The 137444-nt window shown below is 49.8% G+C and overlaps 1 protein-coding gene across 4 annotated transcripts; it reads left to right on the forward strand.

The window, feature by feature from the left end:
• The first annotated feature begins 2999 nt into the window (after positions 1-2999).
• On the forward strand, positions 3000-106957 carry CAMTA2 (calmodulin binding transcription activator 2). 4 transcript variants are annotated; one of them, XM_077261560.1, is made up of 24 exons: positions 3000-3121; positions 15643-15744; positions 16994-17097; positions 21161-21228; positions 21759-21894; positions 21973-22044; positions 22562-22715; positions 30896-31036; positions 31140-32377; positions 36358-36484; positions 36557-36691; positions 53906-54033; positions 71312-71487; positions 71567-71645; positions 77638-77914; positions 77989-78269; positions 78430-78614; positions 83903-84058; positions 84147-84366; positions 84596-84667; positions 92188-92208; positions 97656-97831; positions 104869-104943; positions 105021-106280. In XM_077261560.1, the coding sequence occupies exons 2-24, from the start codon at positions 15708-15710 to the stop codon at positions 105082-105084; spliced, it is 4122 nt and encodes a 1373-aa protein (XP_077117675.1). In that variant the 5' UTR covers positions 3000-3121; positions 15643-15707; the 3' UTR covers positions 105085-106280. The 4 variants fall into 4 exon arrangements, with proteins under 4 accessions (XP_077117675.1, XP_077117672.1, XP_077117673.1 ...); XM_077261557.1 differs by lacking the exon at positions 92188-92208 and having other exon boundaries at positions 84596-84675; positions 97640-97831; positions 105021-106957; XM_077261558.1 differs by lacking the exon at positions 92188-92208 and having other exon boundaries at positions 105021-106957.
• The last annotated feature ends 30487 nt before the right edge of the window (positions 106958-137444 follow it).

Genomic DNA, 137444 nt, shown 5'->3' on the forward strand with positions numbered 1-137444 from the left:
TATACCCCATGATGAGAAGATTAGACTCGTTATACCCCATGATGAGATTAGACTCGTTACACCCCATGATGAGGAGATTAGACTCGTTACACCCCATGATGAGGAGATTAGACTCGTTACACCCCATGATGAGGAGATTAGACTCGTTATACCCCATGATGAGGAGATTAGACTCGTTATACCCCATGATGAGGAGATTAGACTCGTTACACCCCATGATGAGGAGATTAGACTCGTTACACCCTATGATGAGAAGATTAGACTCGTTATACCCCATGATGAGGAGATTAGACTCGTTATACCCCATGATGAGGAGATTAGACTCGTTATACCCCATGATGAGATTAGACTCGTTATACCCCATGATGAGGAGATTAGACTCGTTATACCCCATGATGAGGAGATTAGACTCGTTATACCCCATGATGAGGAGATTAGACTCGTTATACCCCATGATGAGGAGATTAGACTCGTTATACCCCATGATGAGGAGATTAGACTCGTTATACCCCATGATGAGGAGATTAGACTCGTTATACCCCATGATGAGATTAGACTCGTTATACCCCATGATGAGAAGATTAGACTCGTTATACCCCATGATGAGGAGATTAGACTCGTTATACTCCATGATGAGGAGATTAGACTCGTTATACCCCATGATGAGAAGATTAGACTCGTTATACCCCATGATGAGGAGATTAGACTCGTTATACCCCATGATGAGAAGATTAGACTCGTTATACCCCATGATGAGAAGATTAGACTCGTTATACCCCATGATGAGGGAGATTAGACTTGTTATACCCCATGATGAGGAGATTAGACTCGTTATACCCCATGATGAGGAGATTAGACTCGTTATACCCCATGATGAGGAGATTAGACTCGTTATACCCCATGATGAGGGAGATTAGACTTGTTACACCCCATGATGAGGAGATTAGACTCGTTACACCCCATGATGAGGGAGATTAGACTTGTTACACCCCATGATGAGATTAGACTCGTTACACCCCATGATGAGATTAGACTCGTTATACCCCATGATGAGGAGATTAGACTCGTTATACCCCATGATGAGGAGATTAGACTCGTTATACCCCTTGATGAGATTAGACTCGTTACACCCCATGATGAGGAGATTAGACTCGTTATACCCCATGATGAGAAGATTAGACTCGTTATACCCCATGATGAGGAGATTAGACTCGTTACACCCCATGATGAGGAGATTAGACTCGTTACACCCCATGATGAGGAGATTAGACTCGTTATACCCCATGATGAGGAGATTAGACTCGTTATACCCCATGATGAGATTAGACTCGTTACACCCCATGATGAGGAGATTAGACTCGTTACACCCCATGATGAGAAGATTAGACTCGTTATACCCCATGATGAGGAGATTAGACTCGTTATACCCCATGATGAGGAGATTAGACTCGTTATACCCCATGATGAGATTAGACTCGTTATACCCCATGATGAGGAGATTAGACTCGTTATACCCCATGATGAGGAGATTAGACTCGTTATACGCCATGATGAGGAGATTAGACTCGTTATACCCCATGATGAGGAGATTAGACTCGTTATACCCCATGATGAGGAGATTAGACTCGTTATACCCCATGATGAGGAGATTAGACTCGTTATACCCCATGATGAGAAGATTAGACTCGTTATACCCCATGATGAGGAGATTAGACTCGTTATACCCCATGATGAGGAGATTAGACTCGTTATACTCCATGATGAGGAGATTAGACTCGTTATACCCCATGATGAGGAGATTAGACTCGTTATACCCCATGATGAGAAGATTAGACTCGTTATACCCCATGATGAGGAGATTAGACTCGTTATACCCCATGATGAGGAGATTAGACTCGTTATACCCCATGATGAGGAGATTAGACTCGTTATACTCCATGATGAGGAGATTAGACTCGTTATACCCCATGATGAGAAGATTAGACTCGTTATACCCCATGATGAGGAGATTAGACTCGTTATACCCCATGATGAGGAGATTAGACTCGTTATACCCCATGATGAGGAGATTAGACTCGTTATACCCCATGATGAGGAGATTAGACTCGTTATACCCCATGATGAGGAGATTAGACTCGTTATACCCCATGATGAGAAGATTAGACTCGTTATACCCCATGATGAGGAGATTAGACTCGTTATACCCCATGATGAGGAGATTAGACTCGTTATACGCCATGATGAGGAGATTAGACTCGTTATACCCCATGATGAGGAGATTAGACTCGTTATACCCCATGATGAGGAGATTACACTCGTTATACCCCATGATGAGGAGATTAGACTCGTTATACCCCATGATGAGGAGATTAGACTCGTTATACCCCATGATGAGGGAGATTAAACTCGTTATACCCCATGATGAGGAGATTAGACTCGTTATACCCCATGATGAGGAGATTAGACTCGTTATACCCCATGATGAGGAGATTAGACTCGTTATACCCCATGATGAGAAGATTAGACTCGTTATACCCCATGATGAGGAGATTAGACTCGTTATACCCCATGATGAGGGAGATTAGACTCGTTATACCCCATGATGAGGAGATTAGACTCGTTATACCCCATGATGAGGAGATTAGACTCGTTATACCCCATGACGAGGAGATTAGACTTGTTATACCTCATGATGAGGAGATTAGACTCGTTATACCCCATGATGAGGAGATTACACTCGTTATACCCCATGATGAGGCACATTACAAGTCTCACAACCTTCCATAGCTCCCAGTAATTCAGTGACGTCACTACACTGGACACATGTGCGGGACATAACCCGGGATGAACGGTCACACACGCTATGCATTGCTCCCGCTTACTAGCGCCACCAAGCGGCTGATCCTGGCAAGCACATGGCTGACACGAAGACTTCCGCCAGCTGAGCGCTGGAGCAGCAGCTGGTGACGTCACTGGGTGTACTGCACGCCGCATTCGGCCTCATCCAGGAGCGTTCAACGTCATGACATCGGGCCCCGCCCTCCCGGCGTGTGACGTAAGACGTTGTGATGAGAGAGGGGGGGGCTCGATGATAAGATGGCGACTGGAGGGTCCCGGGGAGGTGAGTGAGGGTCCGAGGGTGGAGACCGAGCACCGGGGAGGGGTGTGCTGTGCGGCGTGTACATATGTATACCGTCACCACTGTGCCACGTGCGAGCGTACAGCCCTGTCACCGTGTATCCCCCCCTGTCACCATATATCCCACCCTGTCACCATATATCCCCCCCTGTCACCATATATCCCACCCTGTCACCATATATCCCACCCTGTCACCATATATCCCCCCCTGTCACCATATATCCCACCCTGTCACCGTATATCCCACCCTGTCACCATATATCCCACCCTGTCACCGTATATCCCCCCTGTCACCATATATCCCACCCTGTCACCATATATCCCACCCTGTCACCATATATCCCCCCCTGTCACCATATATCCCACCCTGTCACCATATATCCCACCCTGTCACCATATATCCCACCCTGTCACCATATATCCCCCCCTGTCACCATATATCCCCCCCTGTCACCGTATATCCCACCCTGTCACCGTGTATCCCCCCCTGTCACCATATATCCCACCCTGTCACCATATATCCCACCCTGTCACCATATATCCCACCCTGTCACCATATATCCCACCCTGTCACCATATATCCCCCCCTGTCACCATATATCCCCCCCTGTCACCGTATATCCCACCCTGTCACCGTGTATCCCCCCCTGTCACCATATATCCCCCCCTGTCACCATATATCCCCCCCTGTCACCATATATCCCACCCTGTCACCATATATCCCACCCTGTCACCATATATCCCCCCCTGTCACCATATATCCCCCCCTGTCACCGTATATCCCACCCTGTCACCGTATATCCCACCCTGTCACCATATATCCCACCCTGTCACCGTATATCCCCCCTGTCACCATATATCCCACCCTGTCACCGTGTATCCCACCCTGTCACCGTGTATCCCACCCTGTCACCATATATCCCCCCCTGTCACCATATATCCCCCCCTGTCACCATATATCCCCCCCTGTCACCATATATCCCACCCTGTCACCATATATCCCCCCCTGTCACCGTATATCCCACCCTGTCACCATATATCCCACCCTGTCACCGTGTATCCCACCCTGTCACCGTGTATCCCACCCTGTCACCATATATCCCCCCCTGTCACCATATATCCCACCCTGTCACCATATATCCCCCCCTGTCACCATATATCCCCCCCTGTCACCATATATCCCACCCTGTCACCATATATCCCACCCTGTCACCGTGTATCCCACCCTGTCACCGTGTATCCCACCCTGTCACCGTGTATCCCACCCTGTCACCATATATCCCCCCCTGTCACCATATATCCCCCCCTGTCACCATATATCCCCCCCTGTCACCATATATCCCACCCTGTCACCATATATCCCCCCCTGTCACCGTATATCCCACCCTGTCACCATATATCCCACCCTGTCACCGTGTATCCCACCCTGTCACCGTGTATCCCACCCTGTCACCATATATCCCCCCCTGTCACCATATATCCCACCCTGTCACCATATATCCCCCCCTGTCACCATATATCCCCCCCTGTCACCATATATCCCCCCCTGTCACCATATATCCCACCCTGTCACCATATATCCCACCCTGTCACCGTATATCCCACCCTGTCACCATATATCCCACCCTGTCACCGTGTATCCCACCCTGTCACCATATATCCCACCCTGTCGCCGTGTGTGTGGCCCACCCTGTCGCCGTGTGTGTGGCCCACCCTGTCGCCGTGTGTGTGGCCCACCCTGTCGCCGTCTGTCTTTTCGCACGCAACCCCAACCACAACCTACACTTTTTTTTTTTTTTTAAATGTTATTACTTTACCTAATTAAGAGGGCGATAAAGGGGTGGGGGGGGGGGTGTTGATTTACTATTTTTTTTAAACTTGATCACTGTTACTTCCAAGAAGAAGACTCCGGGGGACAGACCTGGAGGGTTCGGGGACACCGGAGGGACCTGGAGGGTTCGGGGACACCGGAGGGACCAGGAGGGCTTGGGGACCCCATTTCTCTCTCCTCTGGTATGCTAGATCAGTGTTCCCCAACTCCAGTCCTCAAGGCCCACCAACAGGTCATGTTTTCAGGATTTACTTAGTATTACCCATGTGATAAATCCTGAAAACATGACCTGTTGGGGGTCCTTGAGGACTGGAGTTGGGGAACACTGTGCTACATCATATCAGAGGGGAGAAAAATAAATTTAAAATCAGACTTTTTTTTTTTTTTGCGGTCGTCTTTATTCGGTGAATAACGGCAATCGCAAACACTGGGGACGGTAAAAAGCTGCCTCATTGGGGGTGAGAAGGAAGTCTTTATATATTTATAGTATGTATGTGTAAGGAAAACCACACGAGAGGAGCCGGGGAAAACGGATATCCCCCCCCCCCCCCCCCGCCGTAACCAATCTGTGACGGAGCTTACACAGTCGCAGCTCTCTAGCGCCCCACTTACCCTCAGGTCAGTCAGGGAACTGCACCTAGGATAAGTAGGCGCCTGAGAGGCTGCCCTGTCACATACTGGTTATCGGGGCACCCTGCAATGAGGGCGGTATATATACAGTGTGTCAGTAAAGTCATGGTGCACTTTTGACCAGTCGCTGGAAAGCAACAAAAAACGACAGAAATGTGAAATCTGCTCCAAATAAAAGACAAACTCTCCCAGTTTCATACCTATTGAGTGCAGTTCGATGTGGGCTCCATTTGTTGCCCTACACACATCCAAACGATAGTGAAGTTCTTGCCACACACGGCTAAGGACGTCTGGTGTAACAGAGTGAATAACGTCTGTAATTCTCTGTTTTAAGTGATTAATGTCGTTGATACGTTAAATGTACACATGTTGCTTCACATAGCCCCAAAAGTAAAAGCCTAAGGGCGTCAGATCCGGGGATCGTGGTGGCCATGGCTTCACAGAACCCCTGCCTATCCACCGCCGGGGAAATGTTCTATCCAGAAACTCACAAACAATGGTGGCATAGTGTGGAGGAGCGCCGTCCTGTTGAAAGTTGACACCTTCTGGAAATTGTGGCACTGCGTACAATTCCAACATGTCAAGATATGTGTTTGCCGTCACAGACCGAAAAAAATGGGCCTATCACAGGGTTTCTCCACCAAACTGCCGGTTTCCTTCAACTGCTTAACCCACTGAGTAATGTTATTCCTATGTGTTGGCGCTTCGTTATAAACGTGCCGATATTCACATAGTACTTTGGTCACGGATTCGAATTTAGTGAGCCACAGAACACACTGAACTTTCCACTGTACCGTCCACATCTCAACTGGCATGGAAAACCACACAGCTGGCATAAGCTTGTGGGTGCATGATGTCACAGACCTGGCAGTGTATTAATCAGTTCAGTTCATCAGGGGTTAATCTGACTGGGGGCTCAGCAACAGCTTAAATTAGTTTGTATTGTTTGATTGGTTCTTGTTATCTCTCCTCTGATATGATTTGGCCTGAGATAGGGCGCCAAAATGTCAACTAATAAATCCTGTGACTGGTCAAAAGTGCACTATGACTTTACGGACACACTGTTTATCTCCAGTCCCAGGCTGGGAATATAGATATCAACCTCTGATCCTTCACTGCCAGGATCCCCCAATAACCCCAGAATGGTATGCTCCCACCAGTTCATTGTTAGGTATAAGCCCGGTCCGTTATCAAGCTTATATCGGGTCAGAAACCAACCCCATGTAGCGTATAAGTACTAGCCGGACTCACAGATGTGGGAAACAGGGTTTCGAGATAAAAGAGCAGCCCAAAATTACCAAAAGGCGCACTAGTTAATACAGATATATACAGATATTGTAGCCAGAAGTACAGATAAAGGTAGGGTACAGGTTGGGATTGCAGTTAGCTGTATGTGTCACGTTACTGTTTCTTATCGCTTGTGGATGAAGGGAAGCTCTCGTATCCACAGGCACCTTCTTAGTTTCTGGTCCGTCTCCACACGTGATGTGACGTGGCTTCCGTGGTAGAAAAAAGATAAAGGCTAAAGGTGTGTAGCTAGCTTTTAACCCCTAGCTCGCCCCCTCCCATATTTGCCACCGCCCCTCTGGGTTGGACTGAATTCTCCGTTAACCTCCTAGCTGAAATAATTCCCAATATCTAGGATGGGTCATAACTTCCTAGTGGGAGGTCCGAACGGGACGACTGACATCTCAACGGGTTCTTTGGGGCTGGACCGATAGAGTCCAAACTTGGGTCGGCTAAGAGGTTCTGGAGGGGCAGTCTCAATAACTCGCAATCCAGGACCGCTAGAGAAATATGAGACGCAGAAGTGCGTGCGGAGGTCTCCCAGGGTTCTGGTGGTATGTCAGATATAACCCTGAGATGCACGGTACTATCATAGTTCAACTCTAGGTGTCGGAGTCTAGAGTTTTCCCTTGACGTAGGCAGACTTGCACAAAAGACAGCAGGGGGTCCTAGCTCTGCCTTCATTAACACATGGCCTCTAATTCTCTGGCCGTTTGGACAAAGTTCTGCTCTGAGTACTTTTCCCAAGAGTAGGGCCACTTCAACACTTCAAGAGTGGAGGAAGATCTCTGGATAATCTATGGGGCCTAAATTCAAAAATCCAAAATGAAGTCTTCCTCATCCTTCACAGTATATATGTGTATGTATGTGTGTGTATGTATATATATATATATATATATATATATATATATATATATATATATATATATATATATATATATATATATATATATATATATATACTAGCTGTACTACCCGGCTTCGCCCGGGTTAATGACTGCTGTTAGCAAAATAGAATGTGTTAACAAAAATTTATTCTGCACACAAAAACCACAAAACAAATAGATAGAAATGTAATTATTAAAAGGCAAAAACTAAGCAAATAGAAGCATTTCACAACATATATTAGCTTTGTTATACTGAGAATGTCTTTGTTGCCTATATTAACCAATCAGAGCTCAGGTTAATTAACTGTAGCAAAATAGAAGCTGAGCTGTGATTGGTTGCTATTGGCAGCCTGATAAATCCCCAGCCAACAGGAAGCCCTCCCGCCTGGCAGTATATATTAGCTCACACATACACATAATAGACAGGTCATGTGACTGACAGCTGCCGTATTTCCTATATGGTACATTTGTTGCTCTTGTAGTTTGCTTATTAATCAGATTTTTATTTTTGAAGGACAATACCAGACTTGTGTGTGTTTTAGGGCGAGTTTTATGTGTCAAGTTGTGTGTGTTGAGTTGCGTGTGGCGACATGCATGTAGCGACTTTTGTGAGATGAGTTTTGTGTGGCGACATGCGTGTAGCAACATTTTGTGTGTTGAGTTGCATGTGACAGGTTAGTGTAGCAAGTTGTGTGCAGCAAGATTTGTGCATGGCGAGTTTTGCGCGTGGCGAGTTTTATGTGTGGTGCATTTTGAGTATGTGCAAGTTTTGTGTGAGGCAACTTTTGCATGTGGTGCAACTTTTGTACATGTGGCAATTTTTCTGTGTGTGCAAGTTTTGCATGAGGTGAGTTTTCCATGAGGTGAGTTTTGCACGTGTGGCGAGTTTTGCGTGAGCCTAGTTTTGCATATGGCGAGTTTTGCATGTAGCGAGTTTTGAGTGGTGACTTTTGTGTTTCGACTTTTATGTGGCGAGGTTGGTGTGTGTGTGTGGTGAAATGTGTGCTGAGGGTGGTATATGTGTTCAAGCACATGGTAGTGTGTGGCGCATTTTGTGTTTGTGTTCATATCCCCGTGTGTGGTGAGTATCCCATGTCGGGGCCCCACCTTAGCAACTGTACGGTATATACTCTTTGTCGCCATCGCTCTCATTCTTTAAGTCCTCATTGTTCACATCTGGCAGCTGTCAATTTTCCTCCAACACTTTTCCCTTCACTTTTTCCCCATTATGTAGATAGGAGCAAAATTGTTTGGTGAATTGGAACGCGCGGGGTTAAAATTTCACCTCACAACATAGCCTATGACGCTCTCGGGGTCCAGACGTGTGACTGTGCAAAATTTTGTGGCTGTAGCTGCGACGGTACAGATGCCAATCCCGGACATACACACATACATACATACACACATTCAGCTTTATATATTAGATATACCTGTATGTAATCTCCTGTATATAGTATATACCTGTGTGTCATCTCACCTATATATAGTATATATCTGTGTGTCATCTCCTGTATATAGTATATACCTGTATGTCATCTCCTCCTATACATAGCATATACCTGTGTCATCTCCTCCTGTATATACTATATACCTGTAGGTAATCTGCTCCTGTATATAGTATATACCTGTGTGTCATCTCCTCCTGTATATAGTATATACCTGTATGTCATCTCCTCCTGTATGTAGTATATACCTGTATGTCATCTCCTCCTCTATATAGTATATACCTGTGTCATCTCTCCTGTATATAGTATATATCTGTGTGTCATCTCCTCCTGTATATAGTATATACCTGTGTGTCATCTCCCCTGTAAATAGTATATACCTGTGTGTCATCTCCTGTATATAGTATATAGCTGTATGCCATCTCCTCCTGTATTAGCCCTCGTTCACACGTTATTTGGTCAGTATTTTTACCTCAGTATTTGTAAGCTAAAATGGCAGCCTGATAAATCCCCAGCCAACAGTAAGGCCACCCCCTGGCAGTATATATTAGCTCACACATACACATAATAGACTGGTCATGTGACTGACAGCTGCCGGATTCCTATATGGTACATTTGTTGCTCTTGTAGTTTGTCTGCTTATTAATCAGATTTTTATTTTTGAAGGATACCAGACTTGTGTGTGTTTTAGGGCGAGTTTCGTGTGTCAAGTTGTGTGTGTTGAGTTGCGTGTGGCGACATGCATGTAGGGACTTTTGTGAGATGAGTTTTGTGTGGCGACATGCGTGTAGCAACTTTTTGTGTGTCGAGTTGCATGTGACAGGTTAGTGTAGCAAGTTGTGTGCAGCAAGTTTTGCGCATGGCGAGTTTTGCGCGTGGCGAGTTTTATGTGTGGTGCCTTTTGAGTATGTGCAAGTTTTGTGTGAGGCAACTTTTGCATGTGTTGCAACTTTTGTGCATGTGGCAATTTTTCTGCGTGTGGCAATTTTTCTGCGTGTGCAAGTTTTGCGTGTGGCGAGTTTTGCACGTGTGGCGAGTTTTGCATGTGGAGAGTTTTGCGCGTGGCGAGTTTTGAGCGGCGACTTTTGTGTTTCTACTTTTATGTGGCGAGGTTGGTGTATGTGTGGTGAAATGTGCACTGAGGGTGGTATATGTGTTCGAGCACGTGGTAGTGTGTGGCGCATTTTGTGTGTGTGTTCATATCCCCGTGGTGGTGTGATTATCCCATGTTGGGGCCCCACCTTAGCAACTGTACAGTATATACTCTTTGGTGCCATCGCTGTCATTCTTTAAGTCCCCCTTGTTCACATCTAGCAGCTGTTAATTTGCCTCCAACACTTTTCCTTTCATTTTTTCCCCATTATGTAGATAGGGGCAAAATTGTTTGGTGACTTGGAAAGCGCGGGGTTAAAATTTCACCTCACAATATAGCTTTGACGCTCTCAGGGTCCAGACGTGTGACTGTGCAAAATTTTGTGCCTGTAGCTGCGACGCCTCCAACACTTTTCCTTTCACTTTTTCCCCATTATGTAGATAGGGGCAAAATTGTTTGGTGAATTGGAAAGCGCGGGGTTAAAATTTCACCTCACAACATAGCCTATGACGCTCTCGGGGTCCAGACGTGTGACTGTGCAAAATTTTGTGGCTGTAGCTGCTACGGTTCAGATGCCAATCCCGGACATACATACATACATACATACATACATACACACACACACACATTCAGCTTTATATATTAGATATATATATATATATATATATATACACACACACACACAATACAAAGCAGAGGTTTGGACACACCTTCTCATTTAAAGATTTTTCTGTATTTTCATGACTATGAAAATTGTACATTCACACTGAAGGCATCAAAACTATGAATTATCACATGTGGAATTATATACTTAACAAAAAAGTGTGAAACAACTGAAATTATGTCTTATATTCTAGGTTCTTCAAAGTAGCCACCTTTTACTTTGATGACTGCTTTGCGCACTCTTGGCATTCTCTTGATGATCTTCAAGAGGTAGTCACCGGGAATGGTTTTCACTTCACAGGTGTGCCCTGTCAGGTTTAATAAGTGGGACTTCTTGCCTTATAAATGGGGTTGGGACCGTCAGTTGTGTTGAGCAGAAGTCTGGTGGATACACAGCTGATAGTCCTACTGAATAGACTGTAAGAATTTGTATTATGGCAAGTAAAAAGCAGCAAAGTAAAGAAAAACGAGTGGACATCATTACTTTAAGAAATGAAGGTCAGTCAGTCCGAAAAATTGGGAAAACTTTGAAAGTGTCCCCAAGTGCAGTGGCAAAAACCATCAAGCACTACAAAGAAACTGGCTCACATGAGGACCGCCCCAGGAAAGGAAGACCAAGAGTCACCTCTGCTTCTGAGGATAAGTTTATCCGAGTCACCAGCCTCAGAAATCGCAGGTTATCAGCAGCTCAGATTAGAGACCAGGTCAATGCCACACAGAGTTCTAGCAGCAGACACATCTCTACAACAACTGGTAAGAGGAGACTTTGTGCAGCAGGTCTTCATGGTAAAATAGCTGCTAGGAAACCACTGCTAAGGACAGGCAACAAGCAGAAGAGACTTGTTTGGGCTAAAGAACACAAGGAATGGACATTAGACCAGTGGAAATCTGTGCTTTGGTCTGATGAGTCCAAATTTGAGATCTTTGGTTCCAACCACCGTGTCTTTGTGTGATGCAGAAAAGGTGAACATATGGGCTCTACATGCCTGGTTCCCACCGTGAAGCATGGTGGAGGAGGTGTGATGGTGTGGGGGGGCTTTGCTGGTGACACTGTTGGGGATTTATTCAAAATTGAAGGCATACTGAACCAGCATGGCTCCCACAGCATCTTGCAGCAGCATGCTATTCCATCCGGTTTGCATTTAGTTGGACCATCATTTATTTTTCAACAGGACAATGACCCCAAACACACCTCCAGGCTGTGTAAGGGCTATTTGACCACGAAGGAGAGTGATGGGTGCTACACCAGATGACCTGGCCTCCACAGTCACCAGACCTGAACCCAATCGAGATGGTTTGGGGTGAGCAGGACCGCAGAGTGAAGGCAAAAGGGCCAACAAGTGCTAAGCATCTCTGGGAACTCCTTCAAGATTGTTGGAAGACCATTCCCAGTGACTACCTCGTGAAGCTCATCAAGAGAATATCAAGAGTGCAAAGCAGTCATCAAAGCAAAAGGTGGCTACTTTGAAGAACCTAGAACATAAGACATAATTTCAGTTGTTTCACACTTTTTTGTTAAGTATATAATTCCACATGTGTTAATTCATAGTTTTGATGCCTTCACTGTGAATGTACAATTTTCATAGTCATGAAAATACAGAAACACCTGTAAATGAGAAGGTGTGTCCAAACTTTTGCTCTGTACTGTGTGTGTGTGTGTGTATATATAGTACACCTGTCCAACTTCTTGTTAACACTTAATTTCTAATCAGCCAATCACATGGCGGCAACTCAGTGCATTTAGGCATGTAGACATGGTCAAGACAATCTCCTGCAGTTCAAACCGAGCATCAGTATGGGGAAGAAAGGTGATTTGAGTGCCTTTGAACGTGGCATGGTTGTTGGTGCCAGAAGGGCTGGTCTGAGTATTTCAGAAACTGCTGATCTACTGGGATTTTCACGCACAACCATCTCTAGGGTTTACAGAGAATGGTCCGAAAAAGAAAAAAAATCCAGTGAGCGGCAGTTCTGTGGGCGGAAATGCCTTGTTGATGCCAGAGGTCAGAGGAGAATGGGCAGACTGGTTCGAGCTGATAGAAAGGCAACAGTGACTCAAATCGCCACCCGTTACAACCAAGGTAGGCCTAAGAGCATCTGTGAACGCACAGTGCGTCGAACTTTGAGGCAGATGGGCTACAGCAGCAGAAGACCACACCGGGTACCACTCCTTTCAGCTAAGAACAGGAAACTGAGGCTACAATTTGTACAAGCTCATCGAAATTGGACAGTAGAAGATTGGAAAAACGTTGCTTGGTCTGATGAGTCTCGATTTCTGCTGCGACATTCGGATGGTAGGGTCAGAATTTGGCGTAAACAACATGAAAGCATGGATCCATCCTGCCTTGTATGGAGCATCTTTGGGATGTGCAGCCGACAAATCTGCGGCAACTGTGTGATGCCATCATGTCAATATGGACCAAAATCTCTGAGGAATGCTTCCAGCACCTTGTTGAATCTATGCCACGAAGAATTGAGGCAGTTCTGAAGGCAAAAGGGGGTCCAACCCGTTACTAGCATGGTGTACCTAATAAAGTGGCCGGTGAGTGTATATATACAGATATATATATATATATATATATATATATATATATATATATATATAGATATATATATATATATATAGATATATCTATAGATATATAGATATATATCTATATATAGATATATATCTATATATAGATATATAGAGCTATATATATATACATATATATAATATATATATATATATTCTACTATATAATTGTCTAAGGGTCACTTTACGTCTGTCTTTCTGTCTGTCACGGATATTCATTGGTCGCGGCCTGTCTGTCTGTCATTGAAATCCAAGTAGCTGAGTGGTCGTGGCCGTTTTGCCGCGACCAATCCGTGACGGGCACAGTGCGGCGGCAAAATGGCCGCTCCTTCCTCCCCGCAGTCAGTACCCGCTCCACACTCCCCCTCCAGTCAGCGCTCACACAGGTTTAATGACAGCGGTAACAGACCGCGTTATGCCGCGGTGTAACGCACTCCGTTACCGCTGCTATTAACCCTGTGTGACCAACTTTTTACTATTGATGCTGCCTATGCGGCATCAATAGTTAAAAGATCTAATGTTAAAAATAATTAAAAAAATAAAAAATCATTATATACTCACCGTCCGTCGGCCCCTCGGATCCAGAACCGGCCTTTCCCGCTCATCGCGACGCTCCGGTGACTGCTCCATGCATTGCGGTCTCGCGAGACCGCTACGTCTTCATCTCGCGAGACTGCTACATCTTCATCTCTCGAGACCACAATGCACTCTTGGGACCGGAGCATGCGAGGAGCGTCGGTAACCGCTTCGCCTGGATCCGGGGCCAACGGAAGGTGAGTATATAACTATTTTTTATTTTAATTCTTTTTTTTTACCAAGGATATGATGCCCACATTGCTATATACTGCGTGGGCTGTGTTATACACTGCGTGGGCTGTGGTATAAACTACGTGGGCTGTGTTATATGCTACGTGGGCTGTTATACACTCTGTGGTCTGTGCTATATACTACGTGGCTGTGCTATATACTCCGTGGCCTGTGTTATGTACTCCGTGGCCTGTGTTATGTACTCCGTGGGCTGGGCTATGTACTCCGTGGGCTGGGCTATGTACTCCGTGGGCTGTTATATACTACGTGGCTGTGCTATATGCTACATAGCCAGCCAGCCGCGAACAATCAGCTACAGGCGCAGTCCGGCCGCAAATTGGCGCGGGATTTGAACCACGCTTCGCTAATTGGTCGCGGCCGGCCGAATCCTGTGTATTCAATGTATTATTCTAAAATCTTCATAAATAAACTACATACACATTCTAGAATACCCGATGCGTTAGAATCGGGCTACCATCTAGTATGACTAATCCTTGTCCTGTGCACAGATTCTCCCCCTCAGCTGTGGATCTCTGCGGCTCCTCCAGTGACCATAGGCCGAGCAGCTGTTTCTCTCATTAGTGCTCTCCATACTTTAATGTCAGGTTAGTTGGATGGCCATGTCTTCGTAGGTTTGCAGTTGTGCCGTACTCCTTCCATTTTTTGATGCTAGATTATACAGTGCTCCATGAGATGTTCAGAGCTTGGGCTATTGTTTATAACCTAACCCTACTTTACTCTTCATAACTTTATACCTTTATCCCTGACCTGTCTGGTGGGCTCCTTGGCTTTCATCATGCTGTTTGGTCCCTAATGTTCGCACATAAACCTCTGAGGCCTTCACAGAAAAGCTGCAGTTATACTGAGAAGGAATCACACCCAGGTGGACGCAATGTATTAATGATGTGACTTCTGGGGGCTATTTTTCACGCAGGATTTTATTTAGGGTGATTAGACTACAGGGGGCTGAATACTAATGCACCTCACCTCAGTCATTGCTGACATTGCCTCTTATCTCCTGGCTGTGGATGAGGGTGAAGGTTGCTGCATTTATTACCTGGATTATCAGCGCCGCGTCCTTTACCCCGTGTGACACTCCATGTTGTGCACAGGTGCATGCTGGGTATTTCGCGGAGGGTGCGGGCCTGGACGTCCGCTCTTACCTGTAGTCTCCATCTCGCATGTCCGTGTCCAATCATTCCTGGACCACAGATGTCCACACGACGGACACCAGGAGATAACCGGTGTTTCCTCACTCTCCTAATCCCTCCTGTTCTCTTGTGTTCCAGAGAACAGTAAATCCAGACGCCCCCGAGCCTAACGCGTGTTCTCCTCCCCCCGAGATGTCCCACTAATGGCCATGAATAGCAAGGAGGGCGCTGAGGTCTCAGGTAAGATTATATGTGAGATTATAACCTGTACTGGGGTCTCAGGTGAGATTATATGTGAGGTTATATCCTGTACTGGGGTCTCAGGTGAGATTATACCCTGTATCAGGCTCTCAGATGAGATTATACCCTGTACTGAGGTCTCAGGTGAGATTATATGTGACATTATAACCTGTACTGGGGTCTCAGGTGAGATTATATGTGAGGTTATATCCTGTACTGGGGTCTCGGGTGAGATTATACCCTGTATCAGGCTCTCAGATGAGATTATACCCTGTACTGAGGTCTAAAGTGAGATTATATGTGAATTTATACCCTGTACTGAGGTCTAAAGTGAGATTATATGTGAGATTATAACCTGTACTGGGGTCTCGGGTGAGATTATATGTGAGGTTATATCCTGTACTGGGGTCTCAGGTGAGATTATACCCTGTATCAGGCTCTCAGATGAGATTATACCCTGTACTGAGGTCTCAGGTGAGATTATATGTGAGATTATAACCTGTACTGGGGTCTCAGGTGAGATTATATGTGAGGTTATATCCTGTACTGGGGTCTCGGGTGAGATTATACCCTGTATCAGGCTCTCAGATGAGATTATACCCTGTACTGAGGTCTAAAGTGAGATTATATGTGAATTTATACCCTGTACTGAGGTCTAAAGTGAGATTATATGTGAGATTATAACCTGTACTGGGGTCTCGGGTGAGATTATATGTGAGGTTATATCCTGTACTGGGGTCTCAGGTGAGATTATACCCTGTATCAGGCTCTCAGATGAGATTATACCCTGTACTGAGGTCTCAGGTGAGATTATATGTGAGATTATAACCTGTACTGGGGTCTCAGGTGAGATTATATGTGAGGTTATATCCTGTACTGAGGTCTCAGGTGAGATTATATGTGAATTTATACCCTGTACTGAGGTCTAAAGTGAGATTATATGTGAGATTATACCCTGTACTGAGGTTTTAAGTAATATTATATATGATATTATGCCTTGTTCTGAGGGCTAAAATGAGATTATATGTGAGATTATACTGAGGTCTGAAGTAAGATTATATGTGAGATTATACCATGTGCTGGGGTATCAGGTGAGATTATACCCTGTGTTGGGTTCTTGGATTAGATTATACCTTGTATCGGGAACTCGGGTGAGATTATACCCTGTACTGAGGTCTAAAGTGAGATTATATGTGATATTATACCCTGTATCGGGGTCTCTTATAATCCCACATTTTTTGTTCTTTAGAGAACAGTCACCACATTAAGATTTTTCTACCCAAGAAGCTGCTGGAGTGTTTACCGAGGTGCGCAGCCCTGCCGAAAGAGAGGCTGCGCTGGAACACCAATGAGGTACGGCGCCTCCTGAGATACTCTGTGCTGCTCAATACGTACCGCTATGTAACCTGTGATCGCTGAGATCGGTCTTCTCTCCTGAGATACTCTGTGCTGCTGTATGCCTGCTGCTGTGTGACCGCTGAGATTATCCTTCTCTCCTGAGATACTCTGTGCTGCTGTATGCCTACTGCTGTGTGATCTGTGATAACTGAAATCAGCCTCCTCTCCTGAGATACTCTGTGCTGCTGTATGCCTGCTGCTGTGTGATCTATGATCTCTGAGATCAGCCTTCTCTCCTTAGATACTCTGTGCTGCTGTATGCCTGCTGCTGTTTGACCGCTGAGATCAGCCTTCTCTCCTGAGATACTCTGTGCTGCTGTATGCCTGCTGCTGTTTGACCGCTGAGATCAGCCTTCTCTCCTGAGATACTCTGTGCTGCTGTATGCCTGCTGCTGTTTGACCGCTAAGATCAGCCTTCTCCTGAGATACTCTGTGCTGCTGTATGCCTGCTGCTGTGTGATCTGCGATCGCTGAGATCAGCCTCCTCTCCTGAGATACTCTGTGCTGCTGTATGCCTGCTGCTGTGTGATCTGTGAAATCTGAGATCAACCTTCTCTCCTGAGATACTCTGTGCTGCTGTATGCCTGCTGCTGTGTGACCGCTGAGATCAGCCTTCTCCTGAGATACTCTGTGCTGCTGTATGCCTGCTGCTGTGTGATCTGCGATCGCTGAGATCAGCCTCCTCTCCTGAGATACTCTGTGCTGCTGTATGCCTGCTGCTGTGTGATCTGTGAAATCTGAGATCAACCTTCTCTCCTGAGATACTCTGTGCTGCTGTATGCCTGCTGCTGTGTGACCGCTGAGATTAGCCTTCTCTCCTGAGATACTCTGTGCTGCTGTATGCCTTCTGCTGTGTGATCTGTGATCTCTGAGATCAGCCTTCTCTCCTGAGATACTCTGTGCTGCTGTATGCCTTCTGCTGTGTGATCTGTGATCTCTGAGATCAGCCTTCTCTCCTGAGATACTCTGTGCTGCTGTATGCCTGCTGATGTGTGACCGCTGAGATCAGCCTTCTCTCCTGAGATACTCTGTGCTGCTGTATGCCTTCTGCTGTGTGATCTGTGATCTGAGATCAGCCTTCTCTCCTGAGATACTCTGTGCTGCTGTATGCCTAGTGCTGTGACCTGTGATCGCTGAGATCAGCCTTCTCTCCTGAGATTCTCTGTGCTGCTGTATGCCTGCTGCTATGTGATCTGTGATCGCTGAGATCAGCCTTCTCTCCTGAGATACTCTGTGCTGCTGTATGCCTGCTGCTGTGTGACCTGTGATCCCTGAGATCAGCCTTCTCTCCTGAGATACTCTGTGCTGCAGTATGCCTGCTGCTGTGTGACCGCTGAGATCAGCCTTCTCTCCTGAGATACTTTGTGCTGCTGTATGCCTTCTGCTGTGTGATCTGTGATCTCTGAGATCAGCCTTCTCTCCTGAGATACTCTGTGCTGCTGTATGCCTGCTGCTATGTGATCTGGGATCGCTGAGATCAGCCTTCTCTCCTGAGATACTCTGTGCTGCTGTATGCCTTCTGCTGTGTGATCTGTGATCTGAGATCAGCCTCCTCTCCTGAGATACTCTGTGCTGCTGTATGCCTGCTGCTGTGTGATCTGTGATCTCTGAGATCAGCCTTCTCTCCTGAGATACTGTGCTGCTGTATGCCTACTGCTGTGTGACCTGTGATCCCTGAGATCAGCCTTGTCTCCTGAGATACTCTGTGCTGCTGTATGCCTACCGCTGTGTGACCTGTGACCGCTGAGATCAGCCTCCTCTCCTGAGATACTCTGGGCTGCTGTATGCCTGCTGCTGTGTGATCTGTGATCTCTGAGATCAGCCTTCTCCTGAGATACTCTGTGCTGCTGTATGCCTCCTGCTGTGTGACCTGTGATCCCTGAGATCAGCCTTCTCTCCTGAGATACTCTGTGCTGCTGTATGCCTGCTGCTGTGTGATCTATGATCTCTGAGATCAGCCTTCTCTCTTGAGATACTCTGTGCTGCTGTATGCCTGCTGTGTGATCTGTGATCTCTGAGATCAGCCTTCTCTCCTGAGATACTCTGTGCTGCTGTATGCCTACCACTGTGTGATCTATGATTTCTGAGATCAGCCTCTTCTCCTGAGATACTCTGTGCTGCTGTATGCCTGCTGCTGTGTGACCGCTGAGATCAGCCTTCTCTCCTGAGATACTCTGTGCTGCTGTATGCATGCTTCTGTGTGATCTGTGATCGCTGAGATCAGCCTTCTCTCCTGAGATACTCTGTGCTGCTGTATGCCTGCTGCTGTGTGACCGCTGAGATCAGCCTTCTCTCCTGAGATACAGATACTCTGTGCTGCTGTATGCCTGCTGCTGTGTGATCTGTGTTCGCTGAGATCAGCCTTCTCTCCTGAGATACTCTGTGCTGCTGTATGCCTCCTGCTGTGTGACCTGTGATCGCTGAGATCAGCCTTCTCTCCTGAGATACTCTGTGCTGCTGTATGCCTACTGCTGTGTGACCTGTGATCGCTGAGATCAGCCTTCTCTCCTGAGATACTCTGTGCTGCTGTATGCCTCCTGCTGTGTGACCTGTGATCGCTGAGATCAGCCTTCTCTCCTGAGATACTCTGTGCTGCTGTATGCCTGCTGCTGTGTGATCTGTGATCTCTGAGATCAGCCTTCTCTCCTGAGATACTCTGTGCTGCTGTATGCCTCCTGCTGTGTGACCTGTGATCGCTGAGATCAGCCTTCTCTCCTGAGATACTCTGTGCTGCTGTATGCCTGCTGCTATGTGATCTGTGATCGCTGAGATCAGCCTTCTCTCCTGAGATACTCTGTGCTGCTTTATGCCTGCTGCTGTGTGACCGCTGAGATCAGCCTTCTCTCCTGAGATACAGATACTCTTTGCTGCTGTATGCCTGCTGCTGTGTGATCTGTGTTCGCTGAGATCAGCCTTCTCTCCTGAGATACTCTGTGCTGCTGTTTGCCTCCTGCTGTGTGACCTGTGATCGCTGAGATCAGCCTTCTCTCCTGAGATACTCTGTGCTGCTGTATGCCTGCTGCTGTGTGATCTGTGTTCGCTGAGATCAGCCTTCTCTCCTGAGATACTCTGTGCTGCTGTATGCCTACTGCTGTGTGACCTGTGATCGCTGAGATCAGCCTTCTCTCCTGAGATACTCTGTGCTGCTGTATGCCTCCTGCTGTGTGACCTGTGATCGCTGAGATCAGCCTTCTCTCCTGAGATACTCTGTGCTGCTGTATGCCTGCTGCTGTGTGATCTGTGATCTCTGAGATCAGCCTTCTCTCCTGAGATACTCTGTGCTGCTGTATGCCTCCTGCTGTGTGACCTGTGATCGCTGAGATCAGCCTTCTCTCCTGAGATACTCTGTGCTGCTGTATGCCTCCTGCTGTGTGACCTGTGATCGCTGAGATCAGCCTTCTCTCCTGAGATACTCTGTGCTTCTGTATGCCTACCGCTGTGTGATCTATGATAGCTGAGATCAGCCTTTTCTCCTTAAATACTCTGTGCTGCTGTATGCCTGCTGCTGTGTGATCTGTGATCTCTGAGATCAGCCTTCTCTCCTGAGATACTCTGTGCTGCTGTATGCCTCCTGCTGTGTGACCTGTGATCGCTGAGATCAGCCTTCTCTCCTGAGATACTCTGTGCTGCTGTATGCCTACTGCTGTGTGATCTGTGTTCGCTGAGATCAGCCTTCTCTCCTGAGATACTCTGTGCTGCTGTATGCCTCCTGCTGTGTGACCTGTGATCTGTGAGATCAGCCTTCTCTCCTGATATACTCTGTGCTGCTGTATGCCTCCTGCTGTGTGACCTGTGATCGCTGAGATCAGCCTTCTCTCCTGAGATACTCTGTGCTTCTGTATGCCTACCGCTGTGTGATCTATGATAGCTGAGATCAGCCTTTTCTCCTTAAATACTCTGTGCTGCTCTCTTGTATGTTCCTCGTTCTGTCCGCTTCGCCCCGGTCGCCATCTCGGCTCGCTTTGCTTCGGCCATGCTCTGTGTGACTTTTACCTGGATTCTTCTGCTCTGTCTGCAGGAGATCGCCTCGTACCTGATCACCTTCGAGAAGCACGAGGAGTGGCTGTCCTGTGCACCCAAGACCAGGTGACCGCCTGCTGCTCAGTGCTGCCGCCTCCTAGTGTGCTGGAATGGTGCCGGGGCCACTACAAGGAGTTGTACCTCTGTATCTCTGTGCCACGCGGCTGCGTGAGGTCACTTTGGGGGGCTCGGAGATGTAGATAGGGACTGTTCTCCTGCCTTCACCCCCCAAGCACGGTGCACACACCCACTGTGTCCGGGGACAGTCTGTGAAACTTCCCCTCCGCTACCTTTTCAATAGACAGTTCCAGCATTCTGCCAGCACTATAGGATCTGGAATACGAGCCCATAATCTGTCCCCACTTGCTGCCGTGAGACACCGGCCGTCCCCCCACTATATGTAAATCCAGGGATTCAGACCGCCTGTCCCTCGCTTTATCTGTCAGTCTGACCCTCCAGGGAACGGTTTTTATTTCTCTCAGGTTTGTAATAAATTGAGGGACCCTTTAATTCTGGCTAGCGTTAATGATTGCCCCCATGATATATGATGTCCTCCCCTGTGTCAGGGGTTTCATCCTGTGTTTCTGTATGTGCAGACCCCAGAACGGCTCCATTATCCTGTACAACCGCAAGAAGGTGAAATATCGGAAAGATGGCTACTGCTGGAAGAAGCGCAAGGACGGCAAGACCACCCGAGAGGATCACATGAAGCTGAAGGTGCAGGGCATGGAGGTGCGTCCCGAGGGGGAGCCAGCCCGGGGGGCCGTCCTCTCTCCTCCCGTCCTCTAACCTCCCCCTCTGTCTCCGCAGTGCCTGTATGGCTGCTACGTGCACTCCTCCATCGTCCCGACATTTCACCGCCGCTGCTACTGGCTCCTGCAGGTGAGGAATGGTGCCGCCTGCAATGTAAAGGACGGGGGTGGCACTCTGATGCCATGTCTGCTGACCCTACAGTCGATGAGATTACAGGACTGCCCGAGGTGCAGATCCGTGCCGGCGGCGGGACGAGCGTGACCTCCGAGACTACGGTGTGCGGTCTTACCCGAGGCTGGAGGAGCCGCGCCGGACATGAGGTCGGGGACAGCAGACTATAAGACGTCTCTGGCACCGCCTGCTTGCTGTCCAGCCCGCGTCCAGGTTGCAGCTATTAGTCACTTGGCCGTAGGGGGACCTCAGTGAGCCACGGCTCCGCTCTGTATAGGGCCTGAGCTTAGCGGTGCCTCGTCCCCGTTAGTCCCTGCTGGTCGCTGTCCTCCATACTGGTGGTGCCGCTATCCACTGTGACATACACTGACGTCCATCAGGGTGTGGGAGCGACACTGGCGCTACAGTCGAGCGCACGGCCAGGCGCTGATTATCGGGGAGGAGTCTTCTGTGACTCGTCTGCCATCTCTTCCAGAACCCGGACATCGTCCTCGTTCACTACCTGAATGTCCCAGCCATCGAGGACTGCGGGAAGATCTGCGGCCCCATCCTCTGTTCCACCAGCAGTGACCGCAAGGAGTGGATGAAGTGGAGCAAGGAGGAGCTGATCAGCCAGCTGAAGCCCATGTGTAAGGACCAGGGGGGTGTATGGGGGGTGTCATATATACAGAGGGGATCGGTCTATAGGGGATGTGTGTGATATACAGAGGGAAGGGTCTATAGGGGATGTGTGTGATATACAGAGGGAAGGGTCTATAGGGGATGTGTATCGTATACAGAGGGACTAGACTATAGGGGACGTGTATCGTATACAGAGGGGACCGGTCTATAGGGGATGTGTGCGATATACAGAGGGAAGGGTCTATAGGGGATGTGTGTGATATACAGAGGGAAGGGTCTATAGGGGATGTGTATCGTATACAGAGGGACTAGACTATAGGGGACGTGTATCGTATACAGAGGGGACCGGTCTATAGGGGGTGTCATATACAGAGGGGACCGGTCTATAGGGGATGTGTGTGATATACAGGGGATGGGTCTATAGGGGATGTGTATCGTATACAGAGGGACCGGTCTATAGGGGATGTGTATCGTATACAGAGGGACCGGTTTATAAGGGATGTGAATCATATACAGAGGGATGGGTCTATTGGGAATGTGTATCGTATACAGAGGGACGGATCTATAGCGGATGTGTATCGTATGCAGAGGGACGGGTCTATTGGGAATGTATCGTATACAGAGGGACGGGTCTATAGGGAATGTGTATCATATACAGAGGGACGGGTCTAAAGGGAATGTGTATCGTATACAGAGGGACGGGTCTATAGGGGATTTGTATCGTATACAGAGGGACTGGTCTATAGGGGATGTGTATCATATACAGAGGGACGGCTCTGTAGAGGATGTGTATCATATACAGAGGGAGGGGTCTATAGGGGTTGTGTATTGTATACAGAGGGACGGGTCTATTGGGAATGTGTATCGTATACAGAGGGACGGGTCTATAGGGGATGTGTATCGTATACAGAGGGACGGGTCTATAGGGGATGTGTATCGTAAACAGAGGGATGGGTCTATAGGGGATGTGTATTGCATACAGAGGGACGGGTCTATAGGGGACGTGTATTGTATACAGAGGGACGGGTCTATAGGGGATGTGTATTGTATACAGAGGGACGGGTCTATAGGGGATGTGTATCGTATACAGAGGGACGGGTCTATAGGGGATGTGTATCGTATACAGAGGGACGGGTCTATAGGGGATGTGTATCGTATACAGAGGGATGGGTCTATAGGGGACGTGTATAGTATACAGAGTGACGGGTCTATAGGGGATGTGTATCGTAAACAGGGACAGGTCTGTAGGGGATGTGTATCATATACAGAGGGATGGGTCTCTGGGATTTGTATCGTATACAGAGGGACGGGTCTATAGGGGATGTGTGTCATAAATAGGTGACATGAGCCATATACAGGGGGACTGCTCTATAGGAGATGCTTGGATGAAAGCCTCCGCTCGGATCCGCCCTGGTCTGGACAATTCAAGAGTAATATGAAAAAGAAGATTTTGGGTTCTAACCATAGAATCCATTTCTCTGAGTCTGTATTGGGGGGCACAGGAAAAAAATGGGTGTACGCTGCTAGGAGGCTGACACTATGTAATAAAAAAAAATAGCTCCTCAGTGTCCACCCACCGACCGGAGCAAAGCAACCTGGAAAAAAAACACAGACCGGTCCAAGAGAATCAATAGAAAAAAAGCGCGGGTGCTGTATCCCCCAATGAAGGCTCCGAGATAGAGATACCGAAAGAACCCCAAATCTTTTTCACTGTCGCTTCATTGGGGGACACAGGAAACCGTGGGACGTACCAAAGCACAGTATAGAAAATGTTTCAGCACAGCCTGCTAGGGAGGTGCACAAATATAGGTTCCCAAACCTTAATACGTGAAATAATTTATAATTGGCACACTCCAGAAATGTGATGCAAAGGTGAATATTTAATGTACATACAGTAGTCACAAACCAGCGGTCCACTAACCGGCTCTTGGATGCTGCGGTCCACTAACCGGCTCTTGGATGCTGCGTTCCACTAACCGGCTCTTGGATGCTGCGGTCCACAAACCGGCTCTTGGATGCTGCGGTCCACTAACCGGCTCTTGGATGCTGCGGTCCACTAACCGGCTCTTGGATGCTGCGGTCCACTAACCGGCTCTTGGATGCTGCGGTCCACTAACCGGCTCTTGGATGCTGCGGTCCACTAACCGGCTCTTGGATGCTGCGGTCCACTAAGCGGCTCTTGGATGCTGCGGTCCACTAAGCGGCTCTTGGATGCTGCGGTCCACTAAGCGGCTCTTGGATGCTGCGGTCCACTAAGCGGCTCTTGGATGCTGCGGTCCACTAAGCGGCTCTTGGATGCTGCGGTCCACTAAGCGGCTCTTGGATGCTGCGGTCCACTAAGCGGCTCTTGGATGCTGCGGTCCACTAAGCGGCTCTTGGATGCTGCGGTCCACTAAGCGGCTCTTGGATGCTGCGGTCCACTAAGCGGCTCTTGGATGCTGCGGTCCACTAAGCGGCTCTTGGATGCTGCGGTCCACTAAGCGGCTCTTGGATGCTGCGGTCCACTAACCGGCTCTTGGTTGCTGCGGTCCACTAACCGGCTCTTGGTTGCTGCGGTCCACTAACCGACTCTTGGATGCTGTTGTCCACTAACCGGCTCTTGGATGCTGCGGTTCACTAACCGACTCTTGCGATTCCGCGGTCCACTAACCGGCTCTTTGATGCCGTGGTCCACTAACCGGCTCTTGGATGCCGCGGTCCACTAACCGGCTCTTGGATGCTGCGGTACACTAACCGGCTCTTGGTTGCTGCGGTCCACTAACCGGCTCTTGGTTGCTGCGGTCCACTAACCGGCTCTTGGATGCTGCGGTCCACTAACCGACTCTTGGATGCTGCGGTCCACTAACCAGCTCTTGGATGCTGTTGTCCACTAACCGGCTCTTGGATGCTGCGGTTCACTAACCGACTCTTGCGATTCCGCGGTCCACTAACCGGCTCTTTGATGCCGTGGTCCACTAACCGGCTCTTGGATGCTGCGGTCCACTAACCGGCTCTTGGATGCTGCGGTACACTAACCGGCTCTTGGTTGCTGCGGTCCACTAACCGGCTCTTGGTTGCTGCGGTCCACTAACCGGCTCTTGGATGCTGCGGTCCACTAACCGACTCTTGGATGCTGCGGTCCACTAACCAGCTCTTGGATGCTGTTGTCCACTAACCGGCTCTTGGATGCTGCGGTTCACTAACCGACTCTTGCGATTCCACGGTCCACTAACCGGCTCTTTGATGCCGTGGTCCACTAACCGGCTCTTGGTTGCTGCGGTTCACTAACCGGCTCTTGGATGCTGTGGTTCACTAACCTGCCCTGAAAAAAAACTGGAACAGTAAAATTGAAATAGCAAGGTGATGGATCCGAAAAACTGACACAGAAGTTTCCAAGAGGAAACTGTAAGGAAGTAGAGTACCACCTTGATAGTGGAATGGAAGGACTAAAGAGAAGGCTACTGCCAACATGCTGGAGAGCAACCGCTGAGTCGGGGGCTGGAAGTGAACTGATGGGAAACTCTGGGACTATGTAGTGTATGCTCCGTCACAATGACTATGAAAAGGAACCATCTGATGTTACCGACCTCTTTTCCTATTGAAGGCCCTTTGCAGATTAAGAAGTAGGTAGAACGCAGCAGACACTGAATCATTCATGACCACATGTCTCTGCCGAGGTTGACCCGGATAGCGGAACGGCTGGGAAGCTGAGACAGAACTAGGTTCCGTCGTGAAGTAAAAAAAAGGGTGAATACCTCCCACACCGGGCTCAGATGAAAAACAAGGGAAGAAATAATTAGCCTGAGGGCAATCCTGAGCTATGCAACCCTGAACCCTTCAGGAATGAGTACTGCGTATGTGGCTTAAGACAGCATATTCCAAAAAAAAAACCAGAAATTGGGCTGAACAATGTGCAAACTTGACCTAATGACAGCCGAGGCCGAACAGCAGAATGCTCTGAGCAAAGGGCAAGGCATGTCCCAGCATGTAGAGAAAGAGGAGCCAGGCCTAAAGTCAGTGAGATCCCTGTAGGGATGCTGAGAAAATGATGGCTAGGCCGATGGCCACCCCTGGAGGTGGCAGAGAATCAATGAGTCTCTGCAATCTGGGAGAAAAGCACTGTGGCAATCTCGGGCATACTGGGATGAGGATGGTCATAGGGACTATGGAAATGATCGTCTTGACAGGCATTGTAAGGCATCTTAGTATATGAACCGTTGAACTTAAACAGAGAGATGGATATCGTCCTACTCCGAACAGGGAGAAATTAGATGAAAAGTCCCTGAATAGTTGGAGTAAGCCATGCAACACGTGGGAGGAGACCAGTCATCTCCCTGGAAAGTTGGCCATGGGAAGGAGCACCTAGAATCCGGAAAGGAAAAAGAAACCACTTTCCATATGACGTCTTGGGTGATCTTAATCCGGCCTGGACCATTTGTGAAGGGAAGGAGGTGAGAAACCTCGTGCGTGGGACCGTTCACCTTGGTATGAGTCACAATACAACCGATGATAACGGTGAAAATAGAGAAAAGTGGAACGCTGAAAACACAACACCAACCAAGAGTTTTATGTATGGTGAGATCCCACCATTCGAGATAGGGGAAGGGAACGGACCCCAGGGAAGATGCCTAGTGCCAGAATAACTGGTGTAGGCTCCAGAAAAAAGGCGGAGGTCGGCTTACCGCCACAACTGGTTGGCCACAAAACCTGACCCTGGGGTCAGATAGCCAGAGATATCGTAGGTTGGATTGGGTTTTCCGGGTGAGAAAGAGGAGTACCTGGGAAAAAAGGATATGAATCTTGCTGAAGGAAGAAACCTGTTTCTCCTACATAGGATCTAGGCCTGGATCAGCTCTCGTACAGTGATCGATGCTTGCGATGAGTATCATGTTATCCGATCTGGTTCTTGATGGAGGGGCAAACCTGCTCCTGTGATGTTCGGCCATTTGAATCCCGGAGCTGATAGGCTCTTGCGCTCATGGCCTTATCCGGTGTCTGTAAGAGAAAAAGGAGCTAAGTATTGACAAACAGGCAGGAAGCTCAGGTGTTGAGGTAGCTCAAGGCCTATTCGGATCGCACTGCAATCAGTCAAGAGAATCATGGCAACTATGGGATCTGACTCGCTAAGAAATAGACAGAACGCCTAAAATGCAATTGCTGAATCATATATGGCAGGTGAAACACACTGGATAGTCCTGCCATCTCTCCTACGGACAGAACAGCCTGAAGAATGTCCTGTCCTGCCATCTCTCCTACGGACAGAACAGCCTGAAGAATGTCATGTCCTGCCATCTCTCCTGAGGACAGAACATCCTGAAGAATGTCTTGTCCTGCCATCTCTCCTGAGGTCAGAACATCCTGAAGAATGTCCTGTCCTGCCATCTCTCCTGAGGACAGAACATCCTGAAGAATATCCTGTCCTGCCATCTCTCCTGAGGACAGAACAGCCTGAAGAATATCCTGTCTTGCCATCGCTCCTGAGGACAGAACAGCCTGAAGAATATCCTGTCCTGCCATCTCTCCTGAGGACAGAACAGCCTGAAGAATGTCTTGTCCTGCCATCTCTCCTGAGGACAGAACAGCCTGAAGAATATCCTGTCCTGCCATCTCTCCTGAGGACAGAACAGCCTGAAGAATGTCTTGTCCTGCCATCTCTCCTGAGGACAGAACAGCCTGAAAAATGTCCTGTCCTGCCATCTCTCCTGAGGACAGAACATCCTGAAGAATGTCTTGTCCTGCCATCTCTCCTGAGGTCAGAACATCCTGAAGAATGTCCTGTCCTGCCATCTCTCCTGAGGACAGAACATCCTGAAGAATGTCATGTCCTGCCATCTCTCCTGAGGACAGAACAGCCTGAAAAATGTCCTGTCCTGCCATCTCTCCTGAGGACAGAACATCCTGAAGAATGTCTTGTCCTGCCATCTCTCCTGAGGTCAGAACATCCTGAAGAATGTCCTGTCCTGCCATCTCTCCTGAGGACAGAACATCCTGAAGAATATCCTGTCCTGCCATCTCTCCTGAGGACAGAACAGCCTGAAGAATATCCTGTCTTGCCATCGCTCCTGAGGACAGAACAGCCTGAAGAATATCCTGTCCTGCCATCTCTCCTGAGGACAGAACAGCCTGAAGAATGTCTTGTCCTGCCATCTCTCCTGAGGACAGAACAGCCTGAAGAATATCCTGTCCTGCCATCTCTCCTGAGGACAGAACAGCCTGAAGAATGTCTTGTCCTGCCATCTCTCCTGAGGACAGAACAGCCTGAAGAATGTCCTGTCCTGCCATCTCTCCTGAGGACAGAACAGCCGGGGCTTTGAAGATGAGAGGGAAACCGCTTGAGGATATGGAGTCTTTTGCTCCGCTGGGAGTCTGTTCCAAACACTGTCATAGTGAAGGACCACGTGCAATTCACCTCTCCTCCTAAAGTGGTGTAATGCCGGAGGGGCTGCCGAGGGATTGCAGTGCCTGTGTTACCTGGAGAGAAAACGCCACCTTCCGGGACCAGGTGCCGTAGGATGGCAAACGCAGAGAGGAAGAGGAGGGCTTTCTATGAAAATCGCAGAGTTGCAGCTTCTGCCCGTTAAAGGAGGAAGACGGGGCGTGTCTGTGATGGGCGGGAGAAAAACCCGCTAGAAAAAAGCTGGGAAGGAGGAGGCGGAGCTAACCGCCGCGACTAGGCTGTACTGTAGACGGCGCCTAAATTAAAAGATGAGGCCAGCGAAACGGGGGGGTGGCACGGTGGCTTAAAAAAAATTATGGGGAAATAGACCCTGTGCCCACCGATCCTGAGTCATGTAAACCCCACACAGGGGCATATAGACCAGAAGGAGTATTCTAAAACCAGAGAGGTAAAATAAAAGAAGGACCCTGTGCCCATACTTCCTGTAAAAAGCCCACCCAGAGGCATATAAACAACAACAACAAAAAGTTTAATCCTTAGAGAACTTTGGTGAAATCAGAGAGAAGGGGGAGATGTTCAAAAACCTCTTCTTGAATTCCATCTTCATTCATCAATGTCCATCCACTTCATCTCTCTTTATCGTCATCTTTTTCTTCATCTTGATCATCTTCTCCTCAGCACCTCTGGAAAGGAACCTGATGGAGAAAGAAAAAGGATGTACCTCTCCATCCCTGGTGATGTCTGGATCATCCGTAGATGTCCGAGGTTCTTGGGGTTGTGGGACGTCCATGCCTCCTAAAACCGACAGGCTCTGGTGGGAGCCGGGGGCCAGGAACGATGTTTGGATCACCTAAACACTCATGTGTTTGGGGTCCTGTCGGCTAGACACATGAGGATACAGGGTGGCAGTACACGCCGTACTCATAGTCTATATGTCAGAGTAATGTGACTGCTCACACTGTATCCCTCCAGAGGTAAGGAGAAGATTCATCTGAAAAGGAAATAGGGAGACGTTACTGGAAAACTATGAAAACCGAGGAGACTATGGGCCTAGAAGAAGACACTTGTCCACCTCCTACTGACACTAAGCTAAACTGACCATCTTATCAACGGTTGGTGAGGTGGACACTGCTGAGGAGGAGCCACTTTTTTTATTGCACAGTGTCCATCTTCTAGTGGCAGCATATACAGTATATGGGCATATATAGACTTCAAAACGCATTGAATAAAGCCATCATTCCTTTTCTTCAATACGTCCGGACTTTTATTTGTTCAGCAGCGTGGATGATATCCATAAAATTTCTTTGTATAGTTGACATGTATCATATACAGGGGGACTGGTCTATAGGGGGCATGTGGCATATACAGGAGGGACCAGTCTATTGGGGACATATGCCATACATAAGAGGGACCATCTGTAGGGGTTGTGTGTCACATACAGGTGTGTCTTGTCTATAGGGGACATGTATCATATACAGGGGGACCGGTCTATAGGGGGCATGTGGCATATACAGGAGGGACCAGTCTATTGGGGACATATGCCATACATAAGAGGGACCGTCTGTAGGGGTTGTGTGTCACATACAGGTGTGTCTTGTCTATAGGGGACATGTGTCATATACAGGGGGACCGGTCTTTAGGGGATGTGTGTCATATACAGGAGGGACTGTCTATAGGGGATATGTAATGTAAAGAATGGTGGAGTTCTCTTGAGTATTGGGACACCCCGTCCACCTGCAGGTTTTCTCTCTGGGTCGGGGTCCCATATCAGAGGCTAAGGTGAGGGTCTCATCTCGCTCTCTTTCTCCTCAGTCCATGGCATTAAGTGGTCGTGCAGTAACGGGAATGGCACCAGTGAGTTCTCCATTGAGCAGCTGGTGCAGCAGACGCTGGAGACGCACCAGGCCAAACCCCCGCCCCGTACCCACACCTGTCTGTGCTCCACCACCCTGGGTGAGTGTCTCCGTGGTGCAGCCCTCACTGGCGGCTCCTCTGGCCTGGCGTTATTTCGGGTCGCACATGCCCCACCTCTTCACTGTCTTTTCTTTGCCCCCAGGATCCGCCGGCAGTGTTCCTCATAAGTGCACCAGCACCAAGCACCGCATCATCTCTCCTAAAGTTGAGCCCCGGCTGTGCCCATTCCCTGCCCTCACCGAGGTGCAGAACATTTCCTCCTCCTCTGCTGAGCCTGACCAGGGGAAGGAGCGGAGGCCAGGCCAGAAGGGAAACAAGACGCCTTCCGGGAGTGACCCCAGCTCCTCACATTCCTTCTCAGACCTTCCAGACACCACACAGACGTCTCCACCACTGGCGCTCACCAATGGTTTCTATGGCGATCGCGAGCTAACCGGAGTCACCATAACGACCACCCCGGGGGTACCGGGCATTAGTGCCGTACTTGTGATGACTGGCATTGCGGAGAAACCCTTAGCCTTGATGCCCAGCCAACACCTAATGCCCGGGGACACCGGCAGCAAACCTGCCACCGTTCCGGTTGGCATCTCCTTGTTGCCTTCTCCGATGGAGGGGCTCTTGCTATCTTCTTCCCATAGTCTGGAGGTGGCGATGGAATCCGCCCCAGGGGGCAGCAGTGGAGCATTTGACCCTGACTCCTTCCTCAATAGCCCTAGAGAAGGGCAGACTTACGGGGGAGCAGCGAAGTCGGACGAGTTCAAGACAGAAACATCCGATGGAGCGATAGTGGACCTGTGCACTGAAGGGGGCGATTACGTGGAAGAAGACGAGCTGACGCCAAGTGACATGGTATCAAGTGTGAAGGAGGAGACCACCAATGTGAAGACGAGAATGGAGGAGGACGGTCGCAGCTCAGAGATTAAGATGGAGGAAACCCGGGAAGGGCAGGTCAGCTCCAGCGACGAGGTCAGCGCCGACATAATCCCCTCAGAAGTCAAAGATGACGCTCCCAGCACCCACATGAGCGACTTGTACTCCATCATCCAAAACGATCTGAGCTCCTCATCTGGAGCCTCCAGCGTCCACATGGAGCTCTCCGGCGAGAACTTCAATATCTCCTTCGACAGTCAGTTTCCAGACCTCATCTCCGACTTGATGACGGATGAAGCCACGCCTGGGGGATACCAACAGTTCGGAGAACACCAGACCACGTCTTCTCCAGTCCAGGCCATGTTCGGACCACCGGGGCAAGAACCACCGACACAGGAGCCCATGGGTGGAGACACCTCCATCATTGCAGACTCCTTCCCGACCCCGGAGGCCGGGGCTACTGGGCTTGTTGGAATTACAGACTTCTCTCCAGACTGGTCGTACCCGGAGGTATGTGGTCCAGCCACGGCCATCACTGGCCAGTAATAAATCCTTGCTGTGCCGCTTATCTCAGTCCATGTGCTGGGGCTTTCACAGGAATGGTCCCGCAGCCTCTGCATCCAGGGTCCAGGGAGCCCCTGTGATGTCATAATTTCATCACTGTGAAGTGGGCGCATGGACATAGGTCTGTGCTGATGGCGGTCACTGTCTGCGGAGACACGGATGTAGGCCTGCTGATGGTACTCATGTTCTGTGCAGCAGGGGTAGGGACATAGGTCTGTGCTGATGGCGGTCAGTGTCTGTGCAGTAGGGCTAGGGACGTAGGTCTGTGCTGATGGCGGTCACGGTGCAGCAGTGGTAGGGACGTAGGTCTGTGCTGATGGCGGTCAGTGTCTGTGCAGCAGGGGTAGGGACGTAGGTCTGTGCTGATGGCGGTCAGTGTCTGTGCAGTAGGGCTAGGGACGTAGGCCTGTGCTGATGACGGTCAGTGTCTGTGCAGCAGGGGTAGGGACGTAGGCCTGTGCTGATGACGGTCAGTGTCTGTGCAGCAGGGCTAGGGACGTAGGTCTGTGCTGATGGCGGTCAGTGTCTGTGCAGCAGGGCTAGGGACGTAGGTCTGTGCTGATGGCGGTCAGTGTCTGTGCAGTAGGGCTAGGGACGTAGGCCTGTGCTGATGACGGTCAGTGTCTGTGCAGCAGGGGTAGGGACGTAGGTCTGTGCTGATGGCGGTCACTGTCTGTGCAGCAGGGGTAGGGACGTAGGTCTGTGCTGATGGCAGTCAATGTCTGTGCAGCAGGGCTAGGGACGTAGGTCTGTGCTGATGGTGGTCCGTGTCTGTGCAGCAGGGCTAGGGACGTAGGTCTGTGTTGATGGCGGTCAATGTCTGTGCAGCAGGGCTAGGGACGTAGGTCTGTGCTGATGGCGGTCACTGTCTGTGCAGCAGTGGTAGGGACGTAGGTCTGTGCTGATGGCGGTCAGTGTCTGTGCAGCAGGGCTAGGGACGTAGGTCTGTGCTGATGGCGGTCACTGTCTGTGCAGCAGGGCTAGGGACGTAGGTCTGTGCTGATGGCGGTCAATGTCTGTGCAGCAGGGCTAGGGACGTAGGTCTGTGCTGATGGCGGTCAATGTCTGTGCAGCAGGGGTAGGGACGTAGGTCTGTGCTGATGGCGGTCAATGTCTGTGCAGCAGGGCTAGGGACGTAGGTCTGTGCTGATGGCGGTCAATGTCTGCAGCAGGGGTAGGGACGTAGGTCTGTTTTGATGGCGGTCAATGTCTGCAGCAGGGGTAGGGACGTAGGTCTGTGCTGATGGCGGTCAGTGTCTGTGCAGCAGGGCTAGGGACGTAGGTCTGTGCTGATGGCGGTCACTGTCTGTGCAGCAGGGGTAGGGACGTAGGTCTGTGCTGATGGCGGTCAGTGTCTTTGCAGCAGGGCTAGGGACGTAGGTCTGTGCTGATGGCGGTCACTGTCTGTGCAGCAGGGGTAGGGACGTAGGTCTGTGCTGATGGCGGTCAGTGTCTGTGCAGCAGGGGTAGGGACGTAGGTCTGTGCTGATGGCGGTCAGTGTCTGTGCAGCAGGGGTAGGGACGTAGGTCTGTGCTGATGGCGGTCACTGTCTGTGCAGCAGGGCTAGGGACGTAGGTCTGTGCTGATGGCGGTCAGTGTCTGTAGCAGGGGTAGGGACGTAGGTCTGTGCTGATGGCGGTCAGTGTCTGTGCAGCAGGGGTAGGGAAGTAGGTCTGTGCTGATGGCGGTCAGTGTCTGTGCAGCAGGGGTAGGGACGTAGGTCTGTGCTGATGGCGGTCAGTGTCTGTGCAGCAGGGCTAGGGACGTAGGTCTGTTTTGATGGCGGTCAGTGTCTGCAGCAGGGGTAGGGACGTAGGTCAGTGCTGATGGCGGTCAGTGTCTGCAGCAGGGGTAGGGACGTAGGTCAGTGCTGATGGCGGTCACTGTCTGTGCAGCAGGGGTAGGGACGTAGGTCAGTGCTGATGGCGGTCACTGTCTGTGCAGCAGGGCTAGGGACGTAGGTCTGTGCTGATGGCGGTCAGTGTCTGCAGCAGGGGTAGGGACGTAGGTCTGTTTTGATGGCGGTCAGTGTCTGTGCAGCAGGGGTAGGGACGTAGGTCTGTGCTGATGGCGGTCAGTGTCTGTGCAGCAGGGCTAGGGACGTAGGTCTGTGCTGATGGCGGTCCGTGTCTGTAGCAGTGATGGGGTCATAGATCTGTCCTGCTGGGGGGTCCCTGTGCAGCAGTGATGGGGCCTTAGATCTGTCCTTATGGGGGTCCCTGTGCAGCAGTGATGGGGCCTTAGATCTGTCCTTATGGGGGTCCCTGTGCAGCAGTGATGGGGCCTTAGATCTGTCCTTATGGGGGTCCTTGTGCAGCAGTGATGGGGCCTTAGTTCTGTCCTGCTGGGGGTCCCTGTGCAGCAGTGATGGGGTCATAGAGCTGTCCTGCTGGGGGTCCCTGTGCAGCAGTGATGGGGCCTTAGATCTGTCCTGCTGGGGGTCCCTGTGCAGCAGTGATGGGGCCTTAGATCTGTCCTGCTGGGGGTCCCTGTGCAGCAGTGATGGGGCCTTAGATCTGTCCTGCTGGGGGTCCCTGTGCAGCAGTGATGGGGCCTTAGATCTGTCCTGCTGGGGGTCCCTGTGCAGCAGTGATGGGGTCATAGATCTGTCCTTATGGGGTCCCTGTGCAGCTGTGATGGGGTCATAGATCTGTCCTTATGGGGGTCCCTGTGCAGCAGTGATGGGGCCTTAGTTCTGTCCTGCTGGGGGTCCCTGTGCAGCAGTGATGGGGCCATAGATCTGTCCTTATGGGGGTCCCTGTGCAGCAGTGATGGGGCCATAGATCTGTCCTTATGGGGGTCCCTGTGCAGCAGTGATGGGGCCATAGATCTGTCCTTATGGGGGTCCCTGTGCAGCAATGATGGGGCCTTAGTTCTGTCCTGCTGGGGGTCCCTGTGCAGCAGTGATGGGGCCATAGATCTGTCCTTATGGGGGTCCCTGTGCAGCAGTGATGGGGCCTTAGTTCTGTCCTGCTGGGGGTCCCTGTGCAGCAGTGATGGGGCCATAGATCTGTCCTTATGGGGGTCCCTGTGCAGCAGTGATGGGGCCTTAGATCTGTCCTGCTGGGGGTCCCTGTGCAGCAGTGATGGGGTCATAGATCTGTCCTTATGGGGGTCCCTGTGCAGCAGTGATGGGGCCATAGATCTGTCCTGCTGGGGGTCCCTGTGCAGCTGTGATGGGGTCATAGATCTGTCCTTATGGGGGTCCCTGTGCAGCAGTGATGGGGCCATAGATCTGTCCTTATGGGGGTCCCTGTGCAGCAGTGATGGGGCTATAGGTCTGTCCTTATGGGGGTCCCTGTGCAGCAGTGATGGGGCCATAGATCTGTCCTGCTGGGGGTCCCTGTGCAGCAGTGATGGGGCTATAGATCTGTCCTTATGGGGGTCCCTGTGCAGTAGGGGCACAGACATAGGTGCTGGCTCCGTTCTGGTGAGCCACAGACGCCTGTCTGACTGCTGGGCTGGCTCACTTGGTACATTTTCGAGGATGCCGGGTCCTCTGCACTTCCGTTGGGCGCAGTACTCCTATCTCACCTGCAGAGGGGGCCGTGCACCTTGTGTTGTAGGACATGGCAGGTGGCGGTCTCTTCACCCGGGCACCAGGCGGACGATCGGCCGCAGTGTTATTTACATGGCACGTCTGATATAAAGCAGGGATCTGATGATGGACAGGAGGAGGCTGCCCGCCGGATGCCCCTGGGGTGGCGCCATCTTCTTGGAGGGACATCAAGCAGAAAGCTGGCACCGCGGACATTCCTGCCTCCACAAGCGGCTCTTATTGTCCTCACATGTGACATGTGGCGACACGTGTGTGCGGACGTGCCCGGGAGCCGCGCCATGTGCTGCTGGTGACGGGCGGTGGCTGCTCGGCCCGGGCACTGGCCCCTCGTCTTCCAGTAAATTGTCTCTTTCTCTCTGGTGTCAGGGTGGAGTTAAGATCCTCATCACCGGCCCGTGGTTGGAGGACACGGATTCCTACTCCTGCCTGTTCGATCATGTGACTGTGCCAGCCTCCCTCATCCAATCAGGAGTCTTACGCTGCTACTGCCCAGGTGAGTAGACGGCCCACCCTCAGCGAGCTGTGCTGCGGGGTCTCTTACCGTCTGCCCTCCGTGTGATTGCAGCTCACGAGGCCGGCCTGGTCACCCTGCAGGTCATCCAGCACCAGAACATCATCTCACACTCCGTCATCTTCGAGTATCGAGCAAGGAACTTCTTGTCGCTGCCCAGCACCCAACTCGACTGGCTGTCGCTGGATGGTAAGTGTCTCCGGGGGGCTTATATTCTGTATTCTCTGTGTCCTGGGGGATATGAGCGGCCAGGACCACACAGGACAGCGACTCTGGGCTAAGCGGTGGTCAGATCTTTCACCATTGCGCTGACTTCTATATTGATGCCCACTAAGGACGAGAACATGGGAGACGACTTGGGTAGGGGGTCCTGAGACTGAGGGTGTATCCCGCACCTCAGAGGATGAGGGGGTCCTGAGACTGAGGGTGTATCCCGCACCTCAGAGGATGAGGGGGTCCTGAGACTGAGGGTATATCCCGCACCTCAGAGGATGAGGGGGTCCTGAGACACCAGGTATATCCCGCACCTCAGAGGATGAGGGGGTCCTGAGACACCAGGTATATCCCGCACCTCAGGATGAGGGGTCCTGAGACACCAGGTATATCCCACACCTCAGAGGATGAGGGGGTCCTGAGACACCAGGTATATCCCGCACCTCAGGATGAGGGGTCCTGAGACACCAGGTATATCCCACACCTCAGAGGATGAGGGGGTCCTGAGACACCAGGTGTATCCCACACCTCAGAGGATGAGGGGGTCCTGAGACACCAGGTGTATCCCGCACCTCAGAGGATGAGGGGGTCCTGAGACTGAGGGTATATCCCTCACCTCAGAGGATGAGGGGGTCCTGAGACACCAGGTATATCCCGCACCTCAGAGGATGAGGGGGTCCTGAGACTGAGGGTATATCCCGCACCTCAGAGGATGAGGGGTCCTGAGACACCAGGTGTATCCCGCACCTCAGAGGATGAGGGGGTCCTGAGACTCAGGGTATATCCCTCACCTCGGAGGATGAGGGGGTCCTGAGACTCGGGGTGTATCCCGCACCACAGAGGATGAGGGGGTCTTGAGACTCAGGGTGTATCCTGCACCTCAGAGGATGAGGGGTCCTGAGACACCAGGTATATCCCACACCTCAGAGGATGAGGGGGTCCTGAGACTCAGGGTGTATCCCGCACCTCAGAGGATGAGGGGTCCTGAGACACCGGGTATATCCCGCACCCCAGAGGGTGAAGGGGTCCTGAGACACCAGGTATATCCCACACCTCAGAGGGTGAAGGGGTCCTGAGACACCAGGTATATCCCACACCTCAGAGGATGAGGGAGTCCTGAGACACCAGGTATATCCCGCACCTCAGAGGATGAGGGGGTCCTGAGACACCAGGTATATCCTGCACCCCAGAGGGTGAGGGGGTCCTGCGACACCAGGTATATCCCTCACCTCAGAGGATGAGGGGGTCCTGAGACACCAGGTATATCCCGCACTTCGGAGGATGAGGGGGTCCTGAGACACCAGGTATATCCCGCACTTCGGAGGATGAGGGGGTCCTGAGACTGAGGGTGTATCCCGCACCTCAGAGGATGAGGGGGTCCTGAGACTGAGGGTGTATCCCGCACCTCAGAGGATGAGGGGTCCTGAGACACCAGGTATATCCCTCACCTCAGAGGATGAGGGGGTCCTGAGACACCAGGTGTATCCCGCACCTCAGAGGATGAGGGGGTCCTGAGACATCGGGTATATCCCGCACCTCAGAGGATGAGGGGTCCTGAGACACCAGGTATATCCCGCACCCCAGAGGATGAGGGGGTCCTGAGACATCGGGTATATCCCGCACCTCAGAGGATGAGGGGTCCTGAGACACCAGGTGTATCCCGCACCTCAGAGGATGAGGGGTCCTGAGACACCAGGTATATCCCACACCTCAGAGGATGAGGGGTCCTGAGACACCAGGTATATCGCTCACCTCAGAGGATGAGGGGGTCCTGAGACACCAGGTATATCCCGCACCTCAGAGGATGAGGGGGTCCTGAGACACCAGGTATATCGCTCACCTCAGAGGATGAGGGGGTCCTGAGACACCAGGTATATCCCACACCTCAGAGGATGAGGGGGTCCTGAGACACCAGGTATATCCCGCACCTCAGAGGATGAGGGGGTCCTGAGACACCAGGTATATCCCGCACCTCAGAGGATGAGGGGGTCCTGAGACACCGGGTGTATCCCGCACCTCAGAGGATGAGGGGTCCTGAGACACCAGGTATATCCCACACCTCAGAGGGTGAGGGGGTCACGGGACGTGGGGTGACTTTGGCCCGGTGTGTTTGGTGGGCACCGCGGGTGTCCTGGCCGTGTATTTGTGGGTTGCCCGCTTCCTGGGGCGTTGCGCCCGGCTTGTTGCTGGGGGCAGGTGTCCGCGCCCATGGACTGGTGGAGGTCGCTCTCTCCGGCCTGCGCTCGCCCTCTTCACGCCCGCCTCTGCTCTCTCTGCCAGGCTGCTGGCGCTGAGAGGTGGCAGGAATCTCCTCTTCTATTTTCGTCTTCCATCTTTCAGCGCCCGCCAGCAACCTGAATCCCCCAGGACTATTTTGTTAGTTGTGGAAGGACACGGTGACGCGGGTGACATGCCTGCCATTCCTGGCGCAGCGTGACACGGGCACAGGACAGCCCGCTCTCTAGAAAGCAGCTGCCTCCCGTCATGGAGGAGGGGAGGGCGGCCCTGATTATAGAAAGTCCGCAGTGTCCTCTGCAGGTGCCCAGACTCCGTAACCCATCATGTGCTGGTGTGCCCTGCAGGAGGCGGGGTCACTCACAGCTATCTGTATCACCCTGCAGGGGTCGGGGTCACTCACAGCTATCTGTATCACCCTGCAGGGGGCGGGGTCACTCACAGCTATCTGTATCACCCTGCAGGGGGCGGGGTCACTCACAGCTATCTGTATCACCCTGCAGGGGGCGGGGTCACTCACAGCTATCTGTATCACCCTGCAGGGGGCGGGGTCACTCACAGCTATCTGTATCACCCTGCAGGGGGCGGGGTCACTCACAGCTATCTGTATCACCCTGCAGGGGGCGGGGTCACTCACAGCTATCTGTATCACCCTGCAGGGGGCTGGGTCACTCACAGCTATCTGTATCACCCTGCAGGGGGCGGGGTCACTCACAGCTATCTGTATCACCCTGCAGGGGGCAGGGTCACAGCTCCCTCCTCTCTGTATCACCCTGTAGGGGGCGGGGTCACATCTTCCTTATCTTTATATCACCCTGCAGGAGGGTGGGGTCACATCTCCCTTCTCTGTGTATCACCCTGTAGGGGGCGGGGAAGATGTGGGTCACATCTTCCTTTTCTCTATATCACCCTGCGGGGGGGCGGGGTCACATCTCCTTTCTCTGTGTATCACCCTGTAAGGGGCGGGGTCACATCTCCCTTCTCTCTGTATCACCCTGCAGAGGGCGGGGTCACATCTCCCTTCTCTGTGTATCACCCTGCGGGGGGCAGGGTCACATCTCCTTTCTCTGTGTATCACCCTGCGGGGGGGGGCGTGGTCACATCTCCCTTCTCTGTGTATCACCCTGTAGGGGGCGGGGTCACATCTCCCTTCTGTGTATCACCCTGCAGGGGGCGGGGTCACATCTCCCTTCTCTGTGTATCACCCTGTAGGGGGCGGGGTCACATCTCCCTTCTGTGTATCACCCTGCAGGGGGCGGGGTCACATCTCCCTTCTCTGTGTATCACCCTGTAGGGGGCGGGGTCACATCTCCCTTCTCTGTGTATCACCCTGTAGGGGGCGGGGTCACATCTCCCTTCTGTGTATCACCCTGTAGGGGGCGGGGTCACATCTCCCTTCTCTGTGTATCATCCTGCGGGGGGGCGTGGTCACATCTCCCTTCTCTGTGTATCACCCTGTAGGGGGCGGGGTCACATCTCCCTTCTGTGTATCACCCTGTAGGGGGCGGGTTGGGTTGTGTGTGCGGACGGCTGATGTTGGCAGGTTCTGCTGTAGTCTGGTTGTGTATCTGTGGACTGGATCTGGGGTGGTTGGGCTGTGTGTGCGGACGGCTGATGTTGGCAGGTTCTGCTGTAGTCTGGTTGTGTATCTGTGGACTGGATCTGGGGTGGTTGGGTTGTGTGTGCGGACGGCTGATGTTGGCAGGTTCTGCTGTAGTCTGGTTGTGTATCTGTGGACTGGATCTGGGGTGGTTGGGCTGTGTGTGCGGACGGCTGATGGCAGGTTCTGCTGTAGTCTGGTTGTGTATCTGTGGACTGGATCTGGGGTGGTTGGGCTGTGTGTGCGGACGGCTGATGGCAGGTTCTGCTGTAGTCTGGTTGTGTATCTGTGGACTGGATCTGGGGTGGTTGGGCTGTGTGTGCGGACGGCTGATGTTGGCAGGTTCTGCTGTAGTCTGGTTGTGTATCTGTGGACTGGATCTGGGGTGGTTGGGCTGTGTGTGCGGACGGCTGATGTTGGCAGGTTCCGCTGTAGTCTGGTTGTGTATCTGTGGACTGGATCTGGGGTGGTTGGGCTGTGTGTGCGGACGGCTGATGTTGGCAGGTTCTGCTGTAGTCTGGTTGTGTATCTAGAAGACACTATTGTTGGCAATTAATGCAGTAGTCTGATACTTTGGCCGATTGTGTTGAAGACTAATGTTGGTAGATACTTGTGTATTTGGTGGGGTGTATGAAAGACTGTGTTGGTGCAGCTTCTAGTACAGTTCGTTGGTTTGTCTGGAAGACTGTGGTGTTGGCAGGTTCTGGTGTAGATTTCATAGTGTCTGAGAAACCGTGGAGATGGCAGACACTACTCTAAATAGGTTGGATGTCTGGAGGACTTAGTTGTTGGGCAAGTCAGGGTGAAGTTGGCGGATTTCCATGAAAGACTGTCTTTTAGCAAGTACCATAATAGGACGGATGTTTGGAAGACTGTTGTTTGCAAGAGGTGATATAGTTTATGGTTTATTTCAGGTGTGTAGTTGGGTGTGTGGAAGATTAGTGGTTTGATTGGGGGCCAACAAGTCTGTGGTGACAACAGGCACCGGTGTAGTTTGACTGGAGGTCAACAAGTCTGTGGTGACAACAGGCACCGGTGTAGTTTGATTGGGGGCAACAAGTCTGTGGTGTCAACAGGCACCGGTGTAGTTTGATTGGGGGCAACAAGTCTGTGGTGTCAACAGGCACCGGTGTAGTTTGACTGGAGGTCAACAAGTCTGTGGTGTCAACAGGCACCGGTGTAGTTTGATTGGGGGCAACAAGTCTGTGGTGACAACAGGCACCGGTGTAGTTTGATTGGAGGTCAACAAGTCTGAGATGTCAACAGGCACCGGTGTAGTTTGACTGGGGGTCAACAAGTCTGTGGTGTCAACAGGCATCGGTGTAGTTTGATTGGGGGCAACAAGTCTGTGGTGACAACAGGCACCGGTGTAGTTTGACTGGGGGTCAACAAGTCTGTGGTGTCAACAGGCATCGGTGTAGTTTGATTGGGGGCAACAAGTCTGTGGTGACAACAGGCACTGGTGTAGTTTGATTGGGGGCAACAAGTCTGTGGTGACAACAGGCACTGGTGTAGTTTGATTGGGGGCAACAAGTCTGTGGTGACAACAGGCACTGGTGTAGTTTGATTGGAGGTCAACAAGTCTGAGATGTCAACAGGCACTGGTATAGTTTGATTGGGGGCAGCAAGTCTGTGGTGACAACAGGCACCGGTGTAGTTTGATTGGAGGTCAACAAGTCTGAGATGTCAACAGGCACCGGTGTAGTTTGATTGGGGGTCAACAAGTCTGTGACAACAGGCACTGGTGTAGTTTGTTTGGGGCAATAAGTCTGTGGTGACAACAGGCACCGGTGTAGTTTGACTGGGGGTCAACAAGTCTGTGACAACACGCACCGGTGTAGTTTGATTGGGGGACAACAAGTCTGTGGTGACAACAGGCACTGGTGTAGTTTGATTGGGGGTCAACAAGTCTGTGGTGACAACAGGCACCGGTGTAGTTTGATTGGAGGTCAACAAGTCTGAGATGTCAACAGGCACCGGTGTAGTTTGACTGGGGGTCAACAAGTCTGTGACAACAGGCACTGGTGTAGTTTGTTTGGGGCAACAAGTCTGTGGTGACAACAGGCACCGGTGTAGTTTGACTGGGGGTCAACAAGTCTGTGACAACACGCACCGGTGTAGTTTGGGGGACAACAAGTCTGTGGTGACAACAGACACTGGTGTAGTTTGATTGGGGGTCAACAAGTCTGTGGTGACAACAGGCACCGGTGTAGTTTGATTGGAGGTCAACAAGTCTGTGGTGACAACAGGCACCGGTGTAGTTTGATTGGGGGTCAACAAGTCTGTGGTGACAACAGGCACTGGTGTAGTTTGATTGGGGGACAACAAGTCTGAGATGTGTGGCGGTTCCTGGTGTAGTTTAACAGCCTGTTTTGAATGCTGATGTTGGCAATTACTGGTGTCGTTTCACTGGGTGTGTTGAAGTCTTTGGAAGGAACTGGGGTAGTTTGGATTGTTTTCTATACAAAGAAACAAATAACGTGAGAAGTTGGCCTGTACTGGTTACGTTTGGTTGTATGTCTGGAAAACTGTGCTTTTGGCAAGTACTGGTGTAGATTAGATTGTTGCCTGGATGACTTTTTATGCTTGTAGGCAGCTTGGTTGCTTGTTGGGAGGAATAGTTTTGTAGGAACTGGTGATCTTTGGTAGTTTGCTTAGAAGCTTGGTGTTGGCAGGTAGTGGTGTAGTTTGGATCGGTGACTGGGAAATAATAGTGATGATGGTCCCTGGTGTTATTTATTTAGTTGGCTCCCGGAAGACTGTGATGTTGGCACGCATCAGGGTAGCTGGATGTTTGCTCGCAGCAGTGTGATGGTGACATTTATTGCTGTCGTTTGCTGGTGTTTCTGGAGGATTGCTGTAGTTTGTGCTGTTTCTGAGCACAGGATTCATTTGGTTTAGGTTGTGATTTGTAGAGGGTGGTGACATTACGCTGTAATCTTGTTTGGCTGCATGTTACATGTAGTCCAGTATTTCTAGATGGCGTGGTATATGTGATTGTGTGAGGTGCGATTGTTGTATTTTGCCATTACAGTAATTTGGTTTGCATGTAGTATCCAGGTGATGCCGATGTTTTTTTTCCCCCTGTGTCCTAGCACGTGTTGCTTGGTTGTGGAAGTGGTTACGGTGTGATTGTACTGTATCCAGGTATCGGGCTTCATTTATTGTGTTCTGGATTGTGGCACATAATTGTGGTGCGTCTGTAGTTCGGTTGTGATGTGTTTATGTAGATGCAGATGTTTATTGTTGGCGTGCCTCATTTCATATAGGTGTGTGTTGTGTGGAATAATACTGTGATCTGAATGCTGTCGTGATGCTCGTACGTACAGTCGCTGGGCAGTCCCTCCGCTCAGACTGCAGCTTGTCTGGGATAATCGGCTTGGTCTAATTACTGGACGTCCAAGTAAAACCGTCCCCGTCTGTTGAGGTTCTGTCTGCTTCTGTAGGATACACAGATGGCATACTAGTGTGGATATAAAAAGTCTACACACCCCTGGTAAAATGCCAAGTTTTTGTTTATGTACAAAAGTCCTATCAAGAAGAATAATTTTAGAACTTTTTCCACCTTTGAATGTCGCCCGTAATCTGTACAAATCCATTGGGGGGGGAAATAAAAATAAGAATATTGAAATAATGTGGTTGCGTAAGTGTTGACGCCGTATTATATTTTGGCATGTGGTTGTGTTCAGAATTAGCCATGTTACATACTAGTCCACGCTCGTTGGCTGTCATTTACCGCGATTCTTATAAACCCCAGAGAACAAGTCACTGTTCTAGGAGGATTTTCCTGACATTTTCTGCTGTGTAAACAGCTGACAACACAGCAAAGGATTGCATTGTGGAAAGTGAACAATCAGGATAAGGGACAAAAAACGTTTGCTAGGCATTAGATCTACCATGGACACTGTGAAGGTGTCATCAAGAATTAGCTGAAATTTGGCATAACTGTGACATTAGCTAGAGCTGAACACCTCTCAAAAGTTGATTAACAGATGAGAAGGCTGCCAAGAAGTCAACAGCAACATTAAAGGAGCTGCAGGAATTTCTGGTCAGTCCTGGTTGTGTCCTGCATGTGAACACAATCTCCCTTATTCTACATATACTGGCCTGTGGGGTCATGGTAAAGACCGAAGCATTTTCTTACAAAAGAAAAACATCCAGGCCCGGCGATGTTCTGCCAGAACCTCCAACACGTTGCCCAGAAGCAGGAAATGTGTTCTGTCTGATGAGACCGAGGGGGAACTTTTTGGTCATAATTCCAGAAGGTGCAAAGTTGACTACTACGGTAATCACCAGAAGACCCCCATCCACATAGTGCGGCATGGTGGAGGCACTATTGTGCTTTGGAGCTGGTTTTCTACAGCTGGAACCAGGGCTTTAGGTAAGGGGGAAGGAAATTATGAACAGAACCAATATCAGATAATTTTACATCAGAACCTTCCATCCTCTGCTAAAAAGCTGAAGATGAGGAGGAATTTCTCTTTTTAGCAGAAAGCGACACTGAGTAGTGACCTCCAAGTCAGCAAATGAACGGCTTCACCGGAAGAAAATCGAAGTTCTGGAAAGGCCAAGCCCAGACCTGAACCCTGGGGGCAATCTGTGGTGACCTGAAGAGGGCGCTGTACATAGGAGATGCCCCCGCAATCTGTGGTGACCTGAAGAGGGCGCTGTACATAGGAGATGCCCCCGCAATCTGTGGTGACCTGAAGAGGGCGCTGTACACAGGAGATGCCCCCGCAATCTGTGGTGACCTGAAGAGGGCGCTGTACACAGGAGATGTCCCCACAATCTGTGGTGACCTGAAGAGGACGCTGTACACAGGAGATGCCCCCGCAATCTGTGGTGACCTGAAGAGGACGCTGTACATAGGAGATGTCCCCGCAATCTGTGGTGACCTGAAGAGGGCGCTGTACACAGGAGATGCCCCCGCAATCTGTGGTGACCTGAAGAGGACGCTGTACACAGGAGATGTCCCCGCAATCTGTGGTGACCTGAAGAGGACGCTGTACACAGGAGATGTCCCCGCAATCTGTGGTGAGCTGAAGAGGACGCTGTACACAGGAGATGTCCCCACAATCTGTGGTGACCTGAAGAGGACGCTGTACACAGGAGATGTCCCCGCAATCTGTGGTGACCTGAAGAGGGCGCTGTACACAGGAGATGTCCCCACAATCTGTGGTGACCTGAAGAGGGCGCTGTACACAGGAGATGTCCCCGCAATCTGTGGTGACCTGAAGAGGGCGCTGTACACAGGAGATGTCCCTGCAATCTGTGGTGACCTGAAGAGGACGCTGTACACAGGAGATGCCCCCGCAATCTGTGGTGACCTGAAGAGGGCGCTGTACACAGGAGATGTCCCTGCAATCTGTGGTGACCTGAAGAGGACGCTGTACACAGGAGATGCCCCCCGCAATCTGTGGTGACCTGAAGAGGGCGCTGTACACAGGAGATGTCCCCGCAATCTGTGGTGACCTGAAGAGGGCGCTGTACACAGGAGATGTCCCCACAATCTGTGGTGACCTGAAGAGGGCGCTGTACACAGGAGATGTCCCCACAATCTGTGGTGACCTGAAGAGGGCGCTGTACACTGGAGATGTCCCCACAATCTGTGGTGACCTGAAGAGGACGCTGTACACAGGAGATGCCCCCGCAATCTGTGGTGACCTGAAGAGGACGCTGTACACAGGAGATGTCCCCACAATCTGTGGTGACCTGAAGAGGACGCTGTACACAGGAGATGCCCCCGCAATCTGTGGTGACCTGAAGAGGACGCTGTACACAGGAGATGTCCCCGCAATCTGTGGTGACCTGAAGAGGGCGCTGTACACAGGAGATGTCCCCACAATCTGTGGTGACCTGAAGAGGGCGCTGTACACAGGAGATGTCCCCACAATCTGTGGTGACCTGAAGAGGACGCTGTACACAGGAGGGACCCCCACAATCTGTGGTGACCTGAAGAGGACGCTGTACACAGGAGATGTCCCCGCAGTCTGTGGTGACCTGAAGAGGACGCTGTACACAGGAGATGTCCCCGCAATCTGTGGTGACCTGAAGAGGACGCTGTACACAGGAGATGTCCCCGCAATCTGTGGTGACCTGAAGAGGACGCTGTACATAGGAGATGTCCCCGCAATCTGTGGTGACCTGAAGAGGGCGCTGTACACAGGAGATGTCCCCGCAATCTGTGGTGACCTGAAGAGGGCGCTGTACACAGGAGATGTCCCCGCAATCTGTGGTGACCTGAAGAGGGCGCTGTACATAGGAGATGCCCCCGCAATCTGTGGTGACCTGAAGAGGACGCTGTACACAGGAGATGTCCCAGCAATCTGTGGTGACCTGAAGAGGGGGCTGTACACAGGAGATGTCCCCGCAATCTGTGGTGACCTGAAGAGGGCGCTGTACACAGGAGATGTCCCAGCAATCTGTGGTGACCTGAAGAGGACGCTGTACACAGGAGATGCCCCCGCAATCTGTGGTGACCTGAAGAGGGCGCTGTACACAGGAGATGTCCCAGCAATCTGTGGTGATCTGAAGAGGACGCTGTACATAGGAGATGTCCCAGCAATCTGTGGTGACCTGAAGAGGACGCTGTACACAGGAGATGTCCCCGCAATCTGTGGTGACCTGAAGAGGGCGCTGTACATAGGAGATGCCCCCGCAATCTGTGGTGACCTGAAGAGGACGCTGTACACAGGAGATGTCCCCGCAATCTGTGGTGACCTGAAGAGGGCGCTGTACACAGGAGATGTCCCACAATCTGTGGTGACCTGAAGAGGACGCTGTACACAGGAGATGTCCCCGCAATCTGTGGTGACCTGAAGAGGACGCTGTACACAGGAGATGTCCCCACAATCTGTGGTGACCTGAAGAGGGCGCTGTTCCCAGGAGATGTCCCCACAATCTGTGGTGACCTGAAGAGGACGCTGTACACAGGAGATGCCCCTGCAATCTGACAAGATGTGGAGACGGCAAAGATCACCAATTCTAGATGTGCCGCGCTGATGGACCCCGACCCAAAAAGACTGAACGGTGCCAGAAATTCACAGGGACTGCAACAAAGTATTAGTGTAAGGGTGCACAGATTTATGCAGCCACATTGTTTTGTTTTTTTGTTTTTTATTTCCCACATGAAAAGATTTCAGTTTTTCTTTCTGGATTTGCACAGATTATGGGCGACATTAATGGCAGAAAAATTTTGAAATGATTCTCGTTGGGATGTTTATTTTTACATGACAGAAATCTGGCATTTTATCAGGGGTGTTTAGACTTTTTTTTTATAGACTTTTTTGTTTGTTTGCCACCATAGTGATGTAGCTGATATAAGGGGTGTGTTTGGACTTACATGTGCCCGGGTTAGTTTTGTAGGATTTTCTGGCCTGATCATTGCGCGTCTGAGTGTCTTCGGTTGTACAGACATTTGTGTGATTTGCTTGTGGTGTAGATCGGTCACATTGTAGTTTGGTTTGGATAACTCTGATTGTACAGTGTATAGTGTGTTGTATACAGTCGGTTATTTAGTTTGTTGGGGTGTTGTTTTGAGATAGGATGACGTTGTGTGCAGAATTATATCCTGGTAACGGTGGTTGTGCGCGGTATACACCATTGTTCCCAGATAACTGTAGTACAACTTAAAGTGGTTTTCCCACTAACAAAGTACATTTTAATCAATAGATCTTTGAATAATATTAAATTCCACAATTGGATGTGTTTACAAGAAATGTTCCTGTGCCGAGATAATCTTATCCATGTGCTGATATCCTGATCGTACCACAGCTGCTGGGCGGTGGAGGAAGCAAAAAAGAGTATACAGACAGGACAGCACGGGGTCACAAGTGATTCTTTCTTTTAGGTAAAACATTGCTTAAAAACAGGCAGCAAAATATATTAGCTCAGAAAAAGTCAGCTGTGATCCCATTCTGTCCTGTCTGTATACTCTCTTTTGCTTCCCCCCACCAAGGAGATGTGGAATGATCAGACCATGTCCCTGTACAGTCAGACACAACCATTACACAGCAGGGGCACATTTATGAGATTATCTCAGCACAGGAACATTTTATTTATCACATCCAATTGTGGAATTTACTTTTCTTCCAAAATTTATTATTTAAAGTAATACTTTACTTGTAGAAAAAACCCTTTACATTTTTTACTTGTACAGTGTATACAGCATTGGTCTCAGGTAACAGTGTAGTACGACTGTGTTGCCCGGCCCGTGTAATGTATACAGCATTAATCCAGGGTAGTGTGTAGTGTGACTGTCAGCTTGTACACTACATACAGTACCTATTCAATGTAACAGTGTAGTGTGACTGTCAGCTTGTACACTACATACACTACACTGTTACATTGAATAAGTACTGTATGTAGTGTACAAGCTGACAGTCACACTACACTGTTACATTGAATAGATACTGTATGTAGTGTACAAGCTGACAGTCACACTACACTGTTACATTGAATAGGTACTGTATGTAGTGTACAAGCTGACAGTCACACACTGTTACATTGAATAAGTACTGTACGTAGTGTACAAGCTGACAGTCACACTACACTGTTACATTGAATAAGTACTGTATGTAGTGTACAAGCTGACAGTCACACTACACTGTTACATTGAATAGGTACTGTATGTAGTGTACAAGCTGACAGTCACACTACACTGTTACATTGAATAAGTACTGTATGTAGTGTACAAGCTGACAGTCACACTACACTGTTACATTGAATAGGTACTGTAAGTAGTGTACAAGCTGACAGTCACACTACACTGTTACATTGAATAAGTACTGTACGTAGTGTACAAGCTGACAGTCACACTACACTGTTACATTGAATAAGTACTGTACGTAGTGTACAAGCTGACAGTCACACTACACTGTTACATTGAATAAGTACTGTACGTAGTGTACAAGCTGACAGTCACACTACACTGTTACATTGAATAGGTACTGTATGTAGTGTACAAGCTGACAGTCACACTACACTGTTACATTGAATAAGTACTGTACGTAGTGTACAAGCTGACAGTCACACTACACTGTTACATTGAATAGGTACTGTACGTAGTGTACAAGCTGACAGTCACACTACACTGTTACATTGAATAGGTACTGTATGTAGTGTACAAGCTGACAGTCACACTACACTGTTACATTGAATAGGTACTGTACATAGTGTACAAGCTGACAGTCACACTACGCTGTTACATTGAATAGGTACTGTACGTAGTGTACAAGCTGACAGTCACACTACACTGTTACATTGAATAGGTACTGTACATAGTGTACAAGCTGACAGTCACACTACGCTGTTACATTGAATAGGTACTGTACGTAGTGTACAAGCTGACAGTCACACTACACTGTTACATTGAATAGGTACTGTACGTAGTGTACAAGCTGACAGTCACACTACACTTACATTGAATAGGTACTGTATGTAGTGTACAAGCTGACAGTCACACTACACTGTTACATTGAATAAGTACTGTACGTAGTGTACAAGCTGACAGTCACACTACACTGTTACATTGAATAAGTACTGTACGTAGTGTACAAGCTGACAGTCACACTACACTGTTACATTGAATAAGTACTGTACGTAGTGTACAAGCTGACAGTCACACTACACTGTTACATTGAATAGGTACTGTACGTAGTGTACAAGCTGACAGTCACACTACACTGTTACATTGAATAGGTACTGTATGTAGTGTACAAGCTGACAGTCACACTACACTGTTACATTGAATAGGTACTGTACGTAGTGTACAAGCTGACAGTCACACTACACTGTTACATTGAATAGGTACTGTATGTAGTGTACAAGCTGACAGTCACACTACACTGTTACATTGAATAAGTACTGAACGTAGTGTACAAGCTGACAGTCACACTACACTGTTACATTGAATAGGTACTGTACGTAGTGTACAAGCTGACAGTCACACTACACTGTTACATTGAATAAGTACTGTGACTGTCAGCTTGTACACTACGTACAGTACCTATTCAATGTAACAGTGTAGTGTGACTGTCAGCTTGTACACTACGTACAGTACCTATTCAATGTAACAGTGTAGTGTGACTGTCAGCTTGTACACTACGTACAGTACCTATTCAATGTAACAGTGTAGTGTGACTGTCAGCTTGTACACTACGTACAGTACCTATTCAATGTAACAGTGTAGTGTGACTGTCAGCTTGTACACTATGTACAGTACCTATTCAATGTAACAGTGTAGTGTGACTGTCAGCTTGTACACTACGTACAGTACCTATTCAATGTAACAGTGTAGTGTGACTGTCAGCTTGTACACTACATACAGTACTTATTCAATGTAACAGTGTAGTGTGACTGTCAGCTTGTACACTACATACAGTACCTATTCAATGTAACAGTGTAGTGTGACTGTCAGCTTGTACACTACATACAGTACTTATTCCATGTAACAGTGTAGTGTGACTGTCAGCTTGTACACTACATACAGTACTTATTCCATGTAACAGTGTAGTGTGACTGTCAGCTTGTACACTACGTACAGTACTTATTCCATGTAACAGTGTAGTGTGACTGTCAGCTTGTACACTACATACAGTACCTATTCAATGTAACAGTGTAGTGTGACTGTCAGCTTGTACACTACATACAGTACTTATTCAATGTAACAGTGTAGTGTGACTGTCAGCTTGTACACTACATACAGTACCTATTCAATGTAACAGTGTAGTGTGACTGTCAGCTTGTACACTACATACAGTACCTATTCAATGTAACAGTGTAGTGTGACTGTCAGCTTGTACACTACATACAGTACTTATTCAATGTAACAGTGTAGTGTGACTGTCAGCTTGTACACTACATACAGTACCTATTCAATGTAACAGTGTAGTGTGACTGTCAGCTTGTACACTACGTACAGTACCTATTCAATGTAACAGTGTAGTGTGACTGTCAGCTTGTACACTACATACAGTACTTATTCAATGTAACAGTGTAGTGTGACTGTCAGCTTGTACACTACATACAGTACCTATTAAATGTAACAGTGTAGTGTGACTGTCAGCTTGTACACTACATACAGTACCTATTCAATGTAACAGTGTAGTGTGACTGTCAGCTTGTACACTACATACAGTACTTATTCAATGTAACAGTGTAGTGTGACTGTCAGCTTGTACACTACGTACAGTACTTATTCAATGTAACAGTGTAGTGTGACTGTCAGCTTGTACACTACATACAGTACTTATTCAATGTAACAGTGTAGTGTGACTGTCAGCTTGTACACTACATACAGTACTTATTCAATGTAACAGTGTAGTGTGACTGTCAGCTTGTACACTACGTACAGTACCTATTCAATGTAACAGTGCAGTGTGACTGTCAGCTTGTACACTACATACAGTACTTATTCAATGTAACAGTGCAGTGTGACTGTCAGCTTGTACACTACGTACAGTACCTATTCAATGTAACAGTGTAGTGTGACTGTCAGCTTGTACACTACATACAGTACTTATTCAATGTAACAGTGTAGTGTGACTGTCAGCTTGTACACTACGTACAGTACTTATTCAGTGTAACAGTGTAGTGTGACTGTCAGCTTGTACACTACGTACAGTACTTATTCAATGTAACAGTGTAGTGTGACTGTCAGCTTGTACACTACGTACAGTACTTATTCAGTGTAACAGTGTAGTGTGACTGTCAGCTTGTACACTACGTACAGTACTTATTCAATGTAACAGTGTAGTGTGACTGTCAGCTTGTACACTACGTACAGTACTTATTCAGTGTAACAGTGTAGTGTGACTGTCAGCTTGTACACTACATACAGTACTTATTCAATGTAACAGTGTAGTGTGACTGTCAGCTTGTACACTACGTACAGTACTTATTCAATGTAACAGTGTAGTGTGACTGTCAGCTTGTACACTACGTACAGTACCTATTCAATGTAACAGTGTAGTGTGACTGTCAGCTTGTACACTACGTACAGTACTTATTCAATGTAACAGTGTAGTGTGACTGTCAGCTTGTACACTACGTACAGTACTTATTCAATGTAACAGTGTAGTGTGACTGTCAGCTTGTACACTACGTACAGTATCTATTCAATGTAACAGTGTAGTGTGACTGTCAGCTTGTACACTACATACAGTACTTATTCCATGTAACAGTGTAGTGTGACTGTCAGCTTGTACACTACATACAGTACCTATTCACTGTAACAGTGTAGTGTGACTGTCAGCTTGTACACTACATACAGTACTTATTCAATGTAACAGTGTAGTGTGACTGTCAGCTTGTACACTACATACAGTACTTATTCAATGTAACAGTGTAGTATGGCTGTGTTGTACACTGTATACAGACTTGTTCCAATGTAACAGTGTAGTATGGCTGTGTTGTACACTGTATACAGATTTGTTACAATGTATCAGTGTAGTACAAGTGTGTTGCCCATTTGTACACTGTATACAGATTTGTTACAATGTATCAGCGTAGTACAAGTGTGTTGTCCATTTGTACACTGTATTTAGACTTGTTACAATGTAACAGTGTAGTATGGCTGTGTTGCTCACTGTATACAGATTTGTTACAATGTATCAGTGTAGTACGACTGCGTTGTCCGCTTGTATAATGTACACTTCTGAGGTATAATCCCAGGTAAATGTGTAGTCTGACTGTTATCTGCTTGTTGATCCCAGCTCATGTTGTATCTTCCAGGTTATGGGGTAGGTCATCTCTATTTTGCGTTTCCCAGTAGTTTGTGCCCAGGCTGCCCCTAGAAGCCTTCCATCATGGCACCTAGGTGTTAGGCTGACCAGTCAATCCCAGTGCGTATGGAGAAATATTCCATGGGCTGAGTCGGATTTTCCTTCCCTTTTAATGAGCTAGAAAGGGAGGGGGATGTCTATTTTCGTAGGGTGAGGATTATAGGACACAGAGGGCTGACACCGCTCATCACAGGACGACAGGAAATCTCAGTCTCAGGGTGATTCCCTGCCGCCAACTTCACAGGACCCTGCCGAACGGGGGATCCTGGGGGCTGCCCCTGAGGATGCTGGGAAGGATCATACCTCTGGTGTGCATGACATGAAGGTAGGGGAGGGACAGCGGCTTCCACAACCCCGGCCTCTTGTTTTCTGGGGGTTGTAATGTGAATGAGTGGAATGATGTGCGGTGATGCCACCACCAGGTGCCAGGGTCTGCGTGGGCGCAGAGTGGGCAGCGAGTGGCACAAGGTGGTAATGGGCTGTGGTTAGGTACTATGTGGCGTAGGTCGGCAGTGGGCACATACCTGTACACCGCACATCCTCCGCCACTCATGGACCTCTCCTCTCCTGCAGACAATCAGTTCAGGATGTCAATACTGGAGCGACTGGAGCAGATGGAGCGTCGCATGGCGGATATGAGCTCCGGACAGCACCAGCCCACCGTCGGACCACAGTGCGGACCCCGCGCAGGAGACAGTCAGGTCAGTGCTCTGTGTGCAGGAGACAGTCAGGTCAGTGCTGTGTGTGCAGGAGACAGTCAGGTCAGTGCTCTGTGTGCAGGAGACAGTCAGGTCAGTGCTGTGTGTGCAGGAGACAGTCAGGTCAGTGCTGTGTGTGCAGGAGACAGTCAGGTCAGTGCTGTGTGTGTGCAGGAGACAGGTCAGTGCTCTGTGCAGGAGACAGTCAGGTCAGTGCTGTGTGTGCAGGAGACAGTCAGGTCAGTGCTGTGTGTGCAGGAGACAGTCAGGTCAGTGCTGTGTGTGCAGGAGACAGTCAGGTCAGTGCTGTGTGTGCAGGAGACAGGTCAGTGCTGTGTGTGCAGGAGACAGTCAGGTCAGTGCTGTGTGTGCAGGAGACAGTCAGGTCAGTGCTGTGTGTGCAGGAGACGGTCAGGTCAGTGCTCTGTGTGCAGGAGACGGTCAGGTCAGTGCTCTGTGTGCAGGAGACGGTCAGGTCAGTGCTCTGTGTGCAGGAGACAGTCAGGTCAGTGCTGTGTGTGTGCAGGAGACAGTCAGGTCAGTGCTGTGTGTGCAGGAGACAGTCAGGTCAGTGCTGTGTGTGCAGGAGACAGTCAGGTCAGTGCTGTGTGTGTGCAGGAGACAGGTCAGTGCTGTGTGTGCAGGAGACAGTCAGGTCAGTGCTGTGTGTGCAGGAGACAGTCAGGTCAGTGCTGTGTGTGCAGGAGACAGTCAGGTCAGTGCTGTGTGTGCAGGAGACGGTCAGGTCAGTGCTCTGTGTGCAGGAGACGGTCAGGTCAGTGCTCTGTGTGCAGGAGACGGTCAGGTCAGTGCTCTGTGTGCAGGAGACAGTCAGGTCAGTGCTGTGTGTGTGCAGGAGACAGTCAGGTCAGTGCTGTGTGTGCAGGAGACAGTCAGGTCAGTGCTGTGTGTGCAGGAGACAGTCAGGTCAGTGCTCTGTGTGCAGGAGACAGTCAGGTCAGTGCTGTGTGTGTGCAGGAGACAGTCAGGTCAGTGCTGTGTGTGCAGGAGACAGTCAGGTCAGTGCTGTGTGTGCAGGAGACAGTCAGGTCAGTGCTGTGTGTGCAGGAGACAGTCAGGTCAGTGCTGTGTGTGTGCAGGAGACAGGTCAGTGCTGTGTGTGCAGGAGACAGTCAGGTCAGTGCTCTGTGTGCAGGAGACAGTCAGGTCAGTGCTGTGTGTGCAGGAGACAGTCAGGTCAGTGCTGTGTGTGCAGGAGACAGTCAGGTCAGTGCTGTGTGTGCAGGAGACAGTCAGGTCAGTGCTCTGTGTGCAGGAGACAGTCAGGTCAGTGCTCTGTGTGCAGGAGACGGTCAGGTCAGTGCTCTGTGTGCAGGAGACAGTCAGGTCAGTGCTCTGTGTGCAGGAGACAGTCAGGGCAGTGCTGTGTGTGCAGGAGACAGACAGGTCAGTGCTGTGTGCAGGAGACAGTCAGGTCAGTGCTGTGTGTGCAGGAGACAGTCAGGTCAGTGCTGTGTGTGCAGGAGACAGTCAGTGCTGTGTGTGCAGGAGACAGTCAGGTCAGTGCTGTGTGTGCAGGAGACAGTCAGGTCAGTGCTGTGTGTGCAGGAGACGGTCAGGTCAGTGCTCTGTGTGCAGGAGACAGTCAGGTCAGTGCTGTGTGTGTGCAGGAGACAGTCAGGTCAGTGCTCTGTGTGCAGGAGACAGTCAGGTCAGTGCTCTGTGTGCAGGAGACAGTCAGGGCAGTGCTGTGTGTGCAGGAGACAGACAGGTCAGTGCTGTGTGTGCAGGAGACAGTCAGTGCTGTGTGTGCAGGAGACAGTCAGGTCAGTGCTGTGTGTGCAGGAGACAGTCAGGTCAGTGCTGTGTGCAGGAGACAGTCAGGTCAGTGCTGTGTGTGCAGGAGACAGTCAGGTCAGTGCTGTGTGTGCAGGAGACAGTCAGTGCTGTGTGTGCAGGAGACAGTCAGGTCAGTGCTGTGTGTGCAGGAGACAGTCAGGTCAGTGCTGTGTGTGCAGGAGACAGTCAGGTCAGTGCTGTGTGTGCAGGAGACAGTCAGGTCAGTGCTGTGTGTGCAGGAGACAGTCAGGTCAGTGCTCTGTGTGTGCAGGAGACAGACAGGTCAGTGCTCTGTGTGCAGGAGACAGTCAGGTCAGTGCTCTGTGTGTGCAGGAGACAGTCAGGTCAGTGCTCTGTGTGTGCAGGAGACAGTCAGGTCAGTGCTCTGTGTGTGCAGGAGACAGACAGGTCAGTGCTCTGTGTGCAGGAGACAGACAGGTCAGTGCTCTGTGTGCAGGAGACAGACAGGTCAGTGCTCTGTGTGCAGGAGACGGTCAGGTCAGTGCTGTGTGTGCAGGAGACGGTCAGGTCAGTGCTGTGTGTGCAGGAGACGGTCAGGTCAGTGCTCTGTGTGTGCAGGAGACAGTCAGGTCAGTGCTCTGTGTGTGCAGGAGACAGTCAGGTCAGTGCTCTGTGTGTGCAGGAGACAGTCAGGTCAGTGCTCTGTGTGTGCAGGAGACAGTCAGGTCAGTGCTGTGTGTGCAGGAGACAGACAGGTCAGTGCTCTGTGTGCAGGAGACAGACAGGTCAGTGCTCTGTGTGCAGGAGACAGTCAGGTCAGTGCTGTGTGTGCAGGAGACAGTCAGGTCAGTGCTGTGTGTGCAGGAGACAGTCAGGTCAGTGCTGTGTGTGCAGGAGACAGTCAGGTCAGTGCTGTGTGTGCAGGAGACAGTCAGGTCAGTGCTCTGTGTGCAGGAGACAGTCAGGTCAGTGCTCTGTGTGCAGGAGACGGTCAGGTCAGTGCTCTGTGTGCAGGAGACGGTCAGGTCAGTGCTGTGTGTGCAGGAGACAGTCAGGTCAGTGCTGTGTGTGCAGGAGACAGTCAGGTCAGTGCTCTGTGTGCAGGAGACAGTCAGGTCAGTGCTGTGTGTGCAGGAGACAGTCAGGTCAGTGCTCTGTGTGCAGGAGACAGTCAGGTCAGTGCTCTGTGTGCAGGAGACGGTCAGGTCAGTGCTGTGTGTGCAGGAGACAGTCAGGTCAGTGCTGTGTGTGCAGGAGACAGTCAGGTCAGTGCTCTGTGTGTGCAGGAGACAGTCAGGTCAGTGCTGTGTGTGCAGGAGACAGTCAGGTCAGTGCTGTGTGTGCAGGAGACAGTCAGGTCAGTGCTCTGTGTGCAGGAGACAGTCAGGTCAGTGCTGTGTGTGCAGGAGACAGTCAGACTCTCTCCTACCCCTGTTCTCCATATCTTCAATCCACGACACTGACAGAGCCACCGCTTTCTATAACACCACCTTCACATCAGCCATAGACTCAGTCACCCCTCTCATGCATGGCAATGTGCGACGAATCAATATTCAACCCTGGCACAACAATCTCACCAAAAAACTTTGACAATCATCCAGGGTCGCGGAGCGGCGATGGAAGAAAACACGCCTGCCAGACGACTTCACTGCTTTCAAACAAGCTACACTTGCCTTCAAACTAGCCCTCACCTCTTCTAAGCAGACCTATTTCACAAACATTATATCTTCATTATCCTACAACTCAAACCAACTGTTCAGCAAATTAAACTCTCTCCTCCGCCCACCACTGCCACCTCCAACTCCCCTCATCTCTTCCAAGGACTTTGCCACCTACTTCAAAAACAAGAACGACCAAACAAGGCAAGCCTTTAGTGTTCCACCACCCCAACCACTCCATATACCAGACCTCTGCCCTTCCCTAATAACCTCCCTCTCCATCATCACTGAAGGAGAGATTACTCACCTCCTTTCCAAATCGCACCTCACCACCTGTGCACTTGACCCCATCCCTTCCCACCTGCTCCCCAACCTCCCTAACACGCACATTCCAGCCCTAACCCATCTGTTCAACCTATCGCTATCTTCTGGTACCTTCCCCTCTGCCTTCAAACATGCCACCATCACACCCATCCTCAAAAAAGCTAACCTTGACCCAACTGCTATGCCCAGCTATCGCCCCATATCACTGCTCCCATTTGCTTCAAAACTCGTTGAGAAGCATGTCCATGCTCAACCTTCCTCCCACCTCTCATCTAACTCTCTCCTTGACAACCTCCAATCTGGCTTCCGCCCCCACCACTCCACCGAAACTGCCCTGACCAAAATTATTAATGACTTGCTCACAGCCAAAGCTAACAGACAGTTCTCCATCCTCCTCCTTCTCAACCTGTCCTCTGCCTTCGACACCGTCTACCACTGCCTACTGCTACAGATTCTTTCTTCCCTCCGCATCAAAGACCTCGCCCTGTCCTAGATTGCCTCATACCTTTCCGACCGCACATTTAGCGTTTCCCACTCCCACACTACCTCCTCATCCCGCCCTCTCTCTGTTTGTGTCCCTCAAGGCTCTGTCCTGGGGCCCCTACTTTTTTCCATCTATGCCCTTGGCCTAGGACAACTCATAAAGTCCCATGGCTTCCAGTACCACCTGTATGCGGACGACACTCAGATCTACCTCTCTGGCCCAGATGTTGCCGCTCTGCTGTCCAGAATCCCAGAGTGTCTGTCAGTCATATCCTCCTTCTTCACCTCTCACTTCCTAAAACTCAATGTAGACAAAACCGAACTCATCATCTTTCTCCCATCTCACGTATCCCCCCTACCCGATTTATCTATTATGGTAAACGGCGTCCCAGTCTCTCCCACACCTGAAATCCGCTGCCTCGGGGAAACTATCGACTCTGCCCTGTCCTCCAAACTGCACGTCCAAACTCTTGCCACCTCCTGTCGCCTCCAACTCAAAAATATTGGCAGAATCTGTCCCTTCCTCAGCCCACAATCTACTAAAACTCTTGTGCATGCCCTCATCATCTCCTGCCTCAATTACTGCAACACCCTCCTCTGTGGCCTCACTGCTAACTCTCTTGCACCTCTAAAGTCCATCCTCAACTCTGCTGCCCGGCTAATCCACCTCTCTCCTCGCTACTCCTCCGCTTCTCCCCTCTGCAAATCCCTCCACTGGCTTCCAATTCCCCAACGAATCCAGTTCAAACTACTAACACTGATCTACAAAGCCATCCACAACCTGTCCCCTCCCTATATCTCTGAACTAATCTCCCGATATCTTCCCTCACGTAATCTCCGATCCTCCCAAGACCTCCTACTCTCCACCACACTTATTTGTTCCTCAAACAACCGCCTCCAAGATTTCTTCCGAATATCCCCCATCCTCTGGAATTCCACACAACACATTCGATTATCCACCACCCTCGATCCTTCAGACGGAATTTTGAAACCCATCTCTTCAGGAAAGCCTACAGCATGCAATAACCATTCTGCCGCCTCACCACCACCCGAGCTGCCGCCTCACCACCACCCGAGCTACCGCCTCACCACCACCCGAGCTGCAGCCTCACCAACCACCAGAGCTGCCGCCTCACCAACCACCGGCGTGCCGTATCACAACCACCAGAGCTGTCGCACCCCGACCTTCTGTCTCTTCCCCATTATCCCATAGAATGTAAGTCTGCAAGGACAGGGTCCTCTCCCCTCTGTACCAGTCTGTCATTCCAAATTCGTTTACTGTAAACGATATCTATAACTCTTTATGAAACCCCTTTCTCATGTACAGCACCATGGAATTAATGGTGCTATATAAATAAATAATAATCAATGCGGCGTGGCATGGAGGCGATCAGCCTGTGGCACTGCTGAGCTGTTATGGAAGCCCAGGTTGCTTTGATAACAGCCTTCAGCTCGTCTGCACTGTTGGGTCTGGTGTCTCTCATCTTCCGCTTGACAATACTCCATAGATTCTCTATGGGGTTAAGGTCCGGCGAGTTTGCTGCCAATCAAGCCCAGTGATACTGCTGTTTTTACACCAGGTATTGGTACATTTGGCAGTGTGGACAGGGGCCAAGTCCTGCTGGAGAATGACATTTCCATCTCCAAACAGCTTGTCGGCAGAGGGAAGCATGAAGTGCTCTAAAATGTCCTGGTAGACGGCTGCGCTGACTTTGGCCTTGATAAAACACAGTGGAAATTCACCTCTCTCTCCTTCTGGCTGTATATACTCTCTCCTCCTGGCTATATATACTCCTCTCTCCTCCTGGCTGTATATATACTCCTCTCTCTCCTCCTGGCTGTATATATACTCCTCTCTCCTCCTGGCTGTATATATGCTCCTCTCTCCTCCTGGCTGTATATATACTCCTCTCTCCTCCTGGCTGTATATATACTCCTCTCTCTCCTCCTGGCTGTATATATGCTCCTCTCTCCTCCTGGCTGTATATATACTCCTCTCTCCTCCTGGCTGTATATATACTCCTCTCTTTCCTCCTGGCTGTATATATACTCCTCTCTCTCCTCCTGGCTGTATATACTCCTCTCCTCTTGGCTGTATATATACTCCTCTCTCCTCCTGGCTGTATATATACTCCTCTCTCTCCTCCTGGCTGTATATACTCCTCTCTCCTCCTGGCTGTATATATGCTCCTCTCTCCTCCTGGCTGTATATATACTCCTCTCTCTCCTCCTGGCTGTATATATGCTCCTCTCTCTCCTCCTGGCTGTATATATACTCCTCTCTCTCCTCCTGGCTGTATATATACTCCTCTCTCTCCTCCTGGCTGTATATACTCCTCTCTCCTCCTGGCTGTATATATACTCCTCTCTCCTCCTGGCTGTATATATGCTCCTCTCTCCTCCTGGCTGTATATATGCTCCTCTCTCTCCTCCTGGCTGTATATATGCTCCTCTCTCTCCTCCTGGCTGTATATATACTCCTCTCTCTCCTCCTGGCTGTATATATACTCCTCTCTCTCCTCCTGGCTGTATATATACTCCTCTCTCTCCTCCTGGCTGTATATATACTCCTCTCTCTCCTCCTGGCTGTATATATACTCCTCTCTCCTCCTGGCTGTTTATATACTCCTCTCTCTCCTCCTGGCTGTATATATGCTCCTCTCTCCTCCTGGCTGTATATATACTCCTCTCTCTCCTCCTGGCTGTATATATACTCCTCTCTCTCCTCCTGGCTGTATATATACTCTTCTCTTCTCCTGGCTGTATACATGCTCCTCTCTCCTCCTGGCTGTATATATACTCCTCTCTCTCCTTCTGGCTGTATATATACTCCTCTCTCCTCCTGGCTGTATATATGCTCCTCTCTCCTCCTGGCTGTATATATACTCCTCTCTCTCCTTCTGGCTGTATATATACTCCTCTCTCCTCCTGGCTGTTTATATACTCCTCTCTCTCCTCCTGGCTGTATATACTCTCTCCTCCTGGCTGTATATATACTCCTCTCTCTCCTCCTGGCTGTATATATACTCCTCTCTCCTCCTGGCTGTATATATACTCCTCTCTCTCCTCCTGGCTGTATATATACTCCTCTCTCCTCCTGGCTGTATATATACTCCTCTCTCTCCTCCTGGCTGTATATATACTCCTCTCTCTCCTCCTGGCTGTATATATACTCCTTTCTCCTCCTGGCTGTATATATACTCCTCTCTCTCCTCCTGGCTGTATATATACTCCTCTCTCCTCCTGGCTGTTTATATACTCCTCTCTCTCCTTCTGGCTGTATATACTCTCTCCTCCTGGCTATATATACTCCTCTCTCCTCCTGGCTATATATACTCCTCTCTCTCCTCCTGGCTGTATATATACTCCTCTCTCTCCTCCTGGCTGTATATATACTCCTCTCTTCTCCTGGCTGTATATATGCTCCTCTCTCCTCCTGGCTGTATATATACTCCTCTCTCTCCTTCTGGCTGTATATATACTCCTCTCTCCTCCTGGCTGTATATATGCTCCTCTCTCCTCCTGGCTGTATATATACTCCTCTCTCTCCTTCTGGCTGTATATATACTCCTCTCTCCTCCTGGCTGTTTATATACTCCTCTCTCTCCTCCTGGCTGTATATACTCTCTCCTCCTGGCTGTATATATACTCCTCTCTCTCCTCCTGGCTGTATATATACTCCTCTCTCCTCCTGGCTGTATATATACTCCTCTCTCTCCTCCTGGCTGTATATATGCTCCTCTCTCTCCTCCTGGCTGTATATATACTCCTCTCTCTCCTCCTGGCTGTATATATACTCCTCTCTCTCCTCCTGGCTGTATATATACTCCTCTCTCTCCTCCTGGCTGTATATATACTCCTCTCTCCTCCTGGCTGTATATATACTCCTCTCTCCTCCTGGCTGTATATATACTCCTCTCTCTCCTCCTGGCTGTATATATACTCCTCTCTCTCCTCCTGGCTGTATATATACTCCTCTCTCTCCTCCTGGCTGTATATATACTCCTCTCTCCTCCTGGCTGTTTATATACTCCTCTCTCTCCTTCTGGCTGTATATACTCTCTCCTCCTGGCTATATATACTCCTCTCTCCTCCTGGCTATATATACTCCTCTCTCCTCCTGGCTGTATATATACTCCTCTCTCTCCTCCTGGCTGTATATATGCTCCTCTCTCCTCCTGGCTGTATATATACTCCTCTCTCCTCCTGGCTGTATATATGCTCCTCTCTCCTCCTGGCTGTATATATACTCCTCTCTCCTCCTGGCTGTATATATACTCCTCTCTCCTCCTGGCTGTATATATACTCCTCTCTCCTCCTGGCTGTATATATACTCCTCTCTCTCCTCCTGGCTGTATATATACTCTCTACTCCTGGCTGAATATATACTCCTCTCTCCTCCTGGCTGTATATATACTCCTCTCTCTCCTTCTGGCTGTATATACTCTCTCCTCCTGGCTATATATACTCCTCTCTCCTCCTGGCTGTATATATACTCCTCTCTCTCCTCCTGGCTGTATATACTCTACTCCTCTCTCTCCTCCTGGCTGTATATATACTCCTCTCTCCTCCTGGCTGTATATATGCTCCTCTCTCCTCCTGGCTGTATATATACTCCTCTCTCTCCTCCTGGCTGTATATATACTCCTCTCTCTCCTCCTGGCTGTATATATACTCCTCTCTCTCCTCCTGGCTGTATATATACTCCTCTCTCTCCTCCTGGCTGTATATATACTCCTCTCTCTCCTCCTGGCTGTATATATACTCCTCTCTCTCCTCCTGGCTGTATATATACTCCTCTCTCTGCTCCTGGCTGTATATATACTCCTCTCTTCTCCTGGCTGTATATATGCTCCTCTCTCCTCCTGGCTGTATATATACTCCTCTCTCTCCTCCTGGCTGTATATATACTCCTCTCTCTCCTCCTGGCTGTATATACTCCTCTCTCCTCCTGGCTGTATATATACTCCTCTCTCCTCCTGGCTGTATATATGCTCCTCTCTCCTCCTGGCTGTATATATACTCCTCTCTCTCCTCCTGGCTGTATATATACTCCTCTCTCTCCTCCTGGCTGTATATATACTCCTCTCTCTCCTCCTGGCTGTATATATACTCCTCTCTCTCCTCCTGGCTGTATATATACTCCTCTCTTCTCCTGGCTGTATATATGCTCCTCTCTCCTCCTGGCTGTATATATACTCCTCTCTCTCCTCCTGGCTGTATATATACTCCTCTCTTCTCCTGGCTGTATATATGCTCCTCTCTCCTCCTGGCTGTATATATACTTCTCTCTCTCCTCCTGGCTGTATATATACTCCTCTCTCTCCTCCTGGCTGTATATACTCTCTCCTCCTGGCTGTATATATACTCCTCTCTCTCCTCCTGGCTGTATATATACTCCTCTCTCTCCTCCTGGCTGTATATATACTCCTCTCTCTCCTCCTGGCTGTATATATACTCCTCTCTCTCCTCCTGGCTGTATATACTCCTCTCTCTCCTCCTGGCTGTATATATACTCCTCTCTCCTCCTGGCTGTATATATACTCCTCTCTCCTCCTGGCTGTTTATATACTCCTCTCTCTCCTTCTGGCTGTATATACTCTCTCCTCCTGGCTATATATACTCCTCTCTCCTCCTGGCTGTATATATACTCCTCTCTCTCCTCCTGGCTGTATATATACTCCTCTCTCCTCCTGGCTGTATATATACTCCTCTCTCCTGGCTGTATATATGCTCCTCTCTCCTCCTGGCTGTATATATGCTCCTCTCTCCTCCTGGCTGTATATATACTCCTCTCTCCTCCTGGCTGTATATATACTCCTCTCTCCTCCTGGCTGTATATATACTCCTCTCTCCTCCTGGCTGTATATATACGCCTCTCTCTCCTCCTGGCTGTATATATGCTCCTCTCTCCTCCTGGCTGTATATATACTCCTCTCTCTCCTCCTGGCTGTATATATACTCCTCTCTCCTCCTGGCTGTATATATACTCCTCTCTCCTCCTGGCTGTATATATACTCCTCTCTCCTCCTGGCTGTATATATACTCCTCTCTCTCCTCCTGGCTGTATATATACTCCTCTCTCCTCCTGGCTGTATATATACTCCTCTCTCCTCCTGGCTGTATATATGCTCCTCTCTCCTCCTGGCTGTATATATACTCCTCTCTCCTCCTGGCTGTATATATACTCCTCTCTCCTCCTGGCTGTATATATACTCCTCTCTCCTCCTGGCTGTATATATACTCCTCTCTCTCCTCCTGGCTGTATATATGCTCCTCTCTCCTCCTGGCTGTATATATACTCCTCTCTCTCCTCCTGGCTGTATATATACTCCTCTCTCCTCCTGGCTGTATATATACTCCTCTCTCCTCCTGGCTGTATATATACTCCTCTCTCTCCTCCTGGCTGTATATACTCTCTCCTCCTGGCTGTATATATACTCTCTCCTCCTGGCTGTATATATGCTCCTCTCTCTCCTTCTGGCTGTATATACTCTCTCCTCCTGGCTATATATACTCCTCTCTCCTCCTGGCTGTATATATACTCCTCTCTCTCCTCCTGGCTGTATATACTCCTCTCCTCTTGGCTGTATATATACTCCTCTCTCCTCCTGGCTGTATATATACTCCTCTCTCCTCCTGGCTGTATATATACTCCTCTCTCTCCTCCTGGCTGTATATATACTCCTCTCTCTCCTCCTGGCTGTATATACTCCTCTCTCCTCCTGGCTGTATATATACTCCTCTCCTCCTGGCTGTATATATGCTCCTCTCTCCTGGCTGTATATATACTCCTCTCTCTCCTCCTGGCTGTATATATACTCCTCTCTCTCCTCCTGGCTGTATATACTCTCTCCTCCTGGCTGTATATATACTCCTCTCTCTCCTCCTGGCTGTATATATACTCCTCTCTCTCCTCCTGGCTGTATATATACTCCTCTCTCCTCCTGGCTGTTTATATACTCCTCTCTCTCCTTCTGGCTGTATATACTCTCTCCTCCTGGCTATATATACTCCTCTCTCCTCCTGGCTGTATATATACTCCTCTCTCTCCTCCTGGCTGTATATATACTCCTCTCTCTCCTCCTGGCTGTATATATACTCCTCTCTCCTCCTGGCTGTATATATGCTCCTCTCTCTCCTCCTGGCTGTATATATGCTCCTCTCTCCTCCTGGCTGTATATATACTCCTCTCTCTCCTCCTGGCTGTATATATGCTCCTCTCTCCTCCTGGCTGTATATATACTCCTCTCTCTCCTCCTGGCTGTATATATACTCCTCTCTCTCCTCCTGGCTGTATATATACTCCTCTCTCTCCTCCTGGCTGTATATATACTCCTCTCTCTCCTCCTGGCTGTATATATACTCCTCTCTCTCCTCCTGGCTGTATATATACTCCTCTCTCCTCCTGGCTGTATATATACTCCTCTCTCCTCCTGGCTGTATATATGCTCCTCTCTCCTCCTGGCTGTATATATGCTCCTCTCTCCTCCTGGCTGTATATATACTCCTCTCTCCTCCTGGCTGTATATATACTCCTCTCTCCTCCTGGCTGTATATATACTCCTCTCTCCTCCTGGCTGTATATATACGCCTCTCTCTCCTCCTGGCTGTATATATGCTCCTCTCTCCTCCTGGCTGTATATATACTCCTCTCTCTCCTCCTGGCTGTATATATACTCCTCTCTCCTCCTGGCTGTATATATACTCCTCTCTCCTCCTGGCTGTATATATACTCCTCTCTCCTCCTGGCTGTATATATACTCCTCTCTCCTCCTGGCTGTATATATACTCCTCTCTCCTCCTGGCTGTATATATGCTCCTCTCTCCTCCTGGCTGTATATATACTCCTCTCTCCTCCTGGCTGTATATATACTCCTCTCTTTCCTCCTGGCTGTATATATACTCCTCTCTCTCCTCCTGGCTGTATATATATACTCCTCTCTCTCCTCCTGGCTGTATATATACTCCTCTCTCTCCTCCTGGCTGTATATATACTCCTCTCTCTCCTCCTGGCTGTATATATACTCCTCTCTCCTCCTGGCTGTATATATACTCCTCTCTCCTCCTGGCTGTATATATACTCCTCTCTCTCCTCCTGGCTGTATATATGCTCCTCTCTCCTCCTGGCTGTATATATACTCCTCTCTCTCCTCCTGGCTGTATATATACTCCTCTCTCCTCCTGGCTGTATATATACTCCTCTCTCCTCCTGGCTGTATATATACTCCTCTCTCTCCTCCTGGCTGTATATATACTCTCTCCTCCTGGCTGTATATATGCTCCTCTCTCTCCTTCTGGCTGTATATACTCTCTCCTCCTGGCTATATATACTCCTCTCTCCTCCTGGCTGTATATATACTCCTCTCTCTCCTCCTGGCTGTATATACTCCTCTCCTCTTGGCTGTATATATACTCCTCTCTCCTCCTGGCTGTATATATACTCCTCTCTCCTCCTGGCTGTATATATACTCCTCTCTCTCCTCCTGGCTGTATATATACTCCTCTCTCTCCTCCTGGCTGTATATACTCCTCTCTCCTCCTGGCTGTATATATACTCCTCTCCTCCTGGCTGTATATATGCTCCTCTCTCCTGGCTGTATATATACTCCTCTCTCTCCTCCTGGCTGTATATATACTCCTCTCTCTCCTCCTGGCTGTATATATACTCCTCTCTCTCCTCCTGGCTTTATATATACTCCTCTCTCTCCTCCTGGCTGTATATATACTCCTCTCTCTCCTCCTGGCTGTATATATACTCCTCTCTCTCCTCCTGGCTGTATATATACTCCTCTCTTCTCCTGGCTGTATATATGCTCCTCTCTCCTCCTGGCTGTTATATATACTCCTCTCTCTCCTCCTGGCTGTATATATACTCCTCTCTCCTCCTGGCTGTATATATACTCCTCTCTCTCCTCCTGGCTGTATATACTCCTCTCTCCTCCTGGCTGTATATATACTCCTCTCTCTCCTCCTGGCTGTATATATACTCCTCTCTCTCCTCCTGGCTGTATATATACTCCTCTCTCTCCTCCTGGCTGTATATATGCTCCTCTCTCCTCCTGGCTGTATATATACTCCTCTCTCTCCTCCTGGCTGTATATATATACTCCTCTCTCTCCTCCTGGCTGTATATATACTCCTCTCTCTGCTCCTGGCTGTATATATATACTCCTCTCTCTCCTCCTGGCTGTATATATACTCCTCTCTCTCCTCCTGGCTGTATATATATACTCCTCTCTCTCTTCCTGGCTGTATATATACTCCTCTCTCTCCTCCTGGCTGTATATATACTCCTCTCTCTCCTCCTGGCTGTATATATATACTCCTCTCTCTCTTCCTGGCTGTATATATACTCCTCTCTCTCCTCCTGGCTGTATATATACTCCTCTCTCTCCTCCTGGCTGTATATATACTCCTCTCCTGCTGTTGTCGGATTCCCCCCATGTCCACATTTTGTGCCTCTCATTGTGATTCGTGGTTTATGGGGTCTCATCTTATTGTGGTGGTCTCTCTATCACCGGGCTGGAAGAGGAGGAGGAGGAATGCACCGTCTGTTTAAATTTCCATCAGACGTCACCCGAGATTTACTAAGTGGATTATTCGCTTCTTAAGTTACACACAATATTTTCCACCACGTCTGTTCCCTGCAGGGGGTGCGGGCAGCAGTGTTTCCTCTCCGGAGACTCCGAGGCAGCAGTGTTTCCTCTCCGGAGGGTCCGGGGCAGCAGTGTATCCTCTCCGGAGGGTCCGGGGCAGCAGTGTATCCTCTCCGGAGGGTCCGGGGCAGCAGTGTATCCTCTCCGGAGGGTCCGAGGCAGCAGTGTTTCCTCTTCGGAGGGTCCGGGGCAGCAGTGTATCCTCTCCGGAGGGTCCGGGGCAGCAGTGTTTCCTCTCTGGAGGGTTCGAGGCAGCAGTGTTTCCTCTTCGGAGGGTCCGAGGCAGCAGTGTTTCCTCTCCGGAGGGTCCGGGGCAGCAGTGTATCCTCTCCGGAGGGTCCGAGGCAGCAGTGTTTCCTCTCCGGAGGGTCCGAGGCAGCAGTGTTTCCTCTCTGGAGGGTCCGGGGCAGCAGTGTATCCTCTCCGGAGGGTCCGAGGCAGCAGTGTTTCCTCTCCGGAGGGTCCGGGGCAGCAGTGTATCTTCTCCGGAGGGTCCGGGGCAGCAGTGTATCCTCTGCGGAGGGTCCGGGGCAGCAGTGTATCCTCTGCGGAGGGTCCGGGGCAGCAGTGTATCCTCTGCGGAGGGTCCGGGGCAGCAGTGTATCCTCTCCGGAGGGTCCGGGGCAGCAGTGTATCCTCTCCGGAGGGTCCGGGGCAGCAGTGTATCCTCTGCGGAGGGTCCGGGGCAGCAGTGTATCCTCTGCGGAGGGTCCGGGGCAGCAGTGTATCCTCTCCGGAGGGTCCGGGGCAGCAGTGTATCCTCTGCGGAGGGTCCGGGGCAGCAGTGTATCCTCTCCGGAGGGTCCGGGGCAGCAGTGTATCCTCTCCGGAGGGTCCGGGGCAGCAGTGTATCCTCTGCGGAGGGTCCGGGGCAGCAGTGTATCCTCTGCGGAGGGTCCGGGGCAGCAGTGTATCCTCTGCGGAGGGTCCGGGGCAGCAGTGTATCCTCTGCGGAGGGTCCGGGGCAGCAGTGTATCCTCTGCGGAGGGTCCGGGGCAGCAGTGTATCCTCTCCGGAGCAGCAGTGTATCCTCTCCGGAGGGTCCAGGGCAGCAGTGTATCCTCTCCGGAGGGTCCGGGGCAGCAGTGTATCCTCTGCGGAGGGTCCGGGGCAGCAGTGTATCCTCTGCGGAGGGTCTGGGGCAGCAGTGTATCCTCTGCGGAGGGTCTGGGGCAGCAGTGTATCCTCTCTGGAGGGTCCGAGTCTTTTACAGTCACCCCCTCACCACTTACCTATTCTGCTTTAACTGCATCCACCAGATCCTGTCTCTCTCGTGTGATAACACTTGATCCACCATACAGTGGATTCGGAAAGTATTCACACCCCTTTACATTTTTCACTTTGTTTCATTGCAGCCATTTGGTAAATTCAATAAAGTTCATCTTTTTCTCATTAATGTGCACTCTGCACCCCATCTTCACTGAAAAAAAACAGAAATGTAGAAATTTTTGCAAATTTATTAAAAAATAAAAACTGAAATATCCCATGGCCATAAGTCTTCAGCCCCTTTGGTCAGTATTGAGTAGAAGCCCCTTTTGAGCTAGTACAGCCATGAGTCTTCTTGGGAATGATGTAACAAGTTTTTCACCCCTGGATTTGGGGATCCTCGGCCATTCTTCCTTCCAGATCCTCTCCAGTTCCGTCAGGTTGGATGGTGAACGTTGGTGGACGCCATTTTCAGGTCTCTCCAGAGATGCTCCATTGGGTTTAGGTCAGGGCTCTGGCTGGGCCGGTCAGGAATGGTCACAGAGTTGTTCTGAAGCCACTCCTTTGTTATTTTAGCTGTGTGCTTAGGGTCATTGTCTTGTTGGAAGGTGAACCTTCAGCCAAGTCTGAGGTCCAGAGCACGCTGGAAGAGGTTTCATCCAGGATATCTCTGTACTTGGCCGCATTCATGTTTCCCTCAATGACAACCAGTCATCCTGTCCATGCAGCTGAAAAACACCCCCATAGCATGATGCTGTCACCACCATGCTTCACTGTAGGGATTGTATTGGGCAAGTGATGAGCAGTGCCTGGTTTTCTCCACACATACCGCTTAGAATTATCACCAAAAAGGTCTATCTTCGTCTCATCAGACCAGAGAATCTTATTTCTCATAGTCTGGGAGTCCTTCATGTGTTTTTAGCAAATTTTATGCGGCTTTCATATGTCTTGCACTGAGGAGAGGTTTCCGTCGGGCCACTCTGCCATAAAGGCCCGACTGGTGGGTGGAGGGCTGCAGTGATAGTTGACTTTGTGGAACTTTCTCCCATCTTCCTACTGCATCTCTGGAGCTCAGCCACAGTGATCTTGGGGTTCTTCTTTACCTCTCTCACCAAGGCTCTTCTCCCACGATTGCTCAGTTTGGCTGGACGGCCAGGTCTAGGGAGACTTCTGGTGGTCCCAAACTTCTTCCATTTAAGGATGATGGAGGCCACTGTTCTCTCAGGAACCTTGAGTACTGCAGAAATTCTGTTGTAACCTTGGCCAGATCTGTGCCTTTCCACAATTCTGTCTCTGAGCTCCTTGGCCAGTTCGTTTGACCTCATGATTCTCATTTGGTCTGACATGCACTGTGAGCAGTGAGGTCTTATATAGACAGGTGTGCGCCTTTCCAAATCAGTTTAGTTACATACAGCTGGCCTCCAATGAAGGAGTAGAACCATCTCACGGAGGATCACAAGGAAATGGTCAGAATGTGACTTACATATGCGTGTCCGAGCAAAGGGTCTGAAGACTTATGACCATGTGATAGTTCAGTTTTTCTTTTTGAATAAATTTGCAAAAATTTCTACATTTCTGTTTTTTCAGTCAAGATGGGGTGCAGAGTGTACATTAATGAGAAAAAACGAACTTTTCTGAATTTATCATGGCTGCAATGAAAGAGTAAAAAATTTAAAGGGGTCTTAATACTTTCCGTACCTATTGTAGATGGTCCCTGTGATGACACTTTATCCACCAGATCCTGTCTCTGTGATCACACTGGGTCCATTGGAGCTGGTCTCCTGTGATAACACTGGATCTATCAAAGCTTGTCTCTGTGATCACATAGGATCCACCAGACCTTGTCTCTGATCACACTGGATCTTCCAGATCCTTTCTCTGCAGTCACACTGGACCTGCCAGGTCCTGTCTCTGCGATCACATTGGACCCCCAGATCCTGTCTCTGCGATCACACTGCATCTGTCAGGTCCTGTCTCTGCGATCACACTGCATCTGTCAGGTCCTGTCTCTGCGTTCACACTGCATCTGTCAGGTCCTGTCTCTGCGATCACACTGGACCCACCAGATCCTGTCTTTGCCATCACACTGGATCTGTCATATTCTGACGTTGCGATCTCTCGGGATCCTCTCCTCTGTCAGCCGATTCATGTTTGTGTCATCTTGTGTCCTTTCCTCCTTTGCTCTTTCAGGTGTCCGATACCTTTGAAGCTCGCCTGGTTGCGGTCTGCGAGAAGATGATGTCGCAGAGCTGCTGGGTGACGTCAGACTTTCTGGCACATGAGATGAGCTTCCGCGGGATGACTCTGCTGCACCTGGCGGCGGCGCAGGGCTATGCCCGTCTTATTGAGACCCTGATCCAGTGGCGGTGAGTGTGAGAGCATTCATGTAGCATAGTCAGGGACGCTCAGCGGCACAGACCTGTGGAAATGTCATGTCATCCTCAGGAGCATCCACTCTCAGAGCCTGGCTGTGGAATTTGAGGTGGACCCTCTGAACGTTGATCACTTCTCCTGCACGCCGCTGGTGAGTACGTACATTGTGCCTGCAGTGCCGCTTATCTTCTCTGCCATGGTGTCTGACTGCAGCCTGGCGCATTTATTCTATGGTGGGACATAGTGACTCCGCACCCCCCGCACTTCTTCTGGTGGATCCTCTGGCCCCCCGTCCTGTCCCTGTGCTTTGTACTCATCTGTTGTCCTGTCTGTCTTAGATGTAGGCCTGTGCTCTTGGCCCCCCGTCCTGTCCCTGTGCTTTGTACTCATCTGTTGTCCTGTCTGTCTTAGATGTAGGCCTGTGCTCTTGGCCCCCGTCCTGTCCCTGTGCTTTATACTCATCTGTTGTCCTATCTGTCTTGGATGTGGGCCTGTGCTCTTGGCCCCCCGTCCTGTCCCTGTGCTTTGTACTCATCTGTTGTCCTGTCTGTCTTAGATGTGGGCCTGCGCTCTTGGCCCCCGTCCTGTCCCTGTGCTTTGTACTCATCTGTTGTCCTGTCTGTCTTAGATGTAGGCCTGTGCTCTTGGCCCCCATCCTGTCCCTGTGCTTTATACTCCTCTGTTGTCCTGTCTGTCTTAGATGTGGGCCTGTGCTCTTGGCCCCCCGTCCTGTCCCTGTGCTTTGTACTCATCTGTTGTCCTGTCTGTCTTAGATGTGGGCCTGTGCTCTTGGCCCCCGTCCTGTCCCTGTGCTTTGTACTCATCTGTTGTCCTATCTGTTTTAGATGTAGGTCTGTGCTCTTGGCCCCCGTCCTGTCCCTGTGCTTTGTACTCAACTGGTGTCCTTTCTATTTTAGATGTGGGCCTGCACTCTTGGCCCCCCGTCCTGTCCCTGTGCTTTGTACTCATCTGTTGTCCTGTCTGTTTTAGATATGGGCCTGCGCTCTTGGCCCCCGTCCTGTCCCTGTGCTTTGTACTCATCTGTTGTCCTGTCTGTCTTAGATGTGGACCTGCGCTCTTGGCCCCCGTCCTGTCCCTGTGCTTTGTACTCATCTGTTGTCCTATCTGTTTTAGATGTAGGTCTGTGCTCTTGGCCCCCGTCCTGTCCCTGTGCTTTGTACTCAACTGGTGTCCTTTCTATTTTAGATGTGGACCTGCGCTCTTGGCCCCCCGTCTTTTCCCTGTGCTTTGTACTCATCTGTTGTCCTGTCTGTTTTAGATGTGGTCCTGCGCTCTTGGCCCCCCGTCCTGTCCCTGTGCTTTGTACTCATCTGTTGTCCTGTCTGTTTTAGATATGGGCCTGCGCTCTTGGCCCCCGTCCTGTCCCTGTGCTTTGTACTCATCTGTTGTCCTGTCTGTCTTAGATGTGGGCCTGCACTCTTGGCCCCCGTCCTGTCCCTGTGCTTTGTACTCATCTGTTGTCCTGTCTGTTTTAGATGTGGGCCTGCGCTCTTGGCCCCCGTCCTGTCCCTGTGCTTTGTACTCATCTGTTGTCCTGTCTGTTTTAGATGTGGACCTGCGCTCTTGGCCCCCGTCCTGTCCCTGTGCTTTATACTCATCTGTTGTCCTGTCTGTCTTAGATGTGGGCCTGCGCTCTTGGCCCCCGTCCTGTCCCTGTGCTTTGTACTCATCTGTTGTCCTGTCTGTTTTAGATGTGGGCCTGCACTCTTGGCCCCCCGTCTCGTCCTTGTGCTTTGTACTCATCTGGTGTCCTGTCTGTCTTAGATGTGGACCTGCGCTCTTGGCCCCCGTCTCATCCTTGTGCTTTGTACTCATCTGGTGTCCTGTCTGTCTTAGATGTGGACCTGCGCTCTTGGCCCCCCTTCCTGTCCCTGTGCTTTGTACTCATCTGTTGTCCTGTCTGTCTTAGATGTGGACCTGCGCTCTTGGCCCCCGTCCTGTCCCTGTGCTTTGTACTCATGTGTTGTCCTGTCTGTTTTAGATGTGGGCCTGCGCTCTTGGCCCCCGTCCTGTCCCTGTGCTTTGTACTCATGTGTTGTCCTGTCTGTTTTAGATGTGGGCCTGCGCTCTTGGCCCCCGTCCTGTCCCTGTGCTTTGTACTCATCTGTTGTCCTGTCTGTTTTAGATGTAGGCCTGCGCTCTTGGCCCCCGTCCTGTCCCTGTGCTTTGTACTCATCTGTTGTCCTGTCTGTCTTAGATGTGGGCCTGTGCTCTTGGCCCCCGTCCTGTCCCTGTGCTTTGTACTCATCTGTTGTCCTGTCTGTCTTAGATGTGGGCCTGCGCTCTTGGCCCCCCGTCTTGTCCCTGTGCTTTGTACTCATCTATTGTCCTGTCTGTTTTAGATGTGGGCCTGCGCTCTTGGCCCCCCGTCCTGTCCCTGTGCTTTGTACTCATCTGTTGTCCTGTCTGTCTTAGATGTGGGCCTGCGCTCTTGGCCCCCCGTCTTGTCCCTGTGCTTTGTACTCATCTGTTGTCCTGTCTGTCTTAGATGTGGGCCTGCGCTCTTGGCCCCCGTCCTGTCCCTGTGCTTTGTACTCATCTGTTGTCCTGTCTGTTTTAGATGTGGACCTGCGCTCTTGGCCCCCGTCCTGTCCCTGTGCTTTGTACTCATCTGTTGTCCTGTCTGTTTTAGATGTGGACCTGCGCTCTTGGCCCCCGTCCTGTCCCTGTGCTTTATACTCATCTGTTGTCCTGTCTGTCTTAGATGTGGGCCTGCGCTCTTGGCCCCCGTCCTGTCCCTGTGCTTTGTACTCATCTGTTGTCCTGTCTGTTTTAGATGTGGGCCTGTGCTCTTGGCCCCCCGTCTCGTCCTTGTGCTTTGTACTCATCTGTTGTCCTGTCTGTTTTAGATGTGGGCCTGCGCTCTTGGCCCCCCTTCCTGTCCCTGTGCTTTGTACTCATCTGTTGTCCTGTCTGTCTTAGATGTGGGCCTGCGCTCTTGGCCCCCCGTCTTGTCCCTGTGCTTTGTACTCATCTGTTGTCCTGTCTGTCTTAGATGTGGGCCTGCGCTCTTGGCCCCCGTCCTGTCCCTGTGCTTTATACTCATCTGTTGTCCTGTCTGTCTTAGATGTAGGCCTGTGCTCTTGGCCCCCCGTCCTGTCCCTGTGCTTTGTACTCATCTGTTGTCCTGTCTGTCTTAGATGTGGGCCTGTGCTCTTGGCCCCCCGTCCTGTCCCTGTGCTTTGTACTCATCTGTTGTCCTGTCTGTTTTAGATATGGGCCTGCGCTCTTGGCCCCCGTCCTGTCCCTGTGCTTTGTACTCATCTATTGTCCTGTCTGTCTTAGATGTGGACCTGCGCTCTTGGCCCCCCGTCTTTTCCCTGTGCTTTGTACTCATCTGTTGTCCTGTCTGTTTTAGATGTGGTCCTGCGCTCTTGGCCCCCCGTCCTGTCCCTGTGCTTTGTACTCATCTGTTGTCCTGTCTGTTTTAGATATGGGCCTGCGCTCTTGGCCCCCGTCCTGTCCCTGTGCTTTGTACTCATCTGTTGTCCTGTCTGTCTTAGATGTGGGCCTGCACTCTTGGCCCCCGTCCTGTCCCTGTGCTTTGTACTCATCTATTGTCCTGTCTGTCTTAGATGTGGGCCTGCGCTCTTGGCCCCCCGTCTTGTCCCTGTGCTTTGTACTCATCTGTTGTCCTGTCTGTCTTAGATGTGGGCCTGCGCTCTTGGCCCCCGTCCTGTCCCTGTGCTTTGTACTCATCTGTTGTCCTGTCTGTTTTAGATGTGGGCCTGCGCTCTTGGCCCCCGTCCTGTCCCTGTGCTTTGTACTCATCTGTTGTCCTGTCTGTTTTAGATGTGGACCTGCGCTCTTGGCCCCCGTCCTGTCCCTGTGCTTTATACTCATCTGTTGTCCTGTCTGTCTTAGATGTGGGCCTGCGCTCTTGGCCCCCCGTCCTGTCCCTGTGCTTTGTACTCATCTGTTGTCCTGTCTGTCTTAGATGTGGACCTGCGCTCTTGGCCCCCCGTCTTTTCCCTGTACTTTGTACTCATCTGTTGTCCTGTCTGTCTTAGATATGGACCTGCGCTCTTGGCCCCCCGTCCTGTCCCTGTGCTTTGTACTCATCTGTTGTCCTGTCTGTTTTAGATGTGGGCCTGCGCTCTTGGCCCCCGTCCTGTCCCTGTGCTTTGTACTCATGTGTTGTCCTGTCTGTTTTAGATGTGGGCCTGCGCTCTTGGCCCCCGTCCTGTCCCTGTGCTTTGTACTCATCTGTTGTCCTGTCTGTTTTAGATGTGGACCTGCGCTCTTGGCCCCCGTCCTGTCCCTGTGCTTTGTACTCATCTGTTGTCCTGTCTGTTTTAGATGTGGACCTGCGCTCTTGGCCCCCGTCCTGTCCCTGTGCTTTATACTCATCTGTTGTCCTGTCTGTCTTAGATGTGGGCCTGCGCTCTTGGCCCCCGTCCTGTCCCTGTGCTTTGTACTCATCTGTTGTCCTGTCTGTTTTAGATGTGGGCCTGTGCTCTTGGCCCCCCGTCTCATCCTTGTGCTTTGTACTCATCTGTTGTCCTGTCTGTTTTAGATGTGGGCCTGCGCTCTTGGCCCCCCTTCCTGTCCCTGTGCTTTGTACTCATCTGTTGTCCTGTCTGTCTTAGATGTGGGCCTGCGCTCTTGGCCCCCCGTCTTGTCCCTGTGCTTTGTACTCATCTGTTGTCCTGTCTGTCTTAGATGTGGGCCTGCGCTCTTGGCCCCCGTCCTGTCCCTGTGCTTTGTACTCATGTGTTGTCCTGTCTGTTTTAGATGTGGGCCTGCGCTCTTGGCCCCCGTCCTGTCCCTGTGCTTTGTACTCATCTGTTGTCCTGTCTGTTTTAGATGTGGACCTGCGCTCTTGGCCCCCGTCCTGTCCCTGTGCTTTATACTCATCTGTTGTCCTGTCTGTCTTAGATGTGGGCCTGCGCTCTTGGCCCCCGTCCTGTCCCTGTGCTTTGTACTCATCTGTTGTCCTGTCTGTTTTAGATGTGGGCCTGCACTCTTGGCCCCCCGTCTCGTCCTTGTGCTTTGTACTCATCTGGTGTCCTGTCTGTCTTAGATGTGGACCTGCGCTCTTGGCCCCCGTCCTGTCCCTGTGTTTTATACTCATCTGTTGTCCTGTCTGTCTTAGATGTGGGCCTGCGCTCTTGGCCCCCGTCTCATCCTTGTGCTTTGTACTCATCTGGTGTCCTGTCTGTCTTAGATGTGGACCTGCGCTCTTGGGCCCCCTTCCTGTCCCTGTGCTTTGTACTCATCTGTTGTCCTGTCTGTCTTAGATGTGGGCCTGCGCTCTTGGCCCCCCGTCTTGTCCCTGTGCTTTGTACTCATCTGTTGTCCTGTCTGTCTTAGATGTGGACCTGCGCTCTTGGCCCCCGTCCTGTCCCTGTGCTTTGTACTCATGTGTTGTCCTGTCTGTTTTAGATGTGGGCCTGCGCTCTTGGCCCCCGTCCTGTCCCTGTGCTTTGTACTCATGTGTTGTCCTGTCTGTTTTAGATGTGGGCCTGCGCTCTTGGCCCCCGTCCTGTCCCTGTGCTTTGTACTCATCTGTTGTCCTGTCTGTCTTAGATGTGGGCCTGCGCTCTTGGCCCCCCCCCCCCCCCCCGTCTTGTCCCTGTGCTTTGTACTCATCTGTTGTCCTGTCTGTTTTAGATGTGGGTCTGCGCTCTTGGCCCCCCGTCCTGTCCCTGTGCTTTGTACTCATCTGTTGTCCTGTCTGTCTTAGATGTGGGCCTGCGCTCTTGGCCCCCCGTCTTGTCCCTGTGCTTTGTACTCATCTATTGTCCTGTCTGTTTTAGATGTGGGCCTGCGCTCTTGGCCCCCCGTCCTGTCCCTGTGCTTTGTACTCATCTGTTGTCCTGTCTGTCTTAGATGTGGGCCTGCGCTCTTGGCCCCCCGTCTTGTCCCTGTGCTTTGTACTCATCTGTTGTCCTGTCTGTCTTAGATGTGGGCCTGCGCTCTTGGCCCCCCGTCTTGTCCCTGTGCTTTGTACTCATCTGTTGTCCTGTCTGTCTTAGATGTGGGCCTGCGCTCTTGGCCCCCGTCCTGTCCCTGTGCTTTGTACTCATCTGGTGTCCTGTCTGTCTTAGATGTGGACCTGCGCTCTTGGCCCCCGTCCTGTCCCTGTGTTTTGTACTCATCTGTTGTTCTGTCTGTTTTAGATGTGGGCCTGTGCTCTTGGACACACAGAGGCGGCCACTCTCCTCTTCCGCTGGGACTGCAGAGCCCTCTCCATACCGGACTCTCTGGGACGACTTCCTCTGGGTGTCGCTCGATCACGAGGGCACGTGAAGCTGGCGTCTACCCTAGAAGAGATGCAGAGTCAGGAAATGGCACAGGGGAACTTCACCGATCTACAGCAGTCCAGCTGGCACTCCCTGGTGGGCAGTCAGGACATCAGTCGGGGGCTTTCTCCCCTCTCCACCAGCGCAGACACTGGTAATGGGATTGGCCGGATCTGTGTAATGGAATCAGGTGGTGTGACCTGAAGATGATGGATTTCTTTTCCACAGGTCTCAGCAGCCTCCCATCCCCCTCTGAGGTATCGGACGGGTCAGTGTCGGTAACCTCGGCGTATTCCAGCAGCTCAGCCCTACGTGGCTCACCTGACTGCAGCCCAGAAAGCAGCCAAGACGCCCCGGCGGTGCCATCCCCCAATTCAGGGATACTCGGAGCTGCTTCCTGGCACCTGGATGACCCGACAGAACAAGTTCCCTACTTTGGCTCTCCCGGGGTAGCTGGAGACGATCTCCTGGAATATCAGGAGGACACGGAGAACCAGGACTACCTGCAGGTAATGTGTCGCTTCCCCTCATCCATCACTGCTGCGCTCTCCTCGTCACTGCAGTTTAGTTCTGTCTCTCCGTTCTCTGCGTATTGTGTCCGCTGCACCCTCTTCTCTCTTGTGCTCCTTCACATCCTTCCTCTGTCGCCCTCACTTTGCTTCGTCCCAGGTTGATATGGTTACCCTCGCAGAACAGATCATAGAAGCCACCCCAGACCGCATCAAGCAGGATGACTTCACAGCATCCGACTCTGCCGTCCTCCGAGAAAGGTCCCCAAATCTCAGCAAGACTATGGCGTGGCTGGCCAGTTACCTGGACACTGCCGACCAGATGCCTGGGCTGCCGCCACACGGGTCAGTACATAAGAGCTTGGACATATGGTGTGTGCACAGGCCGTGGAGTAGCAGAGCTGGGAGTGTATATACTGGCCGTGGAGTAGAAGAGCTGGGAGTGTGTATACTGGCCGTGGAGTAGCAGAGCTGGGAGTGTGTGTACAGTCTGTGGAGTAGCAGAGCTGGGAGTGTGTATACAGGCTCAGGAGTAGCAGAGCTGGGAGTGTGTATACAGGCTCAGGAGTAGCAGAGCTGGGAGTGTGTGTACAGGCTCGGGAGTAGCAGGGCTGGGAGAGTGTATGTACTGACCGTGGAGTAGCAGAGCTGGGCGTGTGTATACAGGCTCGGGAGTAGCAGTGCTGTGAGTATTATACAGGCTGTGGAGTAGCAGAGCTGGGAGTGTGTGCACATTCTGTGTAGTTGCAGTGCTGGGAGAGTGTCAAGAATCCCACCGTGCTGCCACCAATATGTCACGGATCCCACCACTATGTCACGGTTCATGGGGAACATACCTTTATCATCCCCACCACTCAAACCAATTTGTCACGAACTGGGGTTGTTTGGTTGCCCCTGGTTCCTTCTGAAGGGGATTTATCTATATCCCACTTCCCAGTTTCGGGTTGGAACTTGCAGCTCTCTGGCGCCCCCCTTACCCTCAGGTCAGTCAGGGTACTGCACCTTGGGTAATTAGTCGCCAGAAAGGCTGCCTGCTATGTACTGGCTATTGGGCACGCTGCAGCGAGGGTGATATAACTACTCCCACTCAGGCCGGAACAATAGTTATCAACGCCGCCGGTCGCTGCAAGGACTCCCAAATGCACAGAACAAAGTATGCTGCCACCAGCTCTGATTTTCCAAGTCTTAACGGGTCCGGAGCCAACCCAAATCAGTAGCGTAATTCACCTCAGAGGATGCGACAGTTCGTTATAGAACAAGGAGAGACAAGCTAATAAATAGTATATTTTACTCCAAAAAAGGTAGGCGGTGTTTACAAAGTATAAAAAGATAATATAAAGAAGAAAAATCATGTGTACATTACAATTACAAATAAAAGAAGGATTAAAATTGAAAAAAACACTTACATAGCATTCAGATCATTTCATCTCCTGTTTGCCCATGTGCTCAGGAGATACATCAAGATGCATGTCACATCTATAGAGCAGCTCGACCCGGGCAAAAAGACTTCAGAAGACTGCTCGCTTCACTACTTGTTACTTAGCCTAAAACCCAGGCACTCCCCCTGCGGTGATATCACTTAGGGGCTGAAACCTCCCCTTTACTTAGACTTAGGTAAACTATTTTTTATGCCTAGCTCGCTGTAGGAATCTCGTATCCGGAATACACCCGGATCACGAGGTGCTCCACATCGGGGCGATTCTTTTAAGTGTAAACACGGAGCAATTACCTGAACCATTTACTGAGAAATCCGCACTTTGCCCTAGTTGCGTTTAGCTGCTAGTGGTTTCAGGGAGTGATAGATATATCGATGGACATCCGGAATATACAATTCTTATATCTCTAGCCCGGATCGGTGCCAGAATATGTCACTTTAATAGAACATAGAATCTCATGGTGGCGACACCAGTTTCAACTAGTACCACATGGGAGGGGGAATGAGTAGTTTTAGGGAGACTGCTCTGCCTGCAGCATAGAACCTTAAAAATTCTTCAGGGAGGGGTTTAGGATTCACACACACAAGCAGCAGGCAGAGAGAGAAGAGGGGGGTGGGAATGGCCCACAGCGTGTCTCTGGAAAGCCATGTAACCTTCTGAAACCAAACTCACAATATGACATTTTTACATTATCGAGACAGAGAGTGTGCGTACAGTCCATTGAGTAGCAGAGCTGGGAGTGCGTATGTACCGTGGAATAGCAGAGCTGGGAGTGTGTGTACAGGCCTTGGAGTAGCAGAGCTGGGAGTGTGTGTATAGACCGTGGAGTAGCAGAGCTGGGAAGTGTGTATGTTCAGACCGTGGAGTAGCAGAGCTGGGAGTGTGTGTACAGTCTATGGAGTAGCAGAGCTGGAAGTGTGTATGTTCAGACCGTGGAGTAGCAGAGCTGGGAGTGTGTGTTCAGACCGTGGAGTAGCAGAGCTGGGAGTGTGTGTACAGTCCATGGAGTATCAGAGTTTGGAGAGTGTGTGTACAGGCCGTGGAGCATCAGAGTTTGGAGAGTGTGTGTACAGTCCGTGGAGCATCAGAGTTTGGAGAGTGTGCGTACAGGCCGTGGAGCATCAGAGTTTGGAGAGTGTGTGTACAGGCCGTGGAGCATCAGAGTTTGGAGAGTGTGCGTACAGGCCGTGGAGCATCAGAGTTTGGAGAGTGTATACAGTCCATGGAGTAACAGAGCTGGGAGTGTGTGTACAGGCCGTGGAGCATCAGAGTTTGGAGAGTGTGCGTACAGGCCGTGGAGTAGCAGAGTTTGGCGAGTGTGTGTACAGTCCGTGGAGTATCAGAGTTTGGAGAGTGTGTGTACAGGCCGTGGAGTATCAGAGTTTGGAGAGTGTGTGTACAGGCCGTGGAGTATCAGAGTTTGGAGACTGTGCGTACAGGCCGTGGAGCATCAGAGTTTGGAGAGTGTGTGTACAGTCCGTGGAGTAGCAGAGCTGGGAGTGTGTGTACAGGCCGTGGCGCATCAGAGTTTGGAGAGTGTGCGTACAGGCCGTGGAGTAGCAGAGTTTGGAGAGTGTGTGTACAGTCCGTGGAGTAGCAGAGCTGGGAGTGCGCACGTACAGTCCATGGAGTAGCAGAGCTGGAAGTGTGTATGTTCAGACCGTGGAGTAGCAGAGCTGGGAGTGTGTGTAGAGTCCATGGATTATCAGAGTTTGGAGAGTGTGTGTACAGGCCGTGGAGTAGCAGAGCTGGGAGTGTGTGTACAGGCCGTGGAGCATCAGAGTTTGGAGAGTGTGCGTACAGGCCGTGGAGTAGCAGAGTTTGAAGAGTGTGTGTACAGTCCGTGGAGTAGCAGAGCTGGGAGTGTGTGTACAGGCCGTGGAGCATCAGAGTTTGGAGAGTGTGCGTACAGGCCGTGGAGCAGCAGAGTTTGGAGAGTGTGTGTACAGTCCGTGGAGTAGCAGAGTTTGGAGAGTGTGGGTACAGGCCATGGAGTAGCAGAGTTTGGAGAGTGTGGGTACAGGCCGTGGAGTATCAGAGTTTGGAGAGTGTGGGTACAGGCCGTGGAGTAGCAGAGTTTGGAGAGTGTGTGTACAGGCCGTGGAGCATCAGAGTTTGGAGAGTGTGTGCACAGTCTGTGGAGTAGCAGAGCTGGGAGTGTGTGTACAGGCCGTGGAGCATCAGAGTTTGGAGAGTGTGCGTACAGGCCGTGGAGCATCAGAGATTGGAGAGTGTGCGTACAGGCCTTGGAGCATCAGAGTTTGGAGAGTGTGTACAGTCCGTGGAGTATCAGAGTTTGGAGAGTGTGCGTACAGGCCGTGGAGCATCAGAGATTGGAGAGTGTGCGTACAGGCCGTGGAGTAGCAGAGTTTGGCGAGTGTGTGTACAGTCCGTGGAGTATCAGAGTTTGGAGAGTGTGCGTACAGGCCTTGGAGCATCAGAGTTTGGAGAGTGTGTACAGTCCGTGGAGTATCAGAGTTTGGAGAGTGTGCGTACAGGCCGTGGAGCATCAGAGTTTGGAGAGTGTGCGTACAGGCCGTGGAGTAGCAGAGTTTGGCGAGTGTGTGTACAGTCCGTGGAGTATCAGAGTTTGGAGAGTGTGCGTACAGGCCGTGGAGTATCAGAGTTTGGAGAGTGTGTGTACAGGCCGTGGAGTATCAGAGTTTGGAGAGTGTGTGTACAGGCCGTGGAGTAGCAGAGTTTGGAGAGTGTGCGTACAGGCCGTGGAGTATCAGAGTTTGGAGAGTGTGTGTACAGGCCGTGGAGTAGCAGAGTTTGGAGAGTGTGGGTACAGGCCGTGGAGTATCAGAGTTTAGAGAGTATGCGTACAGGCCGTGGAGTATCAGAGTTTGGAGAGTGTGCGTACAGGCCCTGGAGTAGCAGAGTTTGGAGAGTGTGGGTACAGGCCGTGGAGTAGCAGAGTTTGGAGAGTGTGGGTACAGGCCGTGGAGTAGCAGAGTTTGGAGAGTGTGGGTACAGGCCGTGGAGTAGCAGAGTTTGGAGAGTGTGGGTACAGGCCGTGGAGTAGCAGAGTTTGGAGAGTGTGCGTACAGGCCGTGGAGCATCAGTGATTGGAGAGTGTGCGTACAGGCCGTGGAGTAGCAGAGTTTGGAGAGTGTGGGTACAGGCCGTGGAGTAGCAGAGTTTGGAGAGTGTGGGTACAGGCCGTGGAGTAGCAGAGTTTGGAGAGTGTGGGTACAGGCCGTGGAGTAGCAGAGTTTGGAGAGTGTGGGTACAGGCCGTGGAGCATCAGTGATTGGAGAGTGTGCGTACAGGCCGTGGAGTAGCAGAGTTTGGAGAGTGTGCGTACAGGCCGTGGAGTAGCAGAGTTTGGAGAGTGTGGGTACAGGCCGTGGAGTAGCAGAGTTTGGAGAGTGTGGGTACAGGCCGTGGAGTAGCAGAGTTTGGAGAGTGTGGGTACAGGCCGTGGAGTAGCAGAGTTTGGAGAGTGTGGGTACAGGCCGTGGAGTAGCAGAGTTTGGAGAGTGTGCGTACAGGCCGTGGAGTAGCAGAGTTTGGAGAGTGTGGGTACAGGCCGTGGAGTAGCAGAGTTTGGAGAGTGTGGGTACAGGCCGTGGAGTATCAGAGTTTGGAGAGTGTGGGTACAGGCCGTGGAGTAGCAGAGTTTGGAGAGTGTGGGTACAGGCCGTGGAGTAGCAGAGTTTGGAGAGTGTGCGTACAGGCCGTGGAGCATCAGTGATTGGAGAGTGTGGGTACAGGCCGTGGAGTATCAGAGTTTGGAGAGTGTGGGTAAAGGCCGTGGAGTAGCAGAGTTTGGAGAGTGTGGGTACAGGCCGTGGAGTATCAGAGTTTGGAGAGTGTGGGTACAGGCCGTGGAGTAGCAGAGTTTGGAGAGTGTGGGTACAGGCCGTGGAGTAGCAGAGTTTGGAGAGTGTGGGTACAGGCCGTGGAGTAGCAGAGTTTGGAGAGTGTGGGTACAGGCCGTGGAGTAGCAGAGTTTGGAGAGTGTGCGTACAGGCCGTGGAGCATCAGTGATTGGAGAGTGTGGGTACAGGCCGTGGAGTATCAGAGTTTGGAGAGTGTGGGTAAAGGCCGTGGAGTAGCAGAGTTTGGAGAGTGTGCGTACAGGCCGTGGAGTAGCAGAGTTTGGAGAGTGTGCGTACAGGCCGTGGAGTAGCAGTGTGTTCAGGCCTAGACATGTCTGGTTTGCTCACATACTCTGTCGTGTGCTCACAGTGAGGGGATGCGTGCCGCTCGTGCTTTGGCCCGCTTTGCTCAGATGAGCCCAGGAGAGGATGGCAGTAACCTGGCGGCAGAGATCGGAGGGTATGGACAGCGGATCAAGCGAGTGAACAGGAGATCCATGGAGGGGTTACGTGTAAAGGTGACTAGGTATGAAGCGTGTGGTCCCTGACATGGGTGTAGCTGTGACCTGAGAGGTCTTTGTTTTTTACCGTTACTGCCGCCTTCTTGTTTCCAGGTCTGACGCACCGCCGTCCCCCACGACGCCACCTCCTCTGGGTGAGATCTCCTTTGACAGGTTTGACCCTCCTGGTGCCGCACGATGGTCCGAGTTCCTCAGTGCCTCAAGTAGTGGACGCATGGAAAGTGAGTTTGCTCTGCTGACCCTTTCTGACCATGAACAGCGTGAACTGTATGAGGCGGCTCGAGTCATCCAGACGGCCTTCCGCAAGTACAAGGTGAGAACTCTGGTTGCTTAATGCCCCACAACCTGTTTACATTGGCCCCTCATATTTGTAAGCCCCCTTGTCATATAGCAGAGCTGGATGGGTCCTATCACACACATGCAGCTTCTATTAGGAGGCATAAGGGTGGGGGTGATTTATAAAGGGCCAGACCTCCTCTTCATCCACGCCTGTCCTATTACACATGGAAGTCTCTCACTGGACATTTGTATTCTGCATCCAGGGACGACGACTAAAGGAACAGCAGGACCTGGCGGCCGCCGTCATTCAGCGCTGCTACCGCAAATACAAGCAGGTGAGAGAGTGCGGAGGCGGGGGATACAACCCAATGCAAATGGGAGGTTTCTGCTGCCTGTGGGGGATGGGATGATGGCGTGAAAGGTTTAATTGCTGCACCGTGCTGACAGTGATGGAGATGTTTGATGGTTCATGCTCTTGTGACACGGTCATTAGGCGGTGTTGTACAGCAACGTACAACTAGGAAATGTCCTATGTCCATGACACTGGATGAGATCGGTAGGGGAGACAGCGTCTCTGATTGGGATGTTGCCCTGAAACATGACTTTGATGAGATTGGAAGAGAAGGATGCGTAACTGAATGAGCGGTTGCCCTGATCCTGGTTCTCTGTGAGATCGGTAGGGAAGGACGCACCACTGATTGGGATGATAACCTGACCCTGGTGATATCAGTAGAGAAGGACCCACCACTGACTGGGATGTTGGCCTGACCCTGGTGATATCAGTAGAGAAGGACCCACCACTGTTTGGGATGTTGGCCTGACCTTGGTTCCTAGTAAGATCAGTAGAGAAAGATGCACCACTGTTTGGGAATTTGGCCTGACTCTGGTTCTTGGTGAGATTGGTAGAGAAGGATGTACCACTGATTCAGATGTTGGCCTGACTCTGGTTCTTGGAGAGATCGGTAGAGAAGGACGCACCACTGATTGGGATGATGACCTGACTCTGGTTATTGGTGAGATCGGTAGAGAAGGAGGTGTCACTGATTGGGATGATGACCTGATCCTGGTTCTTGGTGGGATTAGTAGAGAAATACGCATTACTGATTGTGATGTTGGCCTGACTTCTGGTTCTTGGTGGGATTGGTAGAGAAATACGCACTACTGATTGGATTGTTGGCCTGACTCTGGTGATATCAGTAGAGAAGGACCCACCACTGACTGGGATGTTGGCTTGACCCTGGTGATATCAGTAGAGAAGGACCCACCACTGTTTGGGATGTTGGCCTGACCCTGGTTCCTAGTAAGATCGGTAGAGAAAGATGCAACACTGTTTGGGAATTTGGCTCACTGTGGTTCTTGGTGGGCTTGGTAGAGAAGGACACACCACTGATACTGATTGGGATGTTGGCCTCACCCTGGCTCTTGCTGTGATTGGTAGAGAAAGATGCACCACTGGTTGGGATGTTGGCCTCACCCTGGTTCCTGGTGAGATCGGTAGAGAAGTAGGTGTCACTGATTAGGATGATGACCTGATCCTGGTTCTTGGTGAGATCGGTAAAGAAGGAGGCGTCACTGATTGGGATGATGACCTGATCCTGGTTATTGGTGAGATCAGTAGAGAAGGAGACTTCACTGATTGGGATGTTGGCCTTACTCTGGTACTTGGTGGGATTGGTAGAGAAATACGCACCACTGATTGGGATGTTGGCCTGACTCTGGTTCTTGGTGAGATTGGTAGAGAAGGACGCACCACTGAGTGGAATGATGACCTGACTCTGGTTCTGGGTGAGCTCGGTAGAGAAGGATGCACCACTGATTGGGATAATGACCTGATCCTGGTTATTGTGGGATTGGTAGAGAAATGCGCACTATTATTTGGGATGTTGGCCTGACTCTGGTTCTTGGTAGGATTGGTAGAGAAATACGCACTACTGATTGGGATGTTGGCCTGACTCTGGTTCTTGGTGGGATTGGTAGAGAAATACGCACTACTGATTGGGATGTTGGCCTGACTGTGGTTCTTGGTGGGATTGGTAGAGAAATATGCACCACTGATTGGGATGTTGGTCTGACCCTCGTTCTTGGTGAGATTGGTAGAGAAGATGTCACTGATTGGGATGTTGGCTTGACTCTGGTTCTTGGTGAGATCGGTAGAGAAGGAAGTGTCACTGATTAGGATGATGACCTGATCCTGGTTCTCGGAGAGATCGATAGAGAAGGACGCACCCCTGATTGGGATGATGACCTGACTCTGGTTCTTGGTGAGATCGGTAGAGAAGGAAGTGTCACTGATTGGGATGATGACCTGATCCTGGTTATTGGTGAGATCAGTAGAGAAGGAGACGTCACTGATTGGGATGTTGGCCTTACTCTGGTACTTGGTGGGATTGGTAGAGAAATACGCACCACTGATTGGGATGTTGGCCTGACTCTGGTTATTGGTGAGATTGGTAGAGAAGGACTCACCACTGAGTGGAATGATGACCTGACTCTGGTTCTTGGTGAGCTCGGTAGAGAAGGATGCACCACTGATTTGGATAATGACCTGATCCTGGTTATTGTGGGATTGGTAGAGAAATGCGCACTATTGTTTGGGATGTTGGCCTGACTCTGGTTCTTGGTGGGATTGGTAGAGAAATAGCACTACTGATTGGGATGTTGGCCTGACTCTGGTTCGGTGAGATTGGTAGAGAAAGAGGCGTTACTGAATGGGATATTGGTCTGACCCTCGTTCTTGCTGAGATCGGTAGAGAAGGACGCACCCCTGATTGGGATGATGACCTGACTCTGGTTCTTGATGAAATCGGTAGAGAAGAAGCTGTCACTGATTGGCATGATGACCTGATCCTGGTTCTTGATGAGATTGGTAGAGAAATACACACTACTGTTTGGGATGTTGGCCTGACTCTGGTTCGGTGAGATTGGTAGAGAAGGATGCACCACTGATTCAGATGTTGGCTTGACTCTGGTTCTAGGTGAGATCGGTAGAGAAGGACGCACCACTGATTGGGATGTTGGCCTTACTCTGGTACTTGGTGGGATTGGTAGAGAAAGACGCACTACTGATTGGGATGTTGGCCTGACTCTGGTTCTTGGTGAGATTGGTAGAGAAGGACATACCACTGATTGGGATGATGACCTGATCCTGGTTATTGGTGGGATTGGTAGAGAAATACGCACTACTGATTGGGATGTTGGCCTGACTCTGGTTCTTGATGAGATTGGTAGAGAAAGAGGCGTTACTGAATGGGATGTTGGTCTGACCCTCGTTCTTGATGAGATTGGTAGAGAAGGAGATGTCACTGATTGGGATGTTGTCATGACTCTGGTTCTTGGTGAGATTGGTAGAGAAATACGCACCACTGATTCAGATGTTGGCCTGACTCTGGTTCTTGGTGAGATCGGTAGAGAAGAACGCACCACTGATAGGGATGATGACCTGACTCTGGTTCTTGGTGAGATCGGTAGAGAAGAACGCACCACTGATTGGGATGATGACCTGAATCTGGTTATTGGTGAGAGCTGTAGAGAAGGAGGTGTCACTGATTAGGATGATGACCTGATCCTGGTTCTTGGTGGCATTGGTAGAGAAATACGCACTACTGTTTGGGATGTTGGCCTGACTCTGGTTCTTGGTGGGATTGGTAGAGAAATACTCACTACTGATTGGGATGTTGGCCTGACTGGTGATATCAGTAGAGAAGGACCCACCACTGTTTGGGATGTTGGCCTGACCCTGGTTCCTAGTAAGATCAGTAGAGCAAGATGCAACACTGTTTGGGACTGGCTGACTGTGGTTCTTGGTGGGATTGGTAGAGAAGGACACACCACTGATACTGATTGGGATGTTGGCCTCACCCTGGCTCTTGCTGTGATCGGTAGAGAAGGAGGCATCACTAATTGGGATGATGACCTGACCCTGGTTATTGGTGAGATCGGTAGAGAAGGAAGTGTCACTGATTGGGATGTTGGCCTGACTCTGGTTCTTGGTGAGATTGGTAGAGAAGGATGCACCACTGATTGGGATAGTGACCTGATCCTGGTTATTGTGGGATTGGTAGAGAAATATGCACTGTTGTTTGGGATGTTGGCCTGACTCTGGTTCTTGGTGGCATTGGTAGAGAAATACGCACTACTGATTGGGATGTTGGCCTGACTGTGGTTCTTGGTGGGATTGGTAGAGAAATACGCACTACTGATTGGGATGTTGGCCTGACTGTGGTTCTTGGTGGGATTGGTAGAGAAATACGCACTACTGATTGGGATGTTGGCCTGACTCTGGTTCGGTGAGATTGATAGAGAAAGAGGTGTTACTGATTGGGATGTTGGCCTGACTCTGGTTCTTGGTGAGATTGGTAGAGAAGCACGCACCACTGAGTGGAATGATGACCTGACTCTGGTTCTTGGTGAGCTCGGTAGAGAAGGAGGTGTCACTGATTGGGATGATGACCTGATCCTGGTTCTTGATGAGATTGGTAGAGAAATACACACTACTGTTTGGGATGTTGGCCTGACTCTGGTTCGGTGAGATTGGTAGAGAAGGATGCACCACTGATTCAGATGTTGGCTTGACTCTGGTTCTAGGTGAGATCGGTAGAGAAGGACGCACCACTGATTGGGATGTTGGCCTTACTCTGGTACTTGGTGGGATTGGTAGGGAAATACTCACCACTGATTGGGATGATGACCTGATTCTGGTTCTTGGTGAGATTGGTAGAGAAGGATGCACCACTGATTGGGATGTTGGCCTTACTCTGGTACTTGGTGGGATTGGTAGCGAAAGACGCACTACTGATTGGGATGTTGGCCTTACTCTGGTACTTGGTGAGATTGGTAGAGAAGGATGCACCACTGATTGGGATGATGACCTGATCCTGGTTATTGGTGGGATTGGTAGAGAAATACGCACTACTGATTGGGATGATGACCTGATCCTGGTACTTGGTGGGATTGGTAGAGAAAGAGGCGTTACTGAATAGGATGTTGGTCTGAACCTCGTTCTTGATGAGATTGGTAGAGAAGGACGCACCCCTGATTGGGATGATGACCTGACTCTGGTTCTTGGTGAGATCGGTAGAGAAGGAAGTGTCACTGATTAGGATGATGACCTGATCCTGGTTCTCGGAGAGATCGGTAAAGAAGGAGGCGTCACTGATTGGGATGATGACCTGATCCTGGTTATTGGTGAGATCAGTAGAGAAGGAGACGTCACTGATTGGGATGTTGGCCTTACTCTGGTACTTGGTGGGATTGGTAGAGAAATACGCACCACTGATTGGGATGTTGGCCTGACTCTGGTTATTGGTGAGATTGGTAGAGAAGGATGCACCACTGATTGGGATAGTGATCTGATCCTGGTTATTGTGGGATTGGTAGAGAAATATGCACTGTTGTTTGGGATGTTGGCCTGACTCTGGTTCTTGGTGAGATTGGTAGAGAAATAGCACTACTGATTGGGATGTTGGCCTGACTCTGGTTCGGTGAGATTGGTAGAGAAAGAGGCGTTACTGAATGGGATATTGGTCTGACCCTTGTTCTTGATGAGATTGGTAGAGAAGGAGATGTCACTGATTGGGATGTTGTCATGACTCTGGTTCTTGGTGAGATTGGTAGAGAAATACGCACCACTGATTCAGATGTTGGCCTGACTCTGGTTCTTGGTGAGATCGGTAGAGAAGAACGCACCACTGATAGGGATGATGACCTGATCCTGGTTATTGGTGGGATTGGTAGAGAAATACGCACTACTGATTGGGATGTTGGCCTGACTCTGGTTCTTGATGAGATTGGTAGAGAAAGAGGCGTTACTGAATGGGATGTTGGCCTTACTCTGGTACTAGGTGGGATTGGTAGGGAAATACTCACCACTGATTGGGATGTTGTCATGACTCTGGTTCTTGGTGAGATTAGTAAAGAAAGATGCACTACTGATTCAGATGTTGGCCTGACTCTGGTTCTTGGTGAGATCGGTAAAGAAGAACGCACCACTGATTGGGATGATGACCTGAATCTGGTTATTGGTGGCATTGGTAGAGAAATACGCACTACTGTTTGGGATGTTGGCCTGACCCTGGTGATATCAGTAGAGAAGGACCCACCACTGACTGGGATGTTGGTTTGACCCTGGTGATATCAGTAGAGAAGGACCCACCACTGTTTGGGATGTTGGTCTGACCCTGGTTCCTAGTAAGATCGGTAGAGAAAGATGCAACACTGTTTGGGAATTTGGCTGACTGTGTTTCTTGGTGGGATTGGTAGAGAAGAACAAACCACTGATACTGATTGGGATGTTGGCCTCACCCTGGCTCTTGCTGTGATCGGTAGAGAAGGAGGCATCACTAACTGGGATGATGACCTGACCCTGGTTATTGGTGAGATCGGTAGAGAAGAAGGTGTCACTGATTGGGATGTTGGCCTTACTCTGGTACTTGGTGGGATTGGTAGTGAAATACTCACCACTGATTGGGATGATGACTTGACTCTGGTTCTTGGCGAGATCGGTAGAGAAGGATGCACCACTGATTGCAATAATGACCTTATCCTGGTTATTGTGGGATTGGTAGAGAAATGCGCACTACTGATTGGGATGTTGGCCTGACTCTGGTTCTTGATGAGATTGGTAGAGAAAGAGGCGTTACTGAATGGGATGTTGGTCTGACCCTCATTCTTGGTGACATTGGTAGAGAAGGATGCGTCACTGATTGGGATGTTGGCCTGACTCTGGTTCTTGGTGGGTTTGGTGGAGAAATACGCACTACTGATTGGGATGTTGGCCTGACTCTGGTTCGGTGAGATTGGTAGAGAGAAAGGTGTTACTGAATGGGATGTTTGTCTGACCCTCATTCTTGGTGACATTGGTAGAGAAGGATGCGTCACTGATTGGGATGTTGGCCTGACTCTGGTTCTTGGTGAGATTGGTAGAGAAAGAGGCGTTACTGAATGGGATGTTTGTCTGACCCTCATTCTTGGTGACATTGGTAGAGAAGGATGCGTCACTGATTGGGATGTTGGCCTGACTCTGGTTCTTGGTGGGTTTGGTGGAGAAATACGCACTACTGATTGGGATGTTGGCCTGACTCTGGTTCTTGATGAGATTGGTAGAGAAAGAGGCGTTACTGAATGGGATGTTGGTCTGACCCTCATTCTTGGTGACATTGGTAGAGAAGGATGCGTCACTGATTGGGATGTTGGCCTGACTCTGGTTCTTGGTGGGTTTGGTGGAGAAATACGCACTACTGATTGGGATGTTGGCCTGACTCTGGTTCGGTGAGATTGGTAGAGAGAAAGGTGTTACTGATTGGGATGTTGGCCTGACTCTGGTTCTTGGTGACATTGGTAGAGAAGGATGCGTCACTGATTGGGATGTTGGCCTGACCCTCGTTCTTGGTGAAATCGGTAGAGAAGGAGATGTCACTAATTGTGATGTTGGCCTGACCCTGGTTCTTGGTGGGATTGGTAGAGAAGATGTCACTGATTCAGATGTTGGCCTGACTGGTTCGGTGGGATCGGTAGAGAAAGCGGCGGTACTGAATGGGATGTTGGTCTGACCCTCATTCTTGGTGACATTGGTAGAGAAGGATGCGTCACTGATTGTGATGCTGGCCTGACCCTATTTCTGAGAGATTGGCAAGACGGCTCTATCAATGATGGAGGTAATGATGTGACACCTGACTGCCTGCTTGGTGATCAACAGCACAGTAGTGATGGGGTGACATAGAACGTTCGGCCACTAATCCCAGTATATGACATTTGATAGATGTGGGTAGACCGTACATGTCACAAATACATCATGTGACGTTCGCCCGGGGGTTCACCTGCTCTTTTCCCACTAATCCAAGCCTTCTTCTCTTTCAAGCTGACATGGATCGCTCTTAAGGTAAAATCCTCCCACTTTTCAGTCCTGATCCTGCTGCGTAGAACACAAATGTTGTTTCTACATTGGGAAGCTGCCCATAAAGACCCCAAGAGGGCTTGTGGAGGGGAAAACATACAGTGGTCCACTGTATTGACTAGATCCAAAGTCTGTCCTCAATAATCCCAACTCCAGTCTTCTAACTGTATAGGATATTATACAGTTGGGTTCCTATTAAGTGATCGTTATGAGGTAGAGTCGCCATCTAGTGGCCTGGATTGCTAAGAGGTACGCCATCTTGTGGTTGGGAACATTATGAGGTAGGGTCGCCATCTAGTGGTCTGGAACTTTATGAGGTAGAGTCACCGTGTAGTTGCCTGGATTGTTATGAGGTAGGGTCGTCATCTAGTGGTCGGATTATGAGGTAGGGTTGCCATCTAGTGGTCGGGAACGTTATGAAGTAGGATCGCCATCTAGTGGTCGGGATTATTATGAGGTAGGGTCGCCATCTAGTGGTAGGGAACGTTATGAGGGAGGGTCGCAATCTAGGAATCTCGAACGTTATGAGGAGGGTCGCAATCTAGGAATCTCGAACGTTATGAGGGAGGATCGCAATCTAGGAATCTCTAATGTTATGAGGGAGGGTCACAATCTAGGAATCTCGAACGTTATGAGGGAGGATCGCAATCTAGGAATCTCTACTGTTGTGAGGGAGGGTCGCAATCTAGGAATCTCGAACGTTATGAGGGAGGGTCACAATCTAGGAATCTCGAACATTGTGAGGGAGGGTCGCAATCTAGGAATCTCGAACGTTATGAGGAGGGTCGCAATCTAGGAATCTCGAACGTTATGAGGGAGGATCGCAATCTAGGAATCTCTAATGTTATGAGGAGGGTCGCAATCTAGGAATCTCTAATGTTATGAGGGAGGATCGCAATCTAGGAATCTCTAATGTTATGAGGGAGGGTCACAATCTAGGAATCTCTAATGTTGTGAGGAGGGTCGCAATCTAGGAATCTCTAATGTTATGAGGGAGGATCGCAATCTAGGAATCTTGAACGTTATGAGGGAGGGTCACAATCTAGGAATCTCGAACGTTATGAGGGAGGGTCACAATCTAGGAATCTCGAACGTTATGAGGGAGGGTCGCAATCTAGGACTCTCGAACGTTATGAGGGAGGGTCACAATCTAGGAATCTCTAATGTTATGAGGGAGGGTCGCAGTCTAGGAATCTCGGACGTTATGAGGGAGGGTCACAATCTAGGAATCTCGAACGTTATGAGGGAGGGTCGCAATCTAGGAATCTCGAACGTTATGAGGGAGGGTCGCAATCTAGGAATCTCGAACGTTATGAGGGAGGGTCGCAATCTAGGAATCTCGAACGTTATGAGGGAGGGTCGCAATCTAGGACTCTCGAACGTTATGAGGGAGGGTCACAATCTAGGAATCTCGAACGTTATGAGGGAGGGTCACAATCTAGGAATCTCTAATGTTGTGAGGGAGGGTCGCAATCTAGGAATCTCTAATGTTATGAGGGAGGGTCGCAATCTAGGAATCTCGAACGTTATGAGGGAGGGTCGCAATCTAGGAATCTCGAACGTTATGAGGGAGGGTCGCAATCTAGGAATCTCGAACGTTATGAGGGAGGGTCGCAATCTAGGAATCTCGAACGTTATGAGGGAGGGTCACAATCTAGGAATCTCTAATGTTGTGAGGGAGGGTCGCAATCTAGGAATCTCTAATGTTATGAGGGAGGGTCGCAATCTAGGAATCTCGAACGTTGTGAGGGCGAGTCGCAATCTAGGAATCTCGGACGTTATGAGAGAGGGTCGCAATCTAGGAATCTCGAACGTTATGAGGGAGGGTCGCAATCTAGGAATCTCTAATGTTATGAGGGAGGGTCACAATCTAGGAATCTCGAACGTTGTGAGGGAGGGTCACAAACTAGGAATCTCGAACGTTATGAGGGAGGGTCGCAATCTAGGAATCTCGGACGTTATGAGGGAGGGTCACAATCTAGGAATCTCGGACGTTATGAGGGAGGGTCACAATCTAGGAATCTCGGACGTTATGAGGGAGGGTCGCTGTCTAGGAATCTCGAACGTTGTGAGGGAGGGTCACAATCTAGGAATCTCGAACGTTATGAGGGAGGGTCGCAATCTAGGAATATCGAACGTTAAGAGGGAGGGTCGCAATCTAGGAATCTCGAACGTCATGAGGGAGGGTCGCAATCTAGGAATCTCTAATGTTATGAGGGGGGGGTCGCAATCTAGGAATCTCTAATGTTATGAGGGAGGGTCGAAATCTAGGAATCTCGGACGTTATGAGGGAGGGTCGCAATCTAGGAATCTCTAATGTTGTGAGGGAGGGTCACAATCTAGGAATCTCTAATGTTACGAGGGAGGGTCACAATCTAGGAATCTGGAACGTTATGAGGGAGGGTCGCAATCTAGGAATCTCTAATGTTATGAGGGAGGGTCACAATCTAGGAATCTCTAATGTTATGAGGGAGGGTCACAATCTAGGAATCTCTAATGTTGTGAGGGAGGGTCGCAATCTAGGAATCTCTAATGTTATGAGGGAGGGTCACAATCTAGGAATCTCTAATGTTATGAGGGAGGGTCGCAATCTAGGAATCTCTAATGTTGTGAGGGAGGGTCGCAGTCTAGGAATCTCGGACGTTATGAGGGAGGGTCGCAGTCTAGGAATCTCTAATGTTATGAGGGAGGGTCACAATCTAGGAATCTCGAACGTTATGAGGGAGGGTCGCAATCTAGGAATCTAATGTTATGAGGGAGGGTCACAATCTAGGAATCTCGAACGTTATGAGGGAGGGTCGCAATCTAGGAATCTCTACTGTTGTGAGGGAGGGTCGCAGTCTAGGAATCTCGAATGTTGTGAGGGAGGGCCGCAATCTAGGAATCTCTAATGTTATGAGGGAGGGTCGCAGTCTAGGAATCTCGAATGTTGTGAGGGAGGGCCGCAATCTAGGAATCTCTAATGTCATGAGGGAGGGTCGCAATCTAGGAATCTCGAACGTCGTGAGGGAGGGTCGCAATCTAGGAATCTCGAACGTTGTGAGGGAGGGTCACAATCTAGGAATCTCTAATGTTATGAGGGAGGGTCGCAGTCTAGGAATCTCGGACGTTATGAGGGAGGGTCGCAATCTAGGAATCTCGGACGTTATGAGGGAGGGTCACAATCTAGGAATCTCTAATGTTATGAGGGAGGGTCGCAATCTAGGAATCTCTAATGTTATGAGGGAGGGTCGCAATCTAGGAATCTCGGACGTTATGAGGGAGGGTCGCAATCTAGGAATCTCGGACGTTATGAGGGAGGGTCGCAATCTAGGAATCTCTAATGTTATGAGGGAGGGTCGCAGTCTAGGAATCTCGGACGTTATGAGGGAGGGTCGCAGTCTAGGAATCTCGGACGTTATGAGGGAGGATCGCAATCTAGGAATCTCTAATGTTATGAGGGAGGGTCGCAGTCTAGGAATCTCGAACGTTGTGAGGGAGGGTCGCAATCTAGGAATCTCGAACGTTGTGAGGGAGGGTCGCAATCTAGGAATCTTGAACGTTGTGAGGGAGGGTCGCAATCTAGGAATCTCGAACGTTGTGAGGGAGGGTCGCAATCTAGGAATCTAATGTTGTGAGGGAGGGCCGCAATCTAGGAATCTCGAACGTTATGAGGGAGGGTCGCAATCTAGGAATCTCGGACGTTATGAGGGAGGGTCGCAATCTAGGAATCTCTAATGTTATGAGGGAGGGTCGCAATCTAGGAATTTCGGACGTTATGAGGGAGGGTCACAATCTAGGAATCTCTAATGTTATGAGGGAGGGTCGCAATCTAGGAATCTCGAACGTTATGAGGGAGGGTCGCAATCTAGGAATCTCGGACGTTATGAGGGAGGGTCGCAATCTAGGAATCTCTAATATTATGAGGGAGGGTCGCAATCTAGGAATCTCTAATGTTATGAGGGAGGGTCGCAATCTAGGAATCTCGGACGTTATGAGGGAGGGTCGCAATCTAGGAATCTCTTAATATTATGAGGGAGGGTCGCAATCTAGGAATCTCGAACGTTATGAGGGAGGGTCGCAATCTAGGAATCTCGAACGTTATGAGGGAGGGTCGCAATCTAGGAATCACGAACATTGTGAGGGAGGGTCGCAGTCTAGGAATCACAAACATTGTGAGGGAGGGTCGCAATCTAGGAATCTCGAACGTTGTGAGGGAGGGTTGCAATCTAGGAATCTAATGTTATGAGGGAGGGCCGCAATCTAGGAATCTCGAACGTTATGAGGGAGGGTCGCAATCTAGGAATCTCGAACGTTGTGAGGGAGGGTCGCAATCTAGGAATCTCGAACGTTATGAGGGAGGGTCACAATCTAGGAATCTCGAACGTTGTGAGGGAGGGTCGCAATCTAGGAATCTTGAACGTTATGAGGGAGGGTCGCAATCTAGGAATCTCGAACGTTATGAGGGAGGGTCGCAATCTAGGAATCTCGAACGTTATGAGGGAGGGTCGCAATCTAGGAATCTCGGACGTTATGAGGGAGGGTCGCAATCTAGGAATCTCGAACGTTATGAGGGAGGGTCGCAATCTAGGAATCTCGAACGTTATGAGGGAGGGTCGCAATCTAGGAATCTCGAACGTTATGAGGGAGGGTCGCAATCTAGGAATCACGAACATTGTGAGGGAGGGTCGCAGTCTAGGAATCACAAACATTGTGAGGGAGGGTCGCAATCTAGGAATCACGAACGTTATGAGGGAGGGTCGCTATCTAGGAATCTCGAACGTTATGAGGGAGGGTCGCAATCTAGGAATCTCTAATGTTATGAGGGAGGGTCGCAATCTAGGAATCTCGAACGTTATGAGGGAGGGTCACAATCTAGGAATCTCGGACGTTATGAGGGAGGGTCGCAACCTAGGAATCTCGGACGTTATGAGGGAGGGTCGCAATCTAGGAATCTCTAAAGTTATGAGGGAGGGTCGCAGTCTAGGAATCTCGGACGTTGTGAGGGAGGGTCGCAATCTAGGAATCTCTAAAGTTATGAGGGAGGGTCGCAGTCTAGGAATCTCGGACGTTGTGAGGGAGGGTTGCCATCAAATAATTTGGAACATTATGAGGTAGAGTAGCCATCAAGTGGTCGGGACCTTTATGAGGTGAGGTGGCCACTAGAGGCCTAGAACATTATGAGGTAGAGTAGCCATCTAATGGCTTGGAACATTGAGGTAGGATCACCATCAAGTGGTGGGGACCTTTATGAGGTGAGGTGGCCACTAGAGGCCTAGAACATTATGCTTAGGGTCGCCTTCCAATGGTCTGGAACATTGAGATAGGATCGCCTTCCAGGGTTGCCATCTAGTGGTCAGTGACCATCACAGCAATCTGGCAGGAAGGTGATATGTGACACTCTCCTTTTCGGCCAGTGCATGGCCATTAATCCCAGTACCTTTCTTTCCCAGTATGCTCTGTACAAGAAGATGACGCAGGCGGCCATCCTGATCCAGTCCAAGTTCCGTAGTTACTACGAACAGAAGCGTTTCCAGCAAAGTCGCCGGGCAGCTGTGCTGATCCAGCAATGTTACCGCAGCTACCGGGAGGGGGCCCGCAGCGGCCCAGCTCTGCAGCATCGCATCAAGTGAGTGATGGACTTAGGGTTATCACTCGCCATATCATATACAGTCATGGCCGAAAGTGTTGGCACCCTTGACATTGTTCCGAGAAATTAAGTATTTCTCCCAGAACGTTGTCACAGGTACACGTTTTGTTATACACAGATTTATTTCCTGTTCTGTGTTTTAGAACAACACAGAAAAACAGAGAAAAAAAGGCAAATTGGACATAATTTCACACAAACCACTCCAATATTGTTGGCACCATTCCAAAATTGTGGGTAAACAGCTTTGTTTCAAAAACGTGATGCTCGTTCTCACTCACCTGTGGCAAGTAACTGCTGTGGGCAATATGAAACTCGCACCTGAAACCAGATCAAAAGGTGAGAAGTTGACTCAATCTTTGCATTGTGAGCCACACTAAGCATGGGGAACAGAAAGACTTGAGAACCAAAATTGTTCAACAAAATCAGCAATCTGAAGACTACAAGTCCATTTCAGAGATCTGGATGTTCCTTTGTCCACGGTGCACAACATAATCAAGAAGTTTACAACCCATGGCACTGTAGCTAATCGTCCTGGACTGCAGAAAGAAATGGATGAAAGGTTGTTATGCAGGATAGTCCAGATAAGAATGAAATGAAAAACTATGGCAGGAGACACTGCTGATGCAGAGACATAAAAAAGCTGGACTGCAGTTTGCCAAAATGTACGTGAGTAATCCAAAATCTTTCTGGGAAGGCGTCTAGTGGACAGATGAGTCCAAGATAGAGCTTTTTGGTAAAGCACATCATTCTGTTTACCGAAAACGCAGTGAGGACTACAAAGAAAAGAACACAGTGCCTACAGTCAAATATAGTGGAGGGTCACAGATGTTTTGGGACTTTTTTGCGACCTCCGGCACTGGGTGCCTTGACTGTGTGCAAGGCGTCATAAAATTTGACGAAGACCAAAGGACTTTGGGTGGCAATGTAGTGCCCGTTGTCAGAGAGCTGGGTTTGCATCCAATTTGTCTTTTTTTCTCTGTTTTTTGTATTGTTCCAATACACACAAATTAAGTAAACCTGTGTATAACAAAACGTGGGGGGATTGCAAAAATGTTCTGGGAGAAATATTTATTTTTTGGGGAAAACCACTCTCCATATTATGTACAGTATATCCTGTGTATGCCTCGCACTGATGAGTGATGGACGCCCGGTAATCACTCTCCATATTATCTACAGTATATTCCCTGTGCGTGCCTTGCACTGATGAGTGATGGACGCCCGGTAATCACTCTCCATATTATATATAGTATATCCCCTGTGCGTGCATTGCACTGATGAGTAATGGATGCCCGGTAATCACTCTACATATTATATATAGTATATCCCCTGTGCGTGCCTCGCACTGATGAGTAATGGACGCCCGGTAATCACTCTACATATGTATAATATATTCCCTGTGCGTGCCTCGCACTGATGAGTAATGGATGCCCGGTAATCACTCTACATATTATATATAGTATATCCCCTGTGCGTGCCTCGCACTGATGAGTAATGGACGCCCGGTAATCACTCTACATATTATGTATAATATATTCCCTGTGCGTGCCTCGCACTGATGAGTAATGGACGCCCGGTAATCACTCTCCATATTATGTATAATATATTCCCTGTGCGTGCCTCGCACTGATGAGTAATGGACGCCCGGTAATCACTCTCCATATTATGTATAATATATTCCCTGTGCGTGCCTCGCACTGATGAGTAATGGATGCCCGGTAATCACTCTCCATATTATATATAGTATATCCCCTGTGCGTGCATCACACTGATGAGTGATGGACGCCCGGTAATCACTCTCCATATTATGTATAATATATTCCCTGTGCGTGCCTCGCACTGATGAGTGATGGACGCCTGGTAATCACTCTCCATATTATGTATAATATATTCCCTGTGCGTGCCTCGCACTGATGAGTGATGGACGCCCGGTAATCACTCTCCATATTATGTACAGTATATTCCCTGTGTATGCCTCGCACTGATGAGTAATGGACGCCCGGTAATCACTCTACATATTATATATAGTATATCCCCTGTGCGTGCCTCGCACTGATGAGTGATGGACGCCCGGTAATCACTCTCCATATTATGTACAGTATATTCCCTGTGCGTGCCTCGCACTGATGAGTAATGGACGCCCGGTAATCACTCCATATTATGTACAGTATATTCCCTGTGCGTGCCTCGCACTGATGAGTGATGGACGCCCGGTAATCACTCTCCATATTATATATAGTATATCCCCTGTGCGTGCCTCGCACTGATGAGTGATGGACGCCCGGTAATCACTCTACATATTATGTATAATATATTCCCTGTGCGTGCCTCGCACTGATGAGTAATGGACGCCCGGTAATCACTCTCCATATTATGTATAATATATTCCCTGTGCGTGCCTCGCACTGATGAGTGATGGACGCCCGGTAATCACTCTCCATATTATATATAGTATATTCCCTGTGCGTGCCTCGCACTGATGAGTAATGGACGCCCGGTAATCACTCTACATATTATGTATAATATATTCCCTATGCGTGCCTCGCACTGATGAGTAATGGACGCCCGGTAATCACTCTACATATTATGTATAATATATTCCCTGTGCGTGCCTCGCACTGATGAGTAATGGACGCCCGGTAATCACTCTCCATATTATGTATAATATATTCCCTGTGCGTGCCTCGCACTGATGAGTAATGGACGCCCGGTAATCACTTTCCATATTATGTATAATATATTCCCTGTGCGTGCCTCGCACTGATGAGTAATGGATGCCCGGTAATCACTCTCCATATTATATACAGTATATTCACTGTGCGTGCCTCGCACTGATGAGTGATGGACGCCCGGTAATCACTCTCCATATTATGTATAATATATTCCCTGTGCGTGCCTCGCACTGATGAGTGATGGACGCCCGGTAATCACTCTCCATATTATATATAGTATATTCCCTGTGCGTGCCTCGCACTGATGAGTAATGGACGCCCGGTAATCACTCTACATATTATGTATAATATATTCCCTATGCGTGCCTCGCACTGATGAGTAATGGACGCCCGGTAATCACTCTACATATTATGTATAATATATTCCCTGTGCGTGCCTCGCACTGATGAGTAATGGACGCCCGGTAATCACTCTCCATATTATGTATAATATATTCCCTGTGCGTGCCTCGCACTGATGAGTAATGGACGCCCGGTAATCACTTTCCATATTATGTATAATATATTCCCTGTGCGTGCCTCGCACTGATGAGTAATGGATGCCCGGTAATCACTCTCCATATTATATACAGTATATTCACTGTGCGTGCCTCGCACTGATGAGTGATGGACGCCCGGTAATCACTCTACATATTATGTATAATATACTCCCTGTGCGTGCCTCGCACTGATGAGTGATGGACGCCCGGTAATCACTCTCCATATTATATACAGTATATTCCCTGTGCATGCCTCGCACTGATGAGTAATGGACGCCCGGTAATCACTCTCCATATTATGTACAGTGTATTCCCTGTGCGTGCCTCGCACTGATGAGTAATGGACGCCCGGTAATCACTCTCCATATTATGTATAATATATTCCCTGTGCGTGCCTCGCACTGATGAGTAATGGACGCCCGGTAATCACTCTATATATTATGTACAGTATATTCCCTGTGTGTGCCTCGCACTGATGAGTGATGGACGCCCGGTAATCACTCTCCATATTATGTATAATATATTCCCTGTGCGTGCCTCGCACTGATGAGTGATGGACGCCCGGTAATCACTCTCCATATTATGTACAGTATATTCCCTGTGCGTGCCTCGCACTGATGAGTGATGGACGCCCGGTAATCACTCACCATATTATGTATAATATATTCCCTGTGCGTGCCTCGCACTGATGAGTGATGGACGCCCGGTAATCACTCTCCATATTATGTACAGTATATTCCCTGTGCGTGCCTCGCACTGATGAGTGATGGACGCCCGGTAATCACTCTCCATATTATATATAGTATATTCCCTGTGCGTGCCTCGCACTGATGAGTGATGGACGCCCGGTAATCACTCTCCATATTATGTACAGTATATTCCCTGTGCGTGCCTCGCACTGATGAGTGATGGACGCCCGGTTATCACTCACCATATTATGTATAATATATTCCCTGTGCGTGCCTCGCACTGATGAGTGATGGACGCCCGGTAATCACTCTCCATATTATGTACAGTATATCCTGTGTATGCCTCGCACTGATGAGTAATGGACGCCCGGTAATCACTCTTCATATTATGTTCAGTATATTCCCTGTGCGTGCCTCGCACTGATGAGTAATGGATGCCCGGTAATCACTCTCCATATTATGTATAATATATTCCCTGTGCGTGCCTCGCACTGATGAGTAATGGACGCCCGGTAATCACTCTCCATATTATGTACAGTATATTCCCTGTGCGTGCCTCGCACTGATGAGTAATGGACGCCCGGTAATCACTCTCCATATTATGTACAGTATATTCCCTGTGCGTGCCTTGCACTGATGAGTGATGGACGCCCGGTAATCACTCTCCATATTATATATAGTATATTCCCTGTGCGTGCCTCGCACTGATGAGTGATGGACGCCCGGTAATCACTCTCCATATTATGTACAGTATATTCCCTGTGCGTGCCTCGCACTGATGAGTAATGGACGCCCGGTAATCACTCTCCATATTATGTACAGTATATTCCCTGTGCGTGCCTCGCCCTGATGAGTAATGGACGCCCGGTAATCACTCTCCATATTATGTATAATATATTCCCTGTGCGTGCCTCGCCCTGATGAGTAATGGACGCCCGGTAATCACTCTCCATATTATGTATAATATATTCCCTGTGCGTGCCTCGCCCTGATGAGTAATGGACGCCCGGTAATCACTCTCCATATTATGTACAGTATATTCCCTGTGCGTGCCTCGCCCTGATGAGTAATGGACGCCCGGTAATCACTCTCCATATTATCTACAGTATATGCCCTGTGCGTGCCTCGCACTGATGAGTAATGGACGCCCGGTAATCACTCTCCATATTATGTACAGTATATTCCCTGTGCGTGCCTCGCCCTGATGAGTAATGGACGCCCGGTAATCACTCTCCATATTATGTACAGTATATTCCCTGTGCGTGCCTCGCACTGATGAGTGATGGACGCCCGGTAATCACTCTCCATATTATGTACAGTATATTCCCTGTGCGTGCCTCGCACTGATGAGTGATGGACGCCCGGTAATCACTCTCCATATTATGTACAGTATATTCCCTGTGCGTGCCTCACACTGATGAGTAATGGACGCCCGGTAATCACTCTCCATATTATGTATAATATATTCCCTGTGCGTGCCTCGCACTGATGAGTAATGGACGCCCGGTAATCACTGTCCATATTATGTATAATATATTTCCTGTGCGTGCCTCGCCCTGATGAGTAATGGACGCCCGGTAATCACTCTCCATATTATGTATAATATATTACATGTGCGTGCCTCGCCCTGATGAGTAATGGACGCCCGGTAATCACTCTCCATATTATGTACAGTATATTCCCTGTGCGTGCCTCGCCCTGATGAGTAATGGACGCCCGGTAATCACTCTACATATTATGTACAGTATATTCCCTGTGCGTGCCTCGCACTGATGAGTGATGGACGCCCGGTAATCACTCTCCATATTATGTACAGTATATTCCCTGTGCGTGCCTCGCACTGATGAGTAATGGACGCCCGGTAATCACTCTCCATATTATCTACAGTATATGCCCTGTGCGTGCCTCGCACTGATGAGTAATGGACTCCCGGTAATCACTCTCCATATTATGTACAGTATATTCCCTGTGCGTGCCTCGCACTGATGAGTAATGGACGCCCGGTAATCACTCTCCATATTATGTACAGTATATTCCCTGTGCGTGCCTCGCACTGATGAGTGATGGACGCCCGGTAATCACTCTCCATATTATGTATAATATATTCCCTGTGCGTGCCTCGCACTGATGAGTGATGGACGCCCGGTAATCACTCTCCATATTATGTACAGTATATTCCCTGTGCGTGCCTCGCACTGATGAGTGATGGACGCCCGGTAATCACTCTCCATATTATCTGCAGTATATCCCCTGTGCGTGCCTCGCACTGATGAGTGATGGACGCCCGGTAATCACTCTACATATTATGTATAATATATTCCCTGTGCGTGCCTCGCACTGATGAGTAATGGACGCCCGGTAATCACTCTACATATTATGTATAATATATTCCCTGTGCGTGCCTCGCCCTGATGAGTAATGGACGCCCGGTAATCACTTTCCATATTATATATAGTATATCCCCTGTGCGTGCCTCGCACTGATGAGTGATGGACGCCCGGTAATCACTCTACATATTATGTATAATATATTCCCTGTGCGTGCCTCGCACTGATGAGTAATGGACGCCCGGTAATCACTTTCCATATTAAGTATAATATATTCCCTGTGCGTGCCTCGCACTGATGAGTAATGGACGCCCGGTAATCACTCTCCATATTATTTACAGTATATTCCCTGTGCGTGCCTCGCACTGATGAGTAATGGACGCCCGGTAATCACTTTCCATATTATGTACAGTATATTCCCTGTGCGTGCCTCGCACTGATGAGTGATGGACGCCCGGTAATCACTCTACATATTATGTATAATATATTCCCTGTGCGTGCCTCGCACTGATGAGTAATGGACGCCCGGTAATCACTCTCCATATTATGTACAGTATATTCCCTGTGCGTGCCTCGCACTGATGAGTGATGGACGCCCGGTAATCACTCTACATATTATGTACAGTATATTCCCTGTGCGTGCCTCGCACTGATGAGTGATGGACGCCCGGTAATCACTCTCCATATTATGTACAGTATATTCCCTGTGCGTGCCTTGCACTGATGAGTGATGGACACCGGCCTCAGCTCTGTGACATGGTGGTCCTCACCCTTCTCCTGGCTTTTTCCTAGGGGCTCTTTTCTCACCAAGAAGCAGGATCAAGCCGCCCGCAAGATCATGCGTTTCCTCCGCCGCTGCCGTCACAGGTACAGGGAGGGTTTGGGGTCCGCTGCTGTGAGGATTGGGGGTCTAACACCTGACGCACTTTTGTGATCCCTCACAGGATGAAGGAGATGAAGCAGGCGCAGGACTTGGACTGTCTACAGAAGAGGGGGCTGACCAATTAACCCCTCGCTCCTGCTGGATCACGGACCGTCAGAGGCAGCGCAGGAGCCGGCGGGCCTGTGCCATACCGTGCGCTGCCTACAAGCCGGGATGACGGGTGGTATCACTCATACCTCTTATGAGCTGCTGGGTGCAGCGCCCCCTGTGTGCAGCCGCCGTGTGCGCAGGCGCCTGTGCCCTGTACATGTGTCCATATATCTGCACGTTCCTGCCGCCCCGCGTATTTGTGACTGCTGGGGGGCCGCTCACCGCTGCATGTGGCTGTACGTGTTGGTGTGTATATATCCGCATATAAATATATATATATCGGGCTGTGTGTACATACATATATATATATATCTGTACATTGTGGCCTCAGGCAGCTGGATTATTTATTTCACTGGCGTCATTTCATGCACTTTGATACTCGGATATTATATGATTGATGTTTTTCTCTTTTTTTACGGATATTTCAGACGATTTTTCATGTTGTTTTTGTCGTTGTGTTTTTGTAAAAGCTTTTTCCGTACTTGTATCTTGGGCGGCTCTGACATCACGATGTCCTACGGAGGGACGACGCACAGATTCGGGGTCTCCGCAGCCGTTCGCTGGCCGACGCCGCCACTTTCGTCTTGGAGGGTCTATTGCACTATTTTTCTTTGTCCTCTCGCTGCCCGCGGCTGTCAGGTCGGACGCTGCCGGAACGGGCACTTAGCGCATTATTTGCTTGTTTCTCACTGCTGTACAGATTGGGGGAGACGAGACCCGTCGGGGGTCCGGGGTCACTTATTAAGACTGTGCCTCTGCTGCACGTGGGTGCCGCATCGGGGGTCTCGCCGCTGTCTGGCGACTAATGAGCGCAGTAACGGCCCCGCGTCACCATCCCACAACTTTATACTTCGGGGTTTCTTAGTTTTTTTGCAAGATCACAATTAGTAAAATATATAAAAACATTACAGGATAAGGAACGATCAGAAGCGGAAATGTCCCCGGCCCCTCAGGGCGCGGCCTCTTGGTGGGCTCCACGTTTATGGGGTTTTGGACATTAGTTTTCATTTCCCTCCTTTACTTTTAATCCGTCAGAATCTCCTGTATTCAAAAACAACAGAAAATTGTTTTGTTCCATTAGTTTAAAAAAATCATTAACTTTTTTTTCCCCCCCTTTTTTTTTTTTGTTATTTCCTATAATTTGTTTTTAGATTTTTTTTTTTTTTTTTTTTTTAAAGATAGAAAATCTGAAAAAAAAATAAAAATCTGAAGACAGCGGAGCAAAGTACGACTGCACAGAACTCTGCCTGTCCGGGAAGCGTTAGATACCGACGCTGTGACGTAGAGAATCCGTCCCGATCACCACAGGTTACCTTAAATGTGAAGGATTTATGGAAAATTCAGTATTTTAATCTCTGAAGAAGTGGAAGAAATGTTGAGTTTTCTCCCGCACATCGGTCTCCTTTTTACCCTAGTTTGTGTTCGTTATTAACCCCTTTAAATACATTTTCCATTCTCCACATCAGAGAAATGTTAAAAAAAAATCAGCGAGACTGAAAAAAAAGTAAAATATTTAACACTACAGATTGTGAATGAAATTATATTTAAGGATAAAAGCTTATTTTTTTTTTTTTAGCGAACCTTGGGTGGGGGAGGGGGGATTTGCATGGAAGCAAAATGTACATAATGTAATATAGAACATTTCTGATATTCTAGAATTTATTGCCTGCTTCACATGCAAACCTTTTGGAAATGCAAGAATTGGATCAGTGGATTTTGCTCCAGAATTTCCGGCTTTGTTCTGAGTATTTTTTTATCGTTTTTTTATTTTATTGTTTCTTTTTATTTAATTTTATCTGCATGACTTTGTACCCATTTACATTAAAATGCTGAATTGGCCGGAAAGAAGCCGCCTGTGGTTATTGTATCACCTGGAATTGGAAGGAATGCAGGGAGGAGCTGTCCCAGAATGCACTGTGTCCTGTAGATGATGTCATTCCATTATCAGCCAATCATCTCTGCCCTCCCTGCAGTGGGTGGAGCCTGTACTCTGCCTGTGACATACAGCGCAGGGCGCAGTCTCCAGCCTCTCCTGTGCCGCTGCTGCTCCGTCTCTCCCGGGCGCTGCTGCTCCGTCTCTCCCGGGCGCTGCTGCTCCGTCTCTCCCGGGCGCTGCTGCTCCGTCTCTCCCGGGCGCTGCCGCTCCGTCTCTCCCGGGCGCTGCCGCTCCGTCTCTCCCGGGCGCTGCCGCTCCGTCTCTCCCGGGCGCTGCCGCTCCGTCTCTCCCGGGCGCTGCCGCTCCGTCTCTCCCGGGCGCTGCCGCTCCGTCTCTCCCGGGCGCTGCCGCTCCGTCTCTCCCGGGCGCTGCCGCTCCGTCTCTCCCGGGCGCTGCCGCTCCGTCTCTCCCGGGCGCTGCCGCTCCGTCTCTCCCGGGCGCTGCCGCTCCGTCTCTCCCGGGCGCTGCCCCTCCGTCTCTCCCGGGCGCTGCCCCTCCGTTTCTTGCGGGGCCCTGCTCCTCAGTCTCTCCAGCCCGCTGCTCCTCCGTCTCTCCCAGTCTCCTGTTCGCAATGTGGAAGGACAGACTGAAATTAAGCTCTAATTCGAGCGCCGTGACCCTATAAAAGGACTTCTCGTACCCCCTCATCTTGCACAACCAGGGAAGGAAACTAGGCAAGAAGAATCCCCATAAGGAGGTGTCACGATATGGTAGGAAATATCATATAAGTTTAGATCTCTTGCTAGCCTGCTGTGGGCTAAGCCCCCCTTCTTGGAGTGATTCTGTAACAGCTTTTGGCTGCAAATGCCTGACTTTCAGCTCACAAGCCCTCATCCCCCGCACTAAGGTATTTACGACCGGCATTTCCTGTAGTAGAAAGTGCCCAGCTTTAACTGGATTAGAAACTTCTAGAATCTGAAAGTCCTTTGTTCTGTTATTGTGAGATATTAGGCAAACTATTTAAGATAGGAGAATAATAAATACATATCCTTGATCTCCATCGAAGCATCTACCCATCACTCTAAACACAGACGTCTAACTCCATCGGGTGAAGAAGTAGGGATTGCTCTGTAAATAATAGGACATATTTGATCTCATTAGAAAGCCCACGTTAATCCAAGATGAATGCTGGGTTTCTCACAACTATGACATGTTGTGTAGCCGAGTTATAGAAATTAGATATAGGTTAGGGAAAAATCAGTTAGCAGAAGTAGGAGGGGTTGGAAAAGCCAGCCCTTCCTGTGAGGTCACAGACTGTAGGTTTTAAGTGCTGGCGGGCGTCCAAGAGAGCAGATTGGAGTCTTCTTGTCCTTCCCTGAAGTGCCCTCAGCACGTCCAATGAGCTGGGACGTATGGTTGCCTGCTATGCAATGATCTGAGAATATGTGAGTGTTACCTTTTCTTTATTTAATCCTTTTATTTTCATAATTACCTTGTACATATTTGCAATTGTCTCATTTGTAACATCTTTGTAACATATTTTTATAAAGCACTGCCTACACCTTGTGGGGTATAGTATTTCATGCCAGTTATTTCTCCCTGCTCTAAACATTGTGATATACACTCACCGGCCACTTTATTAGGTACACCATGCTAGTAACGGGTTGGACCCCCTTTTGCCTTCAGAACTGCCTCAATTCTTCGTGGCATAGATTCAACAAGGTGCTGGAAGCATTCCTCAGAGATTTTGGTCCATATTGACATGATGGCATCACACAGTTGCCGCAGATTTGTCGGCTGCACATCCCAAAGGTGCTCCATACAAGGCAGGATGGATCCATGCTTTCATGTTGTTTACGCCAAATTCTGACCCTACCATCCGAATGTCGCAGCAGAAATCGAGACTCATCAGACCAAGCAACGTTTTTCCAATCTTCTACTGTCCAATTTCGATGAGCTTGTACAAATTGTAGCCTCAGTTTCCTGTTCTTAGCTGAAAGGAGTGGTACCCGGTGTGGTCTTCTGCTGCTGTAGCCCATCTGCCTCAAAGTTCGACGCACTGTGCGTTCAGAGATGCTCTTAGGCCTACCTTGGTTGTAACGGGTGGCGATTTGAGTCACTGTTGCCTTTCTATCAGCTCGAACCAGTCTGCCCATTCTCCTCTGACCTCTGGCATCAACAAGGCATTTCCGCCCACAGAACTGCCGCTCACTGGATTTTTTTTCTTTTTCGGACCATTCTCTGTAAACCCTAGAGATGGTTGTGCGTGAAAATCCCAGTAGATCAGCAGTTTCTGAAATACTCAGACCAGCCCTTCTGGCACCAACAACCATGCCACGTTCAAAGGCACTCAAATCACCTTTCTTCCCCATACTGATGCTCGGTTTGAACTGCAGGAGATTGTCTTGACCATGTCTACATGCCTAAATGCACTGAGTTGCCGCCATGATTAGAAATTAAGTGTTAACAAGAAGTTGGACAGGTGTACCTAATAAAGTGGCCGGTGAGTGTATGTGATGCAGTGACCCCTGTAACAGGTAGGGGGCGCTGCGTGGTCTCCCCGGGATGTGCACGGAGTTGTATTGAGGCCGTGAGAATTGACCTGCAGTGATGTCAGGATCACGTGACCAGTCCATGTGATCCATTACTGTGGGTGTGGTTACAGGTACATAACGTGACCAGAGTGTGGGTCACATGTTCCTGTGTGGTTCCAGTGTTTGGACCTGAAGGGTCCAAGTGCAAAATCCCTGAGGGAGTTCCTGAGGGCTCGGTGTGTTCCTGTGTTGGAAGCCTGAGAGGAGGCTTCCTGGAAAGCACCTGCTGGCGTGGGAGGTCCTAGTAGGAGGACCGGATCCCGGAGCAGTGCACAGTGGAACTGGGGAAGCTGGAGTCCTTCGGTGAGGTCTGGACTAACTAGTGTGTGCCGGCCAGGCAAGTTGGTGATCCCTGTAAGGCAGCTTACCCGGAGGTGTGGACTGGCAAGGAGTCAGCAGGTGGAGCCGGAGCTCCCGTCAGGTATCGTACAGGCCGGTAGTGCTTGTGAAGTTCTATGAACTATGGTCTCCCTTGGGAACTGGTTAAGGGAGGACCAGCGTGTTAGTGGTCGTAAGGCAAAGCCGTACCCTGAAGTGTTAGAAGCTGCAAGTAAATATCACCAGTTGGTGCCTGTTGTGTTCTATGTGATAATGAACTGTGCGTACCCCGGTTTATGAGGCTTAATAAACCGCATGGACTGCTTTGTTTTATAAACCCGTGCCCGTGTGCTTGAATATCGCGGCCAAGTGAGTGTCCCTCAACACTTTCAGTAAGAGAAACCTTACAATTGGTGGAGAATTTTGGCAACAATCCCGCTAGCACACGTGGAGTTAATTGCTGTGGCAAAGCCACGAAGGTGACAAGCGTCTAGCGGTAACTCGGCGGGGTTACGAAGGTGACAAGCGTCTGCTGTGACTCGGCGGGGTCACGAAGGTGACAAGCGGCAGCGGTAGAGCCGTGTGGAGAGTAGCCGTGGTTGCAGCGAGAGGTTCCACAGCAGGCGGAGCTGTAGTGGCTTGTGGTTGGCAGCACCTGGAGGTGTCGGTTGTGTGTGACTGCAGCGGGAGCTGTGGCGGTACCAGCAGGAGCTGGTGAAAGTGACATAGAGAGAAAAAAAAAAAAAAAATTTCTCTTTTTGTGCAGACTCTTAAAGGGCCAGTACAAGCCCAGAGACATTGGGGTGTACTGTGTGAACTGGGGCCTGAGTGCCGTGGGGGAGTCCACGGGGTGTATCCCAGGGAGGGGATTATCCCTAATAGTGAGCGGTGGCTCAAACGGGGATGGTTGCCCAAAAGGGGGCGGAGACCCAAAAAGGGGCGGTAACCCGAATAGGGGTAATGGCCCAAAAAGGGGTGGAATCTCGAAGGGGGGCTGAATCTCGAACCGGGGTGGTATCAAAAAGCGGAGCACTTGCCCAGAAAGGGGGCGGAGCCAAAAAAGGGGCGGCAATCAGTGAGGTGTCACGACTGTGTCCTTTTTGGCTGGATGGAAAGTGTGTGCAAGGGTTGATAGACCCGGGGAGAGAAGCGTCTGTGCTGAGAACCCGTCCAGGAGATTCTGTGTCACCTGGCGACACTGAATATCTCCAGGTAGCCACTATCTACATTGTCGCAGCGGAGGTTTCCACATACCATGAGGTGGTTGTAGACCCGATCTTGCCGTATCCTATGGTAATAGGACAAGATTTAGTAGCACTGTGGGAAAAGGCTGAAGTGTTTGTGGATATCATGTGGATGTCAGTTAGTAATGTGGAGAAGGCAGGCCTGACCAGAGGGAAAGGTGCGACTGTCCAACTAACTGATCTGACGTCACCTGAAGTGTGCCACAATACGACTGATAGTGGTCTGCTGGATAAAACATGTGGAGCTGACACCCAGACATAGAGTGACTTGCAGGGTCATCAGACTGTGGGGTGTGACACAGATTCTGGGGGTGACTGTGACAAGTCATGGCCAGTAACAAACGCGTATGCCCTGGTGACAGGTGGAGGACGGGGTCCAGGACCTGTGGTAACGGGTGGAGGACGGGGTCCAGGACCTGTGGTAACGGGTGGAGGACGGGGTCCAGGACCTGTGGTGACAGGTGGAGGACGGGGTCCAGGACCTATGGTGATAGGTGGAGGACGGGGTCCAGGACCTGTGCTGACGGGTGGAGGACGGGGTCCAGGACCTGTGCTGACGGGTGGAGGACGGGGTCCAGGACCTATGGTGACAGGTGGAGTACGGGGTCCAGGACCTGTGCTGACGGGTGGAGGACGGGGTCCAGGACCTGTGGTGACAATCGGTGGCAAAACAGAGGCCACCAAGGAGATGGTGCCGGAAGTGAATACCTCCTCAAGTGATGGATGTTTCACCAGTCCGGAGGATGGGAGAGGCGAGATGGAATTGGTTATAGAGACGGTGAACGACCATGTCGAACGAGAAAGGGTCCTGAGACAAGCGGCTGAGCGCAGAGTGGATGAGCTGGAGAAGGAAGTCTCTGAGCTCAGAGGCCACCTGTTCGGATGGCAAAGTGTGTATCAGACCCTAAACGAAGACATTGTAGTGCTTAGAGAAGCACTAAAAGGCCGTCTACAAGGAAAAGAGGTGGTGGTCGCAGACTTCTCGTGCCAGTACCAGAGTGGTAATGAGAGTAAAGCTGAAGAGGAGTTGGCGCTAAAAGCAGAACAAGATGGTCACCCGGTTGTGACAGGTGTCTTGATGGAAAGGTCCATGGCAAGGCAGGAGCCATCTGTTCTTGAAGGAAGTGAGACTCCGCTCTTCAAGTGCGTGATAGATGTACCCGTAGAGGCGCAAGATGCATGTACCCGCGAGGGTGTGCATGAGGCCTTTAAAAAGGCAGTGGAAGCGTCTAGTGTGCACTGGGCACTGGAGACGAAACAGTTGGTGGTACTGTCTACTAAGGAAGTCACAGTGAAGAGGGTGGCTGTCCTGAGGGACATGCACCTACGGTGCCTCTGCACGAAACAGAGGGTCCTGTTGGGGAATGGTGAGGCCACTCGTTGTTTGGAGCAAGCCAGGAAAGCTCAAAGTCGTCTGGGTTTGGTGGAGGACACAGTCCAAGTGCCCAGAGCTCTGATAGCGAAGCTCACTGGCCGATTTGGAAAAGCGATGCAGGAGATGGTGGATGTGTCCGGTGTGAAGAGACTGAGGATTCTGGCTGAAGACAAGGCCCAGGTGGGTGAAGATGGAATGGTGTCATTCCTGGTTGTCGGGTCCAAGGAGAGTATAGCGAATATCCGGATGCTCCTGAAGTATCGCGTGGCCTACCTGAGAGAAATAGAGCAGCTGAGACTGTACAGACGGCAGGTCAATAAACAGCTGCAGAACACAAGGTGGCAGCCGCCTTCTTCCCAACGAAAAGGAAACAAAAGGGACATGTACAGTAGTAGATGTAGTGATGGAGGGTCAGACTCTGATCAGTTGCTAGTCTCGACTGTAAGTGGGACTAATGTCCGTACCAACCGTGGGTGGCGACCCTGGAGAGAAAGGTTGAGTAAAAAGACAAACTTGACTAAAGGTTTGGTGTCACGGACAGACCGTAACTTAAGGGCCAAACCTCAAGGCCTACATGTTGACCCCTGGGGGCGGGGTAAACTCAACAACTGGATGGGTCTGTGTGATGCTCAAAACCGACTGAGACGGTTCTCTCGACAGGTAGGGCAAGGCAACGTGCATGACATATCCCGTGATCCCACGTGTATGACAGGTGTTCAACCCTACAGGTGTGAACAGAGGGGGAGGATATGTGATATATGTGATGCAGTGACCCCTGTAACAGGTAGGGGGCGCTGCATGGTCTCCCCGGGATGTGCACGGAGTTGTATTGAGGCCGTGAGAATTGACCTGCAGTGATGTCAGGATCACGTGACCAGCCCATGTGATCCATTACTGTGGGTGTGGTTACAGGTACATAACGTGACCAGAGTGTGGGTCACATGTTCCTGTGTGGTTCCAGTGTTTGGACCTGAAGGGTCCAAGTGCAAAATCCCTGAGGGAGTTCCCTAGGGCTCGGTGTGTTCCTGTGTTGGAAGCCTGAGAGGAGGCTTCCTGGAAAGCACCTGCTGGCGTGGGAGGTCCTAGTAGGAGGACCGGATCCCGGAGCAGTGCACAGTGGAACTGGGGAAGCTGGAGTCCTTCGGTGAGGTCTGGACTGACTACTGTATGCCGGACAGGCAAGTTGGGGATCCCCGTTAGGCAGCTTACCCAGAAGAGTGTTAACGGAGTGTGGGGAAGCTGGAGTCCTTCGGTGAGGTCTGGACTAACTAGTGTGTGCCGGCCAGGCAAGTTGGTGATCCCTGTAAGGCAGCTTACCCGGAGGTGTGGACTGGCAAGGAGTCAGCAGGTGGAGCCGGAGCTCCCGTCAGGTATCGTACAGGCCGGTAGTGCTTGTGAAGTTCTATGAACTATGTGGTCTCCCTTGGGAACTGGTTAAGGGAGGACCAGCGTGTTAGTGGTCGTAAGGCAAAGCCGTACCCTGAAGTGTTAGAAGCTGCAAGTAAATATCACCAGTTGGTGCCTGTTGTGTTCTATGTGATAATGAACTGTGCGTACCCCGGTTTATGAGGCTTAATAAACCGCATGGACTGCTTTGTTTTATAAACCCGTGCCCGTGTGCTTGAATATCGCGGCCAAGTGAGTGTCCCCCAACACTCTCAGTAAGAGAAACCTTACAACATGTACCCTGTCTCTTGAAGGGAAATTACGCTACTGTTTTGGGGTTAGCTTCGGACCCGTTTAATCGGAGCTGGTGGCAGCAATACCGTGTACAGGCCGTTGGGTGTCACTGCAGCGACTGCGGCTTGATAATTATCGTTCCTGCCCGAGCGGGAGTAGTTATCGCCTCGCTGCAGCGTGCCCAAAAGCCAGTACATAGCAGGCAGCCTTTCTGGTGACTAATTGCCCTAGGTGCAGTACCTAATCTGACCTGACAGTAAGGGGGGGGGGGGGGGGCGCCAGAGAGCTGCAAGGTTTAAGTGGAACTGTAAGCGGGATACACAAATCCCTGCAGTTCATGGTATATTGAAGAGCAGTGGGATACCTAAAATAAGCCCCTTCTGTAACCTAAGAGGTCATTAAACTTGTGTGTGTATTTTGTTCATCACATTGTGGCAGTGGAGGGATAACTAAGATAAGCCCCCTGCACATGTGATAGCCGTCTGTTGGTCTAAAGTCACCCCAATCTGTGACCTATTGGTGGCAGTGGTCAGGAATCCCTGTGGATTTCGTGACAAACTGCTGGCCGCGGCTAAGGGATCGTGACAGTCACGGTGTGAATCGTGACAGGAGGGCCTTCTGATCTGGTGAAACTCTAAATTGTCTGTGTCCCCCCCAAGACTGAAGAGGAGGATTAGGTGTGTGTTGGTGATTTTTGTGACAAGTTGTTTGAAATGGCACCGGCATGCTGATGCCGGGGGACGGGTACATTTATGGGAAAATTACCGTAACCTTAAATTAAGAATTGGCAGCAAACAAACACAAAATCTGTCAAACATATAACAATTAAGTTGCATCAATTTGTAGTCAAATGAAGAAAATGATGCAAAACAAAAATAGACAAAAAATAGGCAGAAAGGCAACAATGAACTTCAGTTATCCCTTTACCATCGCTAACAGGACTACAATAAAATGAAATACCTAAGTATATGGAGGGTTAAATGGGATCCACCATAAACAATAGGTGATGTCACAGCTCACCTCCTCCTGTACAATGACTGATAACACCTCTATATACAGTAGATAACACAGGATCCACTGTCACGGATCCCTTTCTCCGTGGTGTCACTAATTTGTCACTTGTCCGCTCTCACACGTGACTTGGGGTTGTGCCTGCAAGGGTTATCTATCTCTCCTCTCTGTCCAGCATTCAACCTCTGTCCTATGCTGTAATGGGAGCATAAATCACACACCGACCCAGGCCACACACCCGCTCATACACGCTACCACCACACACCTAATACACGGGTGATGAGTCCCGGAAATATTAATACTAATAATGTCTACCACTCATAAGGCTCACACACCTTAGGCTATGGATTCTTTTAGAACATTCAAGGTTCAACTTGTTAAAGTTTTATACTTTAATACGAAAAAGGTTCAGTGCTTACAATAAGAAAAGGTATGAAAATATAATAAAAAGAAATACAACTTATGCAAAACAGTATGAAATAAACAGGAGAAAACTTACAGAAATTATCTAACTTGTAGTCTGCTTTCTGCTCCCTGAGGGTTGGATGAATGTAGATTGGATCACACCAGCTCAGCCACCCCATTATGTGAACACTTATTCTCTGTATACAGCCCTAATTATAGCTTGGTCTGGAGGTCATGTTTCTAGACCAGCCCCTCAGGTTAATATAACTGCTGGCCCTTGATTGGACCACGGCCTCGCTACTAATGAATATATTATTTTTCTCTTGAGACACCCTGTGTAAAAGTTCTCACAGATGCATACCATCAGGCCGCAATTAACATCTCCCCTCCAAGAGCTAGGAGGTGTCAAATGATACCTTTGTTCTTGGTCCTAGCTAGACCTCCTGGTGACATTTGGAGACAGAATTCTACTTGTCCCAGAAAAATACATATTAACACCTGGGTGCAAACCTACAGCCTTCAGGACAGATGTTCCTAGTCACACAATACCTATACATAAGGTCACTGCGCACACACACACACACACACACAGAGATATATATATATATATATATATATATATATATACACACACATACACACACACATATTCACACCTCCCTCCTTATGAACGTGCATGGGGGTTGACTTAAGGTCAGCTCCTGAGCACGTATCTGGTTCTGCCCCACCTTGGCGAGTTAGGCCATTAGCATTGCCATGATTGACTCCCTTCTTATGCTGAATTGTGAAATCATATTGCTGAAGTATCAAACTCCATCTAAGCAATTTCCCGTTGTCCCCAACTACTCTGTTGAGACAACTCAATGGGTTATGATCTGTGATCACGGTGAAGTTGCGCCCATAGAGGTAGGGTTGCAGCTTCTGCAGAGCCCACACAATTGCCAAACATTCCTTCTCAATGGCAGAATAAGCCACCTCTCTGGGCACGGGTACCTGCCAATATCCCCTACTTAGGTCTATGATGGTAAGGTACGGTGCTTTAGCTAGCTGCTCTAACAGCTCATCTATCCTTGGCATGGGATAGACCTCACATGTAGTCAGTACATTTAATTTCCTGTAATCTACACAGAACCGGGTATTATGGTCCTTTTTTGGGACAAGAACCACAGGTGAGGCCCAGGCACTCTGGGATTTCTGTATCACCTTTGAGGTTCAGCATCTCCTCTACCTGTTCCCTCATGTGTGCCTTCACCTCTGCTGACACACGGTATGCAGACTGCCGTACTGGGGGATTAGTACCAGTGTTCACATGGTGAGTTTCTAAGTGCATCCTCCCAGGCTCCCCTGTGAAGACTTCAGTGAACTCGCTGAGCGCCCCCATCAGCTCAGACCTCTGACTGTGGGATAGCTCAGGGTTAAACTGCTGACTCCAGGGACTCCATGTACTGAGTCCCAGCCCCCACATCTAGTAACAGATCAGCCTCCCCCTCTTCAGGCAGGCTACAGACAGGTAAGACACAGGTCTCCCTGTCATGATGAGCCTTCAACATATTTACATGAAACACTAGTAATTTATATATTTTACTCCGAAAGTTTAAGGCAGTGTTTACAAAAAGGCATAGAAAGATGTTACAATATGAGACAATTGAAAATGTACAAGGTAATTATAAAATAAAAGGGTTAAATGAGAAGGTAAAACTCACATGTTCTCAGTTCATTTCAGGCAACCAGGCTAGTGGGTGGAGTTCCCATATGTCCCAATGCATCAGGACTGACAGTCAGGACTCCTCTGGTAAAACTCCCTGCTGGGAGCCTGGCAGAAACTTATAAACCGCAGCCCGTGACATCACCAACAGGGCTGGTTTACACAGTCCCTCCTATCTCTTCAGTCTTTAACACAATTTAACACAAGTTTGTCTAATGCCTGTATCTTCACTACCGAACATGTCAGAATCATAACACACCCAGCATTCATCTTGTATTAACATTTGCTCTTTATAGATACTAAATTCGGGCTAGTAGAGACACTCAGTTCCAGAAAAATCCGTATTTTGTCCCTGTTTGAACTAGAAGCCCGCGTTTATCGTTGCTGATAGAACCGTCGATGGAGATTCACAAACTGGACCCCTAATTTTCCTAGAAAAAACCATTGGCCCAATATCTTATGATATTAGAACAAAGACCCTCATAGATTCTGGAGACTCCAGTTCTAGCTGGAGGAGAGTTTGAGCCTACCCAAGCGATCGTAAAAATTCTTTTGGGATGGGCATGAAGGGTGAGTTGCTCAAAGTCTGGAGTTTACAGCCAGAGCAGTAAAAGCTCTTCCACCCCCATTGAAAAGAAAAGCTTCACACACATTCCAGCAAGCAAAACAGAGTGGAGGGGGGGTTTAGCCCACCGCATGGCACTAACAGGCAAGAGCAACTAACTTATATTATATTTTCATACAATATCATGACATGTAATGTCGGGGTCGTAACGACAATATACCCTCATTCACCAGTCATTCCAAATTAAACTATAAACATGTGGTACCGGGTAAGAATGAGTCAGATAGGTAGCTGGTTCAATCTCAGTGCATGCTCATGTGACTGTGTCAGCCACAGTCATACCAACTGAACTTTATTTTCCAAATACACGGTACTAAAAAGGAATGCAATAGGCGGGGTTTAAGCAGTATACGTCTAGTGCTCAGTCCTTCTGATTCGTCGGACGTCTCCTGGTGGATTCCTCCTCTTCTTTCTATTTCCAAGTTTCGATTTCAAAAGAAATGAAACTTTAACCTTTCAGATTCTAAACTGAAGTGAAGAATGAACACTGGCAGCCATCTTTAATACAGTTACATTTGCATTAGCAAGGGAAAACTTATTGTTTCACAGTATAAAATATATAAAAGTACAAAAGGTATATAAGAAAATATATTTTCACCTTGACAATCCCCCCTAAACACTAAGTTTTTCCCTTAAAGATCCTTTGAGACTGTCCATGTGATGGGAAAAGGGGAGGTGGATTTCTTCATCCAGACACCTCAGAAACTCTCCCCTAGCGAGAGGCCTCCAGGCAGCTGAACCCTTCACTAACCTCACATGGAGTTCTCCCACTGTCCCTAAACTAAATCTCTTAGCATCATCTGAGAATGGGGGGGTTTTGTCTACTCTCTTGACTGAGGAAGGTGCCAGTTGGAGTTGCTTTGGCAATAACCTTTTTATACAAGGGAATAACACAACAGAGAATTATCGATTCAATTATAAGGAGGGCAATTAGTACCAAACAAACTTATTGAAGGAATCCCTTGATCCCACCTAACCAACTGGAGAAGAAAGATGTGTCTGCTCCAGCATACATGACACGTCGTCTTATTGTCCTAATTTGTTCAACTTCTTTAGAAACCTTCAGGTCTTTCAGATCTACATTTCAGCATTCAGGTCTGGCTGTCTATATTTCGTCTCGTAAGTCTTTGGTCATACCGTCAATGAATGTATTTACCAATACTCTAACATCAAGTGGGTTTATGGGACTGTACCCCATGTCTTCCCATTTCAGCTGTAACCGTCCAAAGTATAGCTCTACACTCTCTCATTTGTCACATCTGTAGAAAATCTTAATTTGCGTCCTAGCACGTCACCTGTTTTTGTGCTCACTAACTACCTAGGCCTGCCTAGGTGCACTTATACGTCCATCATATGGTCATTATTTGTCTAGAATGAGAAAGGTTGGTTCTCAGGGTCAGCCAAATATTTTTGCGTAGCTAGCTAGTCAGAGGGCCTCCAGGGATAATACTCCTGTATCTGTCTTGCCCTACCTGATGTGGTTTGTTCTCTGGTGGTGGGGAGTGACATGACATGCTGATCTACAGCTCCTTCCTAAAAGGATTACTGTCAGCCTACTCCTAAAAGTTAATGTCCCCACTATCCGCCAACCACAATTCTGTGTCAGCTTCTTATGTCACTACATGTGATCTTGTCTGGACAGGATTCAGTGTAATTCTCTTAGGTCGGGTTGCAGCACGGGTCATACAAGTGTTAGGGCTCAAACCCTCAACTATATCCTGAAAGGCATCTTGGCTAAAATTGACGAACCTTTGTTTCCTGTAATATATATAATTGATCCATTCAACATTTTTATTAATCTGCACCTGTGGGATTATAGAAGCAATGCCAGCATAAATCTGGTTCTGGGCTTTAAACTGGTCAGGCACCCCCCTTGGCACTCCAATGGCATCAATATATATACTAGTGGATCTTCTTCATAACTCATGTGGAGCTGATTGAGACTTCTCCTCTTTCTGGTAAGTTCATCAGGTACCTCTGGATCCCAAGGTAAAATCTTGAACTGCATAGCTAGTTTAACAAGGGTGCATTGGCCTATCCAGGCATTAGGCAACCTAGGACGGAGCTTACCGTCTCCACATAACCAATAAATGTTGTACATATATTGTGTATGTTTGATTAGCAAATCAGTATCTAGAGGACTGTTCTCTTTGCAGTAACCTGTCTCGGAGATTTCTACTGGTATACCTGTGGTGTCGTGGGAATTATAGCAGGTGTAATTGTCAGCTAATACGGTTACTTCTCCTGGGACCTTTAGTCTGGGTTCCTTATGAATTAGTGGGACATAATCTGGGCAATCAGTGGGCTTCAGACCTTTCAACAGATTCATGACACAGGCAGTGGTGTTGTCATCAGGGAAAAGCAATGCATGTGTGTAGAGATATGTATTCGCAGCAGCACAAGCAATACATCCTACAGAGATATTCTGGACTCTTACATTGTATCTCACCCATTCTAACCATAGGTTTTTCCTTGGGGCTGTTTGTGTTTCTATGGAGAAAAGCTCTTGCCAACTGAGACCTGGAATGGGTATCACTTCATTAACTACATTTTGCAAACGCTCACCTGGGCCTGTTTTAACTGTACTGGTAACAGGGGCCTTGGTTGGTCTGAAACTAATATCCTGGAGCTGTATATGGCCTAAATTCCCATGGTATCCACTATTAAATACATAATTATAATGCCTTCCCAATACGAACGTCTGCAGATCAGCAGATTGGGGGTTTTCAAGATTCAGGAGGAGGGGGTTACAGCTTCTACCCCATTTACAGCCCCTAAGTGGTTGCAGAAGGGCTGTTTGGTTTACCCAGAGAATAGTGGGACCAGAATTCTTATTTACAATAGGGGCCGAAGAGGTAGGGGCGAGGATGGCCCCCAGTCCCAAGGTCAAAAACAACAGCAACATTTCCCTTCAGTCACTACTGTGACTAAACACTGGTTCGGTCTCTTTTACAGTGTGAGGCGTGGATCCAGGTGCTCTTTCCTTCAAGTTTTACTGCAGTGGGGGTGACCAGGATCACCGTGTGAAGTCCTTCAAATCTCGGCTGGAGACAATCTCTGCGCACAAACTTTTTCACATACACCAGGTCTCCTGGCACAAAGGGATGGTGTCCAGGAACCTTGTCTGGGTCTGGAAGGGAACTGAAGACAGTTAAATGCACTTTGGCAATGTGTCCATGTAAGGGCCTGCACATAGCTAGTCAAGTCCTGGTACTTGAGTTGCAACTGTTGTGGAAAGAAACACTCAAGATTGGGGCTCCTGCCAAACAAAATCTCATACGGTGACAGTCCTGTCTTCCTTTTTGGGGTATATCTTACTGAAAACAAAGCTAGAGGAAGGCATTCTGTCCATGGTTTACCAGTCTCTGTCATTGCCTTCTGGATTTTAAACTTAAGACTTCCATTTAGTCTCTCCACTTTTCCACTGTTCTGCGGATGGAGTATGCAATGCTTGACTTACCCCCAGTGCTGCCATTACCTCTGACATGATCTCTCCAGTAAAATGGGAACTCCGATCGCTTTCAATGACTTCAGGAACTCCATACCTGCATATGATCTCAGCCATCAGTTTCTTCGCCGTTGTCTTAGCCGTAGCTTTGGCAACTGGGTAGGCTTCTGGCCAACCTGAAAATAAATCAATGCAGACCAACACATACTCATACGTCCCTACCCTGGGTAACTGAATATAATCAATCTGCAGTCTCTGGAATTGGTTAAAGGGCCGGGGAGTGTGCTTGGATGGGGTTTTCACTGTCCTACTCTGATTATGTGTGGCACATATCATGCAGCTCTGTACCTGCCTTTCTGCGCAGGTGGAAAACCCCGGGGGCAATCCATTGTTTCTGTAGGGTGTCACACATGGCCGTCTTCGAGTGGTGCACATTCTTGTGCAGAACCTGTGCCATCATTGGGTACAGTACCTGTGGTAGGCAGACCTTTTCACCCCTCCCCCATAGTCCAGTGACGGTATCAGAGCAAGCCCCTATCTTTTGCCACCTATTTTTCTCCTCCTTACTTGCATGTTCTTGTAACCGGGCTAAGATGTCTTTCAACACAAGTGGAGATGGTGGGGTGTCTAGGTGATGTACTTGAGAGGCTACAGGAGTGCTTGCTGCTTTCTTGGCAGCCTGGTCTGCCAGTGCGTTACCCTTTGTCCGTCCATCAGTGCCTTTGGTATGTGCCTTTACCTTTATGATGCCTGCTTGGGTGGGAAACTAGTGCATTCATAAGTTGCTGGACTGCCTCAGCATGTTCAAAGGGGTGGCCATTTGCTGTCAGGAAAGCCCTGGCTCTCCAGATAGGCCCATAACCGTGTGCAATGCCAAAAGCATACCTAGAATCAGTGTAGATATTTACAGTCTTACCTTCTGCTAGTTTGCACGCTTCTGTAAGCGCCTTGAGCTCCGCTTCTTGTGCAGACATATGAGCTGGCATTGACTCTGCCTTGATTACCTCATGTTCTGAGACCACAGCATATCTGGTACAGTAGCGTCCTTGGTCATCTTGGTGACGGGATCCATCTACAAAAAGCTCAAAATCAGCATTAGAATGGGCACACTAGAGACAGTAAGGAGGCCAGCCGTTTCCTGAGACATCAATTCTAGACAATCATGTGGTTTGGAAACCTAATCTTGTTCCTCTGGATCCATTCTAGAAAGAAAGAGAGTGTCCTTGCTCATGTCACCTACTCCTCCCCCCTTTGGATCCAGGGGAACTAGGAGAAAAGTAGCAGGGTTCAGGACAGTGCACCTTTTCAAAGTCACATTAGTAGGCATGAGAATAGCACACCAAAGTCGCAGCTGTCCAGCCATGGACATGTGGCTAGATTGTACCTGGTTAAAGATACTATATACATCGTGTGGGGTGTGGACCATCAGTGGGTAATCCAAAACAATCTCTGAAGACTTGTGTAGCAACAGCTGGACAGACAACACAGGCCGAACACAGGAGGGACTTCCTCTTGCCACTGTATCCAGGTGGCCGCTGTAATAAGCAACAGGTCTCTGTTTGTCTCCATAAAACTGAATCAGCACACCTGTAGCATGTCCTGCATAGGTGAGCTCTGTCTGCAAGGCAGTCTGCAATACTGTACGGCAGTGCTCGGGTGTCTTGTAATCATATACGGGGCCTGCAATGTGTAACACTATATCACAGGGCAAATTCCCTCTTTGGGTGGACATAGCGTCTCCTGGATGCAAGGGGCCATAAACGACAAGGTAGGCCTGACACTCTTGGGCTATGGCTGGGCTTCCCTTTTCTAGCTATCTGTTGGGCCAAACAACCTCTATGTGACAGGGTAGAGTTAGCTGGGTTCACTATGGCTCCTACCTGGTGGGTAAATATGTCCCTGTGAAGGAAGCCCCTGTTCCTTCCACGTCACCAATCCGTGACGTCACTACACAGGCACAGCTCTCCGGCGCCCCCTTTGTCTCTCAGGTCAGTAAGGGAACTGCACCTAGAGCAAATGGCCGCCAGAATGACTGCCCTGTTACCCACACTGGGTATTCTAAGATTCGCAATCAGAGTAAAAGGATCAGCCCAAAATTAATTTATGATTTAATTGCCTTAAGGGCGCACTAGGTAATTACAAGAAATATACAATCACAATATATCAAGAGTTACAGTCAGAGTACAATATAACAACAATGATACAAGGCTTAAGGTATAAAGCTGGAGGTCACTTTACCAGGTTAGAGGTCGCTTGTGGAAGCCGGGGGGCGCAGCGTTCCGCAGGTCCAAAACTTTAGTTGCCGGGCAGCCCCCAGAAAGCGTGTGCTTGCCCCCTCTGGCTGGCGTATGCCCTGTTTCTTAGCTGGTCATCTTCTGTGTGTCACTCTCCACATGTTCCAGCTCTTAACCCTACCGTGTCCCTCCCCCTGTAGCTGGGTGGGCTTAGCAATCTCCACCCCTCTGCCTCCCTGCGATATTTGTTCCAATATCTAATAAATGGGATAACTGCTCTCAGGATGATCGGATCAGCACACGGGCAGTACCAGCGCCTGTGGTTTGTTCTGCCGGTCGTACTGGGATCAAACCTGGACCCATTCGGTCCCTGTGGGAGGCTGATCTCTATATCTCGGGTTTCAGACCTCCCACGGATACAGGAGTCGCACCATTAGATGCACCATTTCTTTAGGACGAGGGGAATATTTTTTATGAGCCGCTACCTCGGACGATGCGTCCATAATTCACGATTCCATGTCAGAGACGGTTCGGCTGGACGACCATACTAGATGTGTATCCAGTGGCCCCTTGACATGCGTGCTTTAATTAAGCCCTTGAGCATTTCCAAGCCCCCTGCTGGTGTGGCTTCCTAACTGAGCTTTGAAGTACCTTCTGCAATCTCCTCTGAGCTCAGCCGATTACCATACTAATAGGCACTATGTTCATTAGAAAAGGTGGGGGCCAGGAGCACTCCTCTCTGCAGACCTGTGACCAGGAGGCAAAATGGAGTCACGCCAATCTCTGTTAGTATGCCCGTCCAAGATGGCGGCTGTTCCCTCATCACACCTCCCTGCTTTAGAGGGCGCTAGGGGGCATCACATTCCTGTGTTCCCCCATGCGCCCTTCCGCACCTTCTCCTTGCCGGGACAACCCATCAGCGTTACCATGGTCTCTGCCTCCTCTGTCTCTCTGAGGCTGTCCCTGCCTCCTCCTCTGTCTCTCTTTGAGGCCGTCTCTGCCTCTCCCTCTCTCTTTCTGAGGCTGTCCCTGCCTCCTCCTCTGTCTCTCTCTGAGGCTGTCTCTGCCTCCTTCTCTCTTTCCCTGAGGCTGTCCCTGCCTCCTCCTCTGTCTCTCTCTGAGGCTGTCTCTGCCTCCTCCTCTCTGTCTCTGAGGCTGTCCCTGCCTCCTCCTCTGTCCCTCTCTGAGGCTGTCTCTGCCTCTCCCTCTCTCTCTGAGGCTGTCTCTGCCTCTCCCTCTCTCTTTCTGAGGCTGTCCCTGCCCCCTCCTCTCTCTCTCTCTGAGGCTGTCTCTGCCTCCTCCTCTCTGTCTCTGAGGCTGTCCCTGCCTCCTCCTCTGTCCCTCTCTGAGGCGGTCTCTGCCTCTCCCTCTCTTTCTGAGGCTGTCCCTGCCTCCTCCTCTGTCTCTCTCTGAGGCTGTCTCTGCCTCCTCCTCTCTGTCTCTGAGGCTGTCCCTGCCTCCTCCTCTGTCCCTCTCTGAGGCTGTCTCTGCCTCTCCCTCTCTCTCTGAGGCTGTCTGCCTCTCCCTCTCTCTTTCTGAGGCTGTCCCTGCCCCCTCCTCTCTCTCTCTCTGAGGCTGTCTCTGCCTCCTCCTCTCTGTCTCTGAGGCTGTCCCTGCCTCCTCCTCTGTCCCTCTCTGAGGCTGTCTCTGCCTCTCTCTCTGAGGCTGTCTCTGCCTCTCCCTCTCTCTCTGAGGCTGCCTCTCCCTCTCTCTTTCTGAGGCTGTCCCTGCCTCCTCCTCTGTCTCTGAGCGGATAGGGTACCCCTAACTGTCGGTCCCTGGGCCACGCCTCCGGTGAACCCTGCTGGACCGTTACCTGGAACAGCCATCCCTGGTCCCAGACCACCCGCTCGCGGTCTGACTCCCCAGGAGGCTGTGCCGCCTGCTCCTTGAGAGCTTTCAGGCTAGCATCAGCTTCCAACGCTGCCTGAAATCCCTGACTCGATGTGGCGAGAATGGACGACACTGCCACATCCGCTGTCAGCTCCCCGGGATCTGTCTCCTGGCCGCTGTCTGACTCGGCAGCCACTTGGTCAGAGAGGGGGAAGCCGTCGGACCTCTGCAAGGCTCCTTGGGCTCCGGCGCTCCCACTCCTGGTGACAGCGGCCACGACCGCTGTGCCCATGGGTAGCGCCTGCTTCCCTCCGGCTCCTGACCAAGCCGCCGGGTCAGGCAGACTTCCCTGCCATCCTGACATCCCGGGTGTGGGGAACTCCTGCCCTGGGGTCTTACCTGGTGGCTCCTCTCCCGGGACGCCTCCTCCCCCCATGGCCTGTTCCTCTTCCTGCAGGGGCCCTAGACTCAGCAGGCTGGATTCACTTAGGGGCCCTACACTGCCCATAGCAGCCCCTCCCTCCACCTCTGAGCTCTCCCCTACAGTCTCCTCACCTGTCCTCCCTGTGAGCCCTGTGTGTGTGGTGTCCGTGCATGGATTACCCTCAGGTTTCAATCCCCCCTCCACTGTTGGAGGCACATTCAACACATCAACATCCACAGTAGAGTCATGACATTCTTGGGGAGCCGAACTTGGGGGTTCAGTGGCCACATACCGAGACACTATCCGCCCCAAATCGGTCCCAAGTAATACATTGGCAGGAATATTTGACGTTACTCCCACCTCCCGCACTCCCCTCCCGGCGCCCCAGTCCAAAAACACCTTGGCGACAGGCAGCGCCGGTTCCACGCCTCCAATTCCGGAGACGGAAAGGGTTTTTCCCGGTACCAAGTCTTGAGGGGACACCACCTCAGGACGTACCAGGGTTCGTTCAGCGCCTGTGTCCCGCAGTCCCATGACCGCTGTGCGGCCGATAGTGACGGGTTGGTAATTGTCCAGGGACCTCCCACCACCCCCTCCCACACATAAAACAGTGGACGGTTTCGGGGACAGGGATGGGGCCTTAAGACGCTGGGGACATGCAGACTTGAAGTGTCCCAGCTGGTTGCAGTGATGACAACGTCTGGGTTCTGCGCCTGGCCTGGAGAGGGCAGCAGGGGGGTACACCCCTTGCACTCTGGGGGCTGGGGAAACAGGGGCAGGATTGGGCTTACCCCCTCTCCAGGTGCTGCTGGCAGGCTTCTTCGGCTCAGGCGCCCTGTTATTGGCATACTCATCTGCCAGGGCGGCTGTAGCAGAAGCCCCCTTTGGTTTCCGGTCACGGAGGAACTGCTGGAGGTCCTCTGGGCAGTTCCACAAGAACTGCTCCGTGACGAACAGTTCCTGGACCTCCTGGCGGGTGGTGAGCGCTAGACCCGAGGTCCAGTGCTCTGCAGCTCTCAGCAACGCCCGCATGTGGTCGGTCCAGGTGTCCTTTGGGCCCCGCTGCAGGCTCCGGAACTTCTTGCGGTAGGACTCCGGGGTGAGGTTGTAGTGTTGGATCAGGGCCCGCTTGATGCTGCTGTAGTCCTGCTCCGCCCCGGCAGGTAAGTCCCCCAAAACTTCCAGGGACTTACCCCTCAAACGGGGGGTCAGGTATCTTGCCCACTGAGTCGGGGCCAGATGGTGTTGAAGGCAGGTCCTTTCAAAGGCCAGCAAGAAGGAATCCAGGTCTCCATCCTTCTCAAGCAGAGGGAAGTCCTCGGCCCGGACTTTGGAAACCCTGGACTCTGGTGGTGCTGGGGCATCCAGCGGGAGCCCGTGTTGAGCCATCTCCAGTCGGTGCTGGCGCTCCGCTGCTCTCTCCGCCGCTGCTCTCTCTGCCGCTGCTTGCTCCGCTGCCCGCTCTGCAGCTTTCTCGGCCCGCTCCGCTGCCTCACGGCGTTCTGCACGCTCTTGCTCCGCTGCTTCACGGCGTTCTGCACGCTCGGCCTCCGCTGCCTTCTCTGCAGCTGCCATGAGTCTCATATAGGCGTCTTCATTACCCGCCTCGAGACGTGCCACTGCCGCTGCAACAAGGGCCTCTGATGTGGACAGGCTGGGGCGGATAGGTGGTGGGTAGTCCCTTGCCGGACTAAGCACAGGTGGCTGGCTCCTTGGGGAGTCTGGGCTGAGCTCCCCCTCGCCTTGAACAGTACCATCCACCTCCTCCTCGACCATAGCACTGGCCTGCGCCCTCACTGCACTCCTGGTGCCCTCTGCCATCTTTGGAACCTCTGGTTACTGACACAGCTGTAACCCTGACCTTGCACACAACTTATTATATTTACACTCTGACCGTCTAGTGCTGGGCTGACCTTGAGACCCCAGCAGCGAAAGTTACCACTGGTAGTCTTTAGTGTCTGGGAGTAGGGGTCCCACGCACACTATTACTCTGATCCCACGTACGCTGCCACCACTGTGAAGGAAGCCCCTGTTCCTTCCACGTCACCAATCCGTGACGTCACTACACAGGCACAGCTCTCCGGCGCCCCCTTTGTCTCTCAGGTCAGTAAGGGAACTGCACCTAGAGCAAATGGCCGCCGGAATGACTGCCCTGTTACCCACACTGGGTATTCTAAGATTCACAATCAGAGTAAAAGGATCAGCCCAAAATTAATTTATGATTTAATTGCCTTAAGGGCGCACTAGGTAATTACAAGAAATATACAATCACAATATATCAAGAGTTACAGTCAGAGTACAATATAACAACAATGATACAAGGCTTAAGGTATAAAGCTGGAGGTCACTTTACCAGGTTAGAGGTCGCTTGTGGAAGCCGGGGGGCGCAGCGTTCCGCAGGTCCAAAACTTTAGTTGCCGGGCAGCCCCCAGAAAGCGTGTGCTTGCCCCCTCTGGCTGGCGTATGCCCTGTTTCTTAGCTGGTCATCTTCTGTGTGTCACTCTCCACATGTTCCAGCTCTTAACCCTGCCGTGTCCCTCCCCCTGTAGCTGGGTGGGCTTAGCAATCTCCACCCCTCTGCCTCCCTGCGATATTTGTTCCAATATCTAATAAATGGGATAACTGCTCTCAGGATGATCGGATCAGCACACGGGCAGTACCAGCGCCTGTGGTTTGTTCTGCCGGTCGTACTGGGATCAAACCTGGACCCATTCGGTCCCTGTGGGAGGCTGATCTCTATATCTCGGGTTTCAGACCTCCCACGGATACAGGAGTCGCACCATTAGATGCACCATTTCTTTAGGACGAGGGGAATATTTTTTATGAGCCGCTACCTCGGACGATGCGTCCATAATTCACGATTCCATGTCAGAGACGGTTCGGCTGGACGACCATACTAGATGTGTATCCAGTGGCCCCTTGACATGCGTGCTTTAATTAAGCCCTTGAGCATTTCCAAGCCCCCTGCTGGTGTGGCTTCCTAACTGAGCTTTGAAGTACCTTCTGCAATCTCCTCTGAGCTCAGCCGATTACCATACTAATAGGCACTATGTTCATTAGAAAAGGTGGGGGCCAGGAGCACTCCTCTCTGCAGACCTGTGACCAGGAGGCAAAATGGAGTCACGCCAATCTCTGTTAGTATGCCCGTCCAAGATGGCGGCTGTTCCCTCATCACAGTCCCCATACCCTACTGAGAAAAAAAAAACTGGGATTCCTGAGGTGTGATGTAGTAGCGTGAATGACAGGGGAACCAAACTTCAGATTCCTGGAAAATCTGGCCTTGTAAGTGTGAAGGTTTCACGGGAAGAGGAGATGTAGGGGCCTTTCCGGGCTGGGGGGTCTGCCATTTACACCGATTAAAACAAACTCTTAATCTGAAAATTGACATAATGAAGCTAGGGAGGGACCATATTATCCAACAGGGAGCCCCCCTGTTGATCTTCAATTTGCTATATATAAGCAGGTAAATCTTTTACCAATCTTTCAATTACTTACAAGTTTTTCTCTAAGACTAGGCACAGGTCTATTTCACTTCCAATTTCATACAGTACTTATTGCTTTAAACATAAATCTCTCAGCGTGTACTAAACCAAGGACCGAGAAAACTTAGAATGCAATACATGGCCCCCCTTCCCTCTAGCCCACAGCACCGAGGGGAGAAATTTCAAGCAGGTCGCGCAGGGATTCACTCACCCCTCCCATCTAGTAACACGGAGATAAGAGAAATCACTGCATTCCACAGCGCACAAGGGAGAATACAAAAGCCCAGCTCTTTGCCCCCCTTTCTCTAAGTTCGTAGCACAGATGAGGAAAGAGGAGAAATCTCACAGCGGTCCGCTCCCTCCTCCCCTCTCCTACACAGCACTGATACAAGGCTCTGTATCTTCTCCACAGTCACAAATTGCAGCAGTTTTCAGACTTAATTTCTACAAAACTTTCCTATGATCCTCCGTGGTCTGGGCGGAGCCCCAAGGACGGCCCGTACGCGCACACGCGGCAGGTCTCCACCCAGGTTGGATTCTGCACAACACAAACAGGACACACCTATGCTTCTGGAAAGCTCATCCCGCCGCCATTACAGGGCGGTGGCTGGGACTGCATTCTCATCATCAGTGGCACGGCGGCCATTTTACAATCTGTAAAATCACAGTTCAAAGGCATTTTATAACCAAACACGGGTTCTACATTGTCTGATTCTCCCTCTCCATCAACCTATTTTCATCCTTCATTCTTCAAGCTTTGCGCAACTCGCAGATGAGCTTGCGCTTGTTCTAACAATCCTTTATCTTTCAACATGCCCCTTTTATTTTCTATGAGATTGGGCCACATAGCCGGCTGCAATCTCCCTGACAAGGGCAATCCTACATACTTATACAATCTCTCAACATTCTTGACTGCCTTCTTTCCCTCCCGTGACTCCACTATTGCCTTGACTTCCACGGCATCCTCATCTAACTTGTGGGGCACAGACTTCTTCTGCTTTAAGATACGCAACTTGACTCACAGAATACTATGATTTTCTGCAGTAAACCACTGGCAGCGATCTCAACACTGGTATTCTACAATACGGAATCTCGCTCAACGTATTAGAAAAAGAGCCTCGCGCTCAATATTTTCTGTCCCTAACCTGAACACCAGTGATTAACAGACTATCCTGCCACGATATTCTAAACAGTCGGGAGGTGGTCTCCTAGTGAGAGCCCTCCACAGAAATACAGGTGGTCCCTTCTCGGGACTTCTTAATTACCTAGCTGGTACAATATCACAGAGGCTGCATCTCCTATCCCTTCCTCTAAGCCGCCCCACAATCTACAACTAGCTCAATCTATCACTCCACTTCACTACTAGACAATAGTCACGGGTAGGGTGGTTGAACGGAGTACAATGACCGGTGGAGGAGGTGTGGTGTACATGAGGACGCGCCGGATGCGACATCTCTCAGTTGCTGGTTCAGAGCGTGGCACAGGATCGCGTTCGATCTCGCCACTCGACCGGTCACTCCCCAGACCCAAGGAGACCACAGACAAACCAATAACGGCTGAGACACTAGCAAGTGTGACACATACAGTGTATATGATCGCCACTTACCGTGTTCGGAGGGTGATCAGTCCTCGAGGTCAGCCACTACGGGTATCATCCGCAGACATCCAGGCATGGGTCCAGAGGGTCTCGGATCGCTGTCCACGCCCCACGTTGGGCGCCAAATTGTCGGGGTCGTAACGACAATATACCCTCATTCACCAGTCATTCCAAATTAAACTATAAGCATGTGGTACCGGGTAAGAATGAGTCAGACAGGTAGCTGGTTCAATCTCAGTGCATGCTCATGTGACTATATGTGTCAGCCACAGTCATACCAACTGAACTTTATTTTCCAAATACACGGTACTAAAAAGGAATGCAATAGGCGGGGTTTAAGCAGTATACGTCTAGTGCTCAGTCCTTCTGATTCGTCGGACGTCTCCTGGTGGATTCCTCCTCTTCTTTCTATTTCCAAGTTTCGATTTCAGAAGAAATGAAACTTTAACCTTTCAAATTCTAAACTGAAGTGAAGAATGAACACTGGCAGCCATCTTTAATACAGTTACATTTGCATTAGCAAGGGAAAACTTATTGTTTCACAGTATAAAATATATAAAAGTACAAAAGGTATATAAGAAAATATATTTTCACCTTGACAGTAACATAGGGACCAACACCCAAACCTTCTGCCCCTCCTTGTAGGCCCTCAGTCTGGCATTACGGTCGTACCAGATCTGGTTGATTTGGGCCTGGGTCACGTTCTCATGGGCCAGGTTGCTCAGTTTTTGCATTCTCTCTCTGAGCCGCAGTACATATTCAACCACTGAGACTCCAGTAGTTCTGGGGTCGTCCTCCCAACAGTCCTTAATCAAATCAAGTGGCCCTCTGCCCCTCCTCCCATAAACGAGTTCAAAGGGGGAGAATCCAGTAGACGCCTGGGGTACCTCTGTAGGCAAACAGATGAGAGAGGTAGCGCTCCCAGTCTCTCCCTTCAGTCTCCACCAGCTTTTTGAGCATTTGCTTTAATATTCCGTTAAAACGCTCGCAGAGTCGGTTTGTTTGGGGATGATGGGCGCTGGCCACAACATGCTGTACTTGTATTCTTTCATAGAGGCTTTCCATCAGATCGGACATGATCGGTTAACACTTCCCTGGGGAAACCCACACGAGAGAACACAGTCAGTAAAGCATCCGCCACTTTGTCTGCTCGGATGGAGGATAGTGCCTCAGCTTCCGGGTATCATGTAGCATAGTCCACCACTGTGAGGATGTACTTATTGCCAGAGCTGCTAGGGATTGCAAGTGGCCCTATGATATCCACAGCCACTCGTTGGAAAGGCTTATCGATCACAGGTAGTGGTATCAATGGAGCTTTCTGTATATTCCCAGACTTTCCAACTCTCTGACAAACATGATCGGCAGTAATTGGCAATATCTGTCCCCATCTTCGGCCAATAGAAGTTATGTGTCAGGCGAGCTTTAGTCTTTTCTATTCCAAGGTGTCCGGCCAAAGGAATTTCATGGGCAATTCTCAATAATTGTTCCCTAAATGGATAAGGGACGATCAGCCGCCTTTCAGAGTCCCAAGATTCTGTAGTATCCGTGGGGATAGTCTGTGTATACAGTCTGCACTGGTCCCTGTATATTCTCTCTTTGCCAGAAGCAGCAGGGGGTTGGTCGGCAAGACGTCTGAGCCCCTCCAGACTGACATCTGACTGCAGGGCCTCCTGGAAGCTCTGACTTGTCAGTCTGCAGGCCCTTGCCTAGTGTGACTGCCAGGCCCTGGTCTGAAGCTGAGTTTTCAGTGTCTGTTATCAGGGACCTTGGTGGGTCTGCCATGTGAGGAGGCTCTGGGACCACAGTATGGGCCTCCTGTCCTGGCAGTTCTGTCTGAGACTCATCCTCTAATCTCTGGGCCTGGGTCTGAGCCGCAGCCTGACTCCGGGTCACAGCTGCCACATAATTACAGCCCTGTGCATTGGGACATTTTCCCTCCTCGCACAGGATCTCGGGTGGGTCACTTGCTTCCACCTTCTCTGTAGCATTTACTTGCAAGGGAAGAACACAGTGGGACACCATCCTCCCCAGGTCCGTGCCTAGCAACACATTGGTGGGAATAGCCTCTGATACTCCCACTTCTCTCAGTCCTTTCCCGGCTCCACAGTCCAGGTACATAAGGGCCATGGGCACGGCAGGGCTGACCCCTCCAATCCCGGTTATAGACATAGTCTTTCCTGGTATGATATCGGCAGGGGTTATCATGGCTGGAAGCACCAGGATCACCTCTGCCCCAGTGTCCCTGAGACCAATTGTGACTTTATTGCCAACAGTGACAGATTGGCAGTTCTCATTAGTCCTTGCATCAGAGCCGGCCACAAAGAGGACAGATGGTGGCGGCACAGACGGCTTTGTGGTTGTAGTTGGGCATTTCTCCCTGTCAGGGCAGACAGCGCTAACATGTCCCACTTTGTTGCAGGAGAAGCACCGGCGTGCATCGCCTAGAGAATGTCTATTCCTTGGGGCCCCATAGAAGGTGGGCTTGGACAGCACTGGCGATCGGCCGGCAGAGGGAGAAGGGTCCCCGTTTGGCTTACCTCCCCTCCAACTGAATCCCGATGTCTTCCGCACCTCAGGCATCCTGTTAGCCACATAGCAGTCCGCAATCCTTGCAGCCTGATCCGCAGTTTGTGGCTCCCGTTCACACACAAATTGTCGTACATCCGTGGGGCACATGTGAAGAAATTGATCCTTGACCATAAGATCCGTTAAGTCCTCAAAACTGTTAACAGAAAGTCCCCTGATCCATTGGTGGAATGTGGTCCTCAAGGTGCTCACAATGTCCGCATAGCTGTCAGTTGATCCACGTTGTAGGTTCCTGAACTTTCTCTGACACACTTCTGGTGTCAGGTTGTATTTCCTGATCAGGGCCTCTTTTATGGCCTCATAGTTCCCATCTAGCTCTGGTGGGAGGTTAGCAAAAACTTCCAGGGCTTGGCCTCTCAACCCTGGGGATAGATACCGTGCCCACTGCTCACGGGGGAGATGGTATTGGCTGCAGGTTTTTTCAAACCCCCGAAGGAAAGTATCTAAGTCCGTATCCTCCTCCATCACAGGGAAGTTTTCCAGACGTGGTCTCCTTGGATTTATGTCCTGGGAGGGGGTTAGCTGAGGACTGATACCCCGCTCTATTTGAACCATCTGAAGCTGGAAAGCTCTCAGCCTGGACCCGGCGTTCTGCAGCCTCTCTTTCAGCCTGTCGGTGCTGTAGAATCAGCTGCATGCGCAGATTGGAATCACTTGTTCCCAGCCGTTGTAAGGCCATTTGTAAAGTACAGTCCATAGGCTCCTCAGCACTGACACTTCCATCAGGCATCTCCGGTGCAAGAGCTGGCATTGCTGGGTCTCTCTGAGATGAACTCTCTCCTTGGCCAGATGTTCCAGCACTTTGCTCCATGTCCTGCTCGACCAAGGCGCGGATCAGCCGCTCCCTGGATCTGTCGGCCGTCTCTTTTCCTCTCTGCTCACAGAGGTCGGTCAGTCTCTTTGCTCTGCTTCTTGTACTGGGCTGCCATATCGATGAACAGCCTTTGCCAAGTAAAAGATAGAAAAGAAAAACGGGAAAGGGAAACTGCAAGTATGTCTAAGTAAGCACTGAGTTGAACCTTGTAGAACTGGTGCACTCCTCGCAAGGATACCAATTCTTTAGTACAGGGAATAATTGCATAAACCATGCTCTAATAGAAATAACTCTATCCCACCGCTCTGCCACCAGTTGTCACGGATCCCTTTCTCCGTGGTGTCACTAATTCATCACGTGTCTGCTCTCACATGTGACTTGGGGTTGCGCCTGCAAGGGTTATCTATCTCCCCTCTCTCAGTCCAGCATTCAACCTCTGTCCTATGCTGTAATGGGAGCATAAATCACACACCAACCCAGGACACACACCCGCTCAATCACGCTGCCACCACTCACTGAATACACGGGCGATGAGTCCCGGAAATATTAATACTAATAATGTCTACCACTCATAAGGCTCACACACCTTAGGCTATGGATTCTTTTAGAACATTCAAGGTTCAACTTGTTAAAAGTTTTATACTTTAATACGAAAAAGGTTCAGTGCTTACAATAAGAAAAGGTATAAAAATATGATAATAAAAAGATATACAACTGATGCAAAACAGTATAACATAAACGGGAGAAAACTTACAGAAATCATCTAACTTGTGGTCTGCTTTCTGCCCCTGAGGGTAGGATGAATGTACATTGGATCACACCAGCTCGGCCGCCCCCATTATGTGAACATTTATTCTCTGTATACAGCCCTAATTATAGCTTGGTCTGGAGGTCAGGTTTCTAGACCAGCCCCTCAGGTTAATATCATAACTGCTGGCCCTTGATTGGACCACGGCCGCGCTACTAATGAATATATTATTTTTCTCTTGACACACCCTGTGTAAAAGTTCTAACAGATAGATACCATCAGGCCGCAATTAACATCTCCCCTCCAAGAGCTAGGAGGTGTCAAATGATACCTTTGTTCTTGGTCCTAGCTAGACCTCCTGGTGACATTTGGAGACAGAATTCTACTTGTCTCAGGGAACTACATATTAACACCTAGGTGAGAACCTACAGCCTTCAGGGCAGATGTTTAACTACTGCTAGTTACACATATAACCCTAGAAATATGTCACTACACACATATATATATATATATATATATATATATATATATATATATATATATATATACACATATTCACCACATCCACCATATGCGATGTCACAGCTCACCTCCTCCTCCTGTACAATGACTGATAACACCTCTATAGAGTAGATGAAACAGGATCCACCATTCACAATAAGTGATATCATAGCTCACCTTCTCCTCCTCCTGTACAATGACTGATAACACCTCTATATACAGTCGATAACACAGGATCCATGATATACAATAAGTGATATCACAGCTCACCTCCTCCTGTACAATGACTGATAACACCTCTACTGTATATACAGTAGATGACACAGGATGCTCCATTCACAATAGGTGATATCACAATTCACCTCCTCCTCCTGTGCAATGACGAATAACACCTCTATATACAGTAGATACAGTTGAAACTAGAAGTTTTCATCCACTATATAAAAAGACACATCTGCAGGTTTTTCTCAATATCTGACATGAATTCAGAATAAACCTTTCCTATTTTAGGACATTAGGATTACCATAATTATTAATATTTGCCAAATGCCAGAATACTGATCGAGCGAGAGAGAGAATGGTTTAAGGCATTTGTATTACTTACTGCAAAGTCAAAAGTTTCCATACACTAAGATTTCTATGCCTTTACACAATTCTGGACTGCCCATATGATGGCGTCATGTGTTTGGAAGCTTCTGGTAAGTTTTTTGGCAACATCAGAGTTAGAGACACACCTGTGGATGTATTTTAATGCACACCTGAAACACACGGCTTTGTGTAGCCTCAAGGGACAGTCTCAAGAAATCAGCCAAGATATCAGGAAGAGAATTGTGAACTTGCACAAGTCTGGCACATCCTTGGGTACAATTTCTAAGATACCTGAAGGCACCTCATTCATTTGTACAAACAATTATATGTAAGTACAAACAAGATGGGAATGTCCAGCCATCATAAGGCTACTTTCACACTAGCGTCGTACGACGCACGTCGCAATGCGTCGTTTTGGAGAAAAAACGCATCCTGCAAAGTTGGCCGCAGGATGCGTTTTTTCTCCATAGGCTTGCATTAGCGACGCATTGCCACACGTCGCATCCGTCGTGCGACGGATGCGTCGTGCTTTGGCGGACCGTCGGCACAAAAAAGTTACATGTAACTTTTTTTGTGCATCGTGTCCGCCATTTCCGACAGTGCATGCGCGGAGGGAACTCCGCCCCCTCCTCCACGGACATTACAATGGGGCAGCGGATGCATTGAAAAACTGCATCCGCTGCCCCCGTTGTGCTTTCATTTCACAGTATGCGTCGGTACACGCTAGTGTGAAAGTAGCCCAACGCTCAGGAAGGAGACGGGTTCTTTGTCCCAGAGATGAACGTGCTTTGGTCTGACATGTGCTTATCAACCTAAGGACAAAAGCAAAAGACCTTGTGAAGATGATGGCGGAAGCTGGCAAGATTGTGTCAATATCCACAGTGAAACAAGTACTCTATCAACATGGGCTGAAAGGCCACTCTGCCAGGAAGAAGCCATTACTCCAAAAGAAACAAAAAAAAGCCAGATTAATGTTTGAAAATGCACACAGGAACAAAGACCTTAATTTTTGGAGACATGTCTTATGATCTGATGAAACTAAAATTGAACTTTTTGTGCATAATGGCCATCGTTACATTTGGAGGAAAAAGGGAGAAGCTTGGAAGCCTAAGAAAACACCATCTCTCCTGTTAAACATGAGGGTGGCAGCATCATGTTGTGGGGTTATTTTGCTGCAGAAGAGACTGGTGCACTTCACAAAATAGATGGCATCATCAGAAAAGAAGATAATGTGGCAATACTGAAGC

The sequence above is a fragment of the Ranitomeya variabilis genome, chromosome 5 (genome assembly GCF_051348905.1).
Source record: "Ranitomeya variabilis isolate aRanVar5 chromosome 5, aRanVar5.hap1, whole genome shotgun sequence".
NCBI classification, from domain to species: Eukaryota; Metazoa; Chordata; class Amphibia; order Anura; family Dendrobatidae; genus Ranitomeya; species Ranitomeya variabilis.

Coding starts and splice junctions, on each gene's coding strand:
- CAMTA2 (XM_077261557.1), top strand. CDS start 15,708: ATGGCCATGAATAGCAAGGAGGGCGCTGAGGTCTCAG. Junction 21,895..21,972: donor TGAAGGTGCAGGGCATGGAG/GTGCGTCCCGAG, acceptor CTGTCTCCGCAG/TGCCTGTATGGCTGCTACGT. Junction 71,488..71,566: donor GAGACCCTGATCCAGTGGCG/GTGAGTGTGAGA, acceptor TGTCATCCTCAG/GAGCATCCACTCTCAGAGCC.